Source organism: Saccopteryx leptura, chromosome 1 (assembly GCF_036850995.1).
Source record: "Saccopteryx leptura isolate mSacLep1 chromosome 1, mSacLep1_pri_phased_curated, whole genome shotgun sequence".
Taxonomy (NCBI): Eukaryota; Metazoa; Chordata; class Mammalia; order Chiroptera; family Emballonuridae; genus Saccopteryx; species Saccopteryx leptura.
Genome location: NC_089503.1, coordinates 80,450,518 through 80,572,413, shown reverse-complemented (window position 1 = coordinate 80,572,413; position 121,896 = coordinate 80,450,518). Strand labels below are relative to the sequence as shown.

Genomic DNA, 121,896 nt, shown 5'->3' with positions numbered 1-121,896 from the left:
CCCTCTCCCTACATGTGCCCATGCACACACCCACATACTGTGCTTCCCCTCCTGCTTCTGCTTCCCCTTAGGTTGGAGACTTTGTGGCTCCTTAAAATGTAAACAGTTCTCAGGGGGAAAGAATAAAAATACAGTCACCTAGACACAGCCAGCTCAAACTGGCCTGCTAGACACAGATGGACAAGGACTCTCTCCCCTAACTGCAGGTGAGGGAGAGAGCCAAGAGGAGGAGGAAGGACGGCACCGTGGGTAGGAAATGGCTATAAACCAGGAAGGTACTTGAGTCTCACCTCACCGTGGAGGTAGGTACAGGAGATAAGCCTGGGGCGCTGGAGAACTTGGAATAAGGTTGCCCTCTGCTGGTGAATCTATGAAATCAGCTCACAGTGGCAGAGTGCGGAGATAGTTGTGCAGGAACAGCTCTACTAAATTGTAATACGTCTTAGATGTGGCGCATCACAGAAAAGGGGAGCAACGGGTCTAGGTAAGTTTGGGCCCTGTTGGACTCATGGAAAATTTTTGGTCACTTTGAGATGGATCAACAGACTGTCCAAGCCAGACGCCACCGTAGTCTTGATTCACTCAACTCCTCTGCTCTGAGTTCATGGCCTCCGGTAACTTCGCCTGCCCCGGCCTCCCCTGGGACTTGACTCCAGGGACAAGATGCACTCCACAGGAGGACGCACAGGTGTGGAGCCTGGACAGGCTTTTCTCGGAGTAAATTAATAAATGACCCTCGACCTGGTTAGCACCACCCAGCCCTCCGCAGTTGGGCCGCAGGGCGAGGCGGCCAGAGGTCGAAGGCGCCCACGAAGAACAGGCCGGGATGGGGCACAAGAGGCGCCCGGACCCAGAGCCGAGCGCCGGCCTCCTGCGGGGCAGCCGCCCTTCCCAGGGTGGGATTGGGGCCCACAGCGTTCCCCAGAGGGGTCAGGGAGACGCAGAGAGCCCTGGAGAATGGGGTAGATGAGAGTGCATTTCTCTGGGAGGAGTCTAGGCTTCCTTCTGACTCTCAAAGGCTCCCAGCCCGAGGCGTAGACGACCCAACGCGGAGAGGTGGGACCGGTGGGACGAGCCCTGGCCTCTGCCGGCCTGTCTGCTTCTTAGGGCTCAGTCTCCCCGCAGCAGCGAGTGTCACCAAAGATTCCGGGAGCAGGTGGGTGTCGGGACAGGGCTGGGCCGCCGCCGCCGTGGTATTCTCCACCTGCTGCCCTCGCAGGGCGGACCACCTGAGGCCGAGGGGGCGGGGGGTTGCGCCGGCGATCTTAGCGATCTTAGCGGGAAAAGATTCTTTCAAACCCGATACCCTCCCCTTCCGAACCCAAGCCCAGCGAAGGGGTGCTGAGGCAGCGGACAACCCCAAACACAGCCCTCCCCACCCGACCGCCCCACTCCCAGCGACACTCGCTCCGCCACCGCCCTCCCGCTCCCGGGTGTTGTCACGGGAGGCTCTGGGCTGCCTTGTGCGTAGAGACAATATATAGAATTTTTTCAGGGTCGCCTGCTTTCAGGACTGAGGTCCGTAGGGTTTGGAGGAGCGTATAAGTGAGGTCAAGTTTATCCCCATTTCGGGCCTGCGTGTGGTAGGCATCAATATCTCCTTTCTGCTGGAGGGGGGCGGGGAGGCTCAGGCCGTCCAGCTGGGAACTGCGCTGGCGGTGCGTGGCCTGGCCGCCCCCCTGGGACCTCAGATCTCAGCGCAGCCACACCAGTCCAGTCCAAGAAAAGGAGTGGCTTTCTCCCCTACCTATTCCAAGGGGAAATAAACAGCCTCTGGCTTTTTTTTTTTTTTCCCCCCATTCCTGATTTTTAACAAAGCTGTTGGAGGCTGGCCGCGGTGGGCTGGACGGAAGAGTTTCCTTGGGGGATCTAACATGCCAACTCCCCAGGCCAGGAGTGGAGTCAACGCCTGACCTAGCCAACCCTCCCGGGAGCAAAGCCCCTTTGGACCCCGAGCCCCAGCTCCCACCCCATGGACCTGGTGCTGACCCTCCTCACCTGCCCCACATTCTTGGTGGCTTGGTAACACTTATGGTCACAGTGTGACTGTTTTGGGGGCCCTAACTCCTAGCCTTTGCCTCATCATTTGGTTCTTAGTGGACAATGCCTTCTACTTGTACCTCCAGAGTGCCCCTCTACCCCCCACCCCACTCCCCCACCCCACACAGACATACCAGCCTAGGCTCTGGCTTGCCAGGCCTCCTTCAATGCACACCAGGACCTGGGGGGACCTCTGCCCTCTCATCTGCTCTGGAGAAAGGCAGAGCCTTAGGGTGCAGTGGATAATGGTTACCCTCCCCTCCCCTTAAAGAACTACTGGCAGCATCCACAGTTGTCCACACAGGCTAGAGCCTACCCCAGACCAAGGATGAATGCCAAATGCAGAAGCAGTGAATTCAGGCTGTGAGGTCACTATGGGACCACAGACAAACAGTACAAACTGAATGACTCCTTGGGCACATATTAGCATGGTGGTGTTGGTTATTGGGGGGGGGGGGTGCAAAAATGAGTCACTGGCATTCACAGCTCCATTAATTATATACAAAGTGCTTTCACCCCTCCCCTCTCTTGCACTCCTCTGTTTGCATTGGTTGTGACCACTTCTTGCTAAATGACTCGGTACAGATGGGAAGTTTAATTTGAAGGAGGACTGTATGCTTCATAGGTACCAAGAGTCATCAAATAAATTGAATTAAATAAATTAAAATAAAATGCTCAGGACTGATCCATGCAAAATTTGCAATATTTGATGGACCCTAAATGTTTAGATCAAGCAAGAGCAAGGCCAGGGTAATATATCATACATGGGGCTCATGGGCCTTAGTAACCTTGAGGCAGGTGAATCAAGTGAAAAGTAGGTAGGTTCCATCCTCACTTAGAATCCTGGTTCTTACACTAGCTGTTACTCAACCTCTCTAAACTTCAGCTTCATCTTCCTTTTTTTTTATTTTTTTATGACGGAGACAGAGAGAGAGGGACAGACAGGAAGGGAGAGAGATGAGGAACATCAATTATTCGTTGTGGCACCTTAGTTGTTCATTGATTGCGTTCTCATATGTGCCTTGACTGGGGGACTACGGCAGAGTGAGTGACCCCTTGCTCAAGCCAGCGACCTTTGGGCTCAAGCTAGCAACGATGGAGTCATGTCTATGATCCCATGCTCAAACCAGTGACCCTGCCCTCAAGCTGGTGAGCCTGCGCTCAAGCCAGCAGCCTCAGGATTTCAAACCTGCGTCCTCTGCATCCCAGTCCTATGCTCTATCCACTGCACCACCACCTGGTCAGGCAGCATCTTCCCTGTGTGTGTGTGTGTGTGTCAGAAACAGAGAGACAGACAGATAGGGACAGACCAGAAGGGAGAGAGATGAGAAGCATCAATTGTTCATTGAAGCACCTTAGTTGTTTATTTATTGCTTTCTCATATGTGCCTTGACTGGGGAGCTACAGCAGACTAAGTGACCCCTTGCTAAAGCTAGTGAGCCAGTGCTAAAGCCAGATTAACCTGCACTCAAGACAGCAACCTCGGGGTTTCAAACCTGGGTCCTCTGCATCACAGTCCGATGCTCTATCCACTGATCCACCACCTGGTCAGGCATCATCTTCCTCTTGTGTGTGTGCGACAGAGACAAAGAGAGACAGTGACCTTGGGCTCAAGCTGGTGAGTCTAACTCAAACCAGATGAGTCCACGCTCAAGCTGATGACCTCAGGGTTTTGAACCTGGGCCCTCCGCGTCCCAGTCTGATGCTCTATCCACTGCTCCACCGCCTGGTCAAGCTCATCTTCCACTTTTAAAAAGGTATAATTATTTATTTTGACAGGGTTGTTGTGAAGAGTAAATGAAATAACATATTTGAAAGTCCCTGATGTGTAAGAAGTATTAGTAAATGTTCATTTTATTGTTGAAAATACTACCACAAATAAAGTGAAAAGTGATTCTTGTCCTCACATGTCAAAACCTCTGGAAAGACCCTCCATCAGAAGTCCTTGGGCACCTCAAGCAGGATCAGGAGATGTTAGAAAGGAGACAAGGAAGGTGAATGAGGACTAAGGGCTCAGGGACTTATTTCCTTCTTGGTCTCTCAGTTTGAGTGAGGGAGGAGCAAGCATGGTGTTCTGGCAGCAGAAATATGTTTTCACAACATTTTTTTTTTTTTTTTTTTTTGAGAAAGAGAGAGAGAGAAAGAGGGAAGCACCAACTCATTGTTCCACTTATTTGTACATCCATTGATTGCTTCTCATATGTGCCCCAACTGGGGCTGGAACCGGCAACCTCTGGGAGTGGGGGTCAAGCCAGCATCCTTGCTGCTCCCGGAGGATGCTCTATCCACTGCACCACCAGCCAGGGTTCTATTAGCCGCATTTTTAAAATTGTCCCATTTTCTGATAAATTCACCCAACTGTAGTCTCCTTTCTTTCCTCCTCCCTTCAACCCTCTTTTCTTCTCTCCCCTGCTTCTTCCCATAGCCATGGGATCTCAATTACTCCTTTTGAATGTCAGCTTTGTCTGAAAAGCTTGTATACAGAGTAATTCATAGTGTTGTGATAAGGATTAAGTAAGTCAATATATATTTAATAAATCGGTCCTATTTTCCTTAAGTTATTTCGTCTATCCCTCTTCCCTGTTGACTTCCGATTCTCCCTGCTTCTCCTTCTTCCCGTTCTTCACTGACACCGAAGGCGAGGCCGGATCAGGCACAGACGTGTGGAATGGGTCTGGCAAGTGTGGTTTCTTTATTCATTTCTCCCTACTTGGACACTACGCTTTGGAGATGACTGTCATGATTGGCTCTTAACATCTTATCAGCTAACAATCTCTCACCACTGGGCTCTATGAGTGAATAACTCTTGAATTACTTACTTTCAGGGACTCCTCATTGGGTGTGTGGTCACAATTTGGAATCCTAGAGTAAATAAATTCAATACTGTAAGTTGATTCAATTTGAGGCCATGCCTAAACTCAACAACATTAAAAATGTACCAACCTGAGCTGAGGGCTCCTTGGGCAGGTTATACAGAGGGACTTGAAATGTTCGTCTTCGCTCTTTGTTTGGGCTTAGAGATCTGGCTTCTCCTTCTGAGGATTATCTGGGAGTCAGGGCCCTGAATATCCTAGACTTCTGCAGGAAATCCCTCCTGGCCCAGAGCTAGGGCTGGCTGCCCCTACCCATCAGCGGCCCCTCCCTCTGTGATACTGCCTCCCTTACTAGTTCAATCTGGATGGATTGCTCGATCCATTTGTTCATAGGGTAACCAGTTATTGTGATGCCTGCTTTGAGGGGGTGGGTGGATAATAAAGGTCCAGGCCCTTTTCCCCCAGTCAGGACTACTCTGAAGAGTTACCCCAGCTGCAAAGCTTCCCATGGACCTGAGGAGTTATTGGTACTGACTACATCCTAGCCACCTTCTCCTTTGCCTGATCTTGTGCCTTTCCCTTTCCCCACAGGTGTTTCCCCCAAGCACTCGCAGTTAACTTTCTTCATGCTAACTACACGTCAGAGTCCCCTTCTGGAGCCCGGCCTGCAACATGAAACATGGAGACACATGGAAAGTGGGCCGAGACGTATCTGTTTCCATCCTCGCTCTATCGTTCAGTGGCTGAGTGACTTTGGGCAAGTTACTTAACCTCTCTAAACTTCACTTTTCATCTAGGGGGAAAAGATTATTATGAGGATTAAATGAGCTTCTGTATAGTGTAGAAGTACCTGTACCACTGAAGGTGTTCCTTCAATAACACTTCTCATGCATGATACCTCAAATCCTACTAGGACTTATATTTCTAATTTATACATATTACTAGATTTTATGTTTGTATAGTCTTAAAAATTATACTACATGTTTTAAAGGGGTGACTCTTTTATTATTAAAGTTTTAGAACACTGTCTTAAGTTAAGCATAATAATTAAGAAATCAGAGGGAGCCTGGCCAAGCGGTGGCGCAGTGCATAGAGCATCGAAATGGGATGCCAAGGACCCAGGTTCGAGACCCCGAGGTCGCCAGCTTGAGCGCAGGCTCATCTGGTTTGAGCAAGGTTCATCAGCTTAGACCCAAGGTCGCTGGCTCAAACAAGGGCTCACTCACTCTGCTCTAGCCCCCCAGTCAAGGCACATATGAGAAAGCAATGAATGAACAACTAAAGTGCCACAACGAAGAATTGATGCTTCTCATCTCTCTACCTTCCTGTCTGTCCCTATCTGTCCCTCTATCTCTGTCACAAAAATAAATAAATAAAAATTAAAAAATTAAAAAATCAGAGGGAGTATAGGTTTGGTTCATTGTGAATAAGCAAGCTAACCATATGACCTAGCTAATTGTTCTAAATGTTTTTACCTGTAGAATGGAATCTTGACAGTGCACACATGTTATTTTCCTTAAATGCCTACAACCATATTTCCTATTTCAGCAGCTCCTCTGAAATGGCCTTGCATGCCCCTATGAATAAAGGCTAATTTCTGCTCCCTTGCAACTGGGCTGGCCTCAGGACTTGCTTGACCATAAGAATGTCCCAGAAGCAATGTTCTGGGACTTTCAAGGCTAGCCCACATGAAGCCAATTCATTTTGCCCGAGTCTCTTGTAATGTTTTCAGTTGTAACTCAGCCACCATGCTGTGACAAACCCAAGCTTTGGAGAGGCCATGGTGTAGGGGTCCACTTAACAACCAATATAAAGTGCCAGCAAAGTGCGTGAGCTGTCTCAGATGTCAAGGCCCCTTTGGGCCTTCAGATGTTCTGACTACAAACCCATGAGACCCCAAAAAGAATGGCCCCACTGAGCCCACTCAACCCACAACCCATGACGGATAATAAACTGTGGGAGACTGCAAGCTGGCAAAGCCCTCGCAGTTTAAGGCTTAGCCAAAGGCTAAGCTCTTCCCCACAACTCCATATTGACTCTAAAGCTGAGTATTTGTACTCATCCTATTCCCCCCACTTCACTTGCTTGCTTAAGTTGCTGGAAGCAATTTACATGCCCTTCTTCTCACCCTTTGTTTGTTCTGGTGTTGGTTGATTTCAGTCCTGCAGGGAGGAGGGTTTTCTGCACTTGGGAGAATTCTTGGGTTGCCTTGGAAATGTGATTTTGTATCAAGAGATATTTTTGATTTGCTAATGACTTTGGTCTGCCCTCTAAATAAAGCAGTCTTTAGGGGTGGAGACTGACTCTTGCAAGCTAAAGGCATTGCAGAGGCCTCCGGATCCCATCCTTTTTTCTAAGTTTATTTCTTCATTCCGCATTGTTCTCACTCAGGACCTGGACAACTACTAGCCATGCTGATCCGTGGCAATAAACTGTTGTTTTAAGCCATTAAGTTATAAGGTGGTTTGTTATGCAGCAATAGAAACCAAAACACTGCCTTCCAGGGTTGTTGTGAAAATTAAATGAGATAATGCATACAAACTGATTAACAAAGTACTAGTTAATATTATCACACTTGTAGAAAAGGGTGAGCTAATTATATGGGAAGATAAAGCATGAGTACAGATAACCTGAAATGCCGGTGGCCAAGGCTAAGCAGGTCCACACTGGATTCGGGCAGACGGTAGAGAAACTGTGGAGCCGGAAATCACTGAGTCATTCCTTTTAATAAAGTCTCAGAATGGTGGATAAGCACACAGGCAGGGGAAATCTGCTTCTCAGGCACATAAACAGCAAAAATGGCCCCTCATAGTGGCAGGCAGATAATCCACAATTCCTCATCTCTCTCTAGCACAAGCACCCATAGCCTTATATAGGCCATACACACGTGGCGCTGCTACGCACCCACACACCAATCAGGCAAAGTGCTTACAGCCGGTATCAGCAAGTAACTCTAACACAGCTGCCCCCGTATCCACAATACTAAGCAGGCATCATTAAATTCCATATTGAGGGAGCACCTGTCACATGCCAGACTTTCTATGTGATCATAAAATCTCTGGGTAGAAAAGAATCTTGGAATTCTTCTAGTTCAACCTCTCACCCAGTGAAGACATTCCTTCTTGAAGGTTTGTTTAATGCAACAATTGTTTATTAACCCGGCTCTGTGCCAGGAAGTGTGGTGGGTGTTAATACTGGGAAGAGGGACTCAAAGAGGACTACGACACAGTCCAGTGCCAGGGGCCAGCAGACAGTTTCTGCAGTGTAGTAACTTCAGAGAAGGGGGACCATTGCTCCCGCGTCGAACGGGGTGACTCATTTCACTAGTGGCCAACTCTGGTAGATATTTTCTGTGCACCAACTTGTATTTTCAGTGGCAGCTCTTGTGTTCTTTGCCGTCTTGCACCAGATCCTGTGGCCAGCTACTCACACATCCACTTACCCAGCTCTGCCCTGACCTTTGTCGAGGATGGCAGGCTTTGCCTGCCACTTGAACACCAGCCTGCAGGCTCTTTGAAGGCAGTGCCTGGGTCTTGTTTGTCACTGGAGCCCCAGCTACTAGAGCAACCAAAAAAAAAAAGATAAAAACAAATAAAACAAACAAAAAAGCATCCCATTATGTGTGGGTTCAAAAAAAAAGATGTCAAAGATTCCTCTAATTCAAACTCATTTCCAACAGCAGCAGAGAAAACTACCAACATAAGCTTTCTCACACTACGTTTCTCATAGGCTGGAGTTTTAATAGGTGGGTATAACCAGTTCTTCACACCCCAGGAGCGTTCACTTTGAGTTCACTGCAGCCCAGCAGTTCACAAGCTGTCCCTGTTTCCCACACATAGAGGTGTCTGGGCTTCTGAAAAATATCTTTAAAAATGTTTTACACATCATGACCTTTACAACAAATCTAGGGGTAAGAATTTTTATTTTAAACGGTAAACACGAGTTCTGGGTCACATTTGAGAGAGCCCTTGTCTTCTACTTTCCACAAAAAGAAAAGCTGACCCGCCAGAGCAGAGCATACGGCCCCCTGCATTGGTTCCTTTTCTCCCAGCCTCACTCACTGCCGAGCAGGCACTGGGGCAGGAGCCACGTGCATGAAGAGACCAAAGCTTTCTCCCTTGCCTTACAGTTTAACCATAAGGCAGATCCTTGCTCCTCATTCTCTTCCTTCTTTTCTGAAAACGTTATCACTTATTTGTTTGTGTTGTCCCTCTGCATGATTACAATTGTAGTTTATATAAAACATAGTGCAGGAGTCCCGGGTTCAATTCCCGGCCAGGGCACACAGGAGAAGCACCCATCTGCTTCTCCACCCCTCCCCCTCTCCTTCCTCTCTGTCTCTCTCTTCCCCTCCTGCAGCCAAGGCTCAATTGGAGCAAAGTTGGCCCGGGCACTGAGGATGGCTCCTTGGCCTCTGCCTCAGGCGCTAGAATGGCTCTGGTTGCAACAGAGCAATGCCCCAGATGGGCGGAGCATCGCCCCCTGGTGGGCATGCCGGGTGGATCCCGGTCAGGCCCATGCGGGAGTCTGACTGCCTCCCTGTTTCCAACTTCAGAAAAATACAAAAAAAAACCCAAAAACCAAAAAACCACAGTGCAGCCTGGCCTGTGGTGGCACACTATATGAAGCATCGACCTGGGGTGCTAAGGTCACCAGTTAAAAACCCAGGCTTGCCCAGTCAAGTCACATGCAGGAAACGATGAGTTGATGCTTCCCGCTCCCTCCACCCTTTCTCCATCTCTCTCTCTCTCCTCTCTTTAAAATCAATAAGTAAAATCTTTTTTTTTAAAGTTCTCTTTAGAGGATAAAACACAGTATAAAACTCTTATTTAGCAATTTATCATATTTTTGTTACTATGATATATTCATACCATGGGAAAGGGGACAGTCTGTTTAATTAATTAGCTCTAGAGCTAGGGCATCCTCTGTACAAAATCACCCAACTTTCCTATGGAGGAAAATGCAGGAAATCAGAAGAAAAAAGAAAAATTGGTGAAAAAGGGCAGAGCTTTACACAGGCAGAGGGTGAGGAATGTTTCCAGAAGCTTCAGAGACAATGAGGACCTCTTCTTGGGGGGGGGGGGGGGGAGTTTGGGATCACTGTGTACTCTTGGGACTGGGGATAAACTGATTAGGATATTATTCACTGAAGGGAAAAATATTTGTGTGATGAAAATTAGGATTAAAATTGTTTTCAGGGATAAGATCTGCTTACAGTTTTTGGTAATTAAAAAATAAAACAGATCCTGGAGTTTCTTGACTAATTGGCTATATTTTAATTATATTTGAATCATTATCTCCCTCAGTGGAGATGGACATAGTTTCTCATTATTGAACTACGATTTCTTCTTTCCTCTTTTCACTGATTTAGTGAAAGTCAACCCCCTAAGATTGTTTTTACTAATCCTTCAAAAAAAGCAATACCATGTCCTTACATAATGTTAGCATTTGGAGAAATGCCTAAATAATGCTAATGTCTCACAGTGAGTAATTCTGAGATTCATTCCTTATGTAAGTCTGCTGGAGAGAGATGTGCGTGAATGGTCAGATCACCTTCCTGATCATCCTTGTCCAGCCTGACAGCTTTGAATGGGAGCCCCGCAGGGAGCAGTGTCAAATGCTTCTCTGGGCAAGGACATGGCCCCAAGGGCTGTGGCCTGTGAGCGCTTGCAACAGTATCACAGACCTGCAGCTGGACTCCATACCCTCCACTCAACACCCTGCCAGGGGAGTTAGGAAGCAGGGCAGGACAGCTCACAGTGCTGCTGCATAACAGAGGATATATAGCAGTGGTTCTCAACCTGTGGGTCGCGACCCCGGCGGGGGTCGAACGACCAAAACACAGGGGTCACCTAAAGCCATCGGAAAATACATATTTCCGATGGCTTTAGCCGCTGAGAAGCCACGCTACTGTCTGCAGCAGCGCTATTGTTAAGGACTTGCGTTCCAAATTGAATGCCTGCGGTCATGCGCAGATGTGATTGCATCATCTGTCCGGGGCCTAAGGGGTGGGGGAAGCAGGGGGAATGCTCCACGGTCCATAGCAGCGGACATGTGTCTGCGCTTGGCGCTTGCTGACATCATCAGTGGGCGGGTGCAGCAAGCGCCGGAGGACAGAAACCTAGGAGGCGTAGGGGCAATGAGAATACATAATACATATCGGGTATTTACATTCCAAATCGTAACTGTAGCAAAATTACAGTTATGAAGTAGCCACCAAAATTATTTTTTGGTTTGGGGTCACCGCAACATGAGGAACTGTATTGCGGGGTCACGGCATTAGAAAGGTTGAGAACCACTGATATATAGGAAGCCCTTCCTAGGTTCCCAGCAATGGGAAAAGCACTTTTTATCATCTTCTCACTCTTCACAACACAATAACTGATAATAAATGAATAATTATCCAGGGTAACACTGTTCTGGGAACGTGTAAGTAAACCAACTAAGAGGCAAGGACACTTAATGAACTGATCAATCAGAGGATAGACTTGACCACGGGTTCCCTGAGAATAGGTTCTTCAGCAATTTTATCTCTGCAGACCAATGCACTAGAAGACTTACTAGATTGCTTCTGGACAGTAGCTAAACAGGTGTAAGGTTGAAGGGAGGAAGAGAGATTGGTTTACTCGTAGAGCAAGGAAAATTGCAAGACACAAAATCACCCTGAAAGGATTGTGGCCATCAGGATGCTGTTGAGAGCATTACAAAATTGGGTATGGGGTTACAGAAGCTGACATCTAAGGGACCTTGGCCATTTAGAAGCATTTGAGACCTGCCCAGTGTGACAAGGCTTCCACATTCTGGCTCATCTGGCCAGAGTCCTTCCACATGCAGTGTTCCCTAGTCCAGTTTTTTCAACAAGTGTGCCGCAGCACACTAGTGTGCCATGAGACATGGTCAGGTGTGCCATGGGGAAATTAAACATGGGTCCCCAAACTACAGCCCGTGTGCCAGATACGGCCTGCGGAGGCTATTTATCTGACCCGCCGCCAGCTGCCTCCATCCGAACATAAACATTCCCCTCACAATCCCTCCAGCTATCAGTGACAGGAAGAGTGGAGGCACAGGGAACACTCACTGACCAATCACCTTCTAGGATTCATCCCGACCACTAGCGATGAACCAATAGTAGGCCGCCTCTCATCCACACCCAGGAAGGTCCCTGCTCGGGCTGCCGCGCACTTGTCATTGTGTGGCCAGGGCGAGTAGTTGAAGCTGCTACTCCTCCCTATGGTCCTGATTTCTAATCCTGGTCAGGACTGGAGGTAAATGTTGCCACCACTAGATGAAGCCTCAGCCTCAGCTGGTTATGTCTATCCTGATGGTGTATATAGATATTTGACCTTTTTCTTTTTAAAAGACGCCCCCACAGAGGTGTGATATACAATGCATCACAATGTTATCTAACTTTAAAGCTAAAGTTTGCTGATCTTCCTTTGGACAGTTTTTGGTTATCTGTTGCCAAGGAGTTCCCCATTCTGGCTAACAAAGCTATTTTGACATTGCTCCCGTTTTCAACCGCATATCTATGTGAGCTGAGCTTCTCAAGCTTGACTGCGATAAAAACTAAAAACAGAGAGAGACTGAGAACTGTTGAGGAAGAGCTTCGTGTGTGTCTTTCTACCATTCCTGCCAGGATATCCCTTTTGTGTTCATCGAAACAGGCCCAGGTTTCACGCTAGGTGAGTATAAATACATTTAGAAACTATATTATTAACTATATGTATAATATGTACTGTGTTAGAGTGTCATTTTGTGTCATTTTGGTAGGTGGTGTGCCCCAGGATTTTGTAAATGTAAAAAATGTGCCGCGGCTCAAAAAAGGTTGAAAATCACCGCCCTAGTCAACCTGGCGAGCAGCCTTCAGTCGCTCTCCCGAAGCACCCAGGCCCCCTCGCTGAGAGTCTCTGCAAAAGCTTACTGTGGGGCTTTGCCATGTGGCCTGGGTACTGCTCCCAGTCGCTACTGGCGGTCTCAGGAAGAACTCTCATTGCGCAAAAGATCCTTTGCATCTGAAGGAAGGCATAATTGTAGTACAAAGAGCAGCCAGTGGCACGCTTCAAGTGGAGCTGTTTTTTCTCATGTCTGTACATAGGCAGCTTTACAAACTTCAAAGGAAGCAGCCTGGTCAGCTCCAACCTCTTCCCTGACTGGAGTCCCCTTCCGCCTATGTGGTCATGTTTGGCACCAACTGCACAGCTGACAGCAGGTCCTGCCAGCAGCATGACGTCAGGTATTGTGTATATGATGCTCACAGCGACCATTTGCAGACTGTTGTGCACAACGCCTATGTCTCCCCTTTTGCTGATCTGCACAAAGTCGCTCTCAAACATGAGAACGCGCTAGTACACGACAAACTTGCCCTTGCCCCACTGCCGCTCCCGCGTGGAACCGCGGATCACGCGCAGCACGTGGCAGCTTTGGGCACTGCTCTGTGATTCCTTCGTGATGCTGCTCAACTCTCTCTTTTATTAAGACTGCTGCACATCCTCTCAAAACTTCTGCCTGGATCTGAACCGGAGGCCTCGCTGGCCACCTTGAGCTCCATTGTGACTACATCCCTCACACACAGCACCGCACCTCACCCCCACCACTTCCCACGCGGGAAGCTACAGGCTCCTCCTGCAAACAGCCGCCCCACAAAAACAGAGTATGAGGCCTGTTTTTAGTTTGTTTCTTTAAGGAGAAGTCAAAACTCAAAATATCTGTGGTTCAGATGTAGTCCACTTTATAAATATCAGTATAATATTTTTTAAATGGCATCATTATATGTCATAAATGAAGCTTTGATTCTATGAGGTACTATTATAGCTGTCTACCTTGAACCCCTCTTCCGTCTTTCTTATGACATCTAACACCACCATCACATGGGTCCATGACCCAGACTGGGTCAGTCATCTTACCATATCTTCCTGGCGACAGTGATTGGCCCAAGATGGAATGTACTCAGTTGGGCCAAAAGAAGAAGAAGAAGAAGAAGAGGAGGAGGAGGAGGAGGAGAAAGAGGAAGAGGAAGAAGAAGGTGGTAGAGGAGGAAGGGAAGGAGGAGGAGGAGAAAGAAAGAATGAACAAAAAAGAAAAGAAAACTTTCTAGGGGTTTTTCTAGCCAGAGCTAACAGAGAATCCCCCCTCCACACACACACACACACACACACACACACACACACACACACACACACACACACACACTGGATATGTGTCCATAGGGTAAACATCTGGAGCTGCCTGTGACCACGCCCCTTGTTGTATGAAGAGAGACCATCTAGACTCTAGCGGAAAATGAAGACGACACAGAGTAACACAGTCCTGTCATTATGTGAGTCCCTGATATCAAGAACCCTTCACCAAGCTTTTGTTACATGATCCAGTAAATTTGGGACTAGGCTAGCTTGAAAGGGGTTTCTGTTGTGTGCAACCAAAGCAATCCTGATGAATACGTTTTGCCATCTTGAAATACAACGACAGTCGACAGGTATTCATCAATTTCCAACACATCATCGTGATATTTGATTGACAGAGATTACATAGGTAAGAAGTGAGTCTTGAGAGAAGACAGGGATACACTGATAGTGTCCAGTAGCAGTGGTACTTCAGGGAACACTTGCCAGGGCTATGCAGAATTCTCTGTGTTGATTTGGACACCACAAGCTGGGGTATGTTCTTAGATTTGAAAGCATGGGTGTGGGCTCTGGTGAGCCTTTAGAAGTTATGTGCTCTAGAAAAAGAGGATTCACATGAGAAGACTTGAGAGCAGGTTCAGGGCAACACCACAGCAATAATTAATGTACACCGAAAAATAGAAATGCTGTGTAGACTGAAACACTTCCATTGATATTTTAATACATTATGCTCTTAAGGTACGCAGGAAATCAAAACAATCGAAAGCCACTTCTTTAAATTTGCTGTGATAAAGCATTGTGTTCAGTGGACTCTCGCCATAGAAGTAAACCAACATAGAAAGGCAGATCATGATAGAACAATATAGAAAAAAAAGATGTTAGGTAAATTGAGGTTTAATGATACTGAGCTAAAAATAGCCTGATATTGTTATATCAGAACAGCAAGATAAGATGTCTTGCCACACAATCAATTAATTAGCCAAATTAAGAAATTAAGGAGTCTTTTAATTAACCAGCTGCGTGGACCACATGGAGAGCTAAGTCATTCAAATCAATTGGTGGGGAACAGTTTGGGACTAGCTTTTTTTTTTTTTTTTTTTGTATTTTTCCAAAGTTGAAAACAGGGAGGCAGTCAGACAGACTCCCGCCTGTGCCCGACTGGGATCCACCCAGCACGCCCACCAGGGGGCAATGCTTTGCCCACCAAGGGGCGATGCTCTGCCTATCTGGAGCATTGCTCTGCCACAACCAGAGCCATTCTAGCGCCTGAGGCGGAGGCCACAGAGCTGTCCTCAGCACCCGGGCAAACTTTGCTCCAATGGAGCCTTGGCTGCAGGAGGGGAAGAGAGAGACAGAGAGGAAGGAGAGGGGGAGGGGTGGAGAAGCAGATGGGCGCTTCTCCTGTGTGCCCTGGCTGGGAATCGAACCCAGGACTCCCGCATGCCAGGTCGACGCTCTACCACTGAGCCAACCAGCCAGGGCGGGACTAGCTTTTAAAGGGAAAATTATAGGCCTGACCTGTGGTGGCGCAGTGGATAAAGTGTCGACCTGGAAATGCTGAGGTTGCCGGGTCAAAACCCTGGGCTTGCCTGGTCAAGGCACATATGGGAGTTGATGCTTCCATCTCCTCCCCCTTCTCTCTCTGGCTCTCTCTCCTCTCTCACCCTCTGTCTCTCCTCTCTAAAAATGAATAAATAAAATTTAAAAAATTAAAAAAAAATTATATACTGAGTGAGGAATGGGGAGGGGAGGAAGCATAGCAGTAAAACAAAGCAATGAAACAAGCTTTCTTACAATGTTTATCTATAGGGTTAATTCAGAGAGAAACATTCTGAGAACACCTGCAACTTTGCAAAGCTAGCCCAAGGCCACAGTCTGGGAAACCAGCCTCAAGGCCAGGAATAGGGAGTCTTTTCAGAAAAAGTAAGTTCTGCTAAAAGTCTCTTTCTTTTAGAGAAAGTAAGTTTTGCCAAAATTATTCATGTTAAGAGCCTTTCTTTTCTACACTTCAACCATTTTACAGGACATTTATTTACAGGACAGGTGGTATAGCCTAAAGAATTAGAAAGATTCATTGTTCGAGTGGCCAACCCTTCCTCTCTCCTGGATGGTACTCCTATGGGCATGGTCAGTGTCTGTCTCTGAGTTTTCCTCCTCTACCATACCCTGGCTCATCAACTCTTATTCTGCTGGAAGTGCTCTTTCTATATAAATCTCACTGCACCAGATGGGATTATGATGGTGTGGTGGAGTGGCTCGCAACAGCTTCAGCGCAGGTGTGTGCCCCTCTCCCTGACTCTGCTTTCAGTGACATCACACTGGCAGCATGCAATCAGCCGTGGTGGGAGTATTTGTATTAGAGAAATTAGCAAACATTACAAATCAGGGTTTATTTTCCCCCCAAATAAGGTAGTTGTTCATTAACAAGCATACCACTGGTTATTAGTACACCAGGCCCCACAGCCTTGTTATTTCTTTCAGGTGTGTATTTTTACCCTCATCCATTAGGGGCTCATCTATTTGACACACAGAGAGCAATTTTGGGTGCTCTTTCGTAAAGGGCGCCTCGCTTTGAATCCAGCCCTCACATTAAATGACTCACCTGAGTAAGACTCTGGCCCTCTGTGAAGCTGGTCTGGGAGAGACACCCCTGACCCCTCAGCATGATGCTTCTCACCATGCCTCTCACCCATCAAAACTCCTACTGTGGCCTGATCAGGCCGGTGGCGCAGTGGATACAGTATCGGACTGGGATGCGGAGGACCCAGGTTCGAGACCCCGAGGTCGCCAGCTTGAGCGCGGGCTCATCTGGTTTGAGCAAAAGCTCACTGGCTTGAGCCCAAGGTCGCTGGCTCGAGCAAGGGGTTACTCAGTCTGCTGAAGGGCTGTAGTCAAGGCATATATGAGAAAGCAATCAATGAACAACTAAGGTGTTGCAATGTGCAACGAAAAACTAATGATCGATGCTTCTCATCTCTCCATTCCTGTCTGTCTGTCCCTGTCCCTCTCTCTGACTCTGTCTCTGTAAAAACAAAACAAAAAAACAACTCCTACTGTGTGGTATAGTTGTTTCAGCTACTAGGAAGGAGTTTGTAAAACCACTTACTCTAAGTTAGTATTGATGCAATGCGCTAATTAGTCTCAGACTATTTGTATTTTCATAGGAAACAGAGACAGTTTAAGGGAAGACAGCCAAAGGATGAAATTTCTAGCAACACTGTAGACTGCGAGGGGAGTTATTTGGGAGCAAGGAGCATTAGGATATTTTTTAAAACTATTTTTTATATTGAATTTAGAGAGGGAAGAAGAGATGGAGAAAAACATTGGTCTATTATTCCACTTATTTATGTACTCATTAGTTGATTCTATACTATGTCCCCTGACGGGAGATTGGACCTGCACCCTTGTCATAATAGGACAACGCTCTAACCAACTGAGCCATCCAGCCAGGTAGGGTATTTTTTAAATGCTCTCAGGTTGGCTGCCGCCTAAGGGTAACCCTGCTAATTAATTGTGCAAGTCTGGAAAGCAGTGTTGATAATAATGATGATGACAACGATGATGTTGATGATGGTTCATTGTCCTTCCTGATGGTGTCCCAGGAGATTTCTCTGACTTGGTAACCCGCAAATAGGAGACATAAGTTGATAAAACTTGATCAGAATCTCTGTGACTCAATGATATAAAAGTCCTTGCCGAAAAGCACAGATTTATTACCAGAAATTTGCAAATACCCTACAGATGGTCCTGTTTTGCAAATATACCAATGATGACATACAGAAAAGGGGCAGTAACTCAAAGGAAGTAAACTCAGGTCTTCTGCGTCCCATGAGCACCCTCCCTTTTGACCAGCCTGCTGTTCCCTCACCTCTGGAACTGCCGCTGCCCTGGAAATTTATTTATAGACGCAGGAAGCAGGATAGCCCTGGATTTGTCTAACCAATAGGTACCTGGAGGACGCATACACTTGAGAGAACCTGAGTGAACACTCCAGAAACATAATCTCAGGAGCTGCTGCCTGGTGTCCTTGGGGATGAATGAGTCAGCAGCAGGCCTGGGCTGGCTTTAGGTTTGCAGGTGGCCCGGAGAGGTCTGGGTAGCTTCTGCCAGTTCTCAGAGGCTCCCTGTGTCTTCACTCTCTGGCACCTGCTTCTTGTTCTGCTCTTATTGTTTTATGACTCATATGGTATCTTTGTTTCCAATACATAATATTTGAGGGATTCAGCTGACTCATACAGGAGGAAAGCAAACTGGCAGGAGGTGGGTGTTGAGCAGTCTGCTAAAGATGGGATTTATAGAATTTAAAGAAAATAGGAAAAAAAAAAAAAAAAAAAAAAAAAAAAAAAAAAAAAAAAAAAAAAGAAAATAGGACTTAGGGATAAGTACGGGACAGAAATCTAAGGATCTTAAAGTTCAAAGCCTTCTCAGAGCATAATGTTCAACATCAACCTTCAAATCCAATTTCTGGCTAAGCCATTTACATTTTCTGGATGACTGCTTTACTTTTCATTTATATCTACTCACCTTTTAAGAAATGAAACATGCAACGTTTAAGGAAATGAAACCAACCCTGGGGGCTCCTATAAAAATAAGTCTTTGTATTTCTTTGACACATTGTAGTCTACAAAGCATATTGTCTCATCTGATCCCTACAAATATTTTAATTATCCACATTTTATAGATAAGGAATGAAAGCTCACAAAAGTTTGGAGACTTTTCCCCAAAGCATCATAGGAGAATGAAGACCCAAACCCAGGTCTACAAAACTCAGAGAGCAGGCTTAAAAACAAACAAAACCAAACCCCCAACCCTTACCATAGCTCTTCATAGAAACAAATTTGTGCAGAATTCATTGATCTTGAACTTTATTTTTCTTCCAAAGATGCCAGAAATTCTGAAAGTTGTTATTAGGACATGGCCTCTCCTATAACACTAACTCTTAGGGATGGTTCTTGATATAGGGACTTCTAAATCACAGTAATACTGAAAAATACAGTAATGGATGGAGCTTCTCTTCATAAAGTTTTTAAAAATCTGTTTTATACTGAATATTGGTCCATCTCAGTGAGTGTACCCTTTTTCTACCCAAAAGAGAATGAAATACTCCCTAAAAAAAGATAGGAGTCCTAGACTCCTGCTGTCAATCAGCATCTAGGTGACTGTGGATGAACTTGCTGACACACTAGTCAATGCATTCAATATTTGGGAAGATCAGATGAATGTCTGTAGGTAAAAGTATTTCTGAAAACTCTAAGGTTCTATATGGGTCAGCCTGCCAACTTCAGATGAAAAGGAAACCAATAAACTTTTTCAAATGGGCAAGGAGTGTCCAAAATTATCCTTGTACTTAGGAAGGGCCTATAGACATATATGAGGATCTTAACGAAAGCTGGTTCAAAACCTCTTTAGGCATCACCCTCCTCCCTCCTCCACTATCACCAAAATAATATATACATTCTCAAAGCCCTTTCCATTAGGCATGAATTACATTCTCCCATATTTTGAAAATCATGTAACTTTAACTCTGGGCGGTTACATGGGCCAAAATCCTCATTACCTTTGTAAATTTCTTCCCATCACACAGGAGCCTTCTGATTGCATTTATTGTGCCCCGGAGAAAGGACTTCTCCTGGTTGGGGCTTTCTGAGCATCTGTCCATAGGGAAGGCATTCTAGGTTGGAAAAGTGATCTTTCTGGGGTGTTAACTATTTCAAGCTAGTCAGTCCTAAAGGATCAAATCTTAGAAACCTAGGAAGTACCGCATACACGTATCTGTTGGACTGGGAGACAGAAAAGAGATGTCCAGCAAGGAAGCCAGGAGGAGAGTGAACTTGCCAATGAAAAGGGTGGCTCAAGAGCTAAGTCCATGAGCCCTGAGCATCTGCCAGCATGATGATTCTTTTAATGTTTGAACCAGAGTGATCCATTAGATGGATCAAGTCAAGACACGTCAAGTAAGTAGAACTCTTATTATTTCTTAATCATCAAAATCATCTTTTGATTTATCTGATTAGTGCAGATTCTTCTTTATAAAAATAATCTCATATTTAAAAAATTATTATGTAGTCTTCAGAGATAGCACAGTTTTATATCCTACTCAAGTCTGCAAAGTCAAAACATGTCAGCATCTGCTTTGGATGCATGTATTATAGACTCAGTGAGATAGCCATGAATGGCACTGAGGACAACAGAAGGGCCTCTTGGAGACTGTGCCTAATGAATGTGGGGTTAGTGGGTCAATACCCTAGTACAGAGCCTAGGGATCAACTACAGGGGTCCAGCAATTCTACCTTATCAATACCCAGGATCAATTAGTCTTTGGGCACTCATTTGTCATGCCTTAACTCATAAGAGGCTGAAGAAGACAGAAAAATGACTACAAGCAGTAGAGACCATAATTCTTTTCAGCAGCTAAAATATATATACTCTGGTTCACTCTATTCCAAGCAATAGGGTTCTTGGGAAGCTGAATCTCTTATAAGAGCATGAATTCAGCAAGGAAGAAGCCTGGAGAGGAAACGCCTCTGTCCCAAAAACCAGAAATGCTCATGAATAGTGCTGGAAACAGGCAGAGTTCCTGTTCTCAGAGCCTCCTTTTTCTAGACTCTAGGTCCAAACCCTCACCTGTTTCCTCAGTATGTCGACACCACTGATGGGGCACTGGATTCCTTCATTTTCATTCATGACCTCAACTCCCAGACTGTAACCCTTCCAGCTCTACTACAGAAACATCCTGAGATCCAAGGATAGCCAATTTCATCCAAAGTGTGTGGATGTTATTACCAACAGATATAGCAACAATAATTAACATTGACTAGGTACTTACCATGTGACAAGCATGGTAATAAATGCTTTGTTTTCACTAACTCACTGAATTCTTATAACAACCCTTTGTAGTAAGTACTAATAATTAGCCCCATTCTATAGATGAAGAAGTCAAGGCTTTGGGTGGTAAGTTGCCCAAGTTAGTAAGTTGCCCACTTCATCACACAGTAAGTAACTGGTAAAGCCAGGATTCGAGCCTAAGTGCTTTTGACTCCAGAGCCTGGGCTCTTAACCATTAGGCGATACTGCCTCCAGGAAAAACATTAACCCACCTCCTGAGAGCATCTCACTGTGGACTCCTGTATACTCAACACAGTAAACAATGATGAGTGGTCATGAGCACTTTCTTTGTGGAAATATAAGCTTAAAAATACAGTTGACACTCAGGAGTTACCGACACTAACCCCACCCTTACCCCCATGCGGCTGAAAATCCATGTGTAACTTCTGACTTCCCCAAACTTAAGTTGTCCCTTGGTATCCATAGGGGGCTGGTTCCAGAACTCCCTGCAAGTCCACGGAGGCTCAGGTCCCCTGTATAAAATGGTATAGAAGGACGCAGTCAGCCCTCCACACCCACATACTCCTGACTATGGATCACAAAAACAGTACAAGTATTTATTTTTAAAAATTTCCATGTAAGCGGACCCTCACAGTTCAAACCTGTGTTTGTTTAAGGTCCAACTGAATTGCTTTGTAGCATTATTGTTAGAAAAACCAAGCCATTACCTGGGAGAAAAATACCACCGAAGAGACAATGTGAAATATGAGAACCCATTTATGAAAGTCAAGGAGTCCACACTATACTGCTCACGGTGTAATTCTAAAAACTGCCTATTGTGTGTTGAGCTTAGGGGAAATGGTAAACAAGACAGAGCGTCACACGTAAGACCCTGCTCACACGCTAGAGGCGGCCAGGAATTACTGCCACCTCCACCCAGAGGGGGTGCCCAACAGACACCACAGAGAAGACGGTGCCCCCTTCTGAAGCTGCTTGTTATTTCTGACGCTGTGGAAGCTTCTTAATGAATAAACAAATATTTGTTTTTATCACTTCCTGTGCAATTCAGATTAGAGAAGCAATACACCTTTGGTGCTTATTTATGAAGGACTTATCATAAATACTTGATTATCTCTAATAGTGTTTCAGAAGAACATTTAAAAGCAATTCTAAGGCTTGTTTCACTGCTCTAATCTGTTTTCCCATGAAAGACTAAAAAAAAAAAATTTTTTTTTAAAGGCCAGATGTAAGTAGAAACTGCTTGAGTGGATCGAGAAGAAAATGGAATAAAATTAAAAAATCAGATAATCCCAACCTCATTTCAACCATTAGGATTCTCCCCCCTCAGACATTTTATAAAATGGCTAACGAGCTGTCAAGACTTCCCGATGCCATCCGCAGCTCTGTGCTCCCTCCGCCCGTGCTCAGCGAGCAGGCTGCTGGTACCCCTGCAGTGGCACTCACTGTGATGCGCTACACATCTCAGTTGTACCATGTGGTCTCCCCACATGGGGGAGTCCTCAAAGATGGGATCCCCATCCTGGTTATCTCTGCATCCTTGATGTTCATATACATATTGGATAGATGAATGCTTCACTCCACTTTCTTCTCCCAACTCCCTAGTCTGCATTTGGGTGGAAGAGTTAATGCTGAAAGTGTTGATGCTGAGCAAGAAGCCAACATTCAAAAGGCACAACTGAAAAGAGGAGTGTCCCCAGGCATGACTAGTCCACACACTAGAAAATCGGCTCCATGACAATGAAGAGTGGGCTGCCTTCCCCAAGGGCCTGAGAACAGAAGGAGTCACAGAAAAACCTTCAAGCCAGAGGTGGGGTGTATCGACCCAAGCTCCCACCTGAAAACCCAGAGAGGCTCCTTGGAGCTGACCTGCAGGGCTGCCACCTGCTGGCTCAGCGTGTCAGTGAGCCACACACACAGCCCTTCCAGGGGTCCAGTGCGGAAAACCTCAGCCACCTGAACTGACGGGTATGTTTTGCTTTATTACCCCTTCCCCAAAAGGCCACACAAGTATAAATAAATAAGACACTAAACAACAAGCAGTGAGACAGAAGACATTTTCAAATGGCTCCCACGAAGCAGTGTCGATGCCCTGCTCCTTGCATGGTGCCAAGGGGCTCAGCTGCCATGGATGCCCTCCTTGGGCCTTTCAGTTTGCAGATATGTACTGTGCGGAATACAGAGTCTGTGGGAGGCAGGAAGCATGATGTCATGCATGGACGGCTAAGAGAGTTGTCACCTAGACCAAATCCAAGTGACTAGTCTGTCTGGTGGATGATGGAGCGAACTCTGCCATGGTCCAGGGAGGCAGCTGGATAGTACCATACACACCACATAGTTGATGTCCCAGATGTGACGGGACATGTGCAAAAGATCTCGGCTCCCGGTGTGCCGTCGCATAGCCGTGAAACTGAAGGCAAGCTTGCTGACTCCTTGTGCCTCAGGCTCCTCAGCAAGTGAAGGGTTGGCCAGGCTGTCTCTCTGGTACCTCTGAGACTCTCCTTTCATCTGGCAGGGTTCCTGACCCATGGGGACCCCAGCCCTTCCATGTACCTTCACACCACTGAGATGGAGGGAAGCCCAATTACAGGTGTTCATGCTCACAAACAGAAATGTTGGTGAAATACTGCTTAAAATTCTTAAATTTAGTGCCTAGTTCCCTACCACAGACCAGTCTGGTGTCATACACCCCAACCTTGCATCACAAATTGATCAGGATGCCAGCTTGCCGGCTGCTCTTCTACTTTGGGTCCAACTCAGTTATTTTCCTGCAAAACGTAACTCTCACTACACTCATATTTCTCGTCTACCAACCTGGTACGAATAGGTGACCCACCTTTCTCTCCTTGTTGTCTTATAGACCCCGAGCTTGTACACTTGACTTTTGGATGAAAGGTGGCCTGCGCCCTCAAGCTCAGTATTTTACACTTGGCTCTCTTTACCTCGAGCAACTCTTTAAAACACTCGGAAAAATCCACATCATTCTTTCTCAGCTGTGAGAAAAGTTTGGAAATTCTTACTCCTCTTCTTACCATTTTCAGTGCAAGATTTAAATGTGTTTGATCCAAACACTAGGGACTAGCTCTCAAGCAGAATTTGCAATAATGGGAGAGTTATGTTTTTCTAGCCTCAAATACACTATAAAAATAATTGTCTAAGAAATAATTCTTAATCAAGTTGACCCATATATAAATTTTCCAGATGGCTAAAATAGTTTTTGTTTTGTGGCTCTTTTCTATACAATCCAAAACAATCATTTAAGGACAAAAGTCAGAGTGTTTTACTGTATTGGGTATTTATCTGATACATTGTAGAATGTTAATTTTCATAATGGCTTAATCAGTAGGTCTTTGGACTCAGTCTGGTTTGCCAGACATTTAATATATTTCAAGTTGATCCAAGCTTGACTAAGGATGTCCTGGGACCTACAGCATCTTCTCAGAGCCAGGCTCGCCCCCCGCACCCTCTTCTTTATACTCAAGAAGACCGTACTACACTGTTCAAGGGGCAACCTTTGCCCTTGCATTCAAAATGCGTTATGCCACATTTGGCATAAAGTGTTTATCAGTACAATAAAGAAAAATGCAGCAAAATTCAACCCTGAAAGGGAAAAAAATCTTAAAGGTCCTTAGAAGCCATGGAAAGCTAAGGGATATAGCAGATTCTATATCTTAGGCAAGTTATTTCAACAGGTAAACATGCCTGCACTTTACCAAGTTCAGCTGAGTTGGAGAGAAGGAGAAGCAAAATATAAATTGCCCAAGAATATTTAGATCAGTTTTGCCTTGAGTCTCAGAGAGCAAGAGAAGAAACAAGACTCCTTAATCACTGTCTCAGAAATCCTTTGGTTTCAAGTTGTCCTCTTCCTAATTCTTCCCTCTTCTGTAATTTTTAATTGTCACACATGAACACCAGAACATCTCAGCTGGTCATCAGTAGCAGAGTAAATAACCAAATGTTATGGTTTAGAAGTTTACTCATTTCACATCAGACGACCTACACATAATCCTACCCTGAACATCTATCTTGGGTCCAAGTCTCAATTGTACCATCTTCCTTTGCAAAAACATACAGGCACCATTGAAAGGCCAAAATGTAATGATAATTGAAACCCACTGTACAGACAAAGTATTCCAGACTTCTCTATTTAAAAAGAAAATCAAATTTACTGTGACTGGCCACTATTAGTTTTTCGAGTCCTATAACTCCCCAGAACTGTCAAAAGTAACTTTGTAGCCAATTCGCTTGCAAACACTAAAAATAACCTGAAATAGGCCACCCATAGTGCCAAAAGCAGTGTCAAAGAGCAAAGAGATGGTGCCACCAAGGCCCACGGCAATGTCCTTGCACACGACTGGAATGGCACCCATGGTGTACACAGGGAAAGCGGCCACGTCGACGAGGACTCGGACAGGGATGCCCAGAATGCGGCAGACGGCCTTCATCAGACAGCAAAGGATCCGGAGAATGGCCCTGATGATTTTGACGACAACTTTGAGCACCTTCCAGGGAATGCTTGCCAACTCTTCCCCAATGGTCAGGAAGTACGAGACAGTGGCTGCACCCAGGCGGTAAAGGCCGCTTTCCACGCCATTAATCACCTGCGTGATGACATACCACAGGAAATACACAATGCTCTTCAGGATTCCTACCACAAGGTAACAAATTAATTGGAAAAGCTTGATAAATGGGGTAGCCATAAAGCCTATGAGTTTTCCCCAAAAGCTACTCCTTTCCTCAACTGCATCTGGGGGCGGCAGAGCGGACCGCTCACTCCTTGCACTGGAGAGGGGGCTGGTGCTCTCTTTAGATTGCGCCATCCTCTCTTCATCCTGGACTTGGTTCACCACTTCCAGGATTTTTTTCATTTTCTCTGTGTCTTGTTCCATTTCACCACAGTTGTTCTGGAACAACTGAGGATTAAACGGAAGCAGTTTCTCGAGTTCTTTCACCATTACATCTTCTATGACATCACGGTCCCTGGTGTGCTTGACAAAGCCCATGGCCCAGCCGCCTCCGGGGACAGCACAACAGGCTGCCAGCCAAACAAGCTCAGGGACGGTCACTTTGTCTTTGACTTTGACGTCGGAGGGCACGGCACCCGTGATGATATATAGGTCGTCCCCACTACCACACTGTGGGGTCAGGGCCCGGTCCATTAGGCTGTTGAGATTCATGTACCACCGTTTCTGGAAGGTCGGGGTCATCGGAGCTGCATTGGTGAGAGTGAATGTGGTCATATGGAAATCACTGCTAAGGGAGAACGGGTACAGCTGTCCTCTTTGATAATCAGAATCCAGGTAATCTGCATTCAAGGCTTGCTTGCTTCCCAGACTGTTCACAGCGGCGATGGCGTCAGCCTCATTCATCACCTCCGCAAGGTGACTGCTGGGGTCATCAATCTGAAAGAAGAGAGGGAGTGTTCAGATGCGCTGGTGCACAGCAGAGAAGGTGACCTGAATCATTCTACCAAGACTGTAACTAAAGTCCCTATGACACTTCCTACACTTCGGCTGGGGAGGGCTCAGCTTTCTGGTGCGAGTCCACTTCAGTCTAATATCCCCCAATACTGGTGTCTGAAAGCATCTTTCAAACACGCTGTTTCCTCTCTCACTCTGCGTCCTCCATTCCTGTTCGGCAGTAACACCCCACCACACACTCACAAATATACTAGTGTGACACACATTTTTAATCTGCCAGTGTTTTATGAATTTCATAGCTCTTTTTTTGTAATATTTTTTCCATGATATTCAAATTGATTGTAAAATGAAAGCAAGGAGAAAGTAGATACCATTAGGCCCATAAAAATCAGAACTGAAATTCAGATAATCAGCCACTGATGCTGGCTAGAATTTAATGAACACATTTTTAATAAATGTTTATATACTTTGGGATATATAAAAAAATGAACTCTAATCAAAGCATCTAAATCAAATGGAAAATATAGCTTAATGTTAATTATTAGATACTTACCAGGCTAAAGTAAAATTCAAATTTGATCAACTGCTATTTGAACTCAATCCTCCTAGGGCATTTGCTATTATTAAAAATTACTTTTCTGTATACATCAATCTAGATATGTACCAATAAACCTACTTTTACCCCACCCTGTGTTTGTGTGTGTGTATATATACTTAGATATATATAATCTTGGTTTTGCTTCTTTTCTTTTTTAACTAAGCAGTATAATGTATACTTCCACTTTACCAATCTGAAAGGACAAAAGAAAAGAGCTCAGGATTGACCCAGAATTCTTTTTTTAACTGTAAAACTAAACTATCAATTCCTTGATACCAGAGACCCTGCACATCCCCCACAGGACCCAGCCAAGGACGGATACGTATTAGAATCTCAGGGTACTCATTCATCTTTATGTCCTGAGGTAGTCATCACGGCATAACAACAGGAATTTGAACCAATCCACATTTTCAGACAAAGGAAAGTTAAGTAAACATGTTATATCTGTCTAAGAAATATCTCAAAGCCATTAAAAAGCACTCTAATTATGATGAATTTGTAATGGTGGGGAATTATAAGCTATAATGTTGAAAGGAAAAGACAGGATATAAAATTAAATAGAAACAAATTTTTTTTAAAGTTTAAAAATAGGCAAGAAAACCTTGAAAGGAAGCCCAAGAAAATGTCCAGATTGGTCGTTTGATTCATGAAGATGCTAGTGATTTTTTCCCTCTATTTTCATATTTCTCTACACCTCTCCTGCCGACATCAACCCACAAATTGTATCACTAGCGCTTCTCATTAAACCCATCACTAAACCCAAGGAAGTCAAGGCCACGTGGATTGTGTTTTACCTCTTGTTGGGAGGAAAACCAACAATGCGTTTCTCCAGCTCTGTAATGGCAAATGTGCACATGCTCATGGGGCTGTGTGAAGGGTTAGCAAGGACAGTGGATGAGCAAACTGATGTAAAAGCAAGAATATTTACTGTAATGTAATAGATTATTCCATAGCCTCACCCTTCAAGGCTGTTCCCTCTCTTCCCCTAGTCTTAGAATCAGTCTTAGATCTTAGATGTTCTCCACTCCCACCAAATCCCCAGAAAGCAGAGATAAGCAGCTCATTCATTTAGTAAAGCTTCTGCTGCTGTTCTGCTATGGCTGAAAGATACACCACATGGACATCTCAGGCTCATTCCTGAACCAAGAGATATGATATGGCAAAGCCAAGATTGTGGAGTCTTGGGTATAAGGTCAGGGGTATCTAGATGCATGTTGTCTCCATGTTTACTGGGCATTCTGTCTGCACTTAGCCTACAACTTCTTGATCCCCTCTAGGGCATGTCCGGAGCTGGTTTTTGAACAGGCAGCCCTGTGACAGAGCATGGCCGCACGCAGGTGTGTGTTCAAAGGGTCATCTAGGGATGAAACAGCACCCACAGGGGTAGACGGTAAGCCTGTACATGAGCAGAGATGAGACTCTTGGAAGAGAAGGGAGAAGGAGCAAAAGAGAAACAGGCAAAAGGAGGGATAAAAAAAAAAAAGGAAAAAGGATGGAAAAAGAAGAAAAGGGAAGGGATAAAAGATAGGGGGAAGAAAATAAGTGAATGAGAGAAAAGGGGGAGACTGTGGGTGTGCGTGTATGTGTATGTGAGAGAGATCACAAAGTATTCTTTTTAAGCAAAAACCAGGACTGTGGGTTGATTCATTCCCTAGCTTGGAACATGGACTCCCAGCTGCCAAGGTCAGAGGACACTTAGCTAGTTGCTTCTACATCCTCTCAGGCCACTTGGGTTCATGGGGCTTCAAATTTCTGCTATCACTGTGCACCTGGCAACCAGGTGAAGCCTCTTCTGCCCACACTTCCTAGGTACAAGGGAGATGGGCCAGTGCCTGATTCTACAATGGCTTCTGTGTACCGACCTGCCCCGAGCCTCCCTAGGCAAAAGAGTAACTAAACTGTATGCTGTGGATATGCAAGCAGAAGAGAATGCATCTTCCCTCCCAGTTTCCTAGCTTTTGCAAAACCCCATTTCCAGGGTCACTATACTCTTAGGATCTCCAAATCTGGCTCTATGATTTGACAAGACAGAACATAATGTTTGAAATCAAGACGGAATGCCTGCATACTGTGCCTACATTGTGATGGGGTGCAGGGGTCAGGTTAATACGGTTTAAACTACTAAATTGTTTCATTGTAACACTATATGGAAGGTATTTTTACCTTATTTTACAGATGAGGAAACTAAGATACAGAAAGATGATGTAACTTTTCCAAGTAAGCCAATAATTAGCAGGAACAGGATCTGAAATGAGGTCAGTCTTTTTATTCCTAAAGCATATATCCTTTATCACTAAGCCATGCTTTCCCCCACCTTAATAGGCACTGTTACACCAGTTTTCACTGTCACAGGGTAGGAAAAAAATACTGCACTATCTGTAATCTCCTTTGCTCTCTGTGTCATGGATAAATGAAGCTCATCAAGGTTGCAGGGAGAGAAGCTGTCTGAGTCCCACATGCTGCAGCCCCAGCCTGAAGAGAGAACGGAAAGGAGAAGGTCAAAGGGCACATCTTCAGGCCGGGCTGCACACCTCCTTCCTTTTTTGTGTGTGTGTGTGTATTTTTCTGAAGCTGGAAACAGGGAAGCAGTCAGACAAGACTCCCGCATGTGCCTGACCAGGATCCACCCAGCATGCCCACTGGAGGCAATGCTCTGCCCATCTGGGGCGTCGCTCTGTTGCAACCAGAGCCATTCCAGCACCTGAGGCAGAGGCCATAAAGCTATCCTCAGCGCCCGGGCCATCTTTGCTCCAATGGAGCCTTGGCTGCAGGAGGGGAAGAAAGAGACAGAGAGGAAGGAGAGAGGGAGGGGTGGAGAAGCAGATGGGCGCCTTTCCTGTGTGCCCTGGGCAGGAATTGAACCCAGGACTCCTGCACACCAGGCCGACGCTCTACCACTGAGCCAACTGGCCAGGGCTGCATGCCTCCTTTTTGCCTTAGCCCAGAGCCCATGGCAGCTGAGCATTAGCTTCACCATCTAGAAGTGCATCAGCACAGGCAGAGGGCCCGGCCGGAGCAGTTTCCAGGCTCCTGTTACCCTCAGCATTCGTCAGCTGTCTGGCCCAGTGTTCCTGTTAGCACCTCACCTGGCTACACCCTTTTTCCTGTACACCCACAGGGGGTAGCAGAGAACAGCAAGCATAGCAAACCTTCTGGGAGAAAAACTAGTCAGTCCCCTCACCACAACCTCCTCTGCTCCCACAGTCCACAGAATGGGGTGAACCAGGAAAAGAACTCTAGCCAGTCACCTAGATAAATTGTATGGCCTAACTAAATCTGGACTGTGACCCCTAAAACTTTCTATTTGCAATGAACAAAAGTCTCATTTGTGTTGCCTCTTGTAAGGATGGTTCACTGGAAAGATACAAAGGCATAAAAAAGAAGTGAAGTTGAACAAACAGGCTCCCAGAGCCCCATAAAAGTGATGTAGTTTGGCATTGCTGGAACCAAAAATGGATTCCAGGAAGCTCTGGGGAACTCTGACAGCAGGAGCCTGTGGTTGAAACTAATTTGACATTAATGATTGCCATCATTCAGCCACATTTAACCTGCTGGACTCTCTCTCTCCCTACTGGCTTTTTTACTTCTGCACAGCTTTCACTTCCTGGCTTCTGCTGACTTATGCTCTTCCGTCATCACTTGAGCTTGTACACAGATCATGGCCTCCCTAGCCACTGACCATATCATTAACCTGCAATTTTAGCTACTTTTGCTACTTAATTACCTACTTCAAATGCTCAAGAGGCAGAATCTCATTTAGCCAGCTCAACTTTTCACATTAGGCCATGTCATCACCTCTGTCCATTCAGCTGGCAGGGAAAGAACTCAGATGACCCACATAGGGCTTCCTCTCCATCAGAGACCATGGAAGTACCAGGCGTTCTAGGTTTGTCCTGTCTAGTCATAACCTAAGTTCAATGTACTTCTGTAGATAACTGAGTGTAAATAATACCTAAATAAAACTAAAACAAGAAATAAAAAATACTAGGTAAATTTCCCAAGGTTTATCTAATCCAATATTAATCTCTGACAAAAATAACAAAGGATGTCTTATAAGATAACATGTTGATCTTCCATAAACCTTTTATTTTTTCCTTGAGGATCCAATTAGATATACATTAAAACCTCTTTCTCTTCTTTTTCCTCCAGCTAGTGCTCGACTTACGACCATGATTGGTTCCAACAGGCCGGTCATAACACGATTTGGTCGTAAGTTGAGTACACTATATGTACAGTACTGTGAAATGATGTTACAAAAATCTTTAAGTCATATTTTATCATAATTTTCTTTCGTTATTGTTATATATCATAATTTTCTTTGTTCATTTTATGCCATTTGTATCATCTCTACACCATTTTGTTTCTTATTTTTACATTCGTCAGGTTTAAGTAAAACACTGCATTACCAGTACAACTGGTTTAATATTTGCAAAGACAATTTTCCTCTTGGTAGATATCTTGGGAGGGGTTTGATGAAAAATATCCAAGACACAAAACACAAATTGCTGTACCGAGTCTGGGATAACAGGTGAAACGGTGCACGTGGAGATGGTAGTGCTGCCGGAAGCTGGTCCGCACTGTCGTACGCCCAGCTGGGCAACGCTTGCGCTGCCAGACGCGGAGCAGTCGTGGCTAGTGATTGTGGTCGTAAAGTCGAATGGTGGTAAGTTGCATAGATCGTAAGTCAATCAGTATTTGTATTTTATATCTCATCAACTATCTTGTATTCTAGGTGAGCTCCTCAGATACATCTCCTAATTCCTTAAATCTCTCTTTAGCTATGTCTGGTACACTTGTTTGTTGAGACTTTCTCTCTTTATTTCATCTTAATGACTTCTTTTCTAGCATTTCTATTTGGTTCTATTTCAAATTATCCTTGATTATTCTCTTTTGTAAAATCTTTTTTATCTTTCAATAATTTAGACATGCTTATCTTAAAGCCCCTTTAAGATTTCTCTATTTTATTTGGTTTTTCAGTATATTTTGTTCCTTCTATTGGTTAACTTCAAAGTGGTGTGTATATTAAGTGCTTTCCCATATTTGCTAGTGAGCTTGTCTTCTTAAGAAGTCCATAGTGTTTTTCCTGGCCAGTGGTGGAGCAGAGGATCGATGGTCTACCCGGGACGCTGAGGTCTCAGGTTAGAAACTCTGAAGTAGCTGGCTTCAGTGTGGGTTCATCTGGCTTGAGTGCAGGGATCACTGGCTTAAGTGTGAGATTATCAACATGACCCCATGATCGCTGGCTTGAGCCCGAAAGGTCACTTGTTTGAAGTCCAAGGTTGCTGGCTTGAGCAAGGGATCACTAGCTCAGCTGGAGCCCCTGGGCCAAGGCACATATGAGAAGCAATCAATGAACAACTAAGGTGCCACAGCTACGAATTAATGCTTCTCATCTCTCTCCCTTCCTGTCTCTCAAAAAAAAAAAAAAAAGCCATGATTTTTTTTGTTGAAAACAAATTTAATAGGATTACTTTCCCAGTTGCCTCTGCTAAAGCCCTAAAGAATTCAATAATTCTGAACTAATTTTGAGTTATTTTTCAGCTCAGGGATTCCATAGAGAGAAATTGGTGCAAATTCGGAGCCATACAAAGATGATGGCTCTAGCCTTACTTCTGGAGGGTTTTTGTTTCCACTCCTGACATGGTGGGCAGCTACTCCCTTCAACAACATACAGGGAATTTTTCTGTCTAGGTCACCAGCGCTGTAGCAACTTGCCAGCTTTCAGCTGTACTCAGTGAGCCTAGCACTGGTTCCATGTCACGAACAGGGTATGTAACTGACTTCTGCCCCACGCAGGGCAGAGCCCTAGTATCTACGTGGCTTCCTACAAATAGCTTTGGCCATTGGTTTCTTCTATATTTTTGGCACCTGGAAATTTCCCTTTCTTTTTCACTGAAATATGAATCTAATTTAAATAAATTTTTTTAATTTTTAAAAATCCTATATTTCTATGTGATTGCAGTGGGAGGAGAAAAATTCCACATCTGCCCCAAAATTTTGCTTTCCTCGGGTTTAAAAAAATTCTCCTAAAGTATGACTTCTTTCCTTTTATAACTCATTACAGATTTATCATCTCAAAACTTATTTGCTTTGCTTAAGTCTGCTTGTTTTTTTTGTTTGTTTTGTTTAATTTAGATTACCTGCTGGATGAATGTTTGGTGTAAGTAGAACAGGGTTTTTAACACCTTTCCTGATAGTGTCAAGATCTGTACAGGCTACAAGTTTCTCACTAAGAACAGGATACAGGGACTCCTAGCCCTTTTCTACATCACATCAACCAGCTTACAAACAATTTGATTCTGTTTGTTATTTTATCAATTTCTTTGCATCTCTATTCCCTATAATTTTTTGTCTGTTCATTCACAGGTATTTCTCTCTCTAAAATTTATTTCCAAGCTGCATTCTGCAACTTGGAGTCATATAACAAATTAGATAGCGCATTATGAAATCACCTCACCTTACTTATTCTTTATAAAACATTAATTACAAGGCTTTACAACAGTCTGTTAACGGACCTCCACTGAGAGAAACACCTGTTTTAATTTCTACTCCTTATCTTAAAACCAGTTTTTAACCTATGATAAAACTTCCTTCTGACCCCAAGATGACTAATGTTTTATTATTTGTTGAAGAATCATCTGGAAATCTAAATGAAATCACTGTAACAGCTTCCCATCGTCGCCCTTCTTGTTTAACCCTACAACCAGGCTGTCTGGGTAAGCTGCCACTTTCTGAAGGAATGTCAAAGTGTGTGTGTAATTAAAATACCTGATATATGTATGAGAAATTGTATTAAAAGTAGTATAAGTATTTGATTTTAAAAAATCTAATATATTCTTTGATACAGGGCAATGGGATAGGGCAGGTGTATTTTTCCATGCTCTCTGCAGACACAGTTTAAGTTTAATGACCTGGCTCTTGAAGTACAGTCAATTACTGACAACACTGCTCTCTAAAGACAAAAACGCACCTGTGACGTAAGAGGTAATTTCAGATTACAATATCTGGGCTACACTTGCCCTTTTGTATGCACCACTAATCTTTCCCTTCTGTTTCCCAGCAGAATCTCTGAAGTAGGGGCAGGTACAAAGATCTCTCTGTATAATCCTCCTCCCTGCTGACCTAGTCCCCCTGGAGTGCCTGGGTAATTTGATATTGTTCCTGTGTTTAATGGAAACTTTTTTTTTCTAATCACAACATGTTAAGTAGGTTTTAGAAGAATAAACTCACCCCCACCCCGCCACCAGCATCCTGCCCCATAAATAATCTTATAATAAATTTGTTTCAAATTTAGTACCAAGAAAAAAACAGTTTCTTTCAACGACTTGGTCTGTTTCCTGTTACCAGACATTAAAAGCTATTTAAACCCATGGGATTTCTTTTTTGCTTTGGAATGAAATAAAAAGAGACTTTCAATTTTCCTGCTAATATGCATGTAAAAAAAATTTAACTGATAGAAAACTGGAAAGGTGTACTAGAGGGGAAATACCCATTCAACAATACTTTTAATTTATAATAGTTTATAACATTTATAAGCATACATTTTTGTGACTAGTGCTGTGGGAGGAAGCATCAGGACTGGTAATAATAATAGTAACAACCACCACCACCATTTATCAAGCACTTTATGACAAGCACTAGTCTGAGAGCTTTACATCAGTCAGTGGCTGTGCTAAGTACTGACTCACTCAAACTCACACTATATACTATTATTACCACGTGTAGACAGGTGGAGAAACTGAGTCACATCAAGACGAAGTCACCTGCTTAAGGTCACACAGTGAGTGAGTAGTGAGCGGCTTCGGGGTATGAACTTAGAAAGTCCAGCCCCACAGCTGGTGTTTTTATATACCTCCTATGCCCCAAAACAGGTCTTCGTATCAAGGAACTCAGAGTGTATTTAGGAAAACAAGACAGAGAGACATACAAGGTAACACTGGAAATCAAGAAAAACCAACAGTGCGACGCACTTATGCTAAGTGCCAAATAAATAGTATGAAGAAAAATAAAAATTCCAGAGGAAGGAAGGGCACAGCGAGTGCATTCAAGGAAGGCTTCTTTCACCCCTCCGAGAAAACAAAGGCTGGGGTGGGATCAGAAGGCTGCACAAACGCAGAGAAATAGAAAGGTCAGGAAGGCTTAACAAGACTGGGGGGAGAGACAAGTAGCCTGTGAGTGAGGAAAGTGAAAGGTTTAACTAAAAAGGGTAGCAGAGGACCAGGTTATAGGTGATCTGCTATACAGATAACTCACCGTAGAATAATTATAACTACTGCTTATTGAATATCACTATGCTGCAGTCCCCTGGGTAAGTGCTTTACATCAAGTATCTTCTTTAATCCTAACAGGATCTCTATTACTTTCCTTTACAAAAGAAAAAATCGAGGTTCAGACACAGAGCAGCGTGCCCAATGTCACACCATCAGTGAGGGCGGGTGAGGTCACAAACCCACATGCTCCGACTCTGGCAGCTCTAACGCTCTACTGCTCTGCTCTGCTCTGCTACTGGATGCTTTCAATGCTCTGCTGCCAAGTCTAGTCTTTACATGTACAGAGTGGAAATTCCCTGATGGTTTCTAAGGACCTGCGCATCACTAGGGACGTGCAATTTCAGGGAGACACACCTGGCTACACTGGGCAGGATAGCCAGGAACACAGAGGCAGATGAAGGAATGGAAAGGGAAAGACATGTGCAAGATTCCGGAAGGAAGAAGCTCAGGATGTGAGTGAGCCCTGAACTGGGAGGGTCCGTGGAAACTAAAAGATGATGTCAAGGGCCAGAGCTGAGGTCACCAGGAAATGAGGGACAGTAGAGGAAAAATACAAAGGTTGACCTTTAAATAAGACTAAACTGACAGGCAGAAATACAGTGTGTCCGTAAAGTCATGGTGCACTTTTGACAGGTCACAGGAAAGCAACAAAAGACGATAGAAATGTGAAATTCTGCACCAAATAGAAGGAAAACTCTCCCAGTTTCATACCTATTTAGTGCAGTTCGATGTGGGCTCACACAGATTTTTTAGGGCTCCTTAGGTAGCTATCCCATATAGCCTCTACAGACTCATCACTGACGGCCTACCAGAACGGGGTTTCTCCACCAAACTGCCGGTTTCCTTCAATTGCTTATCCCACCGAGTAATGTTATTCCTATGTGGTGGCACTTCTTTATAAACGCGCCGATATTCACGTTGCACTTTGGTCATGGATTCGAATTTAGCGAGCTACAGAACACACTGAACTTTCCTCTGTACCGTCCACATCTTGACTGGCATGGCTTTGGGCTGCTCCGCTGTATACACGGTGTTACGTCATCATCTGCGCATGCACACATGCTGCCACATCATCCTACAGAAACTGGGAGGGTTTTCTTTTTATTTGGTGCAGATTTCACATTTCTATCGTCTTTTGTTGCTTTCCTGTGACCGGCCAAAAGTGCACCATGACTCTTTACAGACACACTGTATTTTGTAGCAGATGGAGATTCGGAACTGGAGTTTGGGAGCAGAAGCAAAGTTGGAACTCCAGACAAGAAGTTAGCCAAGGAGGCGCATTAACAATGAGGACTGCACCTGTTCACGCAGGGTCTGCGGTCCAGACACTGTGGAGGGAGACTTCATGTAAAAGATCTACGCTGCAGTGCATGTAACCATGTGGTGCCAAGAATAATGACAAGTACACACAGGAATGATTTAATTGCTGTCAATTTATGTTTAATGTGCCCTAGGACAATAGAACCAGCATTTCACACACACAATTTTGTGGAGATTATTATTTGGGACAAGATTCAATTTATTTTCCACGGAATTGATTTAAAATTATTGTAAACACCAAGTTCAAGTAAATAGCAGTAAAGGTAGTACTCAGAGATGGCAAAAATTATAAAGCAGGTTTACAAATGATTCCAAACAGCACTGCTGCATCCCATTTTCTCTTTACCTAACCCTACTAGGTGGGCATTGTTACCATCTCACACACGGGAAAATTGCAACTCGGGTAAGTATGTGTGTCAGAGCCAAGGCTTATGCCCGGCTTCTCAGACTCCAAAGCTCTGCCGCGCGCCATCAGCAGCCCACGCCCCTGGATGAGAGCCCCTGGGCGGCCACTCTGCGGGACGGGAGGAGCATGAAGGGAAGGTGGAAGACACTGGTGGAGCCATAGGAGGATCAACCGCCTAGCGTCACATTAGGAAAGAGGAGGAAGCTTCGGCTAGGGGAGGATCGGCCAGGGTGGCACCTGCCTCAGGGAGGAAAGGGAAGATGGAGACCAAGACCAAGGCCTTTCACAGTTAAAAGAACCCTTGGTGAGACGTCAAAGGACAATTCCCACCGCAGGCTCAGGAAGGAAGACAGGTGGTGGACGTGACTAGATATGGGCAAGAGGAGACTGCAAAAGCAGACCTCTTGTTTGAGAAGTCTTCAGGTGAAGGAGATGAACAGGACCTTAGCTTGAGGAGCAGGACTGACAGGGATAAAACCAAAGACTGTCTCCCAGCTCCCACACACAGCCCAGGAAGAGGGGGCATTGGGAGGGTGGGGCAACTTAGGGCGCTGTACAAGGGAGCATTCCAGGGCTCAGGAGCATGGGGGTGGGGGGGAGATGAGGTGGTGACTGCCTAGAGGAATAGTGAGGCTGGGGACCACAATCACCTGGTGCAGACCTGCCTCCAGGGAAATTTGTCACTGAGGAGGGAGAAGGAGCTGCTTGTTGAAAGTGACACAGTGATCTGCAGGAGAAACAAATATGAAGCTTTAGCACTGGTCAGCCTGCCTCCCACGTCCCACCTCTCCCTCTCCTCTCTTCCTCTTCTGTCCTCCTTCCCTACTCCCTTCTCAGCTCCTCCAGGGGCAGGCTCACTAACCACACACGCTTTGTGAAATAGATCAGATGTGGCAGGCACGGGGAGTCCCCTTGACTCCCTTCCCAGCATCAAGCCTACACAAGGGTTTTGATGAGACAAAGCACCTCACAGGGCCAGGAGTAGGAACTCAGCAAGGGCCCCAGCCAAGACCTCAAAGGCCCGTCAGGGGACTGCGCCATGGAGCAAGGAAGTGGGGACAGCCCTGAGCACGGTGGGGGGTTACAGGACATCTCAGAACACACAAGAGCACAGGGAGGCTTTACAGAGGGCTGGTGGGGAGGATGGGAATGGGGAGAAGCTTCTAATTAGATACCATGATTAGTCCTGAAGAGCAGTCACAGTGGACCCAAGAGGGGGTCTAAAAGTCAAGAAGAGTTATCGAGAGGGGACTCCGTGTTCCAGAGAGCAGGCTCCTGGGCACCTGCTCCTTCTGTATACAGACTGTCAGTTCCTAAGGCATTGGGATCATCCCTGTACTTCCGTCTGCCTAAATCACAATGCAGACCCTGCACCTGGCAGGTTCCTGGTAGGTGTTTGCTGACTGCTCTGCTGTGACTGCAGCAGGGGCAAAGGGGAGGGGTCAGCAAAGGGAATGGCACTGGGAGCACATGGAGGACAGTCAGCCTGGCATGAGGAAAGGCCACGGCACGAGAGAGAAGGGTGCACAGGGCACTGGTGGTCTCAGTTCTCAGGGAAGCGGTGGTCAGCTTCTCTGCCATAGGCAGGGACAGGGTAGCCAGAGCGTAGGGAGAACAGGGATGGTCCGCAAGCTGCCCGAAGTCACTGCCAGGGCTTCATGAACGGAGAGAAAGACTGCTGAGAAGAAAGGAAGGCTCCTCAAAGGCCAAACCGGGTCAACGGGGCAGGCACTGACCAGCAGTCCAGGGACAGGTGCGGAGAACAAATGGGAGGAGAAATGTTGTCTGGGGTGGGAATGAAGTGTGGAGATCTTGTCACTGCAAGCAACTGAAGGGCCTGACCTGGGAGTCCAGGCGGGCCAGGGACAAGGGCTGTAGGTGACAGTTAATGGCACTGCTAGTGTGAAGAGACAAAGTGGCACAAGTGCAGGTGAAGAGCAAGGCTGGCTCAGCGGACACCGAGCGGGAGGCTGAAGGAGTGGCACGTGGAGGGGCCGGGCCTGGCCCTGTGGCCAGGGGGCGGCTGGCATGACTGCAGGCAGTGCCGACTGTGGTACACCAATGCACCGTCGAGTCAGGCAGGCTGACCACCAAAGACAAAATGGGGAGAAGTCTGCCAGGGTGAGAAAGTGTCTATCCATCTGTCTACCCACTGAGTTGCAACGTTGGGGCCAATGCCCGATTGTCTCTGTGCTCCCTGCACCTGTTATGATGGCCCTTCAACCAGGAAGTGATCAGTATCTGCTGAATTATCTCATTTGACCTCCACAACAATCTTCTGATGCCCATCTGATTTCCGCTAATGTGCAGATAAGAACAGATATGCTCCAGGGAGCGTAACTGTCCTCTAGCTCTGCTGCAGGAAAAGGTGGTCATCAAGAAAAAACATCATAATGGTTACAAGACTCTGCGATGACTTCAGGGAAGGGTGGCGTTTCCTTCCCCTGGAGAATCTTGTTGCTGAGGGGAGATAAGCACATGAGGGGATGGATGATTCCAGACAGACCCTGTGATCAGGAGACAACTTGGTGAGCTCCTATCTAACCCTGTGGGGAAAGGGTTAGATATGTCCTTTGGTGAGTACAAGTTGGCAAAGCCCTTGCAATCTGAGGCTTAGCAAAAGACTAAATTCTCCCCACCACACCTCTATATTGACTATAAAGCTGAGTATTTGCACTCATCCCATTCCCCCAACCCCCACTTCCCTTGCCTGCTTAAGTTGCTAGAAGCAATTTACATGCCCTTCATCTCACCCTCTGTTTGTTCTGATGTTGGTTGATTTCAGTTATGCAGGGTGGAGGGTTTCTGCACTTGGGAGAATTCTTGGGTTGCCTTGGAGATGGGTGACTTTGTATCGGAGACTTCCTTATTTGCATATGGCTATATAATAAGCAATCCAGGGGGCTCTTGGCCTTTTGCAATCTATCACGTTGCAAAGAGTCCTCCCGAACCCACCTTTTTTCTCTTTAAGCTTATTTTCTTCATTCTGCGCCATTCACTAAAGTTGAGGTACAGGGAAAATCTCAGCAGTCAACTTGAACTGCCAGTTATAGCAGTTATGGAATTTGAGAATGGATAGGAGACTCAGGTATTAGGAAAGTTACAGCTTTTCCTGTTATTGTCTGATTTTCTTTAATGTTTTAGCCACAATCCTCTGAACTATCATTTTGTTTCTTTCCTATTCTTTGCCTAGAAATTAAGACAGGAGACACCCAGTGGATCTAATTACAAAATTTCCCAGCAGCTGCCAAGAAAATTTTCTTGGGGAGATTTTGTTTAGTCTCATCCATCGTCAGTCCCTCTGTCAGAAAATGCCCTGACTGAGATCAGGCAGGCATCTTTCTAGTCTGGTTGTGCTCTGAAATCCCGAGTTTCAATCTGGTTTGTCTGATTCTAGTTTCTGCTTACTCTTTGTTTGACGTTGTCTAAAATGTGATTTTTTAAGGCCTGAATTAAGTTCTTGCATGCAAAAGTTAGAAATGCCAGCTCTTATATTGAAAAAAGTTTCATCCCTACATTTTTTGCTTTAAAATTGGAACTTGTAAGAAGTGCTCATTTACATTTAAATAGAATGGAACGTGGATCCTTAAGACTTGCTAATTTGGTTGGTGCATTGGAAGGTGTGTTTGGAGTTAGGAGCCAAATAGCAATTCAAGTATTAGGATTAATCAAAGTTATGTGTTATACTTGTGTTTCTGTGCTGTAAATTGTCATTTGTGTGTAAAACTGTATTCAGATAGGTGAAACATAGGAATTGAGCAAAATTAAGCAGGGCTCTGGTAAGTCATTTCAAGAATTTGTCTTAAGCTGCTTTAGGCAGCAGGCCACATCCTGCAAAAGGGGCCTCAAGGAAATTGGGAATTTGACTCCTTTAATGTCCTAAAATAGAACTAATAATACAAGGGTGTAAACTCAAAGGACTTTTAAGTACAAGAGCTGATGTATCTGTTATTGCTGAGCTGCACGGGCCTTCTTCCTGGCCCACTTATAAAGCAGCCACTAAGCTGAAAGGCATAGGGAAAAGTAAATTTCCATAACAAAGCTCTAAGGTTTTTTTTGTTGCAATGGCAAAATAAAGAAAGTCATACTGGACTTTTTCAGCCTTATGTGCTCTCTAGATTGCCTGTTAATCAATGGGATAGAAATGTGAAAGGTATGGGAGCGTTACTTGTAAAAGAATTTACTACATTTGTCAGACATTTGGAATTGACCTGAGGACAGGTGTTTCTTACAATCCTCAGGGTCAAGGCATGAAGAGCGTGCCCATCAAACACTTAAAGGTTAATTAGAAAAAATAAAAAAGAGGGAGTCATGCTCTGGAACTCCTGAAAATTTTCCTTATCATGCTTTTTACTTAAAAAATTTTTTTAATACTGATAATACAGGGCCATTCAGCAGCCAAGAGACTCTGGAATCCAACAAGAAAAGCCTTTCTTGAAGTGTGATGGAAGGAACCGCTCACAGGAATAAGGCAAGGGCCAGACCCTGTTCTCTTGTGGGGGTGAGGATATGTGTGTTTGTCCTAGGTCTGCTGAGGCTCCTCAGTGGGTTCCTGAAAGTTTGGTGAGACACCATGAGTCAGGAGGAGAGACTCACCCATAAGAGCAATTATATGAAAATTTTTTGAATATTTCTTCCTCAGGACTTGCTTCAGCCGAGAGGCATTTTATATCAGCTGAGCAACGGCCTAAGTCTCTCATGTTATACTGGGATATATTAACTGGCCCTAAGTGGCAAAATTCAATCAAATTACTAACTTGGGGATGAGGGTATGTTCCGGTTTTGTCATCAGCAGGTCCTCTTTGAATGCCAGCGAGGAACAAGGAATATGAAGCCTCATCACAGACCGACATCAGCCCCAGAAAGCAACCCAGTTCCAGAGATCCAGAATGCCCATTAAGTTTAAAGCAAAAGCCTAATAATGCGCTGAAAGCAGTGGTCGTGGGACTTGGAAACCAGCTAGAGAGTGAGAATGTGACAAGTTCCAGTGCCATGCGGTCTTTTCCTGGGTGTGACTGCTGCTCCTTGTGGCAGTTCTCTATGGGACTGAAGTGGGGTTGGGTTGCATCTACAGAGAATGTGGAAGGGTGATGGTGTCAGCATGGATTTGCATTAACATATTAAGGACACTCAAAACAGCAAAAACTTTATTATAGATCCTGCTGTACTAAGAATTTGCTTGATAATCTAAAAGGCTTTAATCCCTTTAATGTATTAGGACAGTTGTTTGGATATCTGTTAGCACTGGCTATATTAATTTTGTGTTTATTCTTTTTTTTTTTTCAGTCCGCCTCTGAATTGGAATCTGGGAAACTGGGAAATCAGAGGAGTGCAAGTCTCAACACACAAATTAAAAAAGGGGGGGGCCCTGGCCGGTTGGCTCAGTGGTAGAGCATCAGCCTGGCATGCAGGGGTCCCGGGTTCGATTCCCGGCCAGGGTACACAGGAGAAGCGCCCATCTGCTTCTCCACCCCTCCCTCTCTCCTTCCTCTCTGTCTCTCTCTTCCCCTCCCGCAGCCGAGGCTCCACTGGAGCAAAGATGGCCCAAGCGCTGGGGATGGCTCCTTGGCCTCTGCCCCAGGCGCTAGAGTGGCTCTGGTCGCTACAGAGCGAAGCCCCGGAGGGGCAGAGCATCGCCCCCTGGTGGGCAGAGCGTCGCCCCCTGGTGGGCGTGCCGGGTGGATCCCGGTCGGGCGCATGCGGGAGTCTGTCTGTCTCTCCCGTTTCCAGCTTCAGAAAAAAAAGGGGGGGGAGGATATGTGGGAAACTGCAAGTTGGCAAAGCCCTTGCAGTTCAAGGCTTAGCAAAAGGCTAAGTTCTTGAACCCCCCCACCTCTATATTGGCTATGAAGCTGAGTATTTGCACTCATCCCATCCTCCCACTTCACTTGCTTGCTTAAGTTGCTAGAAGCAATTTACATGCCCTTCCTCTTACCCTTTGTTTGTTCTGATGTTGGCTGATTTCAATAATGCAGGGTGGAGGGTTTCTGCACTTGGGAGAATTCTTGGGTTGCCTTGGAGATGGGTGACTTTGTATCAGAAACTTCCTTATTTGCATATGGTTATATAATAAAGCAGGCCAGGGGTTCTTGGCCTTTTGCAAGCTATCTTTCATGTTGCAAAGAGTCCTCTGAGCCCACCTTTTTCTCTTTAAGCTTCTTTTCTTAATTTCCTGCCGTTCCCACTCAGGACCTGGATACTAGCTGTGCTGGTTTGCAGCACTTTGGGGTTGTTTTATTTTAAACAAGAGTTAAATAATCAGATGAGCTGAACAGTGGATGTCCCAATTTTGTTCCTGTCCACAGTTTTTTTAAACTATGATACACATACAGGAACACAGAGATACTATTATCCACCTTCCCGTGACCAGGTGGGTGAGAGGGAGGGTCCCCTCCTTATAAAAAGCAGCGAGTGTAGCTGATAATGGGAGCAAAAAGATAACCTTACCCTAGCCCAGAGGTTGGAAACCTATGGCTCGCAAGCCAGATGTGGCTCTTTTGATGGCTGCATCTGGCTCGCAGATAAATCTTTAATAAAAAAAATAATAACGTTAAAAATATAAAACATTCTCATGTATTACAATCCATTAATTTCCTACCACTCCTGCTCATGGTTGCAGGTAGCTGGAGCCAATCACAGCTGTCCTCCAGGACAACACCAAATTTTTCTTGGATAATGCGTAACATACACGGGTCGTTGTATGGCTCTCACAGAATTACATTTTAAAATATGTGGTGTTCATGGCTCTCTCAGCCAAAAAGGTTCCCAGCCCCTGCCCTAGCTGGACACGGACACGGAGTGTCTACAGGCCCTCCCCAGTCAAAACGAGAACAAACTAGAGCTGTGGCCTTGGGCAAATCCTAAGGAAGCCCCTCCCCACCAAAAATACCTCATGCCAGAAAGGAATCACCTTTCAGAAAAGGGAGGCTCCTGGAGGGGCCAGGAGTGGGTGAAGGACAGTGGGAGGAATAAACCAGGAGACCTCTGAGCCTCAGGAAAGGAATGAATAAACAAGAGTTCAGACCCACCATTAAGGGAAAAAAAAAAATCCTCCCTCTTTGGCATCCAAAATATTTTTTTATCCTCTTGGGGATAGAAAGAGCTTTAGAAGAATTAGAAGGATTTTTTTCTTCTTTGTCTTTGAGTAACACAGGGCTTTCCCTCCCCCACCAGCCCTCAGCACACAGGCAGCCTCTGGGTCCCCTGCCCACTGCCTCCGTGAGCCACTCTTCCTCTGGGCTCCCAGGGGCCCCGGGCCACTCCACACCTCCCTGCCTTTGGGGTGGCAGGCGCTGCCAGCCCTCTGCGTGATGTGCCCGATGTTGGTGCTCAGCAACTGCTACGGGAACTGTGGCGACACCAAGACAAACAGCTGAACAGTGAAAGGGTATTCCACTTCCATTTCACTTTTCTTTTTCTTGAAAATTGAAAGAAAATACATAAAGGGAGTGGATAAAAAAAATGCACTAAGCTTAAACCAGCAATCCATGTGGGCAGGGAGGCCCGAGGGGAGGCTAGGAGGGCGCACACACTCCTCTGCCCGCTCTCCGCACACAGCGCTCCAAGGTTCATGCTCCTGGGAGCCTAAAACAGCATGCCAACTCCTTTAAGACCTCTGCAGAACTGCAGTACCTTCTCAGATTACGTCATCCCTGGTCTTCTCCGGTTTCCTTCCTCGTTACTCACTGAAAGCCTGTTTTCCAGTCCGGAGTCTGCCTTCTTTTCCAGAGCAATTATTCTTAGCCTCTAACTAACTGTGTGGGACAGAATTCAGAAGTCAGTTAAGCAGAGATGTCTCCATTTCTAATTTTTTCCACTGTCTGAGTTCAGACAAGGTTAAAGGTTCTTGGGCCTGGCTGATCATCAGAATCACCTGGAAGCTGAAAAACAAAAATACCTCCCGACCTTACCCCAGGCCAATGAAACCAGAACCTCTAGGGTTGGGGCAGAGCCTGGGAATTAGGATGTTTTTAAAGTTCTCCAGATGATTCTAAATCAAGGTCCAGCTGGGCTAGATCTTTATCACATTCTTATTGATCAGTGTGCTGGGATGAATTAATTACCATATTTCCCCATGTATAAGATGTACCTTAATTTTGAGGCCTGAAATTTGAAAAAAAAATATGTATTACATAAAGTTATTGAACTCAAGTTTTATTCATCATAAAATTCATACAACTCCTCATCCATGCAAAAAAGCAGGAAATGCAAGTAAAAAAATCTACAACCACTGTATAAATGCACCCAGTTTTTAGACCCCAAATTTTTCAAATACAGTGTGTCTTATACATGGGGAAAGAGTAGATTAGTAGTTCTCAAAATTCAGTTTATATTAGAAGCATCTGGGTCCTTATTAAACAATGTGGTCCTGGCTGGTTGGCTCAGTGGTAGAGCTTCAGCCTGGTGTTTGGATGTCCAGGGTTCGATTCCTGGTCAAGGCACATAAGAGAAGTGACCATCTGCTTCTCTCCACTCCCCTCTCTTTCTCTCTCTCTCTCTCTCTCTCTCCTCCTCCCGCAGCCATGGCTCCATTGGTTCAAACACATTGGCTCGGGCACTGAAAATGGTTTTGTGGCACCTCCGCCTCAGGCACTAAACACAGCTCGGAGTTGCAAGCATGTCCTCAGATGGGCAGAGCATCTGCCACAGACGGGGGTTGCCAGGTGGATCCCGGTCAGGCCACATGTGGGCATCTGTCTCCCTATCTCCCCTCCTCTTACTTGGAAAAGAAGAAGAAAAAAAACAAGGTGTGGATTCTTGTGTTTTCCCACCACAGGTCTGTTCACTGGGTCTGGAGTGGGGTTCAAAAACAAATTTTCAACCACCACCCCAAGTGATGCTGATGCAGGAGGTCCATAAACCCCACAGTGAAAACAAGTGTTTCAATCATCTTCAGCAGCACCCCAGCTAGGTTTAATTTGTTCACATACTAGTCATACTACAGTGTGTCTGTCTGTAAAGTCATGGTGCACTTTTGACGGTCAGGAAAGCAACAAAAGACGATAGAAATGTGAAATCTGCACCAAATAAAAGGAAAACCCTCCCAGTTTCTGTAGGATGATGTGGCAGCTTGTGTGCATGCGCAGATGATGACGTAACATCGTGTATACAGCGGAGCAGCCCAAAGCCATGCCAGTCGAGATGTGGACGGTACAGAGGAAAGTTCAGTGTGTTCTGTGGCTCGCTAAATTCGAATCCGTGACCAAAGTGCAACGTGAATATCGGCGCATTTATAATGAAGCGCCACCATATAGGAATAACATTACTCGGTGGGATAAGCAGTTGAAGGAAACAGGCAGTTTGGTGGAGAAACCCCGTTCTGGTAGGCCATCAGTCAGTGACGAGTCTGTAGAGGCTATACGGGATAGCTACCTAAGGAGCCCTAAAAAATCTGTGCGTGAGCCCACATCGAACTGCACTGAATAGGTATGAAACTGGGAGAGTTTTCCTTTTATTTGGTGCAGAATTTCACATTTCTATCATCTTTTCTTGCTTTCCTATGACCGGTCAAAAGTGCACCATGACTTCACGGACATACTGTATTTTAACAGGTATTTTCCACAAACTGCAAAGAGCTGTGATGAAAATAAGGGAGAGAACAAAGTATATTAAAGGGCTATTCGGGTCCTCCACCTATCAGAGCAGCTAATATTCTGACCATAAAAATGTATAAACATGGCCCTGGCCGGTTGGCTCAGTGGTAGAGCGTCGACCCAGCATGTGTATGTTCCACGTTCAATTCCCAGCCAGGGCACACAGGAGAAGTACCCATCTGCTTCTCTACCCTTCCCCCTCTCCTTCCTCTCTGTCTCTCTCTTCCCCTCCCACAGCCAATGCTCTATTGGAGCAAAGTTGGCCCAGGGAACTGAGGATGGTTCCATGGCCTCTGCCTCAGGTGCTAGAATGGCTCCAGTTGCAATGGAGCAACGACCCAGATGGGCAGATCCCAGTCGAGCACATGTGGGAGTCTGTCTCTCTGCTTCTCACTTCAGAAAAATACAAAAAAAAAAAAAAAAAGGTATAATCATGGATTTCCTGTCTTATTCACATGTGGAATGAAATGTCTATTTTTGCTGTTTATACTTGTTTGAGCTGGACTCACTAACATCTTCAATAGCACCCTGGTTAATGACAAACTGGCAGATTCATGGGGTCCCCCCAAACTCCTCCAACCTCTTCTCTCAAATATTACCTCATATTCAACCAAAACAGACCAATCCCTGTCCCCCTACTGTGCCAGTTACACAGCTATCCTGTTGATGCTTCCCTGCTCCTCTCTGCACTGCACCTGCCACCCATGTCCTCACTGGCCGGGGATGCCTCCACCATTGCTCTCTGCTACTTACATTCTACCTGGATGCCAGGCCCACCTTCACCCTCACAGCCCCTGTGCTCGGCAGCCTCCTTTGCCCTCCCAGACCCATTCTCCACTCTTCCCTGCCTTGCTTGGGGTCCAAGGAGGCTGACGTTCAGGGACCACACCATCTGAGCCTTCAGGCCCTCAGGCATCTGACTGGAGCAGCGAATGGCAGGGTGAGAAGAGAGAGACCAGTGTATTTATTCCCTTGCTTCGTCCCCACCTGGCTGCTACAGTTCTGGCTCTGGCTAAGTTTTTCTGTGGTCATGGTTCTCCCCAGGCTCCCCTCTGACCCCAGAGACCAGTGATGGTGACAGCTTCCTATGATGGCTAGGCCCTAGGTGCTTTTCCATACCTTGTTGACTCCCTTAATTCTCTAGAAATCATTTCTTCATTTAATCTGTTGCTTAAACTACTTTGATAGTTCTGTCTACTTCCTGCTAGGACCCTGGTTGATACAGCCACAGTGAGATCTTTCCCAAGAACCCAACTCAGCTGTTGCAGTAATATAATGTTACAGTAATTAAATATATAGAAATATAAAAAATATGGAAGATATATCAATTAAGGAAATTTAATAAAGTTATGCCATCTGGATAGGAAATAATATAGTGTGTTCAGATAAGATAAACAGACTCTGCCTTTTACACAGGGCCCAGTTAGTGTGTGTATGAAGTTATACATAGATAAGAAGTGGCTTGATGTCAAAACTCTGTAGGTTGGCCCTGGCTGGTTGGCTCAGTGGCAGAGTGTCAGCCTGGCATGCAGGAGTCCCGGGTTTGATTCCTGGCCAGGGCACACAGGAGAAGTGCCCATCTGCTTCTCCACTCCTCCCTCTCTCCTTCCTCTCTGTCTTTCTCTTCCCCTCCCGCAGCCGAGGCTCCACTGGAGCAAAGTTGGCCCGGGTGCTGAGGATGGCTCTGTGGCCTCTGCCTCAGGTGCTAGAATGGCTCTGGTTGCAACACAGCAACGCCCCAGAGGGGCAGAGCATCACCCCCTGGTGGGCATGCTGGGTGGATCCCGGCCGGGCGCACATGGGAGTCTGTCTGACTGCCTCCCCCTTTCCAACTTCAGAAAAATACAAAAAAAAAAACACCAAACCTCTGTAGATCAGCGGTTCTCAACCTGTGGGTCGCGACCCTGGCGGGGGTCCAACGACCAAAACACAGGGGTCGCCTAAAGCCATTGGAAAATAGATGGCTTTAGGCGACCCCTGTGTTTTGGTCGTTAGCCCCCCCCCCCCCCCCCCGGGGTCGCGACCCACAGGTTGAGAACTGCTGCTGTAGGTTAATGTAAACAAGAAGCTTCCCTAGGAACACCTTAGAAGTGGCTTGATGTAACATTTCAGTAGATTAACATAAAAAGGGCTCCCTTGGAGGAACTCTCAAAAAGGTGGTAATCCTGTAGATTGACACCTGTTAGAAGGCATTGGCCAGAAAAGGTACTAAAGCTAAGGGGGCCCCTTGCTGTGGTAGTTGCCCAGACTCCAACATTGAACATAGACTGTCTCCACTCCGCTCTGACCAAAGACAGCCGAGAGGAGCACGCCAAGACAGCCAAGAGGAGCATGCTGATGGGGCCCCCTTAAGCTGTACCCTGGCACGCCAAAAGGATTTGTGAGTAATAAACTGACTGTGTGATTTCTGCAACTAACTTGTGTGTCGGTCTTGTCTTTTCTCTGGTGGTAGTTGGTCTTGGCACTGATAAGTAGAATCCTCATAGCCTCCTCAAGAGTAGTCTCGAAGAGGCTGCCAGCCCTGCTGATAAACAGGAGTGTCCCACTGTGTGGGGAACTCGAATTGGGGACGCCTAACCCATAAAGCTTGGGCCCTACTGGGACAACAGCCAATCCTGGGAGACCACATCCACTTCAGGGCATTGGTACCCATAGATTTCATGCATGAATGGTACACAGATCAGGTTCTGCTGACTAGTGAGGGCCCTCAATCTGGCTGCCCACTCTGCGCTCTTAGAGCCAACCGCCAGGCATACCAGTCCTGTCAATCAATGTGCCACAGTCAACTTTTACTTCTGACTTAACTGAGTAGCTCTAACACTATCTCTGAAAGGGCAGTATTGTTACAGCATGACCTCCTCCTATCCACCTCCTTGCCTTGCCAATCACAACCAAGGGACACCAATTCGGCCAGCAGCCAATCAGATGACTGTCAATGGCTCAAAGAGTCAGGGTGTAAATGTTGCTAGATGCAGTGTAAGGTTGGCAGCCAGGCTGATTCATGGGAAGGCAGAGAGAGGACAGAGGATGGAGAAACACCCTGAAGACAAAGTGGGCCCATTTGGTTTGCAGAAGTTTCCCAGCTCTGGCTCCTTTGTGGCTTTTGTGTATCTGTGTTCCTGCATCTCTACCAGTGACACTGTATTGTAGGGAATCACCCATCTAACCTTGAACCCTCTATGATGTGGATTGGGGAACTTTAGGGTGGTGCAGTGGATAGAGCATCGGACTGGGATGCGGAGGACCCAGGTTCAAGACCCCGAGGTCACCAGCTTGAGCGAGGGCTCATCTGGGTTGAGCAAAAGCTCACCGGCTTGGACCCAAGGTCGCTGGCTCAAGCAAAGGGTTACTCGGTCTGCTGTAGCCCCATGGTCAAGGCACATATGAGAAAGTAATCAATGAACAACTAAGGTGTTGCAACGAAAAACTAATGATCGATGCTTCTCATCTCTCTCCAATCCTGTCTGTCTGTCCCTATCTATCCCTCTCTCTGACTCTCTATAAAAAAAAAAAAAAAAGCCCTGAGTGAAATGTCTCTTGGATGCAAACACCAAGAAGCTGTGTGAGTGACCTTTGTGCAGACACAAAGGAATGCATGTGACGGGGCTTTAGAAAATTAGCCTAGAGCAGTGGTCAGCAAACTCATTAGTCAACAGAGCCAAATATCAACAGTACAACAATTGAAATTTCTTTTGAGAGCCAAATTTTTTAAACTTAAACTATATAGGTAGGTACATTGTTATTAACTTAATTAGGGTACTCCTAAGCTGCTGGCCTTTGTGCACGCACTCAAGTGGCCAGAGCCACATGTGGCTCGCGAGTCATGGTTTGCCAACCACTGGTAGAAGTCCTAGATTGCCCCTTCCTTTATGCTTGTTAATTAGCAAAAGAAAATAACTATTCTGACCAAATTAGCCCTTTCTCCACATCAGCAAAAAGTCCATTAGTCATTCTTCCCCCTTGTCACTTGGACTCCCTCCTTTGTAATCCCGTTACCTCTGATCTGTTTCTGATCAATAAAAGCTAAGGGAGGTGATTCAGGAGGTCTCTCTTTGCCTCACTCTCTCTTCCTCTTGACATAAGTTTGTGTCTTGAGAAGGTTTTTCCACCGACACTGGTAGTTCCCAGTGGGCTGGAGTACCACACTGTATCTTACAATAGCCTGGCCCTTCACCCAAATAAGCTCGGGTAAGCTTATGATTCATGCACCAACAAGCCTGAAACATCAGGAGTCCTGTTCTTATGAGAACTCAGTAAGCCCCCATGGGAATCAGGGCAGGGACTTGGTAGGCATGGAACCTTCTAGACACCTGGGTTAAAAGTCGGGAGCAAATGGAGATACAAGGCTGCCTTGGTCCCAGAAGTCTGGGAACAGATCAGAGGGGCATTCCAGGGGATAGAGAGAAGGAATTTGTCAAATTCTTTAGCAGAGAATGTATGTAAAGCCAGTACTTGCAGCCATCATCACAGCCGCCTGGCCCAGGTAGGTTCACATTTAATTCGGCCAGATTTTAAAGAAACAACTGAGCCAAGAACTGGTGGGCCATTTTCCTTTAGTCTAGACTCGTACTGGCCAACGAGTAAAAAACAAACACACGGGGCACCAAAACCCACTCACATGTTCCTCCGGTTCCACAACCAGGCTAATCTTTCCAGTTTTTTGCTAGAATCAAAGGCCCTCACCAGTCTTATTCAGCTCTGTATGCCTCCATTTTGGCTGGCTCTTCCACGTGGCCTCTCCTTCCCCTGCTACAACATGATCTCCTCCCATCTCTGCAAGAACTTGGACTCTCTCTCCCAAAATGGCCTCCTAGCTCCTCCTTTTAAAACTCGTGAAAGTCCCTCCTCCAGCACACATTAGCATAACCGAGCCCCTTCCCAAGCATGAAAGGCAATTAGCTGTATCACCTGAGGGCATCATCAGGTGAGCAGCAGCCATCTTTAACAGAGTGAGCACAAAACTTACAGTTTACAAACTTATTCACCCAACAATGTATCAATGGACTAAATAACACAGAGGACAGTGTAGGATCAACTGAATTCAGAAAAAAAGCTGAGACCAGCCTGACCTGTGGTGGCGCAGTGGATAAGGTGTCCACCTGAAATGCTGAAGTCACCAGTTCAAAACCCCAGGCTTGCACAATCAAGGCACTATGGGAAAAAAATAAGTTGATGCTTCCCTTTCTTCCCTTCTCCCTCCCTCCCTCCCTCTCTCTCTCTCTCTCTCTCGCCTCCCTCCCTAAAAATCAATAAATAAAATCTTTTTCAAAAAATAAAATAAAAAGCTGTGACGTGTCACAGGTAAGGTGGCAACAGAGCAGGACTGTGAATTATTGTTTATACAGGGCTAAGTGGCTTTATTAGAGAAAGCCAGGATTACAGAGGACTTCAGGGTTCGCATTGGGGCCCTTCTTTTTGCTAAAGGTAGGCACAACACTGACAAAGCGCTGGCTGTACTGCATCTGTTCCTTGTCCCAACCTTCCTTTTTCTTCTCCTATTTGGCCACGTTGAGAGTCTGACCACTCCCTTTCCCCATATGCACCAAGGAACTATTTCAGCAATAATAGTGGATCAGACCTAGGAGTATGGTCACCTTCATCCTGCTGGTCTATAAGGCAGGCAGAGTCTCAGAAGCAAAAGTTACTTACTCATTCATGTATTCCTATTGAGTGCTCAACACAATGCAGAGTGTCTCTGGCATGCACTGTCACACCGAATCTTCCTAACTCCTCTGTAGGATAGGGACAGTTTATCAGCCCTGTGCCACAGATTGGGAACTGAGTTCAACGGGATTTAGTAACATTTCCAAGATCACACAACTGGTAAAGGACAAGGCTGGGATGCAACCCGGTTTTGTCTCTCCATGAAACCCATTTTTCTTTTACCACTCCGCTGCTCCGCCCAGGGCTCACAGTCTAGCAAGAGAGAGCAAAGCAAGCCACTGCTTGGTCTTGATCTGCCTTCTTGACTAAGTAACCCTGTCCTCTGCAGGCAGGGGCAGGGTCTTGTTCCAGAACAATGTCTGAGACTCTATTTCTTGGCTTAGTCCTGAGAACTCAATAAATGGTTTTGCTTCCAATGATAATGACAATACTGAAGAAAGTCTCCATCAGCTGCTGCATGCGAAAATCCTAGACCTGCTGACCAGGAAAGAATAAACAGACCATAAACAAGGTCAGCTTGTTTCTGTCACTAAAGAGCCCTGGAATTCCATGCCTGCCTACCTGCCTGCCTCTTAAACCCCAATGCATTGATCGAGAACAAAGTTATGATGAACGCTTGTCTCTGATTGGCTATGACCACATTTATTATGTGAATGAATAAGAAGTAACATGTGGGCACTGGTCTATGGAACACAATGGTACCCAATATTAAAGCAGCAAGAGCAGTAACCAGCCTGGTCAATGAGCTGCCTAGGCATGAAACTGCAGCCTGCAAGACACCACTGTCACTTCATTTATGGGCTCAACCTCATCTGAAAACTGGGAAAGACTCCTAGCTTGTCTCCGCACAAGATTACAGCTGTGAGATTGCCTTTCTCCAAAGGCAACGGGCAAAATTTACCCTTTGTTATAAAGAGCATTAGAGAAGGAAGCAGCTCTTTCACCCTTTAGAACAGCATTAACAACTCCCTGTTAGGAAATGGTTTATCTGCATCCAACCCAAACCCTCCCTGAGTGTTAAAGTAGAGATCCTCTGATCTTAAACACAAAAGAGACAGACTGCATCTACTCCTCCATTCATGTAATATATATCACTTGAGACTAGTAAATCTGCCCTCAGGCAAAATCATTCCCATTCTGTTGGGCAAACAAGTGCATGAGGCTTGCTCGCTTGTACCCTGCCTGACTGGTGCATGGGCATGGGCAGCACCGTGTGTGCACAGTCTATGGAAGGCTGCAGGTGCCTGTCCTCAGGGCGGCAGACTGTACACTGTGGACTGCCTCCCGCCATAGGGAGGGGTCATTGCTTGCTATTGTTTGCCGGAGAAGAGGTTTTCCCGCTGGCCTATTTTGCTTGAGAGTCCTGAGAGAGAGAGAGGAAAGTGTTTTTTTCCTAGCCTGCTTGCTCATCTGGCATTGGGAGACTCTAATAAACAGAATGGCCCACCATCCTCTGGGCTCCACGGTTTCTCTACCATCTGCCGGAATCCGATGTGAACCTGCATGGCCATGGCACCTGGCCTTACACATTCCTTTGACCTTTCCCCCCTGGGTTTTAGAATATCACTTTTCCTCAAGTTCCTCTAACTGTGCACTATGTGGCAGCAGGGCTTAGAATTGGAAATAGAACACCAGATTCGAAATAAGACAATCTGCCAGCTCTGCCACTCACTGGCCTTGTGACTGTGAGCAGACAGGGCCTCCCTGCGCCCGTCTCCTGTAAGAGGAAAAGGATACCTCCAATCACCAACGCAGGATGGGAAAGCAGGCAGCATTACTTCAGCCAGCCATGAGTTACACGTGAAATCAACTTCAAGGATGTGGTGAATGTTTGAGAGCTTGTTATATGTGGCTTCACAGAGTCCAAAAGTGTGCTGAAACTCGTTGATTGGAATAAAGGGTATGCAAACACACGTGTCTCTGAATAATGAAAATTTCTGGAGTATTAGAGTGCCCGCGCGCACACACACAAAGATTTATTATCTGTGCAAAGGGAGATCTTTTCCATATATGCTTCCAAAATGCTCAAAAACCTTTATAATGTATATGGAGGCCCCCCATACTAACCCTGAGCTCAGAGGAGGCTGCAAGGCTGCCTTACAAACTCAGAGACCTAAGGTAACCACACAGAATGGTCTGAAATTACAACTTTTGACTAAAAGCAATTCAGGTGGGTAGTCCCGTCCTAGGTGGTATTTTTCCCTAACAAAGGTGGATGTTTACATTAACAGTCTTTTTGCATCTACAATAACATACCTTTAAAATGTAAGAGTAACATGCCTTTGAAATATAAAATTAATCTTTTTAAGACACCCCCCCAGGGCACAACCACCACAAATTCTGTTGTTAACCTGCCTATATAAAAGAAGTTACATATCTATTCCTTTTATTTCTTACCCAAGCCCAGAGTTCCCGCTTTGCTCTCTCCGGCCTCCCTAATCTACCACCAATCTATTTCATGTAACCCCCTTACGTCTTGCCCTTTGATTCTTGTATAAAGTAAGTGGTGAAACCACCATTATCCAGAACATTTTCTCAATCCGTTGAAATTTTGCTTCCCAGCAATTGTCAGTTTGGCTCATATAAACTCATAAAAATTCTTACAGGTTTGGACATTTCTTACATTGACAACAAGCATACATAATCTTGTATAATCCAAAAATCCCTAAATGTTATAAATACTGACAACCACAACCACATTAAAAAGGTTCGTTAAAAATTATACGTCTAGATCCAGGGCTGCCATGCCATAATAGGAGTAGGATTGCACAGCCTTCAAATTTCACTGCTGCTGTTCAATCCATATTTACTGAGTACTCAACACTCAACATTTATTAATCACTTACTAAGTGATGGCATTATACAAGAGCAGGGGTTGACAAACTATAGCCTGTGAGCCAAATGTAGCCTCCCACCTCTTTTTATAAATAAAGTTCCTTGAAACACTGCCACATTCATTCAGTTATGTATTGTCTGTGGCTATTTTTGTGCTCCAACAGTCCCCTTGAGTAGCTGCAACAGAAGCTATATGGCCCGCAAAGCCTAAAATATTTACTATTGATCCTTTAAGAGGAAAAGTTTATACCCCCCACACACCCCTGACACCCCCCCCCCCCCATCCCATTGGATGATGAGAATTCAACGGGGAGCAATAATAGCCCAGGCCCTGCCCTTATGACTTTAGAATCTGGTTGGGTGGCACTCAGTTATGCAAATAAATATGATTGCAACAGGCTAGCAAAAAATGGTGTTTGGTGCTCCTATAGAGTATTCCAGGCAGTTGAGCTGGTTGGGAATATCATGGAAGACAATAAAACATAAAAAAAAAAAAACAAAAAAAATAGCGGCCTGACCCGTGGTGGCGCAGTGGATAAAGCTTCCACCTGGAAGACTGAGGTCTCAGGCTCAAAGCCCCAGGCTTGCTGGTCAAGGCACATATGAGAAGCAACAACTATGAGTTGATACTCCCCCCCTGCCTTTCTCTAGCCTCTTTCTAATATCAATAAATAAATCTTTAAATAAAATCTTTAAATAAATAAATAAATAGCAGGTACTAAGGCCCTATGATAGAAGAGAACATGGAAAAACTTTTTTAATTAAAAATAAAAAAGCCCACAGAAATAAGCCAAAGTGGCTAGAGGTGAAGGCCTGGCAAGGTCTGTGACACCAGATAAGACAGGAGCGGAATGAGAGACAGACACGCAGGGCTCTGGACACCGTGATAAGGGTGTATCTTTATCAGAAGAAAAATGGGGAGTCCCGAAGGGTTTCCAGTGAGATCGCTGGAGATACCATGGGTCAGTTTTTTGCTTTTTTTAAATTTATTGACTGAATTTTTATTTTATTTTTTTAGAGAGAGGAGACAGAGAGAGAGAAGCAGGAAGCATCAACTCATAGTGGTTGCTTCCTGTATGTGTCTTGACCAGGCAAGCCCAGGGTTTCGAACCAGCGACCTTCAGCATTCCAGGTCGACGCTTTATCCACTGTGCCACCACAGGTCAGACGATGGGGGTGGGGGTAGGGGGCAATGTTTTGAGAGATTTCTCTGTTTTCAGAGCGGAGAAAGGCTGCAGGAGACCAGGGCGACAGGGGCGAACCGGTCAGGAAGCTGCACTCTTGGAGTGCAGACAGCAGGGATCACGGGGTAAAGTCTGTCCAACTAAGGTGCAGAAGCACAGTCATCAACCATCCCAAACAGACCACTCAGCCATGAAGGAGTCTCTGATATCATCATGAGTACCATGGTCCAGATATAACAGGGATAGCCAAGAATGAGAACAGACCTTTTACGGCTCACAAACTCGGCTCTCCTTTCCCCGTGTTTCCATGTGTTCTGAAACTAAGGTGGATGCTCAATCTTTCAGAAACACAAATAGTGGCCATTTCTATGTGTCTTGGTCAGTTGAATCAACAAACTGATGTAATTTGGACCAACTTCTTCCCTTGGTTATAAACACTAAGATAATGGCAAGGAGATTTTCTGAAACCAACACTGCCATCTCCCAAATACTGGCATCTGGTCAGGAGCTGGGCTCGCCTGAGGCTCAGGTACTAGACCCAACCCACCTCTAGCAGCATCAGCTCAGCTCCACGCTCCCACAGATGCGAGAACCCTCCCTTATTCCTGCCACACTCACTGCCTGACAGAGTTTTTAGATGACACCAGCTTCTCCTTCAGTATCCTCATCTTATTCATGGCAATGCCATTCTCCCAGTTGTTCTGGCCAAAATCCTTGGCGTCATCTGTGACTCCTTCCTTTCTCTCTCCCGCAGATGCTTGGCTCTTTCTTCAGAATTATCCAGAACTAGACTGCCAATAGCATGGTCCAAGCTACCATTGTCTTTTGCCAGATTACTGAAATCTCCTATCTGGTCTCTCTCCTTCTGTCCTTGAACCCATATAGAACTATATGGGAACCCATATAGTCTGTTCTTGATATGGCAACCAAATGATGCTATTAAATGTAAGTTAGAGTGCATCAAAACACTCTGCTTAAAGCTGGTACAATGACTTCCTGTGTCACATGATGTAAAAGCCAAATTTCCTACAAATAGTTCAGAAAGCCTTAAAGAATCTGCCATCTGCAGTGGATAGAGCGTTGGACTGGTATGCAGAAGACCCAGGTTCAAGACCCCGAGGTCGCCAGCTTGAGTACAAGGTCATTTGGTTTGAGCAAAAGCTCATCAGCTTGAGCCCAAGGTCACTGGTTCGAGCAAGGGGTTACTCGGTCTGCTGAAGGCCTGCGGTCAAGGCACATATGAGAAAGCAATCAATGTACAACTAAGGTACTGCAACGTGCAACGAAAAACTAATGATTGAAGCTTCTCATCTCTCCGTTCCTGTCTGTCCCTGTCTATCCCTCTCTCTGACTCTCTGTCTCTGAAAAAAAAAAAAAGAATCTGCCATCTCCTGCCCCATCTGTCTGACCATCTCTTACTACTCTCCTCCTTTATCCTCCCTAGCCACATTAGCCTCTTTTTCAAACATAGAACACTTGCCTCAGGGCCTTTGCACTTACTATTCTCTCTACAGAACCATCTTCCCCCAGATACCTGTATGACTGACTTTGTTACTTCCTTCTGGTCTGTATAACAAGTCACCTTCTCGGTAATGTCTTTCCTGGAAATCCTTTTTAAACTTAACACATATAACACATATCCTTCTCCCTTGCTTTTCCTCCTTAGTACTTTTTACTATTCAATATGCTCTACTTTTTATTTGTTTTATCACCTGTGTCCTCTATTAGATACTAAGCTCCACAGGGAGGTATTTTTGTCTGTTTGATTCACTGCTCTATTCCCAGAGCCTAGAATGGTACCCAGCACATAGCAGGCACTGGAACAAATATTTGTCAATGAATTAATCATCCCAAGTCCTAGGGCTTTATTAAAGCATTAGGTATTCCTGGCAACTGAAGGTCAGTCAAAACTCAAGACGATAATCCTTAAAATTAAGGTGCAAGTCAATGGGAACATGTCAATTAATTTATATTTTCAAATACTATTTCAGCCATCTGCTTTCTCTGCAAAATAAAATGTACCATTATTTTCAGCTTTGATTAAAAATATAAAATGTCTTCAGTTAGACCCTTTGGATCAAGCCACACTTCGTCAGGCACTGGGTCAGTGAAAGCATGACCAGGCCACTAACTGGTGCTTCTATTTCTGGTGCACCCTATGAGTTGGTTTCCTTTTCCTTGTTCCTTCCTTTCAGTGGCCACATAGATGCATCAGCAGGCAAGGAATTATTGCTGCTATCGATGTCAGGTTGTACGGAACAAAAGGGTGTCTGACCAATTGGGATATGATACGCAACTTGAAGGGGAAAACATTCTTGAACTAACAGTAATACTAGGAGCAAGACCAGAACACTGGAACCGAAAGCTACTGGCAAGTGGGAGGATTTATTTTCTCAAATTTTCACTTATTGAGCCGACAGCTGAAAAGGAAAAGGAATTTGGAACCCGAAGAATAAAATCTTTATTTCTCAAGGAAAGAACCATTCAATCACCATGAGCTAATAACTGAGCTGATGACAATCTGAAGGTGGAATTTTCAGCAGAGCATGTTAGGAGCAAAGCCATAAATCATCCAAAGAGCTGAATTAGTTCAGCAAAGTAAAAATAGTCACAAATCTAGTCAGTCAGTTTAGAATCTGAGGAAAAAACACTGATGCTGTGATTGGAAGACACCACGCCAGGGTGGAAAGAGGACTAAGAGCTTTGGAGTTGGGCAGCCATAAGCTTCAATCTGGGAGTTGCCACCGGGCAGCTGTGTGATTTTGGTAAATTATGTAATCACTCTGAACCTCAGTTTCCTAAACTATACAACATGGAGCATAATACCTAGAGTTGTATGAGTGAGTTAATTTGTGAAGGCCTTTACATATATACTAAGGAAGCAATAAACAATAGTTCTGTACCTGGACTCTCCAAATTTGACTCTGAACTACAAGAATGGCAACAGGTCTGCCGCCACTGGACTGTTTCAGGACAAAATGTCCCTAAAATGTTTTGCCATTATAGGGCAAGTACTGTAATTTGCTGCTGTAGATGTCAGGCTCTAAGGAACAAAAGGGTGTGTGAACAACCAGGAGATGTGATTCACAACTTGAAGGAGAAAACATTCTTGAATTAATTGTAATTCTAGAAGCAAGACCAGATCACTGGAAGCAAAAGCTACTGACAAGTGGAAGGATTTACTTTCTCAAATTTTTCAGTGACAATTTAAAAGAGAAATTTGAAACACAAAGACCATAAATCAAATTCAGAGATAAAGAGCCAGAAAAGGAGAAAAATGCAATGAAAAATAGCCTGCACAACTTCCATGTTTGCTATCTGCACCCAAGTACAGAAGAAACCTCGAGCGAGTGACTCTGAAACCACCCCTTTGAGTCAGGTGCTTCCCCAGCCGTACGCAGGCTCAGCATACAGACTGGCATGTAATTGCTCGCTGTGTGTTCTGTGACAACATACTTCTGGTTGATCAGGACAGGGAGGGTGGAGGTATTTTCTGGTGCCTGTTTTGTTTTGTTTAGTTTTGTTTTCTCAGTTACCTAAACCCAACCATTTGATCTTCCAGTCATTCAGTCTTCTACCAGGCACTTTCTGAGCACCTGTTATTATATAAATATGGGACATACGCCTTGCATTTGAGAAGATACACAGATGGATGTTTTATGTTTGAGGAGAGATTTATAAAATGTAGGAGTCAGCTAGCTATCTATTCCAACATTCCGTGTGTGTGTGTGTGTGTGTGTGTGTGTGTGTATTTGCATTTGTGTATGTCTAACACCTATTAGAGTAAGACCAAGTCAAGTATATACATTAATATTTACTAAGACCTTACCGTTTCCCAGGCACTATGCTACTTGCTTATGTATGCTACCTTGTTTATTTGTCACAACCACTCTATGGAATTAACACTTGCTATTACTTTTAATGAACAGATCACAAAATTAGGACCTGAAGAGTTTAAGGTCACATAGCCTGTAAATAGAAGGGCAGGGACCTCAACTCGAGTCTTTTAACTAGGTAACAGAATCAGAATTGTCCTATTTGCTGCATCCTTCACACAGAAATGTAAGTATATGATGTCTTCCATATATGTTTTCTGACAATGAGAAGAGGACTGATGTTAGAATAAATTAGTATATCTAACAGTTTCTGGGTGTGTAAGCAAGAAGCCACTGGTGGAAATTAAAGATCAGGAACTTAAGGTTCTAAGTTATGACAACTGTTCACATGCATTTACTAAGATCTGAAATGTGAGCTCACTGGGCCCTACAGGAAAATGCTTTTGCAGTTAACCAAAATATCCCCTTTCGGCAGAGCCCCTGAGACTAGGGCAACACTGATGCGGCCAAATATCTGCTCTCGCTTGTAATATAACTGCTGAAAAAGAGAAATGGAGTAGAGATCAAGACTCCCATAGAAGAGATGAGAATTAAATTTCTACCACCTTGGCCTGGCCTGTGGTAGCACAGTGGATAAAACTTCGACCTACAACACTGAGGTCGCCAGTTCAAAACCCCTGGCTTGTCCAGTCAAGGCACAAAGGAGATGCTTTCCATTGCTCCCACTGCCTTCTCTTCCTCTAAAAACAATAAATAAAATGTTTTCAAAAAGTTTCCACCACCATTAACGTAGTGGATCAGTGAGGCCCATGGTGTATGGAAAGAGCATGGACTAGGAATTATGAGCTCAAATCCAAGCTGTATGACCCTGGGCACTTCAGTTAACCTCGCTAAGCCAACTTCCTCATCTCTACAATGAAGAGAATGATATCTACCTCATGATCTTTGTGTAAGATCAAATAAGTGTAAGCTGAATAGAAGACCAGATCCTTCCAATGTTCATGTCAGTAAGATGACAAGGTCTTAGATGCTGGCTTCCAGCATAAACTGACAGTGTGCTTTGGAAAGGCATCCCTGATGTCCCACCCACAAGTTCTTCCATTAATGGAAAGGAGGTGAGAAACTGAATGGTTTGAGACTTCAGACCCCAGTTCTCAGGTCTCTGCAGTCTTGACTGGAAACCTCTACATCACTAGCATATGGTTAAGAGAACCCATTCTCCCTCTCTCCCTCCCTCTCCCTCTCACCTTCTCCCCATTATCAATTTAGAGGTTTGCACGTAAAACTCAAGACAGCTCTGTTTTCTCCGCTTCCTTGTGAAGTTTTCATTCTGTTCCTCAGAAGATCCTATTTATTTATTTATTTATTTATTTATTTTATTTTTTTTTTTTTTCATTTTTCTGAAGCTGGAAACAGGGAGAGACAGTCAGACAGACTCCCGCATGCGCCCGACCGGGATCCACCCGGCACGCCCACCAGGGGGCGACGCTCTGCCCACCAGGGGGCGATGCTCTGCCCATCCTGGGCGTCGCCATGTTGCGACCAGAGCCACTCTAGCGCCTGGGGCAGAGGCCACAGAGCCATCCCCAGCGCCCGGGCCATCTTTGCTCCAATGGAGCCTCGGCTGCGGGAGGGGAAGAGAGAGACAGAGAGGAAAGCGCGGCGGAGGGGTGGAGAAGCAAATGGGCGCTTCTCCTATGTGCCCTGGCCGGGAATCGAACCCGGGTCCTCCGCACGCTAGGCCGACGCTCTACCGCTGAGCCAACCGGCCAGGGCTAGAAGATCCTATTTAAATTCCTCCAACATGGGCGGACATGGGGTCTGTGTCTGACACTACAGAGCTGTTATCCCGACCAGAGGTGGAAGTCATATGGGGCAGAGCTAGGACTGATGAGGTAGAACAGAAGGAGGTTCCAGCTCTGCATGTGGAGCATGTTTGTAACGGGGCTGCCGGTCAGCTAGACACGCTTCCGAAGTGGGGAGCTCCCCACCAGGAAAGCTCGCCTGCTGCCTGACTGACCCCAATATCAAATTATGTCACTCAGTCCTCTCTGTGTGCTTTCTACATCCTAGGCACCGGAATACAAGCAGGAGTACGATGCAATCCCCAGGGGCTCACACTGGGGAGACAAACATGTAAGAAGGTAGTTAAAAAACAATATGGCAGCCTGAGCTGTGGTGGCGCAGTGGATAAAGCATCGACCTGGAATATGGAGGTTGCTGGTTCGAAACCGCGGGTTTGCCTGGTCAAGGCATATCTGAGAGTTAATACTTCCTGCTCCGCCTTCTCTTCTCTTCTCTTCTCTTCTCTTCTCTTCTCTCTTTCTCTCTCTTTCTCTCTCTCTCTCTCTCTCTCTCTCTCTCTCCCCCCCCCCTCCCCTATCTAAAATGAATAAATAAAATCTAAAAAAAACCCAACAATGTGGCAAGTAGGAACACAGAGGAATGACAGGGCACTGAGCGGTGAACCTAACTCCGCCGGGCAGTTCCTTCTGGAAGGTGACGCCCGGCAGGGTTAGAGTGGCGCAGGGAGGAAGACGTGAGGAGTGAGACAGACGGGACAGTGTAGAGAGGTTGGGGACACATGGAATCGGGTGAGCAAAGAATCAGTTGAAATAAACAGGATGGTATATGAGAGGTGCTCCGGCCAAGGGGTAATGGGGAGGAGCAAGAAGCATGCCTGGGCCTGTAAACTTGCTCCACAGATGACCTTTGTCCCGGAGGTGCGGGGCAACCAACACTTTAAAGGTTTTAAACACAAGAGTGACTCGGTTTTTATATTCTTTGGTTTAGGAGGGGTTTTTTGTTTTTCGTTTTCGTTTGTTTTTTTGCTTTTTTCCAAAGGGAAACTGCACAACAGCCAAGAAAGCTACCGAATTGGGCTTTGGGAGCCAGAGCAGCCCTGACCGACTCATGACCAAAGACAAGCCCAAAGCTCCTTTGGCCTCTGGCCTCTTCCTCCCGTCTGCTCAGCCTCTCTATAATGCTGACCTCATTAAAAGGTGATGTGGGCACAAGGTGACTCAGTATTTAAGTAGCTCTGAAGCAGCCAGAAGTCCTTGGGCAGTTTTCTGAACTGGGGACCTCAGCCAGGAGGCAGGCCTGGGGTAGCCTGGGGTAGCGGGCCACAGGGCAGTCAGGGTTACTGCCGTGTGCTCCAGGGCCCCGAGCACCTCAGCCTGAAGCTTCTCCTGTCCTCCTACAGCCTCCAGCTCCTGGCTGACTTCACCTGACCTTGTAGTGACAGACACAAGGCCATCTTGCAGGGGAGGGTATCAGCCACTGCAACCATTCTGACCTCCCCAGCAGTAAAGCCAGTAGCCACGGCCACCATCCCAGCCACCTGGCCCATGCAGGTTCGCATGGGATTCGGACAGACGGTAATGAAACAACAGAGCCAAGAACTGGTGGGCCATTACCTTTAATCCTAGCTTGCACCTAGCGGGCAAGTAAAAACACACACTGGGCTCCAAAATCCACTCATTCAGCGCTCACAAAGCTACTGACTTATCCGAGTTTCCTAGAATCAAAGGTTTCTAGCTCACTAGACTTATTCACCTCTGTTCCCCATCTCCTTCTCTCTGCACAATCTCTGCACTAACTGGCTTCTCCTTCAGCACTCTGCCATCTTGGCTGCTTCTCCTCTCCTCCACAATGCTAATCTCAGGAGCCGAGAGAGAGAGAGCAAGCTCCCGGTCTGCCCCATTTTATAGTGTAGAAACCAAAACCTTTAATCCAATATACAAACAAGAAAGTTTCTGATACCAAATCACTTAGGGTGGGAAAGGCTTAGTCTTAAAACTAAGCCTTAGGGTATAACAACCCTGCCTGCTTACAGCCTGTCCCCCACACCCAATGCAAACTATAAGCGAGCAAACATATATATCATATTTACAAACTTATTTGACCAACACCAGCTAAGAAGTCTGGCTCCTGTACTTTTCCAAACCGCCATATGTTTCACCTCTAGAACAACACCCCCCTTCCCCAACTTCTTGGATGTTCTTAGTCCCATTCCTCATTACCTGCCCCCACCCCCAGAAGTCCAGACTTAGGTGAGGTTCTGCCCACTTCCTCTGCCCAATCCCTTTGTGACTCCTTCAGTAATTGCTGCCTCCCGAAAGCCTCGATTACTCCTTCATACCTGACCCTTCCCTTCCATTATTCCCCTTCATTCTGAAGACATGAGTAGACTGTGACCTACGCACTTTACAGTTTGACTGCTCCCGCCACTCCCCACACTAATCCCTGGATCTGCATTTTTCACTTGTGATGTTCACTCCCTTTGGAAGCCTTCCTTCTCTACCTCCACTCCACCTTTCCTTACCTACTGATATCAGCACCTATGGGATCAGGCATGTGCGAAAGCCTTTGTAAATTGTGCACAGCACAACTGTCATCCTGACCCTCAGGCTTTCCCCTATCACCTCCAAGACAGACTACATCTAACAGGACTTTGTTTATCTTTATTAAATTATGGGGTTTTGTTTATGTCGTAATAACGTAGTACTAAGGTATCAGGGGCCTCTCAGAGAATGCTGTGTGGTAACTCACTTAATCCAAGAACCACCCTGTTATTATCTCCAAATTTACAGCTAGTCAATGGGAGAACTAATCTACAAACCCTTTATATCCAGCATGCTGCACCGGCAGACCAGGAAGCCTTTGAGTTCAAGAGCGACACCCAATTCTTCTTGTACCTTAAGTGCCTGGCACACAATAGGTGACTACTAAGTGTGTTCTGCATTCAACTGACATTTGTTTAGCATGCATTCCCATGTCTTTCTCACATCTACGTTCTGCCTTCCCAAGGCGTCATGAGATAGATCCTCAAGGAGCCACGACCAAATCATCCCTTTCCTTCACAGGCCCACAGTCACAATGCATGGAGAGCTCTGGGGGTGCAGTTGGGGGCAAATTAATTTTAGATAATATATGTGTTAAGGGTGCACAATTTACAAAGGCTTTTGCGCATGCCTGATCCCATAGGTTCTGGCATCAGTCGGTAAGGAAGGTGGAATGGAGGTGGAGAAAGTAAGGCAGTGACTGAGGTGCAGATTATTTGAGACCTGGCCAAACTCTCAGAGCTAGAAATATCTGAACGAGATTACAGGGATTACACACCAGGGTTCTGAGTGAAGCGCCATGAGAGCAGGTCTCCTGTCCAACCAGTAGTCCTGCACAGCTGCAGCCAAATGAATGGGCGGGATGAGTGGGTCAGCTCCTCCCCTAGCAGGGTGGCCTTGGCAGCTGGGGCAGGGGCAGAGGCAGGTGGGAGGCTGGGGAGAGGCGGAGAATTGGCCAAATGGGAGGCTAGGGGAGCCATGGCAGGACAGCATGTGTTAAAGCAGGTTCAGGGGGGCCTCTGTGGGCTCCCCAGAGTGTTTGGTCACCCTCACCAAACATGACAAAACACCCTGAGAGTTTACATGATTTTCCAAGTGGTCTGATAATACAGATATAAAGAGTCAGGAAAAACTGGTTTGTCCTTTGCATTAATTGGAGGTAGTCAATGTTTCCATGTTACTTGTAACTATCCCGTTGCATTTCTGAAAATCTATACCTCTATTTTATTGTCCTAACTTAATACAACTTCAGATAGAATTTACTCAAGGTCATGTGTAGAAAGGATGCTTTTCCCTGGTAGAAAGGGCAGTGAACTTCAAGCCAAATTTCAAGCAAAAGACCTGCCTTAGTATACCAGCGGGTGGTCTTCCCCAAGTCTCTTCTCCCCCCGAGTTTGATCTCCTTTTTTGAAAAAAAAAAATTAAAAAGCCCATCCATTTCCTAAAAATTGTGACAATGACCTGCGCCAAGACCTGTGAGCTCCCAGCCTAGGCTTCCCGCTAATCTGAAGGGTCTCAGGGGTCGTGGTGTCACATCCTTCTCTATTCAGGAAATGAAAGAGACACTGCAGATGCCTACGCCCGAAATGTAGAGAACCACCTCCCACGGCCACCTCTGGCCCCAGCAGCTTAAGCCAAGGCTCGAAGATAGCCGAGCTCCTGCGGTGGCGATGACAGGGGCGAGATAGGCTGTAACTACCCGAGTGCAGTGGGGTGGATCCGAAACTCGGGTTTCCTGACGCTGGCACTGAGGGTGTGGGGCTGCTTTTCCTCGTTTTATCCCTCACGCCGGCTGCAAGGCGCCCCTGGAGGGGAGACGACGCCGAAGCTGGGGCACCACCTCGCTTACCTGCGGCTCCACCAGCCAACGCTGCTCCGAGCCGGCGGGCGCGGAGCGCGGGGCGCGGAACGCCGAATACACGGGGATGCGGTCCCGGATGCTGTACAGGGTGGCGAAGCGCTCGGTGCCCTCCGAGCGCTGACAGATCTTCACGTGGCCCTCGGCCTCCAGCCCCGCAGGCGGGGTCTCCGCATAGAAGAACTGGTCACATTCGCCAAAGCCGGCTTCCCCCTCGCCCACGAGCCGACCTTCCAGCAGCGCGCCCAGGGCGAGGAGGCTGCCCAGCGCGAGCCAGCGCGCGGCGCCCATGGCGGCCTCTGCGAGCGCGGGGTGGCCGCGGCGCGGGCTCCGTGGGCCGGGCGGGAGCGCGAGGCCGCGAGCCGGACTGGAGGGGAAGTCGGAACCCGGGCGCGGCGAGGCGAGCGCGCGACTGGGCGGGCGGGGCGGCCCCGGCGGCGGGGGCGGGTCCGCGTCCGAGGCCGCGCCTCCCTCGCACCCTCCCTCCCTAAAGATGGTGGCTGCAGAGGCCGGCGGCCGGGGCTGGGGATGCGGACTGCGTCCCCGGGATGCACTCGGGCTCCTAGACGCACGGCACCTGCCGCCTCTCCGCCTCCCCTCCGCAGTCTGCGGGAACGCGCGCTCCGAAGAGCGGACGATTTAAGCGGGTCGGCCTAATCGGAGGGGCTGGGGAGGGCCGGTCCCCTGGGCGGGGCCCAAGCCTCCTGAGCCAACGCGCCGCAGGGACCTTTGAGGATGCAAGCAGGCGATGTGAGATGCTTTAAGAACTTCTCTTTGGAGCAGGTGGGCAGAGACCCCCATCCAAAATTCGCTTCCCTCTCCCAACGAAATGCTCAACTGCCTGAACAGGAACACAACTTTGATGTATCCTTAGCAGATCAGAAGCCTGGAGATCCAAGTTAAGAAATCCTGTTAGAGGACGTTCCTAACCTAGACAGACAATACAGCCCTTGTGGTTTAACTGGTGCAAGGCTTACAAACAAAACCAATACCCAGAAAACAAGGATACTAGTCAACATCATTGGCTGATTGATTCATGGCACCATTCATCCCACGGATTGCCTATGTGCTGGCAGGGGTCAGGTGATAAACAAGGACAAGGGTTCTGTGTCCATGAGGACGACAACCTATTGGGGAAGCTTGTCATTAATTACAGAAGCATGCTATCAAAGGAATAATTAAACACTGACCGTGGATCTATGAGAACCTGATTCCTACAGAATTCAGGATGTATAGTCAGGTTTGCCTGAAAAAGTGGTGTCTGAGCTGAGTCCTACTGGATGACATTAACTGGGCAAAGAGTAAAACAATATGTGTTGGAAGAATTGAAGGAAGGCTGGTGTGGGACTAGAGCAGAGAACTGGGAGGAAATTATGAGAAATGAGGCTAAAGAAATAGTGGAGCCATATCATTCAGGGTATCATAGGCCAAGGGCCTTCAAATGTTTTTAAGAGGACCAAGAATGAGAAAACAAGTCTTATGTAGTAATACTTATGCTCATGATTGGCATTGCAACCTGGTATTTTCTATTCTATTCTATTCTATTCTATTCTGCTTTTAAAAAATGCCACTGGTGACCCACACAGTTGTTTCTGTGACCCACTAAGGGCTAATGACCTCCAGTTTGGAAAGAAATATTACAAATCATATTGAGAATTTTCAACTTTCAACAGTAATGCTGCAATTGCATTTGCTTTCTGTGCAGAATTGGCAAATCAGAGTGGTTCAGAATGAATGAAGAAAAAAATTTACAATAATCCAGGTGAGCAATGGTAGCTCAGACGACAGTCATGGTAGAGGTAGAAAGAGCTACAGCACCTACTCAGGGCCAGGTGCTCTTACTTACACCTTATTATTTGATCTTATTTCTTGTTTTGCACTATAAACTAAAGGCAATAAAGCAGACAAAATCATCCTGGGTGCCCATGGGGAACTGAGGATAAAAGTGTTTTGATGCTTGCCTAAGAGGTCATAGCCAGCAAGTCCTGAGCCAGATTTGAACCAGGTCAGTCTGGTTCCCAAGCCTGGCCTTTCCTCTAAGTCACAGCAAACCTGTAAAGTGAACCTATGAAGTAGGAGATGGATTATCAGAAGAATATATTTTGAAGCTTAGGAACAAATTTCATATTGGCTTCAATTCCTGAAAATGTTGACTAGGTTTGGTCCCCAAAATAAACCTAAATTTGTAACTTAATTTTTAAAAAAGGCACATTTAGTGGTGATGTCACAGAAAAGGGTAGACTTGGAGTCCCCTTTGATTTGGGGTTGATGACCTTAGTCATCTAGTACTTGTATCTCAGCTGAATCATCTCACCCTTGTAGACCTTCGTCATGTCCTCTCATGGGGATGATGCCTCTCCTAGGAGGCTGTGAGGATTGCAGATTTTATAGGGTTTATTATATTTGTATTATTATATGGAGTTATACATGTTCCCTAATGTCAATTCATGTTGTCAGCTATAAAGAACTATATAAACAACTATAAATCAATCCCTGTCTACCTGTGTTCTTTGTAAGTGCTTTTATTATGATGCTTATAATGTTAGGGTATTGATCATTCTTGTGTCTGTCTTTCCTAGGTCAAGTGCTGCTGGGGACAAGATGATGTCTTCGCAGTCTCCAAATCTCAGTGGCTACCTTAGCATCAGGAGTAATAAGTGTTAAATGTAATGCTTATGTTATATTTTACTTTTTTTTTTTTTTTTGTATTTTTCTGAAGCTGGAAACGGGGAGAGACAGTCAGACAGACTCCCGCATGCGCCCGACCGGGATCCACCCGGCACGCCCACCAGGGGTGACGCTCTGCCCACCAGGGGGCAATGCTCTGCCCCTCCGGGGCGTAGTTCCGCAGCGACCAGAGCCACTCTAGCGCCTGGGGCAGAGGCCAAGGAGCCATCCCCAGCGCCCGGGCCATCTTTGCTCCAATGGAGCCTTGGCTGCGTGAGGGGAAGAGAGAGACAGAGAGGAAGGAGGGGGGGGTGGAGAAGCAAATGGGTGCTTCTCCTATGTGCCCTGGCCGGGAATCGAACCTGGGTCCCCCGCACACCAGGCCGACGCTCTACCGCTGAGCCAACCGGCCAGGGCATGTTATATTTTAATAAATGCAGAAAATGTAATAAGATAAATTCTTAGTCTTTATAACTAAAGTATTTATATATGATTTTAATTCACAGTTTCTCACACTTTCTGGATCCCTGTTCTCCGCTTGGATAAGCATAAATATCTCCGCCACTCACCCCAACCCCTCGTTTTTCCCCAGGACCCTGACGCATAGACACACAGAACATTTGCACATTCCACACCTAGGATGATTTCGTCTGCTTTATTTTCTTTAGTTTATAGTACAAAACAATAAAAGTTCTTTTTGTTGGCTTTCCTTCCAGAGATAAAATGTATAATATGGAACATACATTTGCAAATTACAAAATATCCTCACGCCAAGATTCCAAAACACACTACAGGATGGGAGAAGCTTGATCTCATTTTAGTTTTTGCTGACTGCTCATTGCAGGGAAACACTGCCTTCAGCTGCATCTGCAGGCACAACTCATGGCCCATGGATAGCTGATTTCTATCTCTTGCCTCTAGTTCCTATTCTTTCCCCCTAACTGTTCTCACGGGGGGAATAGATCCCTTGGGCCTCTGCATGCACACACATGCCAATCCAACAGCTGCCAATAGCCTTCAGCAAAGGACTGAAGAGCCTTTTGTGAAACAAAATGGCATCCTTCTTATACCTCTGCGGTTTGGTTGTTTCTGCGGCAAGCTGTTTGAAACCATGAGCCAACTGGATACTTCTCTAACGCCCACCCCCTCACTGCCTCAGTGCTCTGAGGACAATTGCATCCCCTCCTCTACCACTTGAGACCACACATCCTGCTCTCTCCTACCCAGGTTTTATCCTCTCATCTCCTCCAGTTCACTTTCCAGCTGGAGTGACTGCCTAAAATAAATCTGATGATGTCACCCTATGCTTACAGCCCTTCAATCACTCTGGGTTCATTGTAGGATGAAGCAGGACGATCTGCTCCGCCTGACCCCCTGACCACTGAGATCGGGCCCCGCCCCCTGGGGGGCCTCACCTGCTGCCACTCCCACCCGGCCCTCTGCTCTTATATTTCCTTGAGTGTACAATGCTTTCTTGTCCCTGAGCCCTTGAGCCATAAACTATTTTCCATGGCCTGGAATTCTCACCACACCTTTTATCCCTTCCCTCTTTATCCTCTTTCATTTCCTTTCAGGTGTTTGTTTTTATTTTTACACAATCCAGCTGAACATTAGTTCCTCAGGTCACCCATCCTCCTGACAAGTGTGCCCTCCTCCCTCTCATCCTCCTGTCCTGTGTGAGGTTAAGGGCCCCTTCTAAGTGTGTTTATTAAGCCATTATTTCCCTTGTATCTAGTAGCCACCTTCCCCCTTAGAGATAAACATAGTATATTCAACACAGTTAGTGAGGAAATAAGTGAATAAATGAAAGAAAAGAACCCTTTCTTCATGTAACTTCATTTGGATTCTCATGCTCTAAATCACTTATTTTCAAAATGTTTTTTAAAATATCTACCAGGGGCTAGCTGTGATGCTCACTGCTGGCTACTCAGGGGGAGCAGAGTTAGCCTGGTCGCTGCTCTCAGGCACCTCTGGGTAACTCTGAGAGCTGCTCTGCCTTAGACCAGCGAAGGAATGCTGGGACCTTTCACACGGCCAGTGAGTTCTGTAACCCTGACTACCTATCGTATCCAGCTCCGTTCCAGTGCAAAAGTGACCCAGAACTTTGCACCACAGAACGTGAAGTAGGTAGGGAAGACAGACAGACAAGCAATTACAATCCAGTGTGAGAAGTGCTCTTTAAGGAAAATACTATGTGTTATGAGGGCAGAGAAGGGTAATCTGGGGGGAGACAGCTCGGAAAAAGACAATGGAAATGGTAAAAAGTCACGCTTAATATATGTTAAACCAACAGCTCATTAACTAGAATAATGATTAATTTCTAAGCACCTGAAGCTATATACTTCCTTGGCTCTCCTCTAAGTAGACTGCCTAGCACCTATATGAAATTGACAAATAATAAGTCAGTTAACCCCATTTGGATTACTAGGAGAGGTGGAGAGGCTGAGGAGTAGCTTTTATTTGGGTTAGAACTCCTGATTTATTTTCCTGATGATGACTAAACCTAAAAAGGCATGCCTGGCTCAAATCCTCTAGTGAGAGGCTGAACGACTCCAAGTCAAAAGGGATGTTCACACCCAAGCCAACAGGAGGCTGAGTCATGCTCGACTGAAATTATGGGCAGAGCTGTCTTCTTTCTAGCAAAGCTACCCTTCAGATGATTTGTAAAAGTAGTACTAGACAACTGGAGTTCCCCTAGAAACAACATACATGTACACACACATATCTCCCCACTGGCCCGCACTAAAAGACACTGACCCCACAGAACTAATAGGCACTTCCAGTTGTTCAATTGTCTGGTTATTTGTCCAGATGTTAGAAGGTTACTTTGGGCAGGAATAACTTTGAACCCTGTCATGTAGAGACATACCTGAAATCATTTTTTCTGCCCTGGCCGGTTGCTCAGTCAGTTAGAGCAGTGGTCCCCAACCTTTTTTGGGCCGCGGATCGGTTTAATGTCAGAAAATATTTTCACGGACCGGCCTTTAGGGTGGGATGGATAAATGTATCACGTGACCGAGACAAGCATCAAGAGTGAGTCTTAGATGGATGTAACAGAGGGAATCTGGTCATTTTTTAAAAATAAAACATCGTTCAGACTTAAATATAAATAAAACGGAAATAATGTAAGTTATTTATTCTTTCTCTGCGGACCGGTACCAAACGGCCCACGGACCAGTACCAGTCCGTGGCCCCGGGGGTTGGGGGCCACTGACTTAGAGGATTGTCCTAAAATAGCAAGGCTGCAGCGCGATCCCCAGTCAGAGCACATATAGAAAGAGACCAGTCAGTGCACAACTAAGTAGAACAACAAATGAATGCTTCTCTCCCTCTGTCTTCCTTTCTCTGTCTCTCTAAAATCAATCAATAAATTTTAAAATAAAATATAATTTTTATGATGTATGTAAATAAAAAATTAATAAATAAAAATATTTAAAAAAATTTTTATTGATTGATTTTTTTAGATAGAGAGAGAGAGAGAGAGGAGAACAGGAAGCATCAACTCATAGTAGTTGCTCCCATATATGTCTTGACCAGGCAATCCTAGGATTTGAAACTGCTGATGTCAGCATTCCAGGTCGATGCTTTACCTACTGCGCGACCCCAGGTCAGGCAATAATAAAAACTAAAAAATAAATTTCTGCCTGGCCAGGTGGTGGCACAGTGGATAGAGCTTCAACCTGAGATACTGAGGACCCAGGTTCAAAACCTGGAGGTTGCCAGCTTGAGTGCGAAGTCGCCAGCTTGAGTGCGGGGTCTCCAGCTTGACCAAGGGGTCGCTGGCTCAGCTGGAGCTCCACCCCTATCCCAACCACCCTGTCAAGGCATATATGAGAAGCAATCAAAGAACAATTAAAGTGCCACAACTAGGATTTGATGCTTCTCATCTCTCTCTCTCTCTTCCTGTCTGTCTGTCTCTCTTTCTCGCTAAAAATAAAATAAATTTTCTGAAACATTTCTTTTGGCTTTTTATATCGATAAGGAAATAAGTATAGTGGTTATGAGCTTGAGTTCTGAAGTTGGACTGTCTGGATTCAAATGCCAACTTCCCTTACTGGCCGTGTGATTTTGGACAAATTATTGAACATCTCTAAGCATTAATTAATCTCATCTATAAAATGAGGATAATGATAGAATCTACTTCTTAGTGTTGTTTTAAGTATTAAATGCATTTAACATCTTTAAAATTGAGTTGCATTTTCAATTGATAGTGTGGCATAGTTTAACTGCCTCAGTGGCGTGTGAAATAATAATGCATCTTATAATCAGAGGCATCTTCGATGTGATGAAATTCAGGATACGAAAAGCTTAGAGAAGTACAGAGCACACAGACAGTATTAAATAAAAATTTAATGACATAAAGTTTTAAAATATAGATAGCTCTGCTAACCTCATCAGAGCCAATCAACATAGCTCATTTTTAAACAAATATCCAAAATAATAATGTCAAATAATAACATAATTGACCCATTTTCTAGAAAAGAGAGAAGCTGTTCTCAATACCTGGCATGAGGTTGGAGGAAATATCAGGTATCCATCCCTTTGTCTTCACCAAAATCTCAGTGAGGTGCAGCTTTATCTCGCTGAAAGCTGCTGAGATATGTGTACCTTGGACAGGCTAACAAATGGTGCCGGTTTAGATCAATATTCTTTCCCTCATCATGTAATAGAGAGACCCAGTGTCCGGAAACACAGCAGAAAAGTAGGATCTCTGACGGTGAGGTTCAGCAATCTAGCTTTGGCCCTGAACCTGTAAACACCAGGGAGCAAACAAAAGCCCTATAGTTAACTGACCACTTTCTTCAAAGGATAGTGACCATCTAGCTACTCAAGAGATTTTACACCCTTCCCCAAATAGCTAATCAAAGTAATTGTTTTCTCATCATCTGCAGCACTCTCCCTAAGAGAAGTTTCAATGAGTATATTTTAAAAAATATCCTCGCGTTGCCAATAAAGCTTTAGTAAACCTTAAAGACTGGTCCTATGAGGGATTCCCAAACACTTTCCCACTAACTTTACTTCAACCTCACCTCTGGGCCTTGAAAGGAGTTTGTGCAAATAACAGACACACAGATAGGAGCGAATGTTGTGTATTTGGAAAGGGGGTCAAAACAAGCTTACCTGTTTTTTTATTTTCTTGCTAATTGCATATTCTCTTTTAAATATCAATATGAGAATGCAGAACGTTCTGTTTTAAATTTCCACATTTAAAATTTTAATTTTGGATAATTTTTAATTTTAATCTGTATATTTTTATTTATCTAAAATACATATGGCCTTTGTATTAAGAAGTTATATAGCCTGACCAGGCAGTGGCGCAATGGATAGAGCATCAGACTGGGATGCGGAGGACCCAGGTTCGAGACCCCGAGGTCGCCAGCTTGAGCACGGGCTCATCTGGTTTGAGCAAAGCTCACCAGCTTGGACCCAAGGTCGCTGGCTTGAGCAAGGGGTCACTCGGTCTGCTGTAGCCCCATGGTCAAGGCACATATGAGAAAGCAATCAATGAACAACTAAGGTGTCACAATGAAAAACTGATGATTGATGCTTCTCATCTCTCTCCGTTCCTGTCTGTCTGTTCCTATCTATCCCTCTTTCTGACTCTCTCTCTCTCTGTCTCTGTAAAGAAGAAGAAGAAGAAGAAGAAGAAGAAGAAGAAGAAGGAGGAGGAGGAGGAGGAGGAGGAGGAGGAGGAGGAGGAGGACTGACGTGCTATTAATATATTTGTAATAGAAGGAAAATTGGAACAGTAGAATAAAAAATTGTATGCATGGTATGATTACTCTGTGTGAACATATGCAAAGGATAATAAAAGACTAAAAAGAGTTCAGTAATTGTCTTTGCATGATGGGATAAGTAAAATTCTTTTATTCTATTTTTAATATTTCATATAGAGAAACTATCTTACAAAAGAAAAACCCAAAATACTTATTTATTTTTTTTATTTATTTTAGAGAGGAGAGACAGAGAGGAGAGAGAGACAGAGAGAGAGAAGGGGGGGGAGGAGCTGGAAGCATCAACTCCCATATGTGCCTTGACCAGGCAAGCACAGGGTTTCGAACCGGAGACCTCAGCATTTCCAGGTCGACGCTTTATCCACTGCGCCACCACAGGTCAGGCCCAAAATACTTTTTTAAAGCAAATAATATTAAATTCAGTTAAATTTTGGAGATTGGGTATGTAAAAATTTTAGAAAAATTCTCAGGAAGGTTTTATTTTTACTAGTTAGTTGTTCACAGATCACTAAGGCACTGAGACATTTTTCCTTATAACACAAACATGAAACAGAGGTTCTGATACGGGAAGATGACTTAAATCTACCTTCTCCAGATATGGATAAACTCTTGCCTCACCCCTATTAATAAATATTATTTAGTATTTGTCCTGGCCCTTTCAGGCTGAAACAAAATGTCATAGATTGGGTGACTTATAAACAACAAACATTTCTTTCTCTCAGTTCTGGGACATCTAAAATCAAAGTGCCAGCAGAAGCAATGTGTGGTGAGAACCCACCAGGTTCCCAGACACACGTCCCCAAATGGCAGAAGGGGCAAGCCAGCTCTCTGGGGCCTCTTTTATAGCTACTAATCTGTTTCATGAAGGCTCCACTCTCTGACCAATCCCTTCGAGGCCTTACTTCTAAACACCCTAGCCACACATAAGGTTTTAGTGCATGAATTTTGGGGGTCGCAAACACTCAGTCCATGGCAGTATTATAGAAGACAACGCTCTGCTCAGTGGATGAAGGAAGTCTGTTTCAATTAAGTAGACTGTAGACTATCTCTTTCTTCCAAATATTGATGTGGATAGAGGAAAAATTTATTCATTCATTCAATAAATGCTGAATGTCCCTTGTGGGCCAGGCCCCGTGCTAATTGCTGGGAACACAGAGTGAATAAAATATGGTCTCAGCCGTCCTAGAATTCACAGTCTAAGCTACCAGGTCATCTCTATTGTCAACAGAGAGCTTGAAACATTTATTTTGGAAATCCATCTGCCTACATATCCATTTCATTGTAATTACTTATAAATTCAAAACAATTTCTATTTATTTTTATCACTAGAAAAAAAAATTAAGGAAAACCTTCAATCCTATATCTGTCTGTGTGAGCCTATCTCGGTGTGCACATAGCAACATCTGGGAGTTCTACAAAAGCTCCAGAAGTGCAGAGAAATGGGGAAAGCACAGGTTGAGCATCAGGAAACTTTGGTTTAAACCTGAGCTCTGCTGCTTATAAGCTGTTTGAGCTCTCTGAAACTTAAATCCCTCACCTACAAAATGGGGATAATAACGCCTTCCTCATATTGTTGACATGAGAATTAAATGAAATGACCAATATGAAGCACTTCACCTACAGCAAAACTCAATAAATGTTAGTTCGTTTCCTCTGTACAGTTCCTTTATAAGTAGATGGCCTGGCCTTCATGGGGCGGGGGGGGGGGGGGGGGGGGGGAACGGATCACAATTACAAAAATCTGGAACTTGTAAGACAGGTAATTTAGGGCTCTGGTTTTATTTTCAAAAAGATTAAATTTAGTTTTATAGCTGCAGGATTCAATTTGACCATTTAATTCCAAATCAAGATAGGACCTTTAGAACACAGCCTCTTCAGCACAACCCTAGTAAGACCAAAAGACCTTTGATTCGTTGGCTTTGACCAAGTCTCAGCTAGCCTTGGAATCACTGTGGGCAGAAAATGCTCATTAGGACAAGGTCTGTTAGAATGTGGCGTGTGTTTGGGGAAAACAGAGCCAGACACGATCTCTACCATATTGTACACATTAACTTCCACAGGATTCAGGCAACTAAATAAAAATGTGAGGAGAAAAAACAAAGAGATATTAAGAAACTGTTAAACTATCTTGCAGATGTAAAATGAGAGCATTCTGAAGATGAGAGAGGAGCTAAGAAATTTCCAGCATTTCACACTAAAACCCAAGAGTTTCATGGTATCCAACCACCCTCTCCTAATTTGTCTTAAAAAGAGATTTATTGAGAAAAATGGAAAGGAGTAGAAAGAACCATGACACTGGCCACATTCATTGAGCTATCTAGTATCCCACTAAACATGCTATCTGGTTCTCCTGGGTCCTAATTTTGGCCACCAGTGGTGTCTTGATGACTTGTCATTTTCACCACAGACCTTGATGTTACTGTTTGTCTCCACGGGAAGACACCATATCTTGATGTTTTTGTGCCACTTCTCTTGGCTTCTCACTAGAACTCTCCCTACATTTCCAAAGTTATCTAGTGAACTCAGTTCCTGGGTCTGTCACAGGCCTGTCACCGTCACTTTGCCTAACACAGTGGGAGCCCCCTGACCCCTGAAGCAAATTCTGTTATTAAAGTCACTGGACATTTGAGGCCTTTGTCTTTGCTTTATTAATCTGCTCTACATGTACCCAGGACGCAACAGTCAGGGCATCTGTTGCAAGTCTAATGTTAGCAACAAACACAAGTCACATCATCTTGTATAAAGAGAACATTGAGGGAGAAACATTCGGTCACTAGGAGAGATGAAACAAGGATCTCTGTCAAACTCTGGGCTGTCTGCTAGTTGGGAGGAGGGAGAAGAGAGGGAGGAGACTGAGTATAAATCCTTCTTTCTTTCCTTCTGATCTGTTGTGCTGGGGAAATATGACATACTCAGCACAACTCCTACTATATCTATCTGGCCCCAGATCAGGCAGAGGTCCACTGTGGCCGTAGAAGAACATACAGGGATCTTAAATGGTGAGTCAGAAATAGCCATGCTTAGTCCTGGGTTTATGAAAAGTGTGCCTTCAACAGAGGGTCTACCTAACTAACAAGTTGCCTGAATTGCAAACCTTTGGACATATGACTTAGAGGACTTCAATGTTCACACCTTTTTTTTTTTTTTTTAATTTACAGAGACAGAGAGAGATTCAGAGAGAGGGATAGATAGGGACAGACAGACAGGAATGGAGAGAGATGAGAAGCATCAATCAGTTTTTCGTTGCGACACCTTAGTTGTTCATTGATTGCTTTCTCATATGTGCCTTGACCGTGGGGCTACAGCAGACCGAGTAACCCCTTGCTCGAGCCAGTGACCTTGGGTCCAAGCTGGTGAGCTTTGCTCAAACCAGATGAGCCCGCCTCAAGCTGGCAACCTCGAGGTCTCGAACCTGGGTCCTCCACATCCCAGTCCGATGCTCTATCCACTGCGCCACTGCCTGATCAGGCTGTTCTCACCTTTTGATGAGCTCCAAATGCAGAACAAGATCATTTAGGTTAGCTGCCATGGGCCCATAAAACTTTGGCAACCCAAATGAAGTTCAAAATTGGGGGAGGGGGCACATCTCTGAGGTCGATGGGCTGACTCTGACCTCCTGAAGTATTTTATTTAGCCAACAGAGCTTTTAAATTTTTTGAACAGCTGCCAACATGTTAAAATCTGAAGAATTTTTTTCTCATAAAATTCCAAGTTTGCAACTTCTCTTGAAAATTCAGAAACTGACAACTCCATGACCCCAGTTCCCACAAAGTAGTAGACTGGCCCTGGGGAAAGTCTTTGACCTTCTGATGGGGCCTAAAATGTCACCCTGACAGCAAGGCTCACTTAGAGAACTCGCTTGAGACCGGTGGGAATGTGCGTTTTCCACGGGAAGGCGAGGGGCACACAGGAAAGATCAGATCTTGGCTGGGTTCTCTCTTACCAACCAGTCTCTGAGCGCTGTGAACAACACGCAGGAGATGAAGGAAGGGAAAAGACCCCACGACAAGAAAATACAAATTCCCACTGCAGAAAAGTCATGCCCTGTCTGCCCAGGAATGAGTGAGAGAGACAGTGCCAGCCAGCACAGCCTGGACACTGTGACTTGACACAGAGGAGAAGAAACATTGGCCAAGAAGCACGCACAGAGCCTTGTCACATGTCCTGTGAGCTGGAATGAAGACCAGGGAATGCTGGGGGCGGAGAGAAGAATGTGTGCTCTCCACGTCCCTTCATACTTTCACGGGGCCTGAAGGGAAAGAAAACAGACCAGAATGCTCACTGGTAGTTGCTGAAGAAACCAAGCTCCCATCCACCCTTGCAGTCGAACTCCCACGTGCTAGATGGGTGGTTCTCAACCTGACTGCATATGGGCACTGCCCAGGGAGCTGTTAACATTTTGTCCTTCAGCCAATTAAAATGGAAACTTGGAGGAAAAGGGCACTGGGTGTCCAGGGGTCAGTATGATTCAAATGTGATTCCACTGGGTGAGAGCCAGTGTGCTCAAATAGTGCTTTTGCACCTTCAACTTGCCCGTGACTCACCTGGGGATCTAGTTTAAATGCGGATTCTGAGTCATGGGTCTGGCCTGGAGTCTGAGCTTCTGTGTTTTTCCCAAGCTCAAAGTTGATGTCCGTGCTTCACATATGGATTGTGCTTTGAGTACAGGAAGCCACAGCCCTGTCCTTTTGTTATTCTTTTCTCTACTAGTTTAGCAGGGAAGATTGCTGGTCTGTCACCGCTAAGTAACTCCAAAAGTAATAAAATGATAATAAAATAAAAATAACACTAATGACATTATTAAAATAACACAAAATAAGTAATAATAAAAACATCAATAATAACTAGACTGGTGCATGCATTTTGCCAAAGACTCTGCTGAAGTTAGTTTAAAAAACTATTTAATAAGATGTGAAATAATAGTTTGCTCTTACCTCAAGCTGCTATTGCTCAAAGTGTCTTACTTTGAATGCATTTGACCTTCATCACTGCCTTTATTGTGGTGGGTACTGTTATGACCATTTTAGAGCAAAGCACACAGATGAAGCGGCTTGCTAAGTCACACAGCTCATAAACCCAGAGCTGGGTTTGAACGCAGGGTGTGGGCAGTGACCACTCAACGCCACAGTCTCTCCTGGGAGCTGGGATCTCAAAGTTGTGAGTCACTTGCTCCCAGTCACACTAATAAGTGGCAGAGATGGGCTTCAGATTTCCATCTGCTTGACTCTGCAGACTGGGTTCTTGGAAAGGAAGTGAGTGATGGATATGAACCGCAGGTCAGGTTCTGGGCAGTGACACTCATTACGTGGTAGCTGTGTTTACCGGCCCTTTGGCCTCACTCTTTTTACCTTTCTCCCAGAGGAACCAGTGTAAACTTTACACAGGCAGTTTGAGGTAAGTTTTTGTCTACCCCGGCTGCTCTAACAGAATGCCATAAAAGGGAGGTGGGAAACAACATTAATTTCTCCCCGTTCTGGAAGCTGGAGTCCAAGATCAAGATGGCAGCATGGTCAGGTTTATGGTGAGGGCCCAGCTCCTGGCTTGCAGACAGGTCTCTTCTGGCTATAGCCTCATGTGCTGGAAAGAAAAATCACCTCTCTGTGTGTCTTCTTAGAACAACACTATTTCCATCATGAGGGCGCCCCTTTATGGCCTAATCCCTTCCCAAAGGCCCCACCTGCTAATGTCATCACATTGGCGATTAGGGTTCCAATATATGAATGGAAGGTTTACGTTCAGTCTACAGCAGGGGTGTAGGTAGTGGAAGACAGAATGGTACACTGAAAATGTAATTTAAATGACCCAGCTCCCTAAAGGGGCCGAGGAATATCCATGGCATGGGCAGAGGAAGAAAAGGGTCTAACAGTAAGCCACACTCACTTCTTAGAGTGAGACAGCTGGAGGAGCATTCAAAGCCACCGCCTCTGCCCCTGTATAACTGGCAGGGAAAGACTACAGACCCCCAGAACAGTCATCATCCCCCCCAAAAAAATGTGGCAAGTGTCCATTTATTAGGCATGTTTGAGAAAAAGCAACTGGAGGCCTGCCACGAGCCCAGGAACAGATCAAAACAGCTCTGAGAGCCCCGCGGGACTAGGGCCCTGAACTGAAGACGCATTCCTGGAGGGGCTCCCACACCATCAGCATGGGCACAGCCTGGATATTGCTGTGGTTCCTGAGAAGCTGCAGCACGATGAAACAGCCTAATTGCTTGTCTGTCGCTCCAAACAGACTGTAAACTCCATATTATGTTGTACCTTAGCATCTATTAGCATCTATAACAGTGCCTGGCACAGTAAGGGTGGTTAGCAATATCTGTTTAGTGAATGAGTGAAGGTCTTGTATTGAAATATTTGAAGCAGAGTTTATTCTGCTTTTTAGCTGTTTCATATAATGCTATCCCTATTAATAGTTTCACAGAATTTATTCCTTAAATCAATAATATTCATTGAGTGTTCACTGTACAGAGGAAAACAAGAAAGATAATAACCAATTGTATTAAACGGGTCTAATCCATGAAATAAACCTTAAGTCAAAATAAAGTTCTGAGGGTCCTAGGAGGTCATCTGTAAGTACAAAATGACATATCAAGAGAGGTAAGGGGCCCTGGCCGGTTTGCTCAGTGGTAGAGCATTGGCCTGGCGTGCAGGAGTCCCGGGTTCAGTTCCCACCCAGGGCACACAGGAGAGGCGCCCATCTGCTTCTCCACCCCTCCCCTCTCCTTCTTCTTTTTCTCTTTCTTCCCCTCCCGCAGCCAAGGCTCCATTGGAGCAAAGTTGGCCTGGGCGCTGAGGATGGCTCTATGGCAGGGGTCCCCAAACTTTTTACACAGGGGGCCAGTTCACTGTCCCTCAGATCGTTGGAGGGCCGGACTATAAAAAAAACTATGAACAAATCCCTATGCACACTGCACATATCTTATTTTAAAGTAAAAAAACAAAACAGGAACAAATCCAATATTTAAAATAAAGAACAAGTAAATTTTTTTTTTTTTTTAAATAAATTTTTATTAATGGTAATGGGATGACATTAATAAATCAGGGTACATATATTCAAAGAAAACATGTCCAGGTTATCTTGTCATTAAACTATGTTGCATACCCCTCGCCCAAAGTCAGATTGTCCTTCGCCACCCTCCATCTAGTTCTCTGTGCCCCTCCCCCTCCCCCCAACCCTCCCCCTGTCCCCCCTCCCCCCACCCCTGGTAACCACCACACTCTTGTCCATGTCTCTTAGTCTCATTTTTATGAAGAACAAGTAAATTTAAATCAACAAACTGACCAGTATTTCAATGAGAACTATGCTTCTCTCACTGACCACCAATGAAAGAGGTGCCCCTTCCGGAAGTGCGGCAGGGGCCGGATAAATGGCCTCAGGGGGCTGCATGCGGCCTGTGGGCCGTAGTTTGGGGACCCCTGCTCTATAGCCTCTGCCTCAAGCGCTAGAATGGCTCTGGTTGCAACAGAGCAATGCCCCAGATGGGCAGAGCATCACCCCCTGGTGGGCATGCCGTGTGGATCCCGGTCGGGCGCATGTGGGAGTCTGTCTGACTGCTCCCCCCCCCCCCCCGTTTCCAACTTCAGAAAAATACAAAAAAATACAAAAAAAGAGAGAGAGGTAAGATTATGCCACATGGTTCCTAAAGAGTTTCTCAGATAGTAGAAACATAGCATCGGCTTGGGACTCAGAGGACCCAGGTTTAAAACCCTGAGGTCTCCAGTTTGAGCATGGGCTCATCCAGTTTGAGCACGGGCTCATCTGGCTTGAGTGTGGGGTCACCGGATTGAGCATGGGATTATAAACATGACCCCATCGTCGCTGGCTTGAGCCCAAAGGTCTCTGGCTTGAAGCCCAAGGTCTCTGGCTTGAGCCCAAGATTGCTGGCTTGAGCAAGGGGCCACTGGCTCAGCTGAAAAACCCCCAGTCAAGGCACATATGAAAAAGCAATCAATGAACAACTAAGGTGCTGCAACGAAGAATTGATTCTTATCTCTCTCCCTTCCTGTCTGTCTGTCCCTCTTTCTCTCTCTCTCTCTCTCTCTCTCTCTTTCTCAAAAGAAAAAAGAAAGAAAGAAACATATACAGTAGAACCTTGATGTTCACAGGGAATGGGTTCTGAGATCTTTGCAAATTCTTAATCCTAGCACTGTCCTCAATATTATCCTAACCTGGAGCCCAGATTTCATTGTGCATAACCACATACTCTAGATCTACTGTCTGTTCATCTCTCTCACCTGACCTTTCACCTGGTAGCTAGTTTTCCAGAGAATTCCTGTTATAGACTCCCCAGGAAATAAGGGTCTCTTTCCTTCACACTAGCTCCATAGTCATCTGCATTTTTCAATATTGAGCCTCTGCAAAATTCCAAAATATTGACTGCATGCCATTGACTTGATGTGGCTTATAAATAGTTGAAATGCCTGTTGTCAACTTAATGAGAGCCAAGGATCTGCTGTATCTGCCAGAGTCCTATCTAATTCAACACCAGTCCGAAGACCTATGGAGTCGGACACATGCTATGGCAGCTGGTGCCACACGGAATCAAAACAGAGAGAGCTCCTGCTCTCAGGGTTTGCAGCTGCCAGGAAAGACAGCCGTTCTCAGGTCAGCTGTGAATTATAAGGGCCCTCCAAGGCTCTGTGGACCCTGAATTCCTCCATCCCAGCTTGCCTAAATCACCACTGCTCCGATAACGCAGCGGTTTTCTGGATGGGTATGCATTCACTGAGGGCAGACATCTTGTACCCATCCCCCAATCCAGACCCCTGCCTCAGCTCCCAGTCCCTCACTCCTGCTCTTCGCCCCCTTGGCTAATCTGTGAGTTTATTAAAAATATGCCCACCTCCGAGCATTTGCACGTGTTATCCCTCAGCCTATATGATGACCACCCCACACACACTCATGTTCACATGGCATACTCAAAGACCACATCCCCAAGAGACCTTCTCGATCAAAGACCACATTCTCCAAAAGTCCACCCTATCAGATATAGCAGCCCACGCTGTTTTAGTTTTCCTCACGGCCCTTATGACATGTTATTTTTTTTTTTTTATTCATTTTAGAGAGGAGAGGGAGAGACAGAGGGAGAGAAAGAGGAGAGACAGAGAGAGAGAAGGGGGGGAGGAGCTGGAAGCATCAACTCCCATATGTGCCTTGACCAGGCAAGCCCAGGGTTTCGAACCGGCGACCTCAGCATTTCCAGGTCGACGCTTTATCCACTGCGCCACCACAGGTCAGGCTATGACATGTTATTACATGTCACTCTTTATAATGCTCCAGGAGAGTTGAAACTTTGTCTTCTTCACTGTTGTGTCCCCAATTAGAAGAACAGTACCTGGTACACAGCAAGTGCTCAGTGAACATGTGCTAAGTGAATGAATGAATGAATGAATGGACAGGCCCTGAAATACATAGGCACAATGTGAATTTTTGAGAAGAGGCTCTAATGGATGGGACAAGAAAAGTTGCTCTCTGAGGTCTACAAGCCTGGATGCAGTCTTTTGGGGGGGCATAAGGGGAGAAATAAACAATTAGGGCACAGCGTTACTGGATGACAGCATACTAGAGGTGAGGTAAGAAAATGCAGAAACCCAGCAACATAAATGTTACGTTTTTGTAGGGTGGCATCTCCAACAATGACACCTTTTCCCACAGTGCTCAGTTCTGCCCCTCTTGTCTTCTCTCTGAAATGGCTTATCTCAAAAAGATCCACCAAAATAATAACGGAAGAATGATGGAAAGTCTCACCACCGCCCCACAGTCGCTGTGAGTCAGTGGCAGGGAGGGGCAGCAGGAGCACTTGAGGAATTTCAGTTTGGAGGCTGGTGCGCAGAGCAGGAGGGGCGGGGCAGCTGGAGGGAGGGGCTGGCTGCTCCTCACCAGGCTTCTGTTCAACTCAGATCAGTTTTCTTCCACTTATCTCTGTAGCCAACTCCTAGCAACTGTTTGTGGTTTCCTATTTAAAGTGATGGAAGGTAACACCAACATTTGGGGGGGAAAGCAACTTTGAATCCACATGTAGTCACAATCCAGTGAGATAAATATTACCTAAAGTTATTTTTAAATATCTGGAAAGGGCTCTTTATGCAGAAATTAAATTTATATAATAGGTAATCTTTATGAATAATTCAGTGTGGTCAGGTAGGCAGACAAATCCATAGCAAACTTTTTATAGATCTTAGAGGAGTCCCAAGACCCTAACACCAACTCCCCAAGTTGCATTCAAGTACACAGTACAACTTTTCATGTCTGTCTTATGAGGTTAGGCTTATAAGTAATAATGATAATAGCAAATTTTTTTTTTAGCACAAATTATATTTGCACTGGTCTGAACTTGTGAGCAAACTTTCACACAGGTGCTGGGCAGCTAAGAACTCCCTTTGACCAAATGGGGAAGCGGAGATACAGAAGAAAGAGCCAATTTATTGCAAGATTACTCAGTGTAGGAGTCTGACTAAAGGTTGGGTCTTCTGGCTTCTGACTATTTGTGAAATCTTGACCTTGCCGTGGTATCATTGCAACCTGGCCAAATATGACAAGAGGTGGAATTTGCAGTTGTTAGTGAGCATGTGTGACCTTTTGTACAAATACTATGTGGCAGATCACTAGGGAAAAAAAAACAAAACAAAACCAGTTTTCTCCAGTAAAAATAATGGGTAAGAGACAGTTTGGCAATTTCTTACAAAACTAAATATAGTCTTACCATATGATACAGCAATTGCACTCCTTGGTATTTACCCAAATTAGTTGAAAACTTACTTCCACACAAAAACCTGGATATGAATGTTTATTAAAGTTTTAGTCATAATTGCCCAAACTTGGCAAACAATAAAATGTCCTTCAGTAGGTGAATGAATAAGCAATGATACATCTGTATAACAGAATGCTATTAAGCAAGATAAAGATATGACCTATAAAGCCAGGACATATGGAGAAAATTTAAATGCGTATTACTAAGTGAAAGAAGTCAATCTGAAAAGACAATATACCATATGACTCCAACTATAGGACATTCTGAAAAAACCACAACCGTGGGACCAGTGAAAAGCTCAGTGGATGCCAGGGGTTTGGGCAGAGTGGGGAATAAATTGGCCAAAAATGTAGGCAGCAAAATTATTCTGTAGGGTTCTGTAAGGGCAGATACACGCCACTGTACATTTGTCAAACCCACAGAATGTATAACTCCGAGACTGAACCCTACTGCAAACTATGGGCTTCAGAGGATAATGATGTGTCAATGTAGGTTCATTGATTGCAACAGATGTACTAAGTGGCGTGGATTCGGGTGGAGGAGACAGGAGTATGTGGGAATTGTCTGTACTTCCAGCTTAATTTTGCTGTCAGCTACTCAAAAAAATAAAGCTTATTAATTTTTTTTTTTAAAAAGAAGGTGAAGGGATTAGCCAAACACATACCATATTTCCCCATGTAAAAGACGTACCTTTTAAAAAAAAGATTTGGGGCCTAAAAACTGGTTGCATCTTATACCATGGTTGCAGTTTTTGTTTTTTTTACTTGCATTTCCGCTTTTTTGGGCTTGTTTTTGTGTTCATTGTTGAAAACAGTGATTCGTCATCAGACACAGATGAAGACAAGATAATGGATGGGAGTTTTGACAGTGAGCAGGAGTTGTATGAATTTTATGATGAATAAAACTTTAGTTCAATAACTTTATGTAATACATTTTGTTTTCAAATTTCAGGCCCCCGAGCTAAGGTGAGTCTTATATATGGGGAGCGTCTTATACATGGGGAAATATGGTAGATAGCACACATATACAGACAACAGGGTGTCAATAGCCAGAGGGACAGTGGGGGTGGAGGTAGGGGGCAGAAGTTGCTTTTAAAACAGAAAAAGAAAAAATCTTTTAATGAAAAAAAAATCAACAACGAAAAGTAGTGGGTAACACTGTAGGGATGGTGATAAGAATGACAGCGGAACTTCACATCCTGGAAAGAGAAAATACGAGAGTTCGTCCTTAGCGTGGTGCTGAGGGAGAGCCTATGGGCGCACATCCAGATTCACTGAGCGCCTCCCACACGCCGGCCACGGTGACTTCCCTGACTTCCCACAAGACGTTTGCACTATAATTCTGACTCAGAGAAAATCAATGATCTTCTGCTGAAGGTCACATAGAAAGTGGCAAAGCTCAGGTTCAAATGCTGTTTTTGGACTCAGAGCCCAGTTCTCCCATCAACAGGAGAACTACTGCTGGCAGAGGCGGATTTAATGGCGGGCGCACCTGGCGTGCCCTGGGCCCCGACTTCTGAGGGGCCCCACAAAACCCCGACTTCTACACTTTTTTATAATGACACCAAGTTTGGTTTCATATGTGAAATTTTAACATTAATAGCACATAATATTTTTTATTTATTTAAAAATATGGTTAACGCCCTGGCCGGTTGGCTCAGTGGTAGAGCGTCGGCCTGGCGTGCAGAAGTCCCGGGTTCGATTCCTGGCCAGGGCACAGTGTCTCTCTCTTCCCCTCCCGCAGCAGAGGCTCCATTGGAGCAAAGATGGCCCGGGCGCTGGGGATGGCTCCTCGGCCTCTGCCCCAGGCGCTAGAGTGGCTCTGGTCACAACAGAGTGATGCCCCAGAGGGGCAGAGCATCGCCCCCTGGTGGGCGTGCCGGGTGGATCCCGGTCAGGCGCATGCGAGAGTCTGTCTGACTGTCTCTCCCCGTTTCCAGCTTCAGAAAAATACAAAAATATATATATGGTTAACATGTATTTTTATTTTCCCTGTCTCTCTCTCTTTTTTAAGGGGCCCAATATTTTCTGCTGCACCCAGGACCTCAACTGACCTTAATCCGCCTCTGACTGCTGGAAAGGTTAAAACAGTGACTACGGAAAGGTGTACTTTACTGAACATGGCACACTTCAGAATCAACTTGGCACGTATGCGTACAGAGGGGGTGTGCCGAGGGACTGAGTTCGTGGAGGGAGGGAAAAAATAAAGCCCCATCGGTCCTGGCCGGTTGGCTCAGTGGTAGAGCATCAGCCTGGTGTGCAGGAGTCTCCGGTTCGATTCCCGGCCAGGGCACACAGGAGAAGCGCCCATCTGCTTCTCCACCCCTCCCCCTCTCCTTCCTCTCTGTCTCTCTCTTCCCCTCCCGCAGCCAAGGCTCCATTGGAGCAAAGTTGGCCTGGGCGCTGAGGATGGCTCCATGGTGTCCGCCTCAGGCACTAGAATGGCTCTGGTTGCAACAGAGCAATGCCCCAGATGGGCGTGCCAGGTGGATCTCGGTCTGGCGCATGCGGGAATCTGTCTGACTGCGTCCCGGTTTCCAACTTCAGAAAAATACAAAAATAAAAAAATAAAAAAAATTAAGCCCCATCAACAGCATCATCATGTATTCACTTCACCCTTAAAAGAAAAATAAGAGGCTGGAGGAAGGGGGCAATAGGGAAGAAGTAACACATAGATAATCACTATCACTATCCAGAGTGACAGCCTTTCTAGAATGTCCCATAAGAAGGACGAAAGGCCATTTGTAATGAGCAAGCAGAGTCAGAGTGTCCCGGGAGTCACCCTCTCCATCTGCGAGGAGAGCCCGTGTGCTCTGAAGCAGGGCAGGAGTGCCTCACAGCTGGGGACCACACAGGAAGTGGCTCAGGTCCGGGAAATCTGGCTTGGTTGTGATAGCCACCACTTTGAAGCTAGCTGTGGCCCAGGTTACTGAAGGGAGGACTGAAATGACAAGGAGGTGCAGAAATGCAGTGACAGAGGGGAAGCTGTGGGAGACTGGGAGACACAGAGCAGAAATCTTTCACCATCCAGGACTAGGGCTCCATCTGATGCTCTGATTTAGGGCAGCCAATCGGAGGCTCCTGTTCCGCAGCCTGAACTCCCTTCATCTTGTTCCACCTTTCAGTGACTTCAACCCTTTTAACCTTCTACCTCAGGTTCTGCAAAGTGTCCTGTGTAACTCCCGTTACTACAGAGCTTTTTCCACCTACAGGACTGATTGTGGTCTGTGGCCACCAGCAAATCTCAGGGCCCCAGAGAGCTCTGTAACTCACTTCTGATGTAGGCCCCCCTTACATCAGAAGGCCTAGTTGGAGGCAGGCAGAGCTTCCGCCATGGCCCCCTACCGTGGGCATTTCCAGACACCGGGATCTCACTCCACAGTCCTGGGTATGCTGGTGAGAGAAAGGAGAAGTCCCTCTTGTCTGCTCTGGATGAGGAATAGCACCAGGCCTTGGTGGGAGTTAAGTCCCCCAGCCCCTCTAGGGCCAGCAGTCTCCAAGCCTCCTTCCTTCTCTGAAGTGCATTCCAGAGACTCGGCCCATCGTCCTCACCTCTTCATGGCTACAGTCTCTTGTTCCTCTACCTCCAAGGTAAACTCTCCCCCCTCCCTACTTCCTTGCTGTTCCAAGATGGAAACAGAGGCTTCCCTCCTTATTGCTGCAGGAAAGCAGGAGGCAGCACACGCTCACACGCATGTACATGCATACACACACTCATATGCATGTACACACACACGCACAATTTTGTTGCTTGACAGAGCTCCAGCTCCCTTCCCAGACAGTAATCATAGGTCCACTTTAGACTTTTCCCCTCTATTTTTATTCTCCTAAGGGTCTCCGTTAAAAATCCTCCTTGCCTGACCACCCAGTGGTGCAGTGGATAGAGCATTGGACTGGGACGCAGAGGACCCAGGTTCGAGACTCTGAGGTCACCGTCTTGAGCCCAAAGGTTGCTGGCTTGAGCCCAAGAGAGAGAAAGAGAGAAGAAAAGTAGGAAGCATCAACTCATAGTAGCTGCTTCCCCTATTCCTTGACGAAGCAAGCCCAGGATTTCGAACCAGCAGCCTCAGCGTTCCAGGATGAGCCTCCACAGGTCAGGCAAGCAAAAACATGGTTTAATACATTAACTCACTCAAACTCTCATAGTGAGTGACAGAGCTAAGATTTGATTCTGCTTGATGTCAAATCTAATCCTTTTAACCACAAGCATTTCAGAAGGACAAGTGAAACCAGGGACCTGTCCCTGGTCTGCTGGGGTCCAGAATTCATCAGCTTTCCACAGTGTTTTTGGAGCCCTGTCAAAAACACAATTTAGTGTGTTAGTGGGCAGGGGACTCGATGAAAGAAGGTGAAGACATTAGCCAAAAATATCAACTTAACACACAGACACAGACAACTGTGTTTTATAGCTAGAGAGAATGCAGGACGTGGGGGTAGGTGGAGGTGATCAAAGGGGGGGCATGGGACAGTAAAAGCTTTGCTTGGGGCAGAGGGTACACAATGCAGCGTGCAGATGGTGTTTTATTGAGTTGTACACTTGAAACTTGTATGGTTTTGCAAAACTGTCTTCCCAATACATTCAATTAATAAAAAAGAAAGAAAAATACTGTAACAGTGTTTTGCAAACTTAACTTTGCGCCAGAGCTGCAATGATTAACATTGTCAAGTGGTGGCGCACACAAGGCAAGAAGGAAGAAGTGGGGACGGACAGAAGAAAGCAAGGCCCAGAGGCCATCAAAGGACCCTCAGACACGGAAGCCTTAGCAAGACTACAGGATCCAGGGTTCCGGGATCCAGCATTGATTAGGGGTTGGTCCTCTGCCTCAGGGTCTGGAGTTCTGCGGTTTGTGCCCACTGAGAGGTGCCTCTTTACCCAGGCCTGGGCAGTCGCTTCTTGAGCTTCGGTTTCCTAAGGAGAGCAACCCCCGCCATGCCTGCCAGGTGGGTGGAGACGCAGGGCAGACCTCCCTCTAGGCGCTCAGCTCCCTACTGCCTGCGCCGTGTGCTCCACATAGTCCGCAACAGTCGGGTCCTGCCCGTGTTGCCACAGCTCTGTGTGCCAAGCGACAGGTATGGTGTGTTGATGCCTTTGATAACTCCACACTCCTGCTTCAGCTGGTCCTGAATGGTGCCCAGGGTTCAGCATGTTTATCATATAAGGAGTCGTTGATTTTTAATGAAAAATTTTATTATATGTATAAAAGTTTTTTCAACTATTTTTGCTTCAAATCTTCAAAATCCTAGGTGCCTATGTCTGATACTTTTAGCTTTTTCCCAAAACTGTCAGTGCTGCCCTATCAACCCAGCCTTTTCTTTTCCTGTGTTTAGTAAACACACCTCTTTTCCCCCCGCCACGCCACCTGCTGGACACAAGTGGTTATTACAATGCTTTCTGGCCAGGTTTGGCGTTTCTTAGCCAAGCTTGCCCTGTGTGTCTTTAGAATCCATGTAAGCAATATATTTTTGAAATATTTCATTTCTTTCACAAATGGATGAAATGTCATTACTTTAAATCTTAGATTCTAGATGCTATAGTCCTCAGATGCGGTGGTTTTAATATATTTTTTAAATTTTTTGTATTTTGCTTAAGTTGGAAACGGGGAGGCAGGCAGACTCCCGCATGCGCCCCACCGGGATCAACCCGGCATGCCCACCAGGGGGCAATGCTCTGCCCATCTGGGGCATCGCTCTGCTGCAATCAGAGCCATTCTAGCGCCTGAGGCAGAGGCCACAGAGCCATCCTCAGGGCCCGGGCCATCTTTGCTCCAATGGAGCCTTGGCTGCAGGAGGGGAAGAGAGAGAGACAGAGAGGAAGGAGAGGGGGAAGGGTGGAGAAGCAGATGAGCGCTTCTCCTGTGTGCCCTGGCCGGGAAATGAACTCCGGGACTCCTGCACTCCAGGCCGACGCTCTACCACTGAGCCAACCAGCCAGGGCCCTCAGATGCCGTGGTTTTAAATTAATAAGCATCAAACTCCCAAATCCCAAGTTCTGTTCTGAATACAGCTGAGGTTAGAAAGAGCTGCAGGAAGCCATGATCATCTAAAACATATTAACCACTACAACAAGAACCATTTGTAAGGCCAGTGGCCATGGTCATCATGGCCATGCAGGTTCTCATTGGATTTGGGCAGACGGTAAAGGAACTGTGGAGCCAGAAAATGGTGGGCCATTCTGTTTATTAGTCTCCTAATGGCAAATGAGCAAAATCCCTTTCTCTCAGGGCTGCCAAGCCCCAACTCCCCTATCCGGACTCACCAGACTCACAGGTCCCCAAAGCAAAACAGACTAGCCTGAAATACCCCTTCTCCGGCAAACAATAACAATCGCCCTCACCCCACAGAGCCAGGCAATCCACAATTTGCAATCTGCTTCCCTGAGGGCAAGCACCCACAGCCTTCCACAGATCTCACACACACACACACACACAGGCATGCACACACACACACTGTGCTGCCCTGCGCCAATGCCAAATACAAGTGAGCAAACCTAACTCACTTGTTTCACACTTGAAACACATTGGTTTGCCCAACATCATCTCATATACCACACACCACCAACAATTTTAACTAGAACTCTTTAAGCAACTACAATTATAAAAATATCTCCTAGCTTGCAATTCATTCAGAAACTAAATCCTAGATTCAACAGTTTCTTGCACAAAAGAAATGAAATATTTTTGATTAATATTTAATTTAAAAAGTAAGATAATTATGACAGATATGATTGAAAAATAACTTTATTCAATCAGCTCCAGTATAATTACATTGACAGCAGCTCAATCACATGTTCCACAATGTTCTATTTCACTACTAGTAAACTTGTTTATCATCTCACTAAAGAAAACTATTTTCAGTGAAAATATTTCTTTGGAACATGAATATAAAAAAGCCTATACATGCCTTAATAAACTGAAGAATTGATCAAATGAAATAAAATAGTCACCAAAACAAAGAGTAAAGATTTATTTAGAAATTCTTTCTAATTGCTATTAGAAGAAGGCAGGCAGAGAGAGAAAGAGAGAGTGCGAGAGTGTAAGGCCAGCGGCCACCGCCGACGTGGCCATGCAGGTTCTCGTGAAATTTGGTCAGACAGTAAAGAAACAGTGGAGCCAAAAAATGGTGGCCGTACCATTATTAAAGTCTCTTACCGACCGACAAGTAAACACACAGGGAAACACTTCCCTCTCTTTCAGAGCTCCCAAAGTCCTGACACATTCTCCAGTTCCACAACCAGTTCCGATTTCTCCTAGAATCAAAGGCCCCATAAGCCTCAGTAGGGCTCCCAAAGCGCCTCAGCTCTGGTTCCCCATCTGTACACCTTCTTTTTCCGTGCCAACATGGCCTCTCTCCCCTTCTCCTTCTGCAAAACTACCTGGGCCCACAAAGACACCCCACCCCCAGCAAACACTAGCAAAACAATGGCCCTTCCCAAGCAGGAGGTAATTTGCAATTTCACGGACCACATATACCTGGCCCCCAATGCAAACTATGAGCAATGAACATAAAAATCAGCCCCCATGCCCTGGCCGGTTGGCTCAGCGGTAGAGCGTCGGCCTAGCGTGTGGAGGACCCGGGTTCGATTCCCGGCCAGGGCACATAGGAGAAGCGCCCATTTGCTTCTCCACCCCTCCGCCGCGCTTTCCTCTCTGTCTCTCTCTTCCCCTCCCGCAGCCAAGGCTCCATTGGAGCAAAGATGGCCCGGGCGCTGGGCATGGCTCTGTGGCCTCTGCCTCAGGCGCTAGAGTGGCTCTGGTCGCAATATGGCGACGCCCAGGATGGGCAGAGCATCGCCCCCTGGGGGGGCAGAGAACCGCCCCTGGTGGGCGTGCCGGGTGGATCCCGGTCGGGCGCATGCGGGAGTCTGTCTGACTGTCTCTCCCTGTTTCCAGCTTCAGAAAAATGAAAAAAAAAAAAAAAAAATCAGCCCCCAATGCAAACTATGAGCAACGAACATAAAAATCATATTTTACAAACTTATTTGACCAACAGAGAGAGATCAATTTGTTGTTCAACTCATTTATGCATTCATTGGTTGATCCTATGCCCTGACAGGGGATCAAACCCACAACCTTGTTGTCTCAAGGTGATGCTCCCACCAGCTTAGCTACCCTGCCAGGGCCAAAAAATAAAGATTTGAACACTTTATGCTTCACTATAAACGTAAATAGTCTTTCCTTAAACTCTTTTGCACATTTTAAAATAAAAAACAAGAATGGAATGTGGACCAAGAAAAGAAAGACAGAGCCACAGACTAAACCTGAGCAGCTCTGGCGAGCCCTGCAAGATGGCCTTGCAAACTCAGAGACCTAAAGTAACCCCCCAGGATGGTTAAAATTAAAACTTTCTAAGAGTCGTTTGTGGTGGGTAGTCATGTCCTAGGGTACTCTTTTTCTCTAACAAAGGTCAGTGCTTACCTTAACCCAGCCTGTCTGTTGTCTTTTGCATCTGCATGCCTTTGATGCGGTATGATAACATGCCTTTGAAATGTAACGGTAATCTTCTTTTCCTGCCCCCCAGGGCAGGCATCCCACCAGAGAGGGAACCAACAAACCCCTTCATTGTTGTATTTATCATGTTAATTAACTATTAACTATCTTATTCCTGTCATAAAAGAAGTTTTAGTATACAGTACACATTCTTACTTTTTATACAATACCAAAGTTCCCCCCACCTTTCCTTTCCCTCGCCTCCCTAATCTATCACCAATCAATTTCCTGTAACCCCCTTACAATTCGTGCCCAATTCTGGTTCACTCCTTCAGTTTCCCATAAAATGAAAAGATTTTGCTTTGATAAGATTATTTTTTAAAATTTTCTTTTTATGTGTGACAGAGAGAGGGGACAGATAGACAGGAAGGGAGAGAGATGAGAAGTATCAATTCTTCATTGCAGCACCTTAGTTGTTCATTGATTGCTATCTCATATGTGCCTTGATGGGGGAGGGGGGCTACAGCAGACCGAGTGACCCCTTGCGAGCCAGCGACCTTGGGCTCAAGCTGGTGAGCCTTGCTCAAACCAGATGAGTCCGCGCTCAAGCTGGCGACCTCAGAGTCTCAAACCTGGGTCCTCCGCATTCCAGTCTGACTAGAGGGTCACCGCCTGGTCAGGCTTTTTAAAAAACTTTCAACATGACAACACAGCAAAACTAGCTGTGTATGTATAAGTGTATATATATATATATAATTAACTAAATATATTTGTAATTTAGGAGAAATGGAGTCTCCATCTATCACAGTTTCTAAGGTAAAAATAAAAAATATTCTCAAAACTAAAAAAATAAATGCTTTAAATGTTTTTGTTAGAGAGAAAAAAAGAAAGAGAGTGACAGACAAGGACAGACAGACTGGAAGGAAGAGATGAGAAGCATCAAATAGTTGTGGCACTTTAGTTGTTCATTGCTTTCTCACATGTGCGTTGACCACGGGGATCCAGCTGAGCCAATAACTCCGTGCTCAAACCAGAGACCTTGGCCTCAAGCCAGTGACCATGAAGTCATGTCTATGATCCCACGTTCATGCTGGTGACCCAGTGCTCAAGGTGGTGAGCCCGCTCTCAAGCTGAAGGAGCCCACATGCTGGTGACCTTGGAGTCTCAAACCTGTGCCCTCAATGTCCCAGACACTCTATCCACTGTGCCACCTCCTGGTCAGGCACATGCTTTACACTTTTAACTGAGAAATTTCTCCTTTTCTATCCATTTCACATTTAACAAGAAAAAAAGAACAATAATATGTAGCCTACCTTCCACTAATTTGAAATCCTAATTTCAAATTAGACAGTCCCAGAGGCATAAAATGCTTTCAAACTTTGAGCATCCTGAAAGGAAATGGGCTAGGAGGCCACTGGTACTTTAATTCAATCAGCTGCAGTAAGGAAGGAGAAGTCAGACCCCCTACCCCTCCTCCACTGAGGAGGAAGAAACAAGAAGAATGCAACGGAAAGGAGCCAGCAGGGGTAGCTTAGTCAACCAATTATGGATTAACTACCGTATTTTTTCGCTCCATAAGACATACTATTTTTTCCTCCAAAAGTGGAGGGGAAAACGCCAGTGTGTCTTATGGAGTGAATGTTCATTTTCTTAGCTGCCGCGGGACACTGCGCTGGTAAACATGTAGAATGAGTGCCAGCAGGAGTGTAATCATACCTGCCATGCCGGCGGCGTGCGAAACCCAGGCATCAGCTGAGTGATCTCCTGGTTCTGGTTTCCACAGTTGCATGCAGTGCAGGAGGGAAGGTGAGTGACATTGTGTGGGCGCATTCATCTGGCATCATCGAGGGCAGACCTGAGAGGCGCGCTGCAGCTGTGGAAGGCTGTGCTGCAGCTGCTGGAGCTCCATGTGAAGTAACGATGTCACTTGCTGCCCTATTAGTGCTTGACCAGTTTAAAGCACATATTAGCAAAACCACACACACCAAAAAAAACTTTAAAGAAGTGAAGACTCATCTAGCTGTAATTCCTGGGGGTCTTACCAGCCAGTTGCAACCTCTTGACATTTCCATCAACAAACCGTTTAAAGTCTAAGTTAGAAGAGTGGAACAAGTGGATGGCTGCTGATAATCATGCTCTGACACCAACTGGACGAATGAAGAGGCCCACTATCACTCAAGTTTGTGAATGGGTGAAAACATCATGGTAGTCAGTGAAGAATGAAACCATGGTACAGTCATTCAAAAATGTGGCATTAGCAATGCCTTAGATGGCACTGAAGATGGTATCATATATGGAAATAGCAAAGAAAGTGATACCAGTGATTATGAGCAACTGAGCTTCTTAAATTCTGACACTAGCGATGATGAGTTCCTGGCGTTCCCAGACAACTAGAAGAGTGTTTGAACACTAAAGTCTCTTCTCATTTGTTAATAACAGTGCTAATGGTTGTTCATACTGCTGTCGACTTTACACTGTTGAAATATTATTGTGGTATATTTTATTAAATATTTTAACACCCCATTTGGTTCAGATTTTTTTTTCTTATTCTCCTCTTCAAAACTCTAGGTGTGTCTTATGGTCAGGCACGTCTTATGGAGCGAAAAAATGGTACTTCCTTTAGTTCTCTGAAAGGGTGTGTAGGGCCACTTGCTACACAGAGAAAGGAAAATAGAACTTATTTGAAAACCCCTTCCTCTACTCTTTTCTTAAAAGTTTTTAAAACCTTAATTTACAAATTTCAATGCTTATTCTCTGACCTTACCTAAACTCACCCTCCCATCCTAGAGTGACGTATACCTCTAGACTAGGGGTCCCCAAACTTTTTACACAGGGGGCCAGTTCACTGTCCCTCAGACCATTGGAGGGCCGGACTATAAAAAAAACTATGAACAAATCCCTATGCCCACTGCACATATCTTATTTTAAAGTAAAAAAACAAAACAGGAACAAATACAACATTTAAAATAAAGAACAAGTAAATTTAAATCAACAAACTGACCAGTATTTCAATGGGAACTATGCTCATCTCACTGATCACCAAAGAAAGAGGTGCCCCTTCTGGAAGTGCGGTGGGGGCTGGATAAATGGCCTCAGGGGGCTGCATGTGGCCCACGGGTCGGGCCATAGTTTGGGGACCCCTGCTCTAGACAAAGGGATCATGAGCCCTTTGCATGAAAACCTGAATTCTGTAAAAGGTATATAAGATGTAAGGAATCTAACTTCGGGAAGCATGTGTTTGATTGCCTCTTTTGAGGTCACACTGCTCCACCGGCTAAATAAATCCTACTTCCGTCATCAAGTTGACTGGGCGTTTTTGTCCTCCTTTATTCCTACAGTAATAGCCTAATCCAATCCTGTGGCTCCTTGCTGTAATTCAAGATAGAACTAAACTTAAAAGCCACAGAAAGGTTGAAAGGTGAAGATTTCAAAAATTTTTCAGTCAGGAAAGAGAAAGATGAGAAACTTGAGCTGGATAATTTCACTTAATCATTTATCCAAATAAGTATGAATTGAGTGGCTACAATGCTTAAGGTGTCAATATAGAGTCAATGAAAAACACAAAAATAAAATCAAGACTTAGACTTTCTTGAAAAGGTGTTCATTTTCATGGGGAAGATAAGCAAGTACAGAACTATAATTAATCAACAACTTGGATTTGAACACTGACCCCAACACTCACTAAGTGGTGAGAGTAGTCCTTCCTTATCCACGGGGGATCTAAGACCCTCAGGGGATCCTGAAACCATGAGTAGCACTGAACCCTAGATATACTTTGTATTTTTCTAGACTTACCAATAATTAAGTTTATTATTTATAAATTAGACACAGTAAGATTTTAACAACAACTAATAATAACAGGGTTACTGGAACAAAAACACCGTGATATTGTGACAGTTGATCTGATAACCCAGGTGGCTACTAGGTGACTAAGGGGTTGGGAGCATAGAGTGAATACGCTGGACAAAGGGATGATTCACATCTTGTGGGACAAAGTGGGACGGTGCAAGATTTCATCACGCTACTCAGAATGGAGTGCAATTTAAAACTTATGAATTGTTTATTTCTGAAATTTTCCCTACAATATTTTTGGACCATGGTTGACTAAAGGTAACTAAAACCAGAGGGAACAAAACTGAGGATGAGGGGGAACTACTGTAATTCTGATTCTCCAACCAGTATAACAAAAACAATAATAATCTCTACCTTACAGGGTTCCAGTGTGTTTTAAATGAACTGCTGATCTTATACATATGGTTCCTGGCATAATGTCGGCGCTCAGTCAAGTGTTATAGAAGTTCAGAGGAGAGAGGTCCGGGATAATTAGGGAACCTTCACGAGTAATGAAGATCTGCCTAAAATAAGAGGAATAATAAAATGGATGTTTTGGGAAAGGAAGAAAGTTTGTAATAGTGACTGCCTGTGGGTGACCATTAATATAAACAAGAAACATGTGAAAGGTCTCCAGAGAGGTTTTTATACATTGTTCGGCAAGCTTACCTCCTGAGCTGTCTTACATGATCTTTTTGCCCACCCAACTGAGTCACGCTTGTGACCTCACCTTTTCTGAAACTTGATTTTAGGAATCCTTAACTGAGGCTGACTGCTGTTTCTGTATGCACTAATACCCAACAACTTTTTCCCTAATTGAGAGGCCCTCTTTGATTCTTTCCTTCTATTCATAATATTTGACCCTCTGGTTCTTTCCTTTTATTTTTACTCGTTTTAGATGTGCAAAAGAGTTTTTTTTAACTTTTTTTTTTTTTTTACTTTTAGATAGAGGAGAGAGAGAAAGGGGGGTGGGGAAGCAGGAAGTATCAACTCATAGTAGTTGCTTCCCATATGTGCCTTGACCAGGCAAGCCTAGGGTTTCGAACCAGCAACCTCAACATTTCAGGTTGACGCTTCATCCATTGTGCCACCACAGATCAGGCACAAAAAAATTTCTAATTGAGTTCTGCTTTATCACTGCCTAGCACCTTGACCACCCATCAGCCTCCTTCTTGTTTAGGAAGACTAATGTCTGCCTCCACTTCAGAAAGGCTCTTGACTATGTCCCAGTGCCCCAATAAGTAAAATCTGGGCAGCACGGAGCCCTACAAGGGTGAATAAGAAGAGAAAAATGTATATGTATAACAGTCTCTTTCTTGGGTTTCTGGGGATTCAATCTTATCAACAACAAAAAAAATTTATTTTTGTCACTTGCCTTTCAGTACTTACAGTTCTAATATTTTGCATTGGTTAATACCTCTAATTTTATTTTAATTACTGGCAGAAATGTCTCAATATTTAACTTTTAAATAAAATTCAAGCTTTGGGACTAAAATAGCTAACTATATAAATAGTGAAAATGTAATTTTTTTCATTTTAAGGAAGTATCCATTGGTTTCTACGTAGAAGTTAGTTTAAAACAAGACTGATTGTCAAATTTTGTCAAATACTTGTCAACATCTATGAAAATATTACAAGTTTTCTTCTTGGATCTACTAATAAGATAAGTATATTAGTGATTTTCTTATTTTAAACCATCATTGCCTTCCTGGAATAAATTCCACTTAGTCATTATATCATTCTTTTAATGTATTTAAATTGTCTTAGCTAATTATTCATAAATAACATTTTTCTCAAGCAATTTGTCTGTTTTTTCTTTAAACACTGTGCTTACTTTAAAACTTTGAATTTTTTTCTTTTTCAATGCCAAATAGATTTGGAATTATCTTCTTTTTTAAGGTTTAACACATTTTATTGTGAAATTACTTAGTGCTGGTGTTTTTTATTATTATTATTTTGTACTGGTGAGGATTTTCTTTTTGTGACAGAGGCAGAGAGACAGAGACAGAGAGAGGAACAGATATGGACAGAAAGACAGGAAAGGAGAGAGATGAGAAACATCAGTTCTTCATTGCAGCACCTTAGTTGTTGTTCATTGATTGCTTTCTCATATGTGCCTTGTCCGGGTGGCTACAGCAGACCGAATGATCACTTGCTCAAGCCAGCGACCTTGGGTCCAAGCTGGTGAGCCTTGCTCAAACCAGATGAGCCCACGCTCAAGCTGGCAACCTCAGAGTTTTGAACCTGGGTCCTCTGTGTCCCAGTCCAACGCTCTATCCACTGTGCCACCTCCTGATTAGGCTGTACTGGTAGTTTTTCAGGAGGCAGATCTTTTGATGTCTTTCTATATTTCTTTCATAGATATTTATGTCTTAGATTTTTTTAAATCTTCTGAAATCAGTTTTAGTTAATTTTTCCTAGAAAAGTATCTATATTAGCTAAGCTTTTATTGATTTATTTATATTATTTTATAGTTTTCCTAACTCATTAATTTATGCATTTCTTTATTAATTCCTTCCTGCTACATTTTATCAGTTTGTTTTTTTCCTCATTTTATGAGACAGAAGCTTAATCTAGTTAGTATCATTCTTTCAACTTTATTGATAAAAATACTTAAGACTGTACATTTTCCTCAGTCCTACTCTAATGAAATCTTATATATTACTATTTGATTTCATTCATTTTTAAATCAAAAACACTTCAATAATGCTTACTGTGTTTTAGACATCCATTTTAGCGCTTTACAAATATTACTTTGTAGAACTGTCATACCAGTCATGTGAGGTAGGTGTGATTACCATCCTGATTTTGCAGTTGAGGAAACTGAGTCACCATGAAGTTAAGTGATTTGCCAGGGTCACACAAACTGGTAAAAGTGAAACTGGGGTTCAAAGACAGGCAGTATGGTTCTGAAATTCATAGAATTGACAAATATTCTGTTTCCTTGTTTCCTAGGAGTTAGAAGAACTTCTTTCTGTTCCTGTAATCTACAAATTGAAAACCCGGTTGAGAATTTTTAACTTTCTAGAAAAAAGGACCTCTTTATTTTCTGATTTTTAACATTAGTTGTTATTTCTTTTGCATGAAAATTAAGAAGTTTGATTTTTTCCCCCTTATTTTGGAATTTCTTGACATTTTCTCTTCACCCTAATATACTGTTCATTTTGGGATTGATCCATTGGCACTTTATGTTGGGGTCCGCAAGCCAATAGGGTCCTTGCGGTTTAGATATTTGGGGGACAGAGGTGTGGGGGACTGGCAATAAGCTGACAGTCTGCCCAATCCCCACCTCACTCGCTTGGTTAAGTTGCTAAAGGCTAGGTTTTTCTCTACACATCCATGTTAGCTGTGATGCTGGATTGTTGGTACTTGTCCTGTCCTCCATGTCCCTTGGAGAGACTGGAGGTAGTTTTCTTTCTATTCTTTCTTTTGTGAAGTTAAGATGTTATGTATGATGGGGGTTTCTACACTTGGGAGAATTCTTGGGTTGCCTTGAAAATGTTATCAGAGATATCATTAATTTACTAATGACTCTCTCTGCCCTAAAAAATAAAGCCAGGTTGGGGGTGGAGAGCTCTCTCTGACTTGCCATCAGCTTGCAGAGGCCTCCGATCTCATCTTTTTAAATTTTATTTCTTCATCTGCACCATTCTCCCTCAGGACCTGGAATTACTAGCTGTGTTGGTTTGTGGCAACTTTATAAGAGGGAGTACTCTATTACCAGGTATAGTACATAAATTCTACCTTATTGTTAATGTTGATTAAGTTTCCTGTATCCATAAGTTTCTCTTTTATTTTCCTTTTTGTCTTGCAGTGCATGAGGAAAAGGGGGTTCTGAACACCTGATTCCAATGTGTGAGGAAGGTTTTCTATCACATCAGCATCAACAATGCTCAGGACACCCGCAGGTTGTCCTACAATTCAACTCAATTCTGCTACTGTCTGCCTGGAGATAGCATCAGATCTCCAGGTAAAGGGCTTGGGCTTACAAGTCGGCCACCACCTTCTTCAGAGGCCAGTCACAGCCCAGGTACTTTTGACCCATTGCCTATAAACCAGACATTCTTCTAGTCACCTCCTTGGGTTTGTTTAATACGCTAGAGATGCTCACAGAACTCAGAAAATCATTTTACTTATTAGATTACCAGTTTGTCATAAAAGGTCATACCTCAGAACAGCCAGAGGGAAGAGATGCACGGAGCATGGCATGGGGAAGGGCGCGGAGCTTCGTGCCCTCTCCAGGAGCACTACTCTCCCGACATCCATGTGCTCACCCACCCACAACTCCCCCCACTTTTTTTGTTTGTTTCTTAGGGAGATTTTATTACATAAGCATGACTGATTAAATCACTGGCAATCGGTATTGATTCAATCTCCAACCCTCTCTCTCCTTGCAAGGGAAGGAGCGAGGTGGTAAGGGTTGGGACCTAAGGTTCTGACCCTCTAATTGCCAGGTTGGTTTCTAGGGTGACTAGCTCCCCCTTAGGTCACCAAGGGACATTCCAAAAATCACCTCATTAACATAACAAAGGACACTTTTATATTTCTAATCTCTTGAGAAATTCCAATGGTTTTAGGGGCTTTGTGCCAGTAATAGGGATGAAAATCAAATATATATTTGTAAGGTATTTTTCCCCGCTGAGAAGGAAGGAAGAAGGCTCAGAGCCACCAAGTGTGGAATAACAAAAGGCTTTATTGAGTACAGCGCATCCCGCCCAGCAAGGTTCCCTGGCCCCGAAGAAAGAAAGATGGAAGAGATGGAGGCCAGGGAAGTCGCAAGGATTAAACCGTGTGGGAGATATTTAAAGGGGTCCCTCTAGGGAAGTCGAGCTAATATGACATGGTGAAATCTCACTGGCTGGCAGACATTCACTTTTTTCCAAAGGGTTCCTGTGAAGCCTCCTTTGGCGCACTTGGTTGTGGGTGGTCCCAGCCAAAGCTCGCGGGTCTGAGTTCCCCATGTGTCCATCCCCCATTATCCACCCACTTTACATTCTGACCTTTTGTGTTAAATAGAAAAAGGGGCGCCATTTATTCGTCTGGCTACTTCCTGCTGAATGGGGGCATTGTGGGGAGGGGGAGATCAGAAGGTGGTGGTTTTGAGGGCTGTCAGGAGGAACATCTGTGTGGCCGTGAGAAACTTTGTGGATGTGGTCCTGTAAGGATTTAAAAAAAAAAAAAAAAAGGAGTAATAGGGAGATTTGTAGGGTCCAGCCTTTTGGTGAGCTGGAGATGGATGGAGTCCAGTGGTTCCGACTGCCAGTGGTCCTGTAAGGAGGCAAGCTTGAAGCAAAACTGCATGTCAGGAGTGGTGCAAAAAGGGGAAAGGAAGGGGTCCCATCCATTCCCATAACCGAGACCTGTGAGGGAACTAGAGATCCAGAGTGTGATGGCAAAATAGAGAAGGTAGCCCCCGTGTCCACAAGAAATAAGATGGACTTACCCACTTGTTGCAGAACCCTGGGTTCTCCGAGTCCAGGCCGTGTCCTAGGAGTTTGAGCGATGCACTCATTTGGCTGGATTGGCCTTCCCATTCGGGCGGCTTGTCCCCCATGTAGAGGCGCTGAGGAAAAACCTGTTGCCCAAAGGGGCAATCACTCCGCCGGTGACTGGGCTGTTTGCAGTCAGGGCAGGGTTCAGTGGGCAGCTGCCGTCAGAGACCTTGCCAGGACCAATGGTCCTGCTTGCCACACTTAAAGCAAGCTGCTGGTGGCTCTGCTGGTCTCAGGGTTGCCACAAGAGCTGGGGTTTGGTGCGTTACCTTCTGCTGCATGCAGGCCTAGCGAACAGCCTTGGCCTGTTTCTACTAGTTGGGACAATTAAAAACTTTAAATGCCGTGTTCACAGGTTCCGGACAGGGGTTTGGGGGTTGAGAATAAAAGAAGGAGGGCTCATGCGGAGCCCAGCACCCAGATCCCGCAGGAAACACTGGAGCCAAAGGCAGGACAGGGCCAGAACTTCCTGCAAGAAAGTTGGGGTTGGACGTCCTGAAAACCGGTGTAAGAGCCAATGCCAGGCTGAGAATGGCCTGATGGAGGAGGGATTTAAGAACACAGTGGAGTAGAGAGGGGCCCCTGGCCAGCAGGGGAGGAGAAAGAGATGGTAGTGGTGAATAAGAAACAGGATTTTGCAAAGGGAGGGGAAGGGGCTCTCAGAGGGAAGAGACCCGAGCACAAAAGAGGTCCTCAGAGGGACCAGAGAAAAGTCTCGAGAGAGGGGTACCCCCAGGGGTCAGACAGGAGGGAGAGAGATTTGGTAGACCACGGAGGAGGAAAGATCAGGAGTGGAGGTTTTAGGTGAGGTTTCTCTGGCCAGAAAAAGGCCTGTGCGGTGGAACAGGCGGCACAGAGATTAAGGATGGGTGTGTGAATAATTAGAAGCCGTGAATGTAAGAGATTGCCAATCAGTTTCCAGCTTTTTTGGCGATAGTTAAATTGGTGAGGGTGTTAACACCGAAAGTCCCTTCAGGAGGCTAATTCAGTGGGTTCTGGGGCCTGGCCACAGCGGAGAAGAAGAACAGTGGTCAGATTTGAGTATTAGCATCCTAAATCTCAAGGTACGGCCACGGACGGAAAAGGTAAAGTGGATGTGCTTGGGGACGTCTCCACAAGCACATGCACTCGGATGGATGGAAAAGACTTCCCTGATGTAGCTACGGTTTCGGACAGGGAGTCTTGGTGGAAAGAACTAAAGGGTGGGTGGAGGCAGGGGACTTACCGCACCGTGTGCCAAAGTGGGTGGAAGTCGGAGATCCTGGTTCTTTCTTGGAGGAGATGAGGAAGAGGAGCGGTCCTTGCGGACTTCTAACTCCTCCCAGGTTTTCAGCACCAAAATGTAAGGTAATTTTCCCCTCTGAGAAGGAAGGAAGGAGCCAGAGCCACCAAGTGTGGAATAACAAAAGGCTTTATTAACTATAGCGCATCCCGCCTGGCAAGGTTCCCTGGCCCCGAAGAAAGAAAGATGGAAGAGATGGAGGCCAGGGAAGTCGCAAGGATTAAACCATGTGGGAGATATTTAAAGGGGTCCCTCTAGGGAAGTCGAGCTAATATGACGTGGTGAAATCCCACTGGCTGGCAGATGGTTGCTTTTTTCCAAAGGGTTTCTGTGAAGCCTCCTTTGGCGCACTTGGTTGTGGGCGGTCCCAGCCAAAGTTCGCGGGTCTGAGTTCCCCACGTGACCATCCCCCATTATCCACCAACCTTATAATATTTATTATAAATCACAGTATGACATAAGAATATCTTATGTTTAATGTGTTTTTTTTTTAACTTGTTTTAGTTTCTGTGATTTATAGTTTATCAAAGTTGCATGGATATTCATGACTGTGGTATTTTTATGGTGAAACTTACTCCAGGTACCTTTGAGACTCAGTTCTAATTTGCCTTATATTTAGATTCATGACTACTGCTTTCTGTTTGTTATCTGCTTCATAGTGTTTTGTATTTTCTTTTACTTTTAACTTTTCTGAATCACTTCATTTTAGATTGTTAAAAGATACACTAAGGTATAGTAAAATGTTGAGTGATTCAAGTCAGGGAGCATCCAATCTAGCAGATAGAAAGGAGGTCTACTAGGTTCAAAACCCCAAGGTTACTGGCTTGAGCCCAAAGGTCGCTGCTTTGAAGCCCAAGGTTGCTGGCTTGAGTCCAAGGTTGCTGGATTGAGCAAGGGGTTACTCACTCTGCTGGAGCTCCTGGTCAAGGCACATATGAGAAAGCAATCAATGAACAACTAAGGTGCCGCAATGAAGAATTGATGTTTCTCATCTCTCTCCCTTCCTGTCTGTCTGTCCTTGTCTGTCTCTCTCTCTCTCTCTCTTTCTTAAAAAAAAGAAAAGAAGAAGAAGGAGGTCCAAAAAGCTGTACAAAATGAAGCCTTTAGAGGGAGAAGGAAGCAGAAATAGGAAGTTATACTGGCAAAAAAAACTGAGGTAATTATTTCCTTTAGAGCAGTGGTAGTCAACCTGGTCCCTACGGCCCACTAGTGAGTGTTCCAGCTTTCATGGTGGGCGGTAGCAGAGCAACCAAAATATAAATAAAAAGATAGATTTAACTATAGTAAGTTGTTTTATAAAGATTTATTCTGCCAAACTTATCAAAAATCCAACATAAAGTACTTGGTAAGTAATTATTATTCTATGCTTTAACTCAGTGGTCCCCAACCCCCGGGCCGCAGACCAGTACCGGTCTGTGGGCCATTTGGTACCGGTCCACAAAGAAAGAATAAATAACTTACATTATTTCCGTTTTATTTATATTTAAGTCTGAACGATGTTTTATTTTTAAAAAATGACCAGATTCCGTTACATCCATCTAAGACTCACTCTTGACACTTGTCTCGGTCACGTGATACATTTATCTGTCCATCCTTAAAGGCCGGTCCGTGAAAATATTTGCTGACATTAAACCGGTCTGTGGCCCAAAAAAGGTTGGGGACCACTGCTTTTACTTGCTGTAACTCTGCTTTATAAATTTTATAAAGTAAAGTTACTTCCCTACTTTATAAATCACCATTACTGTGGAACCAGTGGCCGTTTAGAAAATTTTACTACTAACAGAGATACAAAAGTGGGCAGTGTGTATAAAAAGGTTGACTACCCCTGCTTTAGAGGGTGGCAGGAGCCCATCAGGCAAATTACTTAGGACTCTGATGATTCTTAAGGTAACATACCTGAGAGAGTAGAAACTGTAAGTAAATTAAGTCTTGGTTAGGTGATGTGACCCTTACTTAGTATAAGTGACACCATTTTAGCCCTGTATTCTTGTTTTTAACAATATATAATTATTTCATACAATTCTCATAATTTTAAAAATGCATTTTAAGCATTTTACCTTCCTTTGTTTTGCAGATACAGTACATACCGGGGATAATAATTTTAATAAAACATCAGTAAAATTATGAACATCCCCAAGACAGTACTGGTGGACAGACTCATTGGGCAAAAGGTCTGGTTTCAGCATGAGCAGAGGCCGGAGCAGTGGCCTGGGAGATTGGGTGTGTTAGAGCTGCAAGAGTATGAGAAACTCCTGGGGCTCAGTTGCCGCTCTAGCAAAGGAGAAACCAGAGTCAATAACTCAGGGGCTCAGATGTGAGTTGGGGATGGAGGGACTGAGCTAGGTACTCAGCATTATCCAATGTTGCTCCAAATCATTGTGCAGACTAGCTGTTAAACAAACAAGCAAACAAGAAATCTTTCACTTCTACACTTGTAATTCTTTTTATAAGTGAGGCTTTATTGAACCAAAATTGTAGCTAAAAGCAAGACCTGTCTGGGGGGCATAGAATCTAAACCATAAGCAGCATGGCTAGGTAGAAAAGACAACATACCCACTGTCCCAGAATGAGGTAGTCTGAAAAATATTTACGTGAGCTATAGGCAAAAGGGTGGAGAAGGTGAAGTGAGGCCAGCTCTGCGGTAGGTACACAATCTGAATGAAGAAATGTCTGCTTCTGTAGATTGGCTGTGGGCAATAGTCCAGAAAGCCCACGTGTAAACAAAGGAGGCTCCTAGAGTTAGATGGTGCCTGGCTAAAATAATCCATAGAACTAGTTGTCTGGAAATTGATCTGAAGTCCAACAAACATCCACAGGAATGTGAGCAGTTTTTTGTTAGCTGGCTCCCAGGCATTAACATATTAACAGCCTGTTTCTGTCTCTGTCTCTTCCTGCTATAATTTAATCTAGAACATATCAGAATTTTCTCCTTATCAAGGCATACCAAAGCAGAGGAGCTCATATCCTGAAGGTCATATCAAAACAAGCAGTGTCCATGACACTTAGGACAACACAGAGACCAAAGGCCCATCGATGTTCAGGAATGGGCTGATGGAGGAGGTCCATCCACTTCTGTGGTGACTAGTAGCCCTGGTTGTCATAGTAGTAGAAACATCTGGCACCTTAAGAAATATATCATTTCTAGGACATAAAGCATCTTGACTTGGAAATAGATCCAGCCAGATTATTGCTTGGCTGGGAAGTTCTGGGTGGTTCCCAGGGCTGAGGGTCAGATACAACCATATTCGGCAATTTCTTCATCAGTGATAGGCTCAAAGACCAAAGACCATCCACTGGTGGTGAACATGTTCCAGGACTCAAGAGATGCAGCTGTCTCTAGCTTTAGCCCCAGGGGATCAGTATTAGGGGGTCCTAGAAATTTTGGCAACTGCAACCAGGTTAGGGCCATAGAGGCATAAGAATGATCCATCCTTAAAACATCAGAAATGTTCACAGGGAACTTACAGTTTCCAGCAGTGTTTGCCTGCAACGATCTCACAGTCCCAAAGACGTTGGGAGGAGTTAGCGGGACGCTGTCAGGAAGATTGGCTGTAATACTGTCCAGAGATAGCAGGCACGGGCCATGGTGCATCGGTTCATTGGGATCTAATGGGGGCCCCAAGGGTTGAAGATCAGGGGCACAACAGCAACCTAAAGCCTCCACAGGATGAAAGGACCCAGGGCTGAGTACTGCAGGATTGTCTAACGAGAGTCCAACAACAGGCCAGGCTTCGGAGTCCCGGGATATGCGCGCCGTGTCCACTGAGCGGCGCCTCTTCGCTGGAGCCTGAACTGTTGACTCTTGAGTTCCCTGTTCCCGGGGACGACGACCACGAACACACTTGCCAGTTGGCTGGAGATCCCGGGCAGAGGGACCCGGGGTTGGCGGCAAGGATGGCTCGGGTTTCGAGGAGCAGCGGGAGGCAGCAGCTCTGGCCTGGGCGGCAGAAGCAGCGCCCCGGGCTGGCGAGGGGCGCACGGACGCCTGGCGCACAGGGGCGCGGCGTCGGGGCCCACTGCCCGTGCCCCCCGGCCTAGGGCTGCGCGGGAACCGCCGGGGCGGGAGGTACCTCAGACCCAGCGCAGCTCTCCTCGCGGACCGGCCCGCCCTCCAGGTGCTCAGCTCCCGGCTGTCCGGCGCCGTGGGTTCCACGTGGTCCACAACAGTCCGGTCCTGCCCGCGTTTCCACTGCTCGTAGCGCTCGGGCTGCAGGATGCGCACAAAGGCGTCCATGGAAAAGTTGACCCTGGCTTCCCCGCAGCTGCACCGAGAGGCCACTTTGCCATAGTCGATCCATCGCAGGGTGGCAAAGTTGATGGCCTCCGCACAGTTGAAGCCATGGTTGAAGCCAGCGTGGTAGCCATAGGGAAACGTCACCATGAACTCTCCGGCCTCCTGAGTGATGCGACTGAAGGGGATCCCGTTCTCCCTGAGCACAGTGGGCGAGATGAGAGCCACCTTGTGCCGCAGGAAGGCCTCACAGCCCCGAGCGCTGCCTGGGAACAGCTCCCTGGCCAGGCGTTCCAGGCGCTAGCCGTGCTCTGGGGGCACTGCGTACCAGGTTTTGGGCTCCCCGAAGTGCAGGTAGTTGATTCTGTAAAGGTCCATGTCTTCCGTGTGCCAAGCGAAGGTGGTCTTCCACATGCCAAAGTACAGGTATGGTGTGTTGACGCCTTCGATGACAAGTCCACACTCCTGCTCCAGCAGGTCCTGAATGGTTCCCAAGTGGCCAAGGTTCCACTCTTTAGTGTTTACATCAAATAAGGAGCTACTGATGTTAGCGCCATAGATGGGTGAATGGTTGAGCCGGATTTTCCAATATTTTCGCTCCAAATCCTCAAAATCCAAGTGTGGTGGAGTGCGGTATTTTCCACTGTTTGCCAGGTGGCGGTACTCCCCCACAGTCATGGCTTTCTTCCTCTTGTGGTATTGAATAAACACGCCTGCTCGGCCATGGGCCACCTGCTGGAGAGGAGTGGCTATTAAGATGTCATTGATATCATCATAGGTCTGTCTGGCTTTCCATTCCTTGGGCGGAATTATCTTAGCCAGACCAGCTCGGTGGGCACCTTGGGATTCTATGTAATCAATATATTTGTTGAAATCTTTAAATTCTTCCATGGTTGGGTGAAAAGTCATGATTGTATAACTTGGGTTCTGAGTAAGACAGTGCTTAGACTTCATGGCTGTAATATAAGCACCTGTCTCCCAGGTTCTTGGGTATGTTTTAGGTACGTCTTCTCTACTCTTTAAAAAGAGTTTTGCATAATCAACTGTTCAAATTATTTTAAAAACAATTTTTTTTTGTATATCCTTGAGGCAGTAACTCAGACTTGAGTGTTTAACAATTAAGCCTCTTCCAGGCTTGCAGATGCACCAGTGGGACTACACTCTGGTCAGCATTTTGTGCCTGAAGGAAATGGAGTAGTTCTCAGTGGAGCTCACTTTGAGCCATGTCCTGGCTCAGCCTGCAGCTCTGGGAGGTTCCTCTGTTGGGGTGTTGGTGTCTCTGAGCCTTCTCCTGATTCACAGGCTTGAGTACATGGGTGGCTCGTCATGCCACTGTAGCAGAAAGTCTCTTCAGGGAAGTTTAAAAGCTAAGCTGGAAGAAGAGAACACAGAATATTTGTAAAAAATTACAATAGAGAACAACATCCAATAGAAATGGTGACCCAGCCCTGGCCGGTTGGCTCAGCGGTAGAGCGTCGGCCTGGCGTGCGGGGGACCCGGGTTCGATTCCCGGCCAGGGCACATAGGAGAAGCGCCCATTTGCTTCTCCACCCCCCCTCCTTCCTCTCTCTCTCTCTCTTCCCCTCCCGCAGCCAAGGCTCCATTGGAGCAAAGATGGCCCGGGTGCTGGGGATGGCTCCTTGGCCTCTGCCCCAGGCGCTAGAGTGGCTCTGGTCCCGGCAGAGCGACGCCCCGAGGGGCAGAGCATCGCCCCCTGGTGGGCAGAGCGTCGCCCCTGGTGGGCGTGCCGGGTGGATCCCGGTCGGGCACATGCGGGAGTCTGTCTGACTGTCTCTCCCCGTTTCCAGCTTCAGAAAAATACAAAAAAAAAAAAAAAAAAAAAAATGGTGACCCAAACTATAACTTGATTCTTAGAAAAAACCATTAGAAAAAGACATAAGCTTTAAGAGAAAAGTACAAATAAATCACAGTATGATAAAATAGGGGATATAGCTAAAAATGCAGCAGGGAAATTTTTTTAAATTATAGTTTAATCTTATGAACACCTTGGTGCTAATATTTTTAAAAACTAAAATGGATCATTTTCTCAAAAGTACAAATACTTCAAAGTGGTCCAAGGAAAAAGTAAAATACTGATACGTACCAATCAACTAAATAAAAATGTAACAGTGATTTAAATAAAACCCATAAAAATTTAACACACCATTTTGTAAGTGCATTCTGATTCTTACCTTATGCAAACTTGTCCTGGGTATGCTATTCAGTTTACTTCATGAGGCTAAAGACAAAATCACCTGGAAGCCAAAGCCAAAGGAAGGCAACACTAGATAAGTACTACATGAAGTCAAGTTCATCTAGGGGCAAAGTTGCAAAAATCTTAAATAATGATAAATTGCTGCAAGGATTTTTTTTTTTTAAATCTAGCAGTGTTACCAACTACCTTAACAGATAAAATGGAAAAACCATCATCTAGTGCAGTGGTAGTCAACCTGGTCCCTACCGCCCACTAGGGGGCATTCCAGCTTTTATGGTGGGCGTTAGCGGAGCAACCAAAGTTAAATATAAAGATAGATTTAACTATAGTAAGTTGTTTTATAAAGATTTATTCTGCCAGACAGCAAAAATCCGACATAAAGTACTTGGTAAGTAATTATTATTCTATGCTTTAACTTGCTGTAACTCTGCTTTATAAATTTTATAAAGTTACTTCCCTACTTTATAAATCACCATTACTGTGGAACCAGTGGGTGGTTAGAAAATTTTACTACTAACAGAGATACAAAAGTGGGCAGTAGATATAAAAAGGTTGACTACCCCTGATCTGGTGCATATAGAAAAATATTTGAAATAACATCAATTTTATTATTTTAGTACATGCTTTCAAAAAAAAAAAAGGATAAAATTCCCTTAATAGAAAGCGTATCTATGTAAACAACATTAGGCAAAATTTGCAGAACACCGATGTATATACTCCCTACAAGCATTATCTTTAATGGGTAAACATTTGAAACAATCTAAATTAATTAAAATCTAATATTAGTTTGCATTAACAAATTATTAGAATAAAAGCATCAACAAAATTTCTAGACACAGATTCACATCCAGAAACCTATAGCATTCTAAACACTCAATTATAAGGTGAAATAGCAGAAAGGTTTCAGTCTCTTTAAGAAACCCATCAAATAATTTGATACACATAATATTTGTACTTTGGATGTATAAATAAATGAGACTTGACAAGGAAGAAGTTGTTTTCTGATATAAAATGTTACCATTTTTCCACTGTTTTTTGCTTTCCAGGAAAAGTAAAAAGAAAGTGCTTGCTTCCTTCTATTTTAAAATCTTGATTCCAAATGAAGGACCCAGAAAATTATTTTCTTTTTTTTTTATATAAATAAATTTTTATTAATGTTAATGGGATGACATTAATAAATCAGGGTACATATATTAGAAAATTATTTTCTTGAACATGCAGCCTCTCAATAAAATATGTTATCATTTAAGTCAGGTTATGTTTTATTCCAACTCTAATTAAATCAGTACCATTCCAATTCCAATACCCTCATATCCAATTTTTTAAGAATCTCTCATTTAATCTCACATATTTTCCAAGTCCCTTCCAATTGATACACTTTTTTCCCACTTCTAGAAATCTTCTTATTTCCATTGAATACCGGCTCCCTCAATGCAGGACTTTTTCCTGAAATCTTTGTAATTTTTATCAAGAAAATATTAAAATAAAAATTAACTCAACAAATTTGAAAAACACAGTTTAAAAATAAAAACCAGATTTTCCCTGGTCACCAGCTTGAGCATGGGCTTGGTTGGTTAGAACCTTGTCCTGAAGCACAGAGGTTAACAGTTCAATTCCCGGTCAGGGCACATACAGGAACAGATTGATGTTCCTGTCTCTCTCTCTCTCTCTCTCTCTATTTCCTCCTCTCTTGCTAAAATCAATCAATGAATTTAAAAACGAAACAGAACAAAACTTGTTTTAATTCAAGGATATGATATCCCAATGCATATTTCTCAATTATAAATAAACAATGCCATTGTACTCAAAACAGCCTGGTACTGGCATAAGAACAGGCATATAGATCAGTGGAATATAACAGAGAACCCAGAAATAAACCCACACCTTTATGGACAATTGATAGTTGACAAAGGAGGTAAAAGCATACAATGGAGTAAAGACAGTCTCTTTAATAAATGGTGTTGGGAAAATTGGACAGCTTACATGCAAAACACTGAAACTAGACCACCAACTTACACCATTCACAAAAACAAGCTCAAAATGGATGAAAGACTTAAATGTAAGTCACGAAACCATAAACATCTTGGAAGAAAACATAGGCAGTAAACTCTTCGATATCTCTCATAGCAATATTTTTGCCAATTTATCACCACGGGCAAGTGAAATAAAGGACAAAATAAACAAATGGGACTATATCAAACTAAAAAGCTTTTGCACAGCAAAAGACACCATTAACAAAATAAACCCACACAATGGGAAAACATATTCGCCAATACATCTGATAAGGAGTTAATAACTAAAATTTATAAAGAACTTCTAAAACTCAACACCAGGAAGGTAAACAATCCAATTTAAAAATGGGTAAAAGAACTGAATAGACACTTCTCCCAAGAGGACATACAGAAGGCAAATAGGCATATTGTCACTAATCATCAGAGAAATGCAAATTAAAACCACAATGAGATATCACCTCACACCTGTCAGAATGACACTCATTAACAAAACAACACACAGTAAATGCTGACAAAGGTGTAGAGCAGGGGTCCCCAAACTATGGCCCACTGGCTGAATGCGGCCCCCTGAGGCCATTCATCCGGCCCCCGCTGCACTTCCGGAAGGGGCACCTCTTTCATTGGTGGTCAGTGAGAGGAGCATATTGACTATCTCATTAGCCAAAAGCAGGCCCATAGTTCCCATTGAAATACTGGTCAGTTTGTTGATTTAAATTTACTTGTTCTTTATTTTAAATACTGTATTTGTTACCGTTTTGTTTTTTTACTTTAAAATAAGATATGTGCAGTGTGCATAGGGATTTTTTATAGTTTTTTTTATAGTTCGGCCCTCCAATGGTCTGAGGGACAGTGAACTGGCCCCTGTGTAAAAAGTTTGGGGACCCCTGGTGTAGAGAAAAGGGAACTCTCCTGCACTGCTGATGGGAATGCAGACTGGTGCAGCCACTGTGGAAAACAGTATGGAGATTCCTCAAAAAATTAAAAATGGAACTGCCTTTTGACCCAGGCTACTCCACATTTAGGAATATATTCTAAGAATACCAAATCACTGATACAAAAGAAGATATGTGCCTGACCAGGAGGTGGCGCAGTGGATAGAGCGTCGGACTGGGATGCAGAGGACCCAGGTTCAAGACCCCGAGGTCGCCAGCTTGAGCACGGGCTCATCTGGTTTGAGCAAAGCTCACCAGCTTGGACCCAAGGTTGCTAGCTGGAGCAAGGGGTTACTCGGTCTGCTGTAGCCCCCCAGTCAAGGCACATATGAGAAAGCAATCAATGAACAACTAAGGCAGGGGTCCCCAAACTTTTTACACAGGGGGCCAGTTCACTGACCCTTAGACCGTTGGAGGGCCGGACTATAAAATAAACTATGAACAAATCTCTATGCACACTGCACATATCTTATTTTAAAGTAAAAAAACAAAACGGGAACAAATACAATATTTAAAATAAAGAACAAGTAAATTTAAATCAATAAATTGACCAGTACTTCAATGGGAACTATGCTCCTCTCACTGACCACCAATGAAAGAGGTGCCCCTTCTGGAAGTGTGGCGGGGGCCGGATAAATGGCCTCAGGGGGCCGCATGCAGCCCCCAGGCTGTAGTTTGGGGACCCCTGAACTAAGGTGTTGCAACAAAAAACTGATAATTGATGCTTCTCATCTCTCTCCATTCCTGTCTGTCTGTCCCTATCTATTCCTCTCTTTGACTCTCTCTCTGTCTCTGTAAAAGAAAAAAAAAAAAAGAAGAAGATATGCACCCCCATGTTTATTGCAGCATAGTTTATAATAGGCAAGATCTGGAAACAGCCCAAGTGTCCATCAGTGGATGAGTGGATTAAAAAGCAGTGGTACATATACACAATGGAATACTACGCTGCCACGAAAAAGAAGGAAATCTTACCTTTTGTGATGGCATGGATGGACCTGGAGATTATTATGCTAAGTGAAATAAACCAGGCAGAGAAAGACAAATATCATATGATCTCACTTATATGTGAAATCTAATGAACAAAGTGAACTGAGAATGAAATAGAGGCAGAAGTGGGGTCACAGGGAATAGAGGGACAGCTGTCAGAGGAAAGGGGGATAAGGGGATGGGATCAGAGAAGGTGAAAGGATTAGTGAAATTATATATACATAACACATAGATACAGATAATAGGGACAGTAAATTCCAGAGGAAAGGGGGGAGGGAGTTAGAGGGAGAAGGGCAAAAGGGGTGTAATGGGGGACACGGGGTTGGGAGGGTGAGGATGCTACATTGAGTGGGACACTTGAATCCATATTAGCGCAATAAAATAAAATTGATAAAAAATAATATAAAACTTTAGTCAGTACTTTAAACTTGTGATAAGAAAGTAACTCTTTTAGTCAGAAGTGCAAATAGCAGAAATAAAGTAACCTACCTTCCACCAGTAAAATCCTGACTCCAGGTGAAGGTACTGCAGGATCCAGAGACAAGGTATCCTCTTGGTAGCTAGCCTTCAAATGCAGCCCCACATCCTGAGGGTCAGGCTTTATGCCTGGGCAATAACTTAATCCAATCAGTGTTCAGCTAAGGTGATCACGAGAGTAGGGTCTTGGTTGGTCATCTTACACTGTCCATGCCTCTTTGTTTTTTTAAGCCAATCTTTTTTTAGATTGTATACTGTAATTCATTGGTTTTTAAATATATTCAGGGTTTTAAATATATTTAAATTCAATTTTAAAATATTTTTATCCCCCTCCCCAAATATTCATTTCGTTGTCACTCACATTTCCCCTTCTAGTTCCCCAATCCCTAAGCAACCACTAATTATTATGCTTTCTCTATCGATGTTCCTATCTGGAAAATAATCATTACCTTTTGGAGATACATTCATAAGTATTTGTGGGTGAAATGATGTGAGATTTGTTTCAAAATAATCCAGTGGTTAATATAGTCAATAGTATTGTAATAACTATGTATGGTGTCAGATTGATAATAGGTTTATAGGAGTGATCACTTTGTAAGTTGTATAAATGTCTAATCACTGGCTTGTTCACCTGAAACTAATATAATATTGTGTGTTGACTGTGATTGAAAATTTAAAAAATATTTTTAAAAATAACGCAGTGGGGCCTTGGCCGGTTGGCTCAGCGGTAGAGTGTCGGCCTGGCGTGCGGAGGACCCAGGTTCGATTCCCGGCCAGGGCACATAGGAGAAGCGCCCATTTGCTTCTCCACACCCCCCCCCCTTCCTCTCTGTCTCTCTCTTCCCCTCCCGCAGCCAAGGTTCCATTGGAGCAAAGATGGCCCGGGCGCTGGGGATGGCTCCTTGGCCTCTACCCCAGGCGCTAGAGTGGCTCTGGTTGCGGCAGAGCAACACCCTGGAGGGGCAGAGCATCGCCCCCTGGTGGGCAGAGCGTCGCCCCTGGTGGGCGTGCCGGGTGGATCCCGGTTGGGCGCATGCGGGAGTCTGTCTGACTGTCTCTCCCCGTTTCCAGCTTCAGAAAAATACAAAAATAAATAAATAAATAAATAAAAAATTAAAAAAAATAACGCAGTGGTGGCTGGGAGCAGGGGGTGACAAGATTAAGTTTCAACAGCAGAATGCTGACAGTAACTGAAGCTGGGTAATGCATGGGGTTTCATCACACTATTCTCTCTACTCTTGTATGTTTGAAGTTTTGTATAATAAAAACAAACAAGGTCATTTATTATGTCATAAGGAAAAGTGGTAAGGTGGTCCTAGGCGATACCAGTTGATTCAGTTCATTAGTTGGTTCAAGGAGGATCCCATTACTGTGGTTCTCTCGCAGGACGACTGTCTCCTGGGCTGGGTTCCTTCTGGGGCTGACAGGGCAGTTCCGCTCTGCACACTGCATACAGACAACACTGTTCAGAGGACATAAAGGGGGACAAACTAGTGCATTACAGCCACTTTATTTATTTATTATTGTTTTGAGAGAGAGAGGGAAAGAGAGAGAAACAAAATTTGTTTTCCACTTACTTATATATGTATTATTGCTTGTCCTAGGTGGCCTGCCCCAGGCTCGGCTGCAACCTTGGCATAGAGGGATAACACTCCAACCAACTGTGCTACCCAGCCATGGCCTATTGTATCCATTTTTTCAAAAAATGTATTGATTGATTTTTAAAGAGAAGAGGGAGAAGGTGGGACAGGAAGCATCAACTCGTAGTTGCTTTTCAAACTGGGGACCTCAGCATTCCAGGTCGAGGCTTCATCCACTGCACCACTACAGTCAAGCATTGTTGTGTCCAGCTTTGCGAGAGAGGAAACCTTCTCCAGAAGCCCCCAGCACACTTGTCATTTCTCCTTGGCCAGAATGTCCTTCCTTCCTTCCTTCCTTCCTTCCTTCCTTCCTTCCTTCCTTCCTTCCTTCCTTCCTTCCTTCCTTCCTTCCTTCCTTCCTTCCTTCCTTCCTTCCTTCCTTCCTTCCTTCCTTCCTTCCTTCCTTCCTTCCTTCCTTCCTTCCTTCCTTCCTTCCTTCCTTCCTTCCTTCCTTCCTTCCTTCCTTCCTTCCTTCCTTCCTTCCTTCCTTCCTTCCTTCCTTCCTTCCTTCCTTCCTTCCTTCCTTCCTTCCTCCCTCCCTCCCTCCCTCCCTCCCTCCCTCCCTCCCTCCCTCCCTTCCTCCCTCCCTCCCTTCCTGAGACAGAGAAAGGGACAGATAAGGATAGACAAGAAGGGAGAGAGATAAGAAGCATCAATTTTTTGTTGCAGCATCTTAGTTGTTCATTGATTGTTTTATTATATGTGCCTTGACTGGGGCGGGGCTACAGCAGACTGAGTGACCCCTTGCTCAAGCCAGCGACCTTGGGCTCAAGCTGGAGACCTTGGGGTTCGAATCAGGGCCCTCCGCATTCCAGTCCGATGCTCTCTAGAATGCTCTTCTTAATCCAAACAAACAGCAACAGGCATGAGACCATCAAGACTCTCCCTTTGAAAGTTAGATTCCGAGATGAACTAAGTAGCAACATTCCCTGGAGAAAGCCGTTCAAAACTTTTCCGTCTGGAAAGATGAGGACCTGGACCTGGGGTGGGATCGCTTTGAAAGCCAACCTGCCTGCCGATACTTTTAAAGGGGTACAACTCTGGGGCCCCTACCGGTTGCTTTGAAGTTGTCATCCAGAAATTTCTCTGTGAGAACTAATTTTATAGCTTTGCTTTACAGCTTTGTTATATGCAATTTTCAATGTTCAGTGTTTAAAATGTTAAGTTAAAGCCCTCTCCACAGAAAGCCCTCTGCGCGGAGCCCAGGTTGGAACCTTGGCTGGTAGAGAACGGGACGGGACTCCACGCAAATCGGCCTCCTCCGCGCAGGGCCGGGAGGGGGCCCAGGAGGGAAGGACACACGCCGGATCGCTGACTACAGTGCAGCAGGGCTTGCTGGTCAGTGGATTAGAGCCTTATAGGCCTGATCTGCTTCCTTCTGCTGGGCTAGGAGAAGAGCGAACCGGGGCAACCATAAAACCGTGTTTGCGGTAGTACAATAGTAATAATAACTATAACATCAACAGCAGCAGCTACCAGTAACCAACCAGCCTCTCTACTCACCCTATCCCACTGCAGCCTCTCACCATCCCCTAAGTGGGTGTCCTGATCTCACAGGCCTAGGGCACCTGAGTACCAGCCCAGGTCACAGGGCTAGCAACAGCAGAGCCAGTGTGGATGAATTAATGACTATCTGACTCCGAATTTCGGGCTCTTTGCCTTGGGCCAACACTGGAATCAAGTGGACCCCATAGCAGGAGGGAGGTCAGGGGCTCAGTGACTGTCAATGGGCTTATATGGCACCGAGGAGACCTGCCTGCAAGAGCTTTGGACACAAAGCCGCCTTGAGCCATCAACCAGCTAACGTGTGTGTTTTAAGTGTTAGTAGATGAAGCATTGAACCCCTGACTACCCTTAGACAGGAGAACAGCTCGGTGTAAGTTCACTCTGGCTGTTCTGTGTCTCCAAACAAGTCGCTAAGCCCAAGCCCCACCCCCACTGTGGGAAAATGTGCTCTGACAAGCTGACAAGGTTGTTGAAGGAATACAATGAGATAATTGCTATGAATTAGTGTTTCCTGATTGCTTTTACAGAGGTCTTGTTTCTACAGCAAATTTAAAAGTGAGATGACAGCATGTCTTCTTTTTTTTTAAAGATTTCTTTTTTTTTTTTAAAATTCATTTTAGAGAAGAGAGAGAAAGGGGGAGAGAGAGACAGAGAGGGAGAGACAGAGACAGAGAGAGAGGAGAGAGAGACAGAGAGAAGGTGGGGAGGAGCTGGAAGCATCAACTCCCATATGTGCCTTGACCAGGCAAGCCCAGGGTTTCGAACCGGCGACCTCAGCATTTCCAGGTCGACGTTTTATCCACTGCGCCATCACAGGTCAGGCGACAGCATGTCTTCTTTATTTCTCAGATCCTCCTTATCTTGCCCACAAGGAGATCAAATGTTTAGCCCATGAGGCAGCCATGGATGCTTTGAGACAGTCCTCAAGAGGAAGCCAGGGTGTCTAGGGTAGAGGTCACTGGCCTGAGGCCAACACCCCTCTGCCCTGTCAGCCCCGGTGACGTCTCTAATCTGGCTGGCAGTTTTATAAAACTGGGATTGAAGCACCTTTGGCCCGACGTGCACTGTCAGTTGCAGTAGTTCCCACCAGCTCCCATGGCCGTATATGAGCCATTTCACACGTTTACATGAACCTGCCTGGCCCAGACAGGACTTCTTCCCTGCACTGAGGGGCTATTGACTAACTTCTCCTTTTCATTCACTCATTATTCAACAACTAGTTATTGTTGAATGTACTTGTCCCCATTAGCAGGTCTGACTGCTAAGTAATGAACCAGAAAGATAGAGTCCTTGTTCTCATGGAATTTATAATCTGGCAACAAAGACAGCTGTTCTAGAAGAAATTACAAATATAACAAAGCAGCAAGAACCCAAATCTAGGGCGTGCCAGCCCATGCATCGAGCCTGGTGGCTCTGAGATCACAAACTTCCCAGAATAAAGTAACTTGAGCCCTAAAAAAAAAAAAATAGAAGAAAGTTAGATTCCAGACTTTCTGAAAGAATATACAAATTGCAGAGGCATCTTAGCAAGTAACATACACACGGTATGACGGGGATGGCTGTTCGGTACAGCAACCAACAAAATCAGTCCCAGATGAGTCACAAGAGCACCCCAGACACAAGAGCACAGTCCAGGAGCTCACAACGACTGATGACTCAGAAGAGCAGGAGTGGTTCCCGCCCCAGGGCTGGGCTGGTCGGGGCAGGTTTCCCCCTTGTAGAGCCCGGCAGGTGGTAGGTCTGACTCTGCATCCTACATACAATGCAGCGACTGAATATACAAACAACGGCCATCCTCTCTGAGCCCAATCTCTACAGCAATAGGCCCAAATCAGCAAAGACAAGGTCGCTAACTGCCAGCTTCCCTCGACTTTGGCCCACACAGAAAGGAGGCTGAGCACTATTCAGAACTGATTCCAGCCCTCCATGTGGGTCACAGCATCCGCAGCTGAGGCGTGGGTCTGGGTCAGAGCCCCAACGAGAGGCATGCACGGACTCAGAGCTCAAGGAGTTCAACTATCGGACCACAGCAGGAGCCACTGTGCCTCGCTGGCAAGGGGCCCAACGTCCTGGCACTGACACCTCCCGCTCCTAAACCAATCTGAAAGCAAACGAAGAGGATGGAAATCAAGATCGAGAAAGTCGAAACTTGCAAATATTAAACAAATAAACAACAACAAAAAGTCTGGTCTTGCGGCAATTAATATCAAATGTAAGATAAAGGAGCAACATTTCATAAGTATTAAAAACTGAAGAAAATCACTAAGAAAATAATATGATTAATTTTACACACCTAAACTTATAGCACTGTGACATAGAGCACAAAGATTGAGAATTATAAAGTAAAAATGATATGATATATTTGCAATTATGTTGGGAGGTTTTTAAAAATACTATTCTCGCAGAACCTGATAGAAATCAGAGAAAAGGCTGACCTGTGGTGGCGCAGTGGATAAAGCATCAACCTGGAACGCTGCTTGGAAATCTTAGGCTCGCCTGGTCAAGGCACAGACGAGAAGCAACTACAATTACTAGGCATTGATGCTTTCTGTTCCTCCCCCCTTTCTCCCTCTCTCTCACCTCTCTCTAAAAAATAAAAATCAATAAATAAAATCTTTAAAAAAGAAAGAAATCAAAGAAGAACATTTAAATGCTATAAAAGTTTCCAAAACTTTAACAACTTTGATCACATAATCTGCAACAACCACATAGCAAATGGGAAATGCTATTCAATACATATAAAATGTTATCAATATAAGACCACAAAGTAAATATCAATAGAAATTTCATAGAATTAACATTGAGTACTGTCTTGACCACAGTAAAATAAAATTGAAATTGAACAAAAAAGTGAAACAATATTTATTTAAAAATTGATATTCACATATCTACAATAATGTCCATATAATATCTAAAAATCTATTAATTTTTATGTTCAATTCAAGCGGTTATTTAAAAAATTATGCAAAGGAGAGATAAAAATAACCTGACTGGTAGTGGTACAGTGGATAGAGTCATCCTGGGATGCTGAAGACCCAGGTTCAAAACCCTGAGTTTGATGGCTTGAACTCAGGCTCATCAGCTTGAGCATGGAGTTACTGGCTTGAGTATAGGATCTTTGACATGATCCCATGGTCACCGGCTTCAGAAAGGGGTCAGTGGCTCAGGTGGAGCACCTGCCCCCTCTACCCCCCTCAAGGCACATATGAGAAGCAATCACAAACAACTCAAGTGTCCCAACTATGAGTTGATGCTTCTCATCCTCTCTCTCTGTCTCTGTCTCTCTCTCTTACAAAATAAAATAAAGATTATAAAAGTGATTGAATGAAAAACAAAAAGGAAACAATATACCAAAAAAAGAGAGATGATTAATAAAAACAAAAATCTAATACTTTTAAAGAAAATTAAAATAAAGAACTGGCACTACTGATGAAGGAAAAAGTTTCAGGAATGGGGCAATAAATACACAAAAGCCTGGAGCATCTTGTAATGCCTGAAATTAAGGATATACTAAAGACAAACACATCAAAGAGACACAGGAGTAAGCTCCCAATGGCCAAAGCTCAAAC

The 121,896-nt window shown here is 45.0% G+C and overlaps 2 protein-coding genes across 2 annotated transcripts; both read right to left on the bottom strand.

Annotated features, from left to right (window-relative positions):
• Positions 1-22,777: 22,777 nt before the first annotated feature.
• Positions 22,778-66,544, bottom strand: ENDOD1 (endonuclease domain containing 1). The gene is made up of 2 exons (XM_066370968.1): positions 66,137-66,544; positions 22,778-26,217 (listed from the first exon to the last, which is right to left on the bottom strand). Exons 1-2 carry the CDS (start codon positions 66,434-66,436, stop codon positions 25,015-25,017), a joined length of 1,503 nt encoding a protein of 500 aa, XP_066227065.1. The 5' UTR covers positions 66,437-66,544; the 3' UTR covers positions 22,778-25,014.
• A 41,012-nt stretch (positions 66,545-107,556) lies between these two features.
• On the bottom strand, positions 107,557-109,515 carry LOC136388077 (lysine-specific demethylase 4D-like). The gene is given in 1 exon segment (XM_066360104.1): positions 107,557-109,515. A coding segment is annotated over 1 exon segment (1,956 nt). The 5' UTR covers positions 109,513-109,515.
• Between the last annotated feature and the right edge of the window lie 12,381 nt (positions 109,516-121,896).

Bases quoted from the DNA above. Each gene is read 5' to 3' on its own strand.
- ENDOD1 (XM_066370968.1), bottom strand. From the start codon at position 66,436: ATGGGCGCCGCGCGCTGGCTCGCGCTGGGCAGCCTCCTCGCCCTGGGC. The intron at 26,218-66,136 runs GTAAGCGAGGTG...CTCTTCTTTCAG, and splicing joins GTTGGCTGGTGGAGCCGCAG to ATTGATGACCCCAGCAGTCA.